The 144,179-nt window shown below is 34.8% G+C and overlaps 1 protein-coding gene across 1 annotated transcript; it reads left to right on the top strand.

Moving 5' to 3' along the window:
- Positions 1-42,605: 42,605 nt before the first annotated feature.
- LOC142229471 (galactose mutarotase) lies at positions 42,606-128,449 on the top strand. The gene is made up of 7 exons (XM_075300030.1): positions 42,606-43,071; positions 56,632-56,725; positions 85,528-85,901; positions 96,434-96,675; positions 105,076-105,178; positions 122,723-122,812; positions 128,130-128,449. The coding sequence occupies exons 1-7, from the start codon at positions 42,958-42,960 to the stop codon at positions 128,232-128,234; spliced, it is 1,122 nt and encodes a 373-aa protein (XP_075156145.1). The 5' UTR covers positions 42,606-42,957; the 3' UTR covers positions 128,235-128,449.
- The last annotated feature ends 15,730 nt before the right edge of the window (positions 128,450-144,179 follow it).

Below are 144,179 nucleotides of genomic sequence, written 5' to 3'. Positions count from 1 at the left end.
CAACAAAAGTAAAAATCAAAAAATGCAAAAAATTTTGAACTAATAAAATTCCAATGTATTGTTGTGTAAATCTTGCTTTCATCCTTTTTTGTGTTTTTTTTTTTTAAATTTTTATTTATATTTTTAAAATGTATGGAATGTTAAACATCACAATTGTCATTTTTGGTGAACACAAAAACCAACTTCATTCTTTAGTTCGCAACATTTCGAATACTTGAATGTGTGTTTTTGTTGGTACGGCCGGTTGCTTGTTTGCATTTTGTTGTCATAATAATTGTATGTGGTTTCAAAATGACCCTCACTCCGCCCTGCAATTTTTATGTCATTTGTATTGATTTATGATAATGGCATGATGATGATATTGAATGAAATGTGGCATAAAAATGATATTGAAATGCAGTACAAGATTCAAAATCTAAGCAATTTGTTTTAATGTGTTTTTGTGCTACGTCCATATTATGGCTATTGTCTTCAACAGGGGGACATTTTTATGTAGGGGTTTTCGTTGCATTTAAATAGAGTTACAGTGGTTTAAGAAATTTTATAAACCTCGTATTTGAACAATCTATATTTTTAAAACCTCCAACTTGGAATGAGGCAGATATACATTCAGAAAAAAGTGCCTCGGAACTAAATTTAGTTTAGCCATTTTATTTCCATTAAGTTCAATTTTTGTTTAAAATAATAAAACTTACTTGCTTCAGTAAAAAAATCCTCAACTGAAAGCAGTTAGGAATACTTCATTAACTAGAATAAGGCATGGAATTTTACTAATACTGTTTTCTTTGCTGGGTATAAGAATTTACTACTGAACAAGAAAATTGTATTCACTGATAACAAAGCATTCGTAAAAATAAACAAATACCGTACGAAAACCAAGTTTCCTCAAATTTAGTAAATTTTCATAAAATGATAATTCTGACTTCCTTTATTATAGAAAGCTTCATACATACGAATAACACTTGGCATAGAAAATTATTTTAGTTCATTCGTACTAGGTTAGGTTAGGTTAAAGTGGCAGCCCGATTAAGATTCAGGCTCACTTAGACTATTCCGTCCATTGTGATACCACATTAACTAAAAGTACCTATTACATATGGGAACTTCTAGTTTTAACCGCTGAACCTTCTTGATTGTTTGTCTTTGTTGAACCAACCAGATTGTTCCAAAAACTTTAGCAGACTGCTTAAGTTAACGTTTTCCAGATCCGCCAGTAATCTGAATCTATATGCTCCTAAAAGTTGCTTGCGCTTTACACAAAATGCAGGACACTCACACAAGAGGTGTTTAATCGATTCTTTTTCCTCCGCATCATGACAGCTCATACAATAGTCATTATACTTCGCGCCAATAGTTTTTGCAAAATCGCCTATTAGGCAGCGACCCGTTATAGCAGATATCAGGAGTGATATCTGACGTCTCGAGAACATTAGCATATCTAGTGTGCGGTTTAAGTTGAAATGGGGCCATATTTGCTTGGTGTCGTTACAACCCTTGCAATTCTCCCATCGAACATTTGCCATCATAACAGCCTTCTCACGCAGCATGAGCTTGCAGCTAGGGGCATACCAACAAATTCTAGTTCCCCTGGAATATGTAAGGTAGTCCCTAGCCTTGCCAACTCATCCGCTTCGCAGTTCCCCGGTATGTTCCTATGGCCAGGCACCCATATTAAGTGAATATTGTACTGCTCAGCCATCTCATTGAGAGATTTGCGGCAGTCGATGGCCGTTTTCGAGTTGAGGAACACAATCGAGCTCGGATGGACATTATTGAACGCCCCTTCGATGTCTACACGGATGAAAAAGACTGTTTTTCATATGTTTGGATATAAACATTATATGTTTGGAACACAAATTTTTAAACACAATATTTTTGAGTGCAAGCATATAATGTTCATAAACTAGCATAACATGTTTGGGACATATATGTTAATATGTTAGAACATATTATGTTTGGAACATAAAATGTTTGTAAATATAATATGCTTGGATGCAAACATATATTAATTTAGAAATAGCCTATAAACATATATGTGTTTAGTAGCTTGGAGCGCTATTTAACAGGGAGCGATATTGAATTAAGTTGGTGGTTGTTGCTTGTTATTACAAAATTAACATTTTATTTTTCCTTGGGCAATTGATCAGCTACTTCTTTGATCCTTACAAACTGTGTGGTCCGTTGTTCGAATCCCCGTCCGGCAGGTAAAATTAAAATAAAAAAATCATACAATTGAATAATTTCTTCTACAATGTTTGTATTACAAAAAAGGTGCTAAGAACTAAAAAATCTCGTGGAAGTGAGAAAGATGTGGGGGAATATACAATTGGGCAGAAACTAAATTTTGAGCATTCAGGTCAAAAACCTATGTTGTTAGAACCTATATTACCTGTTTATTTTCATAATTCGTTATGATTGTAAATATATAAATAAATAAATAAAATTTTGAGCACAATATTGTTTGGGAGAATTTTTTTTAAACATATAATATTTTTGGGTGCAAAATGCTTCCAAACATATTATATGTTCACATAATAACATATCGTTTTTTGGAAGACAACATTATTGAATTTGGATGCAAAAATACAAAATGTTTGAAACTTAGACTACCCAAACATATATTGTTTAGACTAATATGCTTTCAAACATATTATATATTGGAAGAGATCAAACATATAAATGTTTGGGCAATACCCAAAAATGTATATGCTTGAAGCAAAATATGTTTGGGAGTATATGTTACAGAAGCGATTTTTTGTGAGCGTGTAGAAACGCCACGATTGTGTATTCTTTGACAGATAGTGAGCTTTCAATAAAGCTGGCTAGTTCATGTAGTGCGGTCTCAGTAGATCTGCCCATTCCTACTTAAGACTCTCCAGAGTCTTAAGTAGGAATGAGGATAAGCTGATTGGTCGGAAATCCTTCGCCCTCGAGTGAGAGGCTTTTCCCGCTTTAGGTATGAAAACGACTTTTGTTTCCCTCCACTTTCCTGGGATATATGATAAGTTGATACATCCTTTATATATCACCGACAACCAGGGGATAATTTTGTCAGTTACAGCTTGTAACTCCGTCGGAGTAATCCCATCAGGTCCGGGGGATTTGAAGGGTCCAAAGCTATTTAGCGCCCATCTTATTCTAGTTTCCGATACAATTTCCTCGACAGGAAACGACCGCTGAGCAAGTGTGGCACCGCCAGTACATGGTTCAACCGTCTGATTTCCAGGAAAATGTGTGTCCAATAGTACCTCCAGCGTCTCCTCACTAGACGTTGTCCAATTGCCCTCCGATGTTTTAATGAAACCTGGAGCGGAGTTGCTGGATGCTAGAACCTTCCGTAGTCTGGAAGCCTCGGACGTATTCTCAATACTGCTGCAATAATCATTCCAAGAGTTATGCTGAGCCTTTCTCAGTTCTCGCTTGTATCCTCTCAGATTCTTCTTGTAAGCGTCCCAGTCCTCAGGGGCTCTGGTGGACTTTGCCTTGTTAAAGAGCTTCCTGCAGGATTTCCTCATATTACTTAATTCCGTAGATCACCATGGTGGTCGATGTTTCCCCCTTGGCTTTCCTCTAGGGCATGCAGCTTTCAGTGAGATGTTGAAGGCCTTAGTAATCCGCTCCACTGCGTGTTCGATATCTTGCACATTTCTCATATTTGTCTCTTTTATTTCCGGTATCATCATATTGAACGATTCCCTATACGTATTCCAGTTCGTACTAACCTGTAATCGATACCTGTAATCGATGTAATCGATATTATTGCGCGTGGGCTGTTTTTTAGTTTGAATCGTGTTGTTATGGTATACGGAGGGATTGTTAAAAAATAATATAGTAAAATAATATAATAAATAACCTATAAAATATATGTTATTTTAAATTAGTGAGAAAAAGTTATGTTCGTGATGGAGTATAAATAAAGAAAACGCCAACAGAATAACAACCCCTTCATTCGTCTTCATTTTGGAATCTTCAATTAACAGGTAACATTCATACAGTGACGCTAAAAAACTGGTTATTGATTTTTTATATTTGTATGTATTGAAATTGTAAAAGGAGGACAAAATCGTTACGCAACAACTTATTTAAAGTGAAAGATACAAGAAGAAGAAAAAATGCGTTTTACTCTTGATGACATTAACATACATGAAAATTGGAAATAGTGGAATAATAAACTAATAATTCAAGGCCAGTCGATGCTGTTGATTCTTAATAAATATATTTAATATATTAATAAAACGTGTATTTGATTGATTTGGTTTGCGATTGCTCTAAGAGAAGCAAATTTGATTCTATCCGGCTGAAATTTGGTACATGGTGTTAGTATATGGTCTCTAACAACCATGCATAAATTGGTTCACATCGGTTCATAATTACATATAGCCCCCATATAAACCGATCCCCCGATTTGGCTTGCTGAGCCTCTAAGAGAAGCAAATTTCATCCGATCCGGCTGAAATTTGGTACATGGTGTTAGTATATGGTCTCTAAAAGCCATGCATAAATTGGTTCACATCGGTCCATAATTATATATAGCCCCCATATAAACCGATCCCCAGATTTGACCTCCTGTGCCTTTTGGAGAAGCAAAATTCATCCGATCTGGTTGAAATTTGGTACTGGTGGTAATATATGACATTTAACAACCATGCCAAAAGTGGTTCATATCAGTCCATAATCATATATAGCCGAGATTTGGTTTTGGAGCCTCTTGGAGGAGCAATTTTCATCCGAGTTGAAATTTGGTACATTGTGCTAGTATATGGCCGTTAACAACCATGCCTAACTGGATCCATATCGCTCTATAGTTATATATAGCCCTCAGATAAATCGATCCCCAATCACACAAAAATTGGTCCATATCAACTTCATAATTCTATATAGCCCTCATATAAGCGACCCCCAAATTTAAATTTCCATGTTGATTCGTAATTATTTGTAGACTTATATATACATAACTTTTTTGTCTAATATGTACCACGTATGGACTACCTCACAATTTAGAAAACGATGTTAAGACGTTTTAAGATACCACAACCCAAGTAATTCGATTGTGGATAACAGTCTTTCGTAGAAGTTTCTACGCAATCCATGGTGGAGGTACATTCTTCCTGGCCGAACTTACTGCCGTATATACTTGTTTTTTCTTGATCGGAGTCTACACTTCATTTTGATATCAACCAATTTTTACGTTGTAATTATACAGCCAGACGTGAAATATAGGAATCGGTTTATCTCATGGCTGTATATACCTATGGAACGATATTGACCAATTTTTGCTTTTTGATACCAGATACTTACACAACGTACATAATTTCAACTGAGTCGGATGAAATTTTCTCCTCCAAGAGGCTCCGCAAGTCAAATCTGGGGATCGGTTTATATGGGGGGTATATATAATTATGGGCCGATATAGACCAATTTTTGCATGAGTGTTAGAGGTTATATATTAACATCACATACCAAATATCAACCGGATCGGATGAAACTTGCTCCTCCAAGAGGCTCCGCAAGCCAAATCGGGGGATCGGTTTATAAGGGGGCTATATATACTTATAGACCGATATAGACCAATATTTGCATGAGTGTTGGAGGTCATATACTAACACCACATACCAAATTTCAACCTGATCAGATGAATTTTGCTCCTCCAAGAGGCTCCGGATGTCAAATCTGAGGATCGGTTTATATGGGGGCTATATAATTATGGACCGATATGGACCAATTTTTGCATGGGTCTTGGAGGTCATATACTAACACCACATACCAAATTTCAACCTGATCAGATGAAATTTGCCCCTCCAAGAGGCTCCGGAGGTCAAATCTGAGGATCGCTTTATATGGGGGCTATATATAATTATGGACCGATATGGACCAATTTTTGCATGGGTCTTGGAGGTCACATGCTTACGCCACGTATCAAATTTCAACCGGATCGGATGAAATTTGCTCCTCCAAGAGGTTCCGCAAGCCAAATCAACCGGATCGGATGAAATTTGCTCCTCCAAGAGGTTCCGCAAGCCAAATCTGGGGGGTCGCTTTATATGGGGCTATACCTAAAAATGGTCCGATATGGCCCATTTGCAATACCATTCGACCTACATCAATAACATGTACTTGTGCCAAGTTTCAAGTCGATACCTTGTTTCGTTCGGAAGTTTACGTGATTTCCACAGACGGGCGGGCAGACGGAGGCACGGTCAAGGCTAGATTGACTCAGAATTTCACCACGACCCAGTATGTATATCATAGTATGGGGGGTATATTAACTTTGTCATCCCGTCTGTAACACATCGAAATATTGGTCTAAGACCCCGATCCCGCGATTTGAGCTCCAGAGCCTCTTGGAGGTATGGTTAGGTTAGGTTAAAGTTGCAGCCCGATTAAGATTCAGGCTCACTTAGACTATTGAGTCCATTGTGATACCACATTAACTAAAAGTACCTATTACATATGGGCACTTCTAGTTTTAACCGCTGAACCTTCTTGATTATTTTTCTTTGTTGAACCAACCAGATTGTTCCATAAACAGTAGCAGACTGCTTAAGTTAACGTTTTCCAGATCCGCCAGTAATCTGAAGCTATATGCTCCTAAAAGTTGCTTGCGCTTTACACAAAATGCAGGACACTCACACAAGAGGTGTTTAATTGATTCTTTTTCCTCCGCATCATGACAGCTCATACAATAGTCATTATACTTCGCGCCAATAGTTTTTGCAAAATCGCCTATCAGGCAGCGACCCGTTATAGCAGATATCAGGAGTGATATCTGACGTCTCGAGAACATTAGCATATCTAGTGTGCGGTTTAAGTTGAAATGGGGCATATTTGCTTGGTGTCGTTACAACCCTTGCAATTCTCCCATCGAACATTTGCAATCATAACAGCCTTCTCACGCAGCATGAGCTTGCAGGTAGCTAGGGGCATACCAACAAATTCTAGTTCCCCTGGAATATGTAAGGTAGTCCCTAGCCTTGCCAACTCATCCGCTTCGCAGTTCCCCGGTATGTACCTATGGCCAGGCACCCATATTAGGTGAATATTGTACTGCTCAGCCATCTCATTGAGAGATTTGCGGCAGTCGATGGCCGTTTTCGAGTTGAGGAACACAGAGTCCAAGGATTTTATTGACTGTCTGAGTATATATTAATGCCCACATTTTTTGGAACATTACTTCTCAGCCAATTCGCCACCTCTCTTATTGCTAATATTTCAGCCTGAAAAACACTACAGTGATTAGGTAATCTTTTCGCTATTCGAAGTTCCAGATCATTAGAATATACTCCGAACCCCACTTGTCCATCCAATTTGGAGCCATCAGTGTAGAAATCTATATATTCTTTATCCCCCGGGGTCTGTGTGCACCACGCCTCACTGTTGGGGATTAGAGTCTCTTGGAGGTATACATTTTATCCGATACGGTCGATCGCCTGTTTTTCCGGAAATACTGGACATATTGTCATCGTGGAACTAAAACAACGCAGAACAGTCAATTCTGAGTGGTACACAATAATTTGTTTGTCAGTTGTTTTTTCAAGAAATCTACAGCCGAGGGCAGATCACTCTTCACCATGACAACAATGCTAGCTCTCACACATCGGCTCAAACAACTGGATTTTTGAACCCTCAAAACATCGATTTAATGGTTAGTCCGCCAGACATGGTACAGAGTGACTTCATTTTATTCCCATATGTAAAAAAAATAAGAGGAATGGTTTACGTTTTTCTACACCTGAAATAACGGTTGATGCGTCCAGATTATATGTTTTGGAGATACCTCAAAGTGCTTCTATAAATGGTTGAAACGCATGCAAAAGTGTATAGATCTTATTGGGGAATATTTGGAAAAACAATAAACCGATTGTCGCTGATTAATATTTTTTTTTCTATTCCCTAAATATAAAAAGTAAGGCTCGTATTGATTTATTACAGTCACATTTTTGTAATGTTGGTCATACGAAATCACAGTTGTAGAATAAATTTATTGAATGCAAATGTATATCGACGAGCTGTATAACAAGTATGTTATTATTTTTTTGTTTTTGCCACAAATCAATGTTAAAAAATGTATTTTTACCGCACTGCAACAAAATGCAATAATATTGGAATAGTTTGCATATTTACGCTATAGAAAATGTCCGTGTTTAATAAAATAAATAAAAAAAAATGAATTTAATATCTAATGGAATTTTAAACAGTTGGTTTCAATATTGTACGAAAAGTTAAATCAACATATACACACAGAGAAGACACATGATTGTCACAATCATATTTGAAGAGCAAAATGATATGATAGGAGCTATTTTTGCGGCGGCCATGTAACATTTTCACCTGCAACCATATTGGCTCAGTGAACATGGTTCTAAGAAAAATATAATTGTCCTCATCTAAAATGTTATTATATTGATAAAAAGAATTTTGTTTGAATGAAAAGATAATGGTCACGATTTAAAATGTTATGGTATTCATTCAAAATGTTTTTCTTCTAGTTAAAAGAACATGGTCACAATCTAAAATGTTTTGATCATTATGAAAAAACTTTTTCCATTTTCGAAAAAAGGACGCCACTTGAGAAAAGAAAATACAAAATTAACTTTATTTATTTGTTTTTATTTATTTATAAACTAATTCATTGTTTATTTGTATTTATAATGCCGTTCAAGCAAACATCATATATTTTTACACACTCTATTTTATTTCAATTTCAACAATAAATAATTATTCCATATTTTCATCGTGCCCATCAAATGTACAAACGCAGACATCATGCAACTGCAAATAAAAATAAATGATACCATATAGCAAAATGCAGAGCACAAACCAGATAATTTTTATATCCTGCGCCACACTGTGGAACAGGGTATTATAAGCTAGTGCATATGTTTGTAACACCCAGAAGGAGACGAGATAGACACATGGTGTCTTTGGCAATAATGCTCAGGGTGGATCCCTGAGTCGATATAACATGTCCGTCTGTCCGTCCGTCTGTGAACACATTTTTGTGATCAAAGTCTAGGTCGCAATTTAAGTCCAATCGCCGTCAAATTTGGCACATGTTCCTAATTTGGGTCAGAATAGAACCCTATTGATTTTGGAAGAAATCGGTTCAGATATAGATATAGCTCCCATATATATCTTTCGCCCGATATGAACTAATATGGACCCAGCAGTCAGAGTTTTATACCGATTTGCTTGAAATTTTGTACAAACGTAACACTTAGTCGTATAGTCAAGTGTGCAAAATTTTACTGAAATCGGTTCAGATTTAGATATAGCTCCCATATATCTTTCGCCCGATATGGACTTATATGGCCCCAGAAGCCAGATTTTTGGCCGAATTCGGTTGAAATTTTGCACTAGGAGTACAATTAGTAGCATAGTCAAGTGTGCAAAATTTGATTGAAATCGGTTCAGATTTAGATATAGCTCCCATATATATCTTTCGCCCGATATAGACTAATATGGTCCTAAAAGCCAGAGTTTTGGCCCAATTTGGTTGAAATTTTGCACAGGGAGTAGATTTAGCATTGTAGCTATGCGTGCAAAATTTGGTTGAAATCGATTCAGATTTAGATATAGCTCCCATATATATCTTTCGCCCGATATAGACTAATATGGTCCTAAAAGCCAGAGTTTTGGCCCAATTTGGTTGAAATTTTGCACAGGGAGTAGATTTAGCATTGTAGCTGTGCGTGCCAAATTTGATTGAAATCGGTTCAGATTTATATATAGCTCCCATATATAGCTTTCGCCCGACTTACACTCATACGACCACAGAGGCCAATTTTTAACTCCGATTTAGTTGAACTTTTGCGCAGGGAGTTGAATTAGCATTGTAGCTATGCATGCTAAATTTGGTTGAAATCGGTTCAAATTTAGATATAGCTCCCATATATAGCTTTCGCCCGATTTACACTCACATGACCACAGAGGCCAATTTTTAACTCCGATTTTGTTGAAATTTTGCACAGGGAGTAGAATTAGCATTGTAGGTATGCGTGCCAAATTTGGTTGAAATCGGTTCAGATTTAGATATAGCTCCCATATATATGTGTTTGTGATTTGGACAAAAATGGTCAAAATATCAACTGTTTCGTTGTAAAATCGCCACTGCTTAGTCGAAAAGTTGCAAAAATGACTCTAATTTTCCTAAACTTCTAATACATATATATCGATCGATAAATCATAAATAAACTTTTGCGAAGTTTCATTAAAATTGATTCAGATTTAAAAGTTTTCCCATATTTTTTTACTAACATTGTGTTCCACACTAGTGCATTAGCCGACTTTAATTTTGAGTCTATAGATTTTGTAGAAGTCTATCAAATTCTATCCAGATCGAGTGATATTTAAATGTATGTATTTGGGACAAACCTTTATATATATATCCCCAACACATTTGACGGATGTGATATGGTATCGAAAATTTAGATCTACAAAGTGGTACAGGGTATAATATAGTCGGCTCCGCCCGACTTTAGACTTTCCTTACTTGTTTTTAATTGCACTTTCCTTTTTTGTGTTCACATAAAACCACGTGCCACTTCCTAATAAATAAATTAACACAAAACAGTAAATCCGTATTCTCCGTTCATTCCAAGAATCAACACACGACTAAAGCGCAAAATGAAAATCGTGTGTACCTGCTCAATGTTATTATAAAATTCTTTTCGCTGCAAAAAATTTAAAAAATTAAATGGTCACGAAAAAATGTAAATGGTCTTTATGGCCATGTAATAGTTCTAGACATGTCTATACTTAACCTATAAAAATATTTTTTTCCCTGTAAAAAAGGAAAAAAATTGAATGATTTAATGGTCTCCAATTCTATCATTTAAATGGTAGAACATGTTTGCGGTATTTGAGAACCATTCAAATGCTTATTGCCACCATACATTTTTCTCCGCTCGAAAATTATTTTTCAAAGACAAAATGCATGGTTTTCGCGGCAATTACATGCTCTAGATAAGCATTAAGTGGATGCGGCAAACCATGTCCAAACATGGTTTTTCTGTGCGTGTATGACCAACCTACGAGTACATGAGGATATTCAATCACTGACATACAAGTGCAAGATATAACCTTGAAATAGATTTCACATCATTAAGATAAAGAAGATTGTTCAATATTCAGTTTTCAACAATATTTTATTTATTTATTTTTTAAGCGAAATAAAACACAACATGACGTTTTATCAGACCAGGTATTAAAATAAAACAAACTACCACATACACCCATTGATATCATGCTGGTTTAAAAAAAAAAGTGAAATGAATGCCTACGGTTAACCACCGAAACCCGACTGGTGCATGAATACAAAAAATAGTGGCACTATTTTCTGATTTTATGTTGGGTGTTCTGTTTTGCTTTTTTTTTTCATTACCTCAATATGTCAACCACTTGAAACAAAGTACAAAAAATTTATGAAACAAAATAAAAGAATAAATATGATACTGATAATAATTAAGAGCAATAAATAGTATGGTATATGTAACACAGATACTGCGGCAAATCATGGTCCAGCCTAGAAAGGCACTATGCAAGAAAACAAGTACATACATACAGTGAAAAGCTGGACTAGGCCGAATCTTACGTACCTTCCAACAATGTTCTACTACAGACAAAGTTCATTTACAATTTGATTTACTTGGGCTATGGTTACATTTGTCGATGGCAACTTAACTTACAACTTCTTAATATTGCCTTCTAAATTATAAATTAGTTCATATGGAGTCTACTATATTGGATAAGAAACGCAGGTTAAATGCCTTTATAAAAGCCTCTTAAGTTCTTGATCCGTTTCAGAGATGGTCCGAGTAGCAATACTAACAGAAAGTTGTAAACATCAAAAACGTCATATACCTGTATGAAACGTAAAAAACGTAGTAAATATCGAAAATGCTTACAGGATATTTAGATTTGATTTCAAACTATTTTTCTATGGCATATTGAACAAATTTTGAATTTTTAATAATAATTTGAAATGTTTATTCAAAAGTAATTTGCAATTTTTCCAGAGAAACTGGCATTTGAAAAACTTCTAAATGCAACGTGTTTTCAAGGGAGTCACCGTGGTGCAATGGTTAGCATGCCCGCCTTGCATACACAAAGTCGTGGGTTCGTTTCCTGCTACGACCGAACACCAAAAAGTTTTTCAGCGGTGGATTATCCCTCCTCAGTAATGCTGGTGACATTTCTGAGGGTTTCAAAGCTTCTCTAAGTGGTTTCACTGCAATGTGGAACGACGTTCGGACTCGGCTATAATAAGGAGGTCCCTTGTCATTGAGCTTAACATGGAATCGGGCATCACTCAGTGATAAGAGAGAAGTTCACCAATTCACTATCACAATGGACTGATTAGTCTAAGTGAGTCTTATACATCGGGCTGCCATATAACCTAACGTGTTTTCAAATTGTTGAAATTTCGAATAGGCACAACTTCACAACCACTTCCAAAAATGTCCTCCCAATGATGTTCTTTATTTTAACTACACAGAAAGTACTTTTAAGTTAAATTTTTTATACCCACCACCATAGAATGGTGACGGGTGTGTAATAAGTTTGCCATTCCGTTGGTAACACATCGAAATATCAATTTCCGACTATATAAGGTACGAGGGCAGTTCGGAAACTTCTTAGCCTATCAATGAAAGAGAATAGTTAGTTTTTCAAAAATATTTTTATTTTTCAATATAATCTCCGGAAACTTCAATACACTTAGACCAACGCTTTTCTAGCAATTCTATCCCTTTATTAACAGGTTGGCTAAACGATCCAAACAATCTTGAGAAATGTTCGTTCTTATTAAATTAAATGGACTCCATCATTTGAGATGCCCATGATATTAGCAATTTCGCACACTTTTATTCGTCGATCCTTTAATACCATATCATGCACTTTGGCTACAATTTCTGTTGTTGTTGCTGTTTTTGGACGTCCACTTCGTGTTTTTTTACTGTTGCATATGAAGGAGCACTTTCACCTAACACATTCACCATATCATTATGAATTTCTTGTCCCGATAAACATTTTTTATCTAAATATTTAATGACAGCACGCAGTTCTAATTTTTCCATTGTAAAACAATTGCGGATGCGTCTTTTTTGAACACCTGCTTCTATATGAAGGAGTTGCCAGATCGAAACAAAATTTAACATGTGTTCACAACAGAGATGGAAGTTTCCAAAACACTTAACTTTTTTCTGTTTATACCGCTCTTTTTGTGCTAGGCTAAGAAGTTTCCGAATTGCCCTCGTGTATATACCCAGCAAAAAAATTTGGAAGTTCTTCCAAAGGCACAACTTTAAAAGCACTTCCAGAAGATGCATTCCCAATGATGTTCTTTATTTTAACTACCTAAGAAGTTCTTTTAATTCAATTTTTTATATCTTGTTTTTGTCATACTTTTAATGGGTAATTTTAACTTTTTATGTTTCAAATAGATTAAAAACAGAGTAAGAATTCATAAAATTGTACAAATTATTTAAAATTGGCGAAAAAATGCTAAATCCAATCTGAAAAAATTGTGATTTTTTGAAAATATTTGACTTCAAACGTTTCCGACAAGCGTTAGAATCCATTAATAGTTCATTCACATTAGGCTCGAAATCGAATAAAAATGGATTTGAAATCCCCTTTTTATAAGGCAAATGACAGTTGAAATCTAGTTAAAGTGGATTTTGGAAGTGTTATGTGAATGAGGTATAAAAATTATAAAAAATATTTATATGACAAAATATCACAGAATTTTTTATTTTACATCCTAAACATTGAATTCGGATCACATCTAAAGAAGTCATGCAAATTCAGTGCAACGGCTGTTGAAATGGAGGACTTCCGTCCTATGACAGGCCCGTGTTAAATTCATCGCTTCTGCGTCAATTTTGCACCACTTCCGGATCCAAAAAGAACATTTTCATTACTTTTTTGGGGACGCTTTTTTGCTGGGTATTCTTGATCAGGGAGACATTTTAAGACAATATTACCACGTCCGTCTGTTGTAATCACGCTACAGTCCTCAATTTGTCTGCAGGCAAATCAAGTTCGAAGATGGGCTATATCGGCTCCCGATTTGAGGTCTTCGGCTTCTAGAAACCGTAGATTTTATCCAATTTGCCTGAAATTGGAAATCTAGAGGTATTTTATAACCATAAAGAGGTGTGCTAAAAATGGTGAGTATCGGTCCATGTTTTGGCATAGCCCCCATATAGACCGATCACCCGATTTTACTTCTTGGCCTTCTAGAATCCGTAGTTTGTATCCAATTTGCCTCAAATTGAAAATCTAGAGATATTTTTGGACCATAAATATGTGTGCCGAAAATGGTGTCAATTGGTCCCTGTTTTGGTATAGTCTCCATATAGACCGATCTCCCGATTTTCCTTTTTGGGCTTGTAGAAACCGATAAAAATATACACATTTAAGATTTCAAATCAAGGCGTTATTTCATAATTTTCTTGCACGCTTATACGAGACGTTTACGATTTTTAGAGGAATCATAAACATATCGTCAAACAAATAGGGTTCTTTTAAATCCAGAATCGGATAAAGTCTTCATAAGCAAAATTTTTAAATTTATCTTCGGGAAGAGTACTGGTTGAACTGCTCTGGTTGCGAGAATATTTGTCATCAAACCCCCCTGAAATTGGAAAGGAAGATTCGGCCTGGCCGAACTTACTGCTGTCTATACTTGTTAATACTCCTTTTTTTCATATGCTGCAAATGGGTCATATCAGACCACTTTTACGTATAGCCCCAAATAAACCCACCCCCAAATTTGGCTTGTGGACCCTCTCAAATATCATCCAATCCGGTTAAAATTTGGTACTTGATGTTAGTATATGGCCTCTAACAACCTTGCAAAAATTTTTCCATATCGGTCCATAATTATATGTGTGTTATCCAGCCCACATATAAACCGATCCCCAAATTTTGCTTGCGGATCCTCTTGAAGGAGCAAATTTCATCCGATCTAGTTGAAATTTGGTACGTAGTGTTAGTATATTGCCAACTATGCAAAAATTGTTACATATCGGTCCGTAATTATATATAGGCCCCATACAAACCGATGCCCAGATTTAGCTTGCGGATCCTCTTGGAGTAGAAAATTTGATACTAATCACGCAAAAACTGGTCAATGTCGCCCCATGTAAACCGACACCCTATATTTCACTTCTGGCTCTCTAATTATCGTGCAAAAATTGTTCCATATCGGTTCGTAATTATGTATATACTCCCCTGTATATACTCGTCAATAACTAAGTCAATTAGTAACTAAGTCAAAACCATAAAAGACAAGTAAGTAAGACAAGCAAATAGCGGGAAAACCCTGGCTTTTGAGCTCATATAAGTGCAAATCAAGCGAAAATATATATGGGAGCTATATCTAAATCTGAACCGATTTGGCTGATATTTTGCAAGTTTTTCGAGACTCAGAAAATATTCGGATGTGCGGAATTTGAAGAACATCGGTTAATAAACGCGCCAATTATGGCCAGATCGGGGATAAATATATATGACAGCTATATCTAAATCTGAACCGATTTTTTCCAAAATCAATAGCGATTGTCTTTGTTCCGAAAAACGACACTTTGCCAAATATTAGAACGATCGGAGTTAAACTGCGACCTGTACTTTGCGCACAAAAATACATGAACAGACAGACAGGCGGGCATCGCTAAATCGACTCAGAATTTAATTCTAAGACGATCGGTATACTAAACGATGGGTCTTAGACTTTTCCTTCTAGGCGTTACATACAAATTCACAAACTTATTATACCCTGTACCACAGTGGTGAAGGGTATAAAAATTATAACAAGTATATACGGCCGTAAGTTCGGCCAGGCCGAATCTTATGTACCCTCCACCATGGATTGCGTACTAAAGGCTGTCATCCACAATCGAATTACTTGGGTTGCGATAACACTTGCCGATGGCAAGGTATCGTAAAACTTTTTAACACTGTCTTCTAAATTGTAAGTTAGTCCATAAGGGGTATATATTAAACAAAAAAAAAGGCCGATTAAATACGTATATAATTCAGTTTCACAAAATTTTCTATAGAAATAAAATTTTGACAAAATTTTCTATAGAAATAAAAACTTGACAAAATTTTCTATAGAAATAAAATGTTGACAAAATTTTCTATGGAAGTAAAATGTTGACAAAATTTTCTATAGCAATAAAATTTTGACAAAATTTTCTATAGAAATAAAATGTTGATAAAATTTTCTATAGAAATAAAATGTTGACAAAATTTTCTACAGAAATACATTTTTTACAAAATTTTCTATAGAAATAAAATTTTGACAAAATTTTCTATGGAAATAAAATGTTGGCAAACATTGCTATAGAAATAAACTTTTTACAAAACTTTCTATAGAAATGAAATTTTGACAAAACTTTCTATAGTAATAAAATTTGACAATTTTTACATGGCTGTTAGAGGCCATATACTAACGAAATGTACTAAATTTTAACCGCATCGGATGACTTTTGCTCCTCCAAGAGGCTCCGGAAATCTGGGGATCGGTTTATATGGGAGCTATATACAATTATGGACCGATATGGACCAATTTTTGCATGGTTGTTAGAGACCATATACTAACACCACGTACCAAATTTCAATCGGGTAGGATGAAGTTTGCTCCTCCAAGAGGCTCCGGAGGTCAAATCTGGGGATCGGTTTATATGGGAGCTATATATATTTATGGACCGATATGGACCAATTTTTGCATGGTTGTTAGAGACCGTATACTAACATCAGGTACCAAATTTCAACCGGATCGGATGAATTTTGCCCCTCCAAGAGGCTCCGGAGGTCAAATCTGGGGATCGGTTTATATGGGGGCTATATATAATTATGGACCGATATGGACCAATTTTTGCATGGATGTTAGAGACCGTATACTTAGACCACGTACCAAATTTCAACCGGATCGGATGAATTTTGCTGCTCCGGAAGGCTCCGCAAGCCAAATTTGGGGATCGGTTTATATGGGGGCTATACGTAAACGTGGGCCGATATGGCCCATTTTCAATACCATCCGACCTACATCAATAACAACTACTTGTGCCAAGTTTCAAGTCGATAGCTATTTTCGTTCGGAAGTTAGCGTGATTTCCACAGACGGACGGACAGCCGGACAGACGGACAGACGGACAGACGGACAGACGGACGGACGGACGGACGGACGGACGGACATGCTTAGATCGACTCAGAATTTCACCACGACCCAGAATATATATACTTTATGGGGTCTTAGAGCAATATTTCGATGTGTTACAAACGGAATGACAAAGTTAATATATCCCCATCCTATGGTGGAGGGTATAAAAATTATTTATTTGGCAAAAGACCACAAAATTGTTAATTCACATCCTAAACGCTGAATTCGAATCACACCTTCAGAAGTGATGCAAATTCAGTGGCACGGCCGTTGAAATAGTGGATATTCGCCCATTTTAAATTCATCGCTTCTGCGCCAATCGTGCATCTCTTCCCGATCCAAAAAGCACATTTTTACTACTTTCTTGGCGAGGATGTTGCATTCGGAAGGTAGAAAGAGGTCAGTAGACGGGCGGGCAGATGGACATCAATAGATGAACTTTATGGAGTCTGAGACCGACATTTCCATTCGTTACAAATAAAGTGACAAATTTAGTATATCCTTCCACCCTATGGTGGAGGGAATATAAATGGAAAGCTGAAAATGCATTCGGGCGTGAAACTGCATAAAAATATTTCTGCATTAATTCTGAATGCAAGTTGCAACCAATGTTGTGGTGTCACTATCAAATTGGAACACAAAAATCACAACCTTCACAAATAATGGCACAAAAAAAGACCACATATGTAAATATAAAAATTGGATTTTATTAAAAAAAAACCAAACCAATGGTAAAAGTGAGAGTGAAACCGATTTACAGTTCCAATATTAATACTGGTAGTGAAAATTTCGTTCAGAAAATAAAATAAAAATGTTGGTTCAATGTGTGTCTTCACCAAAAGAAAAAATTTTAGTCAAACAAAATTTTGTCCTTTCTTTTAAAGTATTTTTTTTTTTATTTTGTAGAGTCTAAAGAAAACAACGCTTGTCTAAAATATAGTTCTTCATAAAAGAAAACTCTTCTTTTAGATTTTACCTTGCAACTATAAATCCTAAATATTTTACCAAAGACCATCTATGTTGTTTTACAATCAAACAATTGCTTTGTTTTCTCATCCGAACATCCTTCGGTTAAATCTTACATTGTGGAAATGTAAATCGCAATTGATGGCATGTTCGGTTGTGTAGAGACCATAAAATGAATGAACATAAAATTAAATTATTCATTGAATGTGGTCGTAATGAATTTAATTGAACAAAAATATATATCAAAATACACCTGCAAAGCTGTAATGTTTTATAAAACTAATCAAAAAGTTTTGTGTACACTCAGCATACTTTCAATAAAACTGAGGGTTTATATTCTATGTTATGCTCAATACAATTTCGTCAGCTATTGGAATGTGATCTGCATGAAAAGGAATGGCCAGCCAAAAGAAAAAAATATCTTCCCCCAAATTAGAGATGTTTACATTATGAAATTCAAAATGATTATCCTAAGCTTAATGATATTTTTTATTCGGTCACATGCACCTACCGGGATTTTCAGTTTGTTAGCCATAGTAAAGAAAGCAAAGAGAAATATGTAAACAAAACCTAAATGTGGGGGGCCGACTACTCGTACACCGCAATTTTTATCAGCTTTGCCTAAAATTGAAAATCTAGATGTATTTGAGGCTTACATATAAGTGTGCCGGAGATGGTGTGAATCCATTCCATTTTTGGTATAGACCCCATATAGCACGATCTCCCGATTTGACTTATTGAGCGTCTGCATTTTTAACCAATTTCCCTGGATAGCAAAATCTGTTTATTTTAGATTCATAAATAGGTGTGCTGAATACGGTATGTATGGGTCCATCTTTTGGTATACGTAGTTGCTTGGGAGAGTATCTGTCGGCAAATCCATATGACATTCTACATATTTTCCAGTAACCCGTTACGACGAAGATTTTTTAAAGGAAACTATTATATTTGATTCATGGTGGTGGGTATTTAATATTCGGCCTGGTGGAACTTAGACCTCTATATGAATGTGTTGAATATCGCCATATGGATCTCCCGGGCTAAATCTACAGAATTCAGATTTCAAGTTATATGTGCTTGATTCCCGTAAAACTCTAAAACAAATGGTTCTTATAAATCTGGTATCCGAATTAGTCACCAAATGTAGAAATTTTAAATTTAACTTTAGGAACCCTACCATTTGAACCGATTTTCTTGAGGGAGTATGTTTTATCAAATCCGCCTGAAATTATAAATATAATCAAGTAACTTGTTACGACAAAATGTTTTGAAAAGAAACTATTAAAGCTTATCCTTGAAAAACTCTTCGTCATAACCAGTAATTCGTTATAACGCGATTGTAACAAACGTGTTTGACTTTAGAACAATTTCCAACGTTGGGACAACAGCATTTGAATACAAAAACAAGTATATACGGCCGTAAGTTCGGCCAGGCCGAATCTTATGTACCCTCCACCATGGATTGCGTAGAAACTTCTACGAAAGACTGTCATCCATAATCGAATTACTTGGGTTGCGGTAACACTTGCCGATGGCAAGCTATCTTAAAACTTCCTAACACCGTAATATATACCACATACGTGGTATATATTAAACTAAACAAGTATATACAGCAGTAAATTCGGCCGGGCCGAATCTTAAATACCCACCACCATAAACCAAATATTAGGGTTTCCTTTGAAATTTCAGGGCCGAATCTTAAATACCCACCACCATAAACCAAATATTAGGGTTTCCTTTGAAATTTCAGGAGGGCTTGAGGACACTTCCCGAAGATAAATTTAAAGATTTCACCTATGAGGACTATATCAGATTCTGGATTTATAAGAACCATTTTTGTTTGAGTTTTAGAGGAATCATTAACATCTCTTGTAAGTGTGCAAGAAAATTATAAAATAACGTCTTGATTTGAAATCTTAAGTCAGTAGATTTTCACCCGAGAAGTAAAATCTGGAAATTTTACATTGAGTTTCAAGCAATTTTCATGATCAGTGCGCCTTCTATACCCTCAAGAAGTAAAGTCGGTCTATATGGAGGCATTATCAAATTGACCGATAAAAGCTTATTCCGATACACGTTTTTGTGAGCCTAAAATACCAGAATATTTACAATTTCAGGCAAATCGGATAAAAACTACGGTTTCTAGAAACGCAAGGAGTTAAATCGGGAGATCGTTCTTATGGGGGCTATACTAAAATATGGACCGATATTCACCGTTTTCGGCACACCTATTTATGACCCGAAAATACCTCTAGATTTCCAATTTCAGGCAAATTGGATAAAAACTTCGGATTCTAGAAGCCAAAGAAGTGAAACGTGATAACGGTCTATATGGGGGCTATACCAAAACATGAGCCGATACTCACCATTTGTGGCACACCTCTTTATGGTCCTAAAATACCTATAAATTTCCAATTTCAGGCAAATTGTATATAAACTACGGATTCTATAAACCCAAGATGTAGAATCGGGAGATCGGCGTATAGGGGGGCTATACCAAAACCTGGAACGATACGAACCATTTTCGGCACAGTTTTTGATGGTCCTCAAGTATCTCTAGATTTTCAATTTCAGGCAAATTGGATAAAAACTACGGTTTCTATAAGCCCAAGACCCGAAATCGGGTGGTCGGTTTATATGGGGACCATACCAAAACATGGACCGATGCTCACCATTTTTGGCACACCTCTTTACAGTTCTAAAGTACCTCTCGATTTCCAATTTTAGGTAAATTGGTTAAAAACTCTGGTTTCTATAAGCCCAAGAATAAAATCGGGAGATCGGTCTATATGGGGGCTATACCAAAATATAGACCGATACTCACAATTTTTGGCACACGTATTTGTGGTCCTACAATACCTCTAGATTTCGAATTTTAGGTAAATTAAATAAAAACTACGGTTTCTATAAGCCCAAGAAGTAAAATCGGGAGATCGGTCTATATGGGGGCTATACCAAAACATGAACCAATACTCACCATTTTTGGCACACTTCTTTATAGTCACAAAATACCTCTAGATTTCAAATTTTTCAGATTGGATAAAAACTACGATTTCTATAAGCCCAAGACCCCAAATCGGGAGGTCGGTTTATATGGGGACTATATAAAAACCTGGACCGATATAGCCCATCTTCGAACTTGACCTGGTTGCAGACAAAAGACGAGTTTGTGCTAAATTTCAGAACGATTGCTTCATTATTGACGACTGTAGCGTGATTACAACAGACAGACAGACAGCCAGACAGACGGACAGACGGACATCGTTATATTGCCTTAGAATTTCTCGCTGACCAAGAATATATATACTTTATATAGTCGGAAATCGATATTTCGATGTGTTACAAACGGAATGACAAATTTATTATACCCCCGTCACCATTCTATGGTGGTGGGTATAAAAAGGCCGATTAAATACGTATATAATTAACTTTAAAGTTTCTATAGAAATAAAATTTTGACAAAATAAAATTTTGGCAACATTTTCTATAGAAGTAAAATTTTGAAAAAAATGTTATAGAAATAAAATTTGAAAAAATTTTCAATAGAAATAAAATTTGAAAAAAATTTTCAATAGAAATAAAATTTGGAAAAAATTTTCAATAGAAATAAAATTTTGACAAAATTTTCTATAGAAATAAAATTTTAAAAAAATGTTCTATAGAAATAAAATTTTGACAAAATTTTCTATAGAAATAAAATTTTGACAAAATTTTCTATAGAAATAAAATTTTGGCAAATTTTTCTATAGAAATAACATTTTGACAATGTTTTTTTTTTTTTTTTTTTTTTTTTTTGACTCGTGTGGCAACCATGATTATGAACCGATATGGACCAATTTTTGTGTGATTGGAGATCGGCTATATATAACTATAGACCGATATGGACCAATTATGGCAAGGTTATAAGCGGCCTTATACTAACACCACGTTGCAAATTTCAACCGGATCGGATGAATTTTGCTCTTCTAAGAGGCTCCGGAGATCAAATCTGGGGAACGGTTTATATGGAGGCTATATATAATTATGGACCGATATGAACGAATTCTTGCGTGTTTCTTAGAGACCACATCCTAACACCACGTACCAAATTTCAATCGGATCGGATGAATTTAGCTCCTCCAAGAGGCTCCGGAGGACAAATCTGGGGATCGATTTATATGGGGGCTATATATAATTATGGACCGATATGGACCAATTCTTGCATGGTTGTTAGAGATCATATACAAACACCACGTACTACATTTCAACCGGATCGGATGAATTTTGCTCCTCTCAAAATTGGGGATCGGCCTATATGGGGGCTATATATAATTATGGACCGATATGGACCACTTTTGGTTGTTAGAGACAATATACTAACACCATGTACCAAATTTCAATCGGATGGAATGAAATTTGGTTCTCTTGAGGCTCCACAGGCCAAATCGGGGGATCGGTTTATATAGGGGCTATATGTAATTATGGACCATATGGACCACTTTTGGCATGGTTGTTAGAGACCATATACTAACACCATGTACCAAATTTCAGCCGGATCGAATGAAATTTGGTTCTCTTAGAGGCTTCGCAACCCATATCGGGGGATCGGTTTATATGGGGGCTATATATAATTATGGACCGATATGGACCAATTTTTGCATGGTTGTTAGAGACCATATACTAACACCATGTACCAAATTTCAATCGGATCGGATGAAATTTGGTTCTCTTAGAGGCTCCGCAGGCCAAATCGGGGGATCGGTTTATATAGGGGCTATATGTAATTATGGACCGATATGGACCAATTTTTGCATGGTTGTTAGAGACCATATACTAACACCATGTACCAAATTTCAGCCGGATCGAATGAAATTTGGTTCTCTTAGAGGCTTCGCAACCCATATCGGGGGATCGGTTTATATAGGGGCTATATATAATTATGGACCGAGTGGACCAATTTTTTCACGGTTGTTAGAGACCATATACTAACACCACGTACCAAATTTCAGCCGGATCGGATGAAATTTGCTTCTCTTAGAGCAACCGCAAGCCAAATTTGGGAGTCCGTTTATATGGTGGCTATACGTAAAAGTGAACCGATATGGCCCATTTGCAATACCATCCGACCTACATCAATAACAACTACTTGCGCCAAGCTTCAAGTAGATAGCTTGTTTCGTTCGGAAGTTAGCGTGATTTCAACAGACGGACGGACGGACGAACATGCTCAGATCGATTCAGAATTTCACCACGACCCAGAATATATATACTTTATGGCAATATTTCGATGTGTTACAAACGAAATGACAAAGTTAATATACCCCCCCATCGTATGGTGGAGGGTATAAAAATGCGAACCAAAATAGATATGAGTATAAAGCTCTTTTAAAAATACTCCAATATTACATTCAAAGAATTTTTAATTACATTCAGTAGAAACATAAAATAGTTTATTCAAATATTTTTTGTACATTATGTTAGTGTACCTAAACAATCGTCCGCCACTATAACAATAATAGCATTTGATAATAACAATTTAGTGGCCATATGCGAAAGCATTTTACGTTAGGGCTTAACATTTGTAATTATGTCGTGATTAGGATCTGAAACAATTCACTCGCGTGGTCAAATGAAAAATTAAACATGCACTGCAATTGATGGTGACTATAATCATCAATCGGTATGGCTTAAGTTCAACTGCTGTGATAATTTGTTAGAATATTAAAATTAATCAAACATTATTGTTGCTCGTATAGTGTTGCAAATGACAGCAAAAATGCGAATAAAACACATTGTTATAGGCTTATCAATATTAATTAGATATAATCAATTCAAAGTATTATTAAATTCTATGTTGAATATCCAATTAGCTCAAAATTAGAATATATTTGTGTGTTGCAGTCTATTTTGATGTATCGAAATTGCTATTATTAGTATTGAATTATTGAATGCATAAAATGAAGTAAATTATTTTGGAATAAAGTTCACTGAACCAAAAACAATACAAAATTTGTGCAGTAGACATTTGTGGCTTAAATTATTATACAATTGAAGTTTGTCTGTAATTTTGTGGTTACACAAAAGCTCATAGTGAAATTTTCATTAATAATTGGTATTGAAGATGCTACACCAACTTTAAGCTAACCACCATGGACCACTTGTAATAATTTTCTTTGAGAAACTTTCGTTGTAAACAAGTAAGGGAAGTCTAAAGTCGGACGGGCTGACTATATTATACCCTTCACCACTGTGTATACCAACATTTTTGATACCATGTTAACAACTTCAAATTTGTTAGGAGCTATTTAGAAGTTTATTTTCCCATATAACAGGTTGGGTGATAAGTCCCCGGTCTGACACATACATGGCCTCGCTAGTATTAAATGCATTAATTTCTATATAGTACCAATGTGACAATGGATGAAACATGGCTCCACCACTACACTCCTGAGTCCAATCGAGAGTCAGCTGAGTGGACAACGACCGGTGAACCGTCTCCGAAGCGTGGAAAGACTTAAAAGTCCGCTGGCAAAGTAATAGCCTCTGTTTTTTTGGATTCGCATGGAATAATTTTTATCGATTATCTTGAGAAGGGAAAAACCATCAACAGTGACTATTATATGGCGTTATTGGAGCGTTTGAAGGTCGAAATCGCGGCAAAACCGCACCATATGAAGAAGAAAAAGTGTTGTTCCACCAAGAATTGGGCTTCGAATTGCTCCCCCACCCACCGTATTCTCCAGATCTGGCGCCCAGCGACTTTTTCTTGTTCTCAGACCTCAAAAGGATGCTCGCAGGGAAAAAATTTGGCTGCAATGAAGAGGTGATCGCCGAAACTGAGGCCTATTTTGAGGCAAAACCGAAGGAGTACTACCAAAATGGTATCGAAAAATTGGAAGGTCATTATAATAGTTGTATTGCTCTTGAAGGGAACTATGTTGAATAATAAAAACGAATTTTGACAAAAAAAATGTGTTTTTCTTTGTTAGACCGGGGACTTATCACCCAACCTGTTATAAATATTTATGAACCGATTTTTTAAACTTTCACAAAATGTCTAGATTCAAAATTTAAATTGGTTAATGACCGGAACGGACCACAATGTTAGAAAAAGAATATTGTAAATATTTAAATTGTATAAAATTTCGGAAATCTTCATTTATGATTTATAGATCGGTATATACGAATTAGAGTATAGGTAAATTTGAATAATTTTTGCGAGTTTTCGACTTAACAGTGACGATTTTACAAGGAACATGTGAGTAGTTTGGTCATATTTGCTAAAATCGGAAGAACATATATACGGGGGCTTTGTCTAATTTTGAGCCGATTTTGATAAAATTTGGCACACATTGCTAAAATTTTATTTGAACTCTCAGTGCAAAACATCAAAATTTTCGAAATTAAACTTTGGCCTCCGTAGTCATATGAATCTAAATTGGAGATATATATGGGGGTTATATCTAAATCTGAATCGATTTTAACCAAATTTGGCATGTGTTGCAGGAATGTTAGTCCTACTGTCTGTGCAAAACTTCAAGTGAATCGGAGTAAAATTTTGACCTCTGGTAGATATATCTAAATCTGAACCAATTTCAATTAAATTTGGCATGCATAGTAAAAATGTTAATTCCATTTCCTGTTCACAATTTAAGTAAATCGGAGGAAAATTTTGATCTACGGTGATCATATCTGTAAATCGAACGACAGATATATGGGTGCTATATCTAAATCTGCACCGATTTCAACCAAATTCGGTGTGCATATTTATAATGTTAATTCTACTTCCTGTGCAAAAATTTACGAAAATTGGAACAAAAGATTGGCCTGTGAGGACATAGGAGGACGAATTTCAACCAAATTCGGTGTGAATATTTATAATGTTAATTCTACTTCCAGTGCAAAATTTTACGTAACTCGGGGTAAAACTTTGGCCTCTGGGTCCATAGGAGTGTAAATCGGGCGAAAACTATATATGAGAGCTACATCTAAATCTGAACCGATTTCAACCAAATTCGGTAAGCATAGTTATAATGTTAATTAATTAACTTTGGCCTCTGGGCCCATAGGAGTGTAAATCGGGCGAAAGCTATATATGAGAGCTACATGTAAATATGAACCGATTTCAACCAAATTCGGTGTGGATATTTATAATGTTAATTCTACTTCCAGTGCAAAATTTCACGTAACTCGGAGTAAACGTTTGGCTTCTGGGGACATAGGAGTATAAATCGGTCGAAAGCTATATATGAGAGCTATATCTAAATCTTAGCCGATTTCAACCAAATTCGGTGTGGATATTTATAATGTTAATTCTACTCCCTGTGCAAAATTTCACATAACTCGGAACAAAAGATTGGCCTCTGAGGACATAGGAGTGTAAATCGGTCGAAAGCTATATATGAGAGCTATATCTAAATCTGAACCGATTTCAACCAAATTCGGTGTGCATATTTATAATGTTAATTCTACTCCCTGTGCAAAATTTCACATAACTCGGAACAAAAGATTGGCCTCTGAGGACATAGGAGTGTAAATCGGTCGAAAGCTATATATGAGAGATATATCTAAAGCTGAACCGATTTCAACCAAATTCGGTGTGCTTATTTATAATGTTAATTCTACTTCCTGTGCAAAATTTCACGTAAATCGGAACAAAAGATTGTCCTCTGGGTCCATAGGAGAGTAAATCGGGTGAAAGCTATATATGAGAGCTACATCTAAATCTGAACCGATTTCAACCAAATTCGGTGTGTATATTTATAAAGTTAATTCTACTTCCTGTGCAAAAATTTACGAAAATCGGAACAAAAGATTGGCCTCTGAGGAGGGCGAAAGCTATATTTGAGAGCTATATCTGAATCTGAACCTATTTGACTGATATTTTGCAAAATTTACGAGACTCACAAAATATTCGATTATACGAAATTGGAAGAAGATCGATTGATAAATACCAGATCGGTTATAAATATATATGACAGCTATATCTAAATCTGAACTGATTTTGAGCCGAAAAAGGACCATACGCCAAATTTGAGGACGATCGGACTTAAACTGCGAGCTGGACTTTGCACACAAAAATACATCAACAGACGGACAGACAGACGGACATCGCTAAATCAACTCAGAATTTAATTCTAAGTCGATCGGTATACTAAAAGATGGGTCTATGACCACTCCTTCTCGGCGTTACATACAAATGCACAATCTTATTATACCCTGTACCACAGTAGTGGTGAAAGGTATACAACAATAACACTCAAATATATAGAATTTTACGTGGATGTTTCATCATATACTCTCAGAAGGAGATCGGCACAACGAAGCTAAATTTGAAATTTGCCCATACTGGGGAGATCAGTCTGAAAAAAATATTGTCGTGAGATCAAAGATTTCGTGTTGTTAAAATACGAATGCAAATTTTGCTTAGCATAGAAGAGGCATTTCTCTAATATAAAGAGTCCAAAAGTCGATAAACTTTTCAATGAAGTCGTATTGTCCTTATAATTAAGTGATTTCACTTAAAAATGTGTATCATAACATGAAAGAAAAAATGTTTGGGCTAAAGTCAACTTGACTTCAATAATGCAAAAAAATTCTTTAAAATTTATGAATTTGTCGTTAAAATTGTTGTCTTTTTGCATCTTGGCTACAAAGCAAAAAATCTTTAAAAAATAGAACATATTTTTCAACACTTTTTTACTTGAAACATAGCATAATTTCTACTCGAGTCTGAATTTGGAAAATAAAGTTGTCGTTAACTCGTTTTTAAAGGACTTTGATAGCATATGAAGAAAAAAAAGCTGAAACAAGTGAGTAAAGTAGAAAGTCGGGCGGGGCCGACTATATCATACCCTAAACCACCCCTACTGACTTAGTAAACATAATCATTTGTGGGGTAACATTGATATAGGTTTGGGAGATAAACCGCAGTACCATATTTATAAACAGGTATATACGGCCGTAAGTTCGGCCATGCCGAAGTACCCTCCACCATGGATTGCGTAGAAACTTCTACTGAAGACTGTCATCCACAATCGAATTACTTGGGTTGCGGTAACACTTGCCGATGGCAAGGAATCTTAAAACTTCCTAACACCGTCTTCCAAATTACAAGGTAGTCCATACGTAGTATATATTAAACTAAAAAAGGTCGACTAACTACGTATATAATTAAGTTTAAAGTTTCTGTAGAAATCAAATTTTGACAACATTTTCTATACAAGTAAAATTTGGAAAAAATTTTCTATAGAAATAAAATTTTGACAAAATTTTCTATAGAAATAAAATTTTTACAAAATTTTGTATAGAAATAAAATTTTGACAAAATTTTCTATAGAAATAAAATTTTGACAAAATTTTCTATAGAAATAACATTTTGACAAAATTTTCTATAGAAATAACATTTTGACAATGTTATCCATAAAAATAAATTTTTGTAGATTATTTTTGGCTCGAGTGGCAACCATGAATATCAACCGATATGGACCAATTTTTTGTGATTGGGGATCGGCAATATATAACTATAGACCGATATGGACCAATTTTGGCATGGATATTGGCGGCCTTATACTAACACCACGTTGCAAAATTTCAACCGGATCGGATGAATTTTGCTCCTTCAAGAGGCTGCGGAGATCAAATCTGGAGAAAGGTTTATATGGGGGCTATATATAATTATGGACCGATATGGACCAATACTTGCGTGTTTGTTAGAGACCACATTCTAACACCATGTTCAAATTTCAAACGGATCGGATGAATTTTGCTCCTCCAAGAGGCTCCGGAGGATCGGACAAATCTGGGGAACGGTTTATATGGGGGCTATATATAATTATGGACCGATGTGGACCAATTCTTGCGTGTTTGTTAGAGACCACATTCTAACACCATGTTCCAAATTTCAACCGGATCGGATGAATTTTGCACCTCCAAGAGGCTCCGGAGGACAAATCTGGGAACCGATTTATATGGGGGCTATATATAATTATGGACCGATGTGGACCAATTTTTGCATAGTCTTTAGAGAACATATACCAACACCATGTACCAAATTTCAGCCGGATCGGAGGAAATTTTCGTTTCTTAGAGGCTCCGCAAACCAAATCGGGGGATCGGTTTATATGGGGGCTGTATATAATTATGGACCGATGTGGACAAATTTTTGCATGGTCATTAGAGAACATATACCAACACCATGTACCAAATTTCAGCCGGATCGGATGAAATTTGCTTCTCTTAGAGCGATCGCAAGCCAAATTTGGGGGTCCGTTTATATGTGGGCTATACGTAGAAGTGGACCGATATGGACCAATTTTTGCATGGTTGTTAGAGACCATATACTAACACCATGTACCAAATTTCAGCCGGATCGGATGAAAGTTGCTTCTCTTAGAGCAATCGCAAGCCAAATTTGGGTGTCCGTTTATATGGGGGCTATACGTAAAAGTGGACTGATATGGCCCAGTTGCAATACCATCTGACCTACATCAATAACAACTACTTGTGCCAAGTTTCAAGTCGATAGCTTATTTCGTTCGGAAGTTAGCGTGATTTCAACAGACGGACGGACGGACGGGCATGCTCAGATCGACTCAGAATTTCACCACGACCCACAATATATATACTTTATGTGGTCTTAGAGCAATATATCGATGTGTTACAAACGGAATGACAAAGTTAATATACCCCCATCCTATGGTGTAGGGTATAAAAACGAAAAATTTAAATTTACTTCCTAGAAGCAAGTACAAAAAACCCAAAATTATAAGAGAATTGTGTCTTAAAAAGTATTCTTACTTGAATTCTTTGCTTCTTTTGCTCGGAATAGAGGTGTGCACGTGAGTAATATTTTACTCACGCTCACGCACACTCACGACGGAAAAATCTTACTCACGCACACTCACGCACGATATTGTTTGGTAGGACTCACGCTCACGCACACTCACGAAAAGAAAATTTGTATTCACGCACATTCACGCACGAAAATGTCGTGACTCACGAAAAATACCGTGACTCACGAAAAATACCGTGACTCACGAAAAATATCGTGACTCACGAAAAATGTCGTGACTCACGAACAATTTTTTGAGTAATTTACCTTAGCGACGCGTCTGAAAACATGCGCATTATTAAAATCGAGAGCGTTATTACACTCTTAACATCCCAGGTGGCACTAAAATTGTAAATGAATTCAACTCTTAAGCGTTTTATGTTGGTGAGCAGGATTATTTTCATGAGCGTAAATCTTTACTCACTCACACTCACGAAGATAATATTTTCGTGACTCACGCTCACGCACACTCACGCCGTTGCCATGAGCGTGACTCACGACTCACGCGTGAGTCACGAAAATTTTCGTGAGTCACGACAATTTCGTGTCACGTGCACACCTCTAGCTCGGAATCAATACCAAAAATTTGTTAAAGTCAAGATAAAATCCTTGGAACCGGGTATGCTTTTTTTCACCACCACCACTATAACAAAATATGGCCCGATACACATAAGTTTGTCGACCTAGAATACATCTAGGTTTTTGCTTTCAGGCAAATCGGATAAAAATTGTGGTGTCCAGAAGCCCAAGCATTCGAATTGTGTGATCTGTTTATATGGGAGCTATATCAAAACAACTGTATTCTGTTGATTTGAAATGTCATGCCAATCCATATAACTGCTTCTTATAAACAAGGAGATGGAATTTTAGCTAAAATAGAATATTATTTATAATATATGAAAGATTTCCCAAGATCTTCATCAACTTCTTCTTTTTATCATCGAAATTAATGCCATGGAAAAAATTGTGTGCATAATTTAAAAATGAACAACTTTAGAATGCAGGATTTGATTTTCATTTTATTTCAAATTTTCGTATACACTCATATGGTGTAAAAGCAATCGTAACAAAGCTGATAAATCAGGCATTTGCAAATTAACAAGTTTTACAGGATGAAAAGTTTTTTCTGCTATCGCAACTTCTACTTTACACGAAAGCAATCGCGTTCTTATTTTCCTATGGGAAATTGCCAAATGAAAAAGTTTCCCCCCAAAAAAAAACTTCTTTCATTGCTTAATCTTCCATGAATTTGCATTTCCTCTTGCGGCAAATATCAGAAACCAAAAAAAGGACGACTGATATCAATGACATCTCAGAAAACAAAAACAAAACTGTAAAGTTGGAAAACGCAATATTTGCTTTATCATACATTGGAAATTTGCGCTTGTATCCCTACCACATTCTCAGAAAAATGAAAAACAAGTCTGTAACCCACATTGCATTCGCCTCGTATCGGGGCGATGTAAAGCCGTAGAATAAATATGCGTGCGATATATATTTTTCTTTGTCATTGAATTTTGCAATACGGATGAGGTATCGTCCTTTAACAGGGTGCCACTATAATAGTTTAACGTTATCTACTTAACACAGTAAAGAAAATCACAAATACAAATACGTTAACCCACTTCAGGTGTCTATCATTTCAAAACCGTTCGGCTTACAGATGACGGAAATATTCCACCTAGAAAAAATATCACCAAAATATTTCCAATGAAAACTTTAATTGAAGTCGAAAACGTAATCAATGAAAAAATTAAGTCATACAATTTTATTTTTAATCGAATTAAAAAATGAATGCAATTTAGAAAATTATCTTTTTAAGTTTATAATTAAAATACAATTTATCCCTATTCAGAATTTTATTAGTAAAAAAATTTAAAACTTTATTCGGAAATAATTATGGATTCATTAAACTTTGATTCAAATATAAAGAAAAATCTAAATACAATTGCAATCGTAAAATTCATAGGAAAGTATAAACCCTTGTTAAATTACATGAAAATTATTTTGTTTAAAGAACAAATAATTATAGGGATATGTTGCGATATTCGGAATAGCAAATCGCGCAATTTTCATTTGGATATATTTTCATAACCCCAAAATATATATATATATATATATATATATATATATATATATATATATATATATATATATATATATATATATATATATATATATATATATATATATATATATATATATATATATATATATATATATATATATATATATATATATATATATATATATATATATATATATATATATATATATATATATATTGGGGTTATGAAAATATATCCAAATGAAAATTGCGCGATTTGCTATTTCAATTTTCGCAAAGTAGTTAGCATTGGTAAGAAGTTCAAATACAAATTAAATTGAAGTCCGATAATATCCCAATTTTTTATACCCTCCACCATAGGATGGAGGTACATTAACATTGTCATTCCGTTTGTAACACATCGAAATATTGCTTTAAGACCCCATAAAGTATATATTTTCTGGGTCGTGGTGAAATTCTGAGTCGATCTGAGCATGCCCGACCGTCTTACCGTCTGTTGAAATCACGCTAACTTCCGAACGAAACAAGCTATCGACTTGAAACTTGGCACAAGTAGTTGTTATTGATGTCGGTCGGATGGTATTGCAAATGGGCCATATCGGTCCACTTTTACGTATAGCCCACATATAAACGGACCCCCAAATTTGGCTTGCGATTGCTGTAAGAGACCATATATGGTGTTAGTATATGGTCTCTTATAAACGTGCAAAAATTGGTCCACATCGGTCCATAATTACATATAGCCCCCATATAAACCGATACGTGGTGTTAATATATGGTATCCAACAACCATGCAGGGATTGGTTCATATCAGTCCATAATTATATATAGTCCCCATATAAACCCATTGACTTCTGCCTTTTGGAGAAGCAAAATTCATCCGATCTGGTTGAAATTTGGTACGTGGTGGTAGTATATGATATTTATCAACCATGCCAAAAGTGGTCCATATCAGTCCATATTCATATATAGCCCCCATATAAACCAATCCCGAGATTTGGTTTTGGAGCCTCTTGGAGGAGCAAATTTCATCCGAGTCAGTTGAAATTTGGTACATTGTGCTAGTGTATGGCCGTTAACAACCATGCCTAACTAGGCCCATATCGGTCTATAGTTATATATATCCCTCAGATAAATCGATCCCCAATCAAACAAAAATTGGTCCATATCAAGTTCATAATTCTATACAGCCCCCATATAAGCGACTCCATATTTCAATTCTGGCTCTCTACGTACCGTGTAAAAGTCCATATCGATTCGTAATTATTTGTAGACTTACCTATACATAACTTTTTTGTCTAATATATACGACGTATGGAGTAACTCACAATTTAGAAAACGATGTTAAGAAGTTTTAAGATACCACAACCCAAATAATTCGATTGTGGATGACAGTCGCTCGTAGAAGTTTCTACGCAATCCATGGTGTAGGATACATAAGATTTGGCTTGGCCGAACTTACGGCCGTATATACTTGTTTCTTTATAAGAAAAATACATTCTTGTGATTTGCGATTCCGCACATTGGAGCATGGGGGATAAATATATAAACAATAATAAAAAAATAATTGAGTTTTTCAATCAAAATCAATTAAATTTTTCATTGAATCAATTAACAAAATTAAATTAAATTGCAAGAAGAAATCAAGTAATAAGTTAATCAAGTATATTTTTTTATTTCTAAATAAATAATGAAGAAATTTCAATTCAAAATTTAATTGGCTCAATTAATTTCGTAATGGAATCAGAAAAAAAAAACAAGTATATACGGCCGTAAGTTTGGCCAGGCCGAATCTTATGTACCCTCCACCATGGATTCAGTAGAAACTTCTACTAAATACGGTCACCCACAATTAAATTACTTGGGTTGCAGCCGATTGCAAGGCATCTTAAAACTTCCGAAAATCATCTTCTAAATTGTAAGTTGGTCCATGCGGTAATAATAGAGCCAGAATTGAAAAATGGGAGTCGCTGTATATGGAGGCTATATACAATTATGTACACGAGTATATCAAAAATGGCAGATTTTTTTACTAATTGGTAGAATCCGTGATATTTTGTAAGATTTTGCAAAATATTCCTCTCCAACTATGAAATGCTTCATAAATTTTCTGTTGAAATAACATTTTGAAAAAATTTCCTACAGAAATAAAATATTGACAAAATTTTCTATAGGAATAAAATTTTGCCAAAATTTGTATAGAAATTATATTTTGACAAAATTTCGTAAAGACATAAAATGTTGACACAAGTTTCTATGGAAATAAAATTTTGAGAAACATTTCTATATAAATATAAAATTTTGACAACATTTTCTATGGCAATAAAATTTTGGTAGATTATTTTTGGCTCGAGTGGCAATCGTAATTTTTCTGTGTTTGGGGATCGGTTTATTTGGGGGCTATATATAATATAGATCGATTCGGACCAATTTTGGCATCGTTTTTATCGGACACACAATAGCGAAATATACCAAATTTCAACCGGATCGGATGAATTTTACTCCTTCAAGAGGCTCCGGAGGTCAAATATGGAGATCGGTTTATATGAGGGCTATATATAATTATGAACCGATATGGACCAATTGTGGCATGGTTGTTAGAGACCATATACTAACTCCATGTACCAAATTTCAACCGGATCGGATAAAATTTGCTTCTCTTAGGGGCTCCGCAAACCAAATCTGCGGATCGGTTTATATGGGGGCTATATATAATTATGAACCAATGTGGACCAATTTTTGCGGGGTTGTTAGAGGTAATATACCAACACTATGTACCAAAATTTCAGCCGGATCGGATGAAATTTGCTTCTCTTTGAGGCTTCGCAAGCCAAATCTGGGGTTCGGTTTTTATGGGGGGCTATACATAATTATGGTCCGATGTGGACTAATTTTTGCTTGATTGTTAGAGACCATATACCAACACCATGTACTAAATTTCAGCTAGAACGGATGAAATATACTTCTCTTAGAGGCTCCGCAAGCCAAATCTGGGCCCGTTTATATGGGGGCTATACGTAAAAGTGGTCCGATTTGGCCCATTTCCAATACCATCCGACCTACATCTATAACAACTACTTGTGCCAAGTTTCAAGTCGATAGCTTCTTTCGTTCGGAAGTTAGCGTGATTTCAACAGACGGACGGACGGACATTCTTAGAACGACTCAGAATTTCACCAGGACCCAGAATACTTTATGGGGTCTTAGAGCAATATTGCGATATTTTCCGAACGGAATGACAAAATTAGTATACCCCCATCCTACGGTGTAGGGTATAAAAAACTCCTATGCAGTGACAAGTTTACAGAAACATTTTCAAATTATGTTATTCGTGATGGAAGTTAAATGTGATAGTGCGATTGCGTCTTATTTGGCTGGAATACCACAAGCGGTTAACGATAGAGTCTTCCAAAAATTTGAATTAATCTTTTATTTCTAGTTCAATCACTCATTACTTTAGTGTTATATCTCCTCCACGAAATGGACGAAAAAATACGGTAACAAGACCTGTAATGATCCGATCCACGCCACAGTGGTAGAAAGCTTGTTCGTGTGCTAAATATATTGAGATTACGGATGCTACATATATTGAAAAAAAGACTTGTTTTTACTACGCCACAGAAGTCTTAAAAAGAGCTCACCGAAACGTTAGACTGAAAAGAGCCAAGGGATTACCGAATTTGGTTTGGCTCCGATGAGAAGCCATTCCATTATTGATGATGTCAAAAAGGTCAATTGAAAATGTGATGATATAAATATTATAGGGGAAATATTGTATAGAGAGTGTTAAAGCTCTCGACAGAAAAAAATTCGGCCGAAGACCATGAACATTCCAACACGACTCAAGCACGGTTACGTACCAAAAATAATCTATCAAAATTTGAAGAAAATTTTACCACGAAACTACCTAATTTAAAAAAGTATCTTATTTTGGAGTTTTTGAACAAAAATTTGTGGTTATTGTGAAGAAATTGTTTTTTTCTTCGAATGAATGAAGTCTCCTTCTCATTATTGACTATTAGTGACCACATATCCGTTTAGAATATAATGACAAATTGCATATGACAGACACACAACACTTATGTTGAAAGTTTTTAAAATTGTTTTCCTACGGTTTATTTACCATTTAATAATAAATTAATTTGACGATTATTGCGGTTTCATTTATTTTTGGTTATGGCTACATTGCGATTATGGTTTAATCACAAAGTAACCATAACCACTATATGCATACAATAAACTGCAAAGTGATATGCTCATTTGTGGGTTAATGAATTTGTACAATCAAATTGCGTGTTTGTGTGTCAAAGGCAAGTAGGCAGAGGTTTACGACTCCCACACAACAAAAAAATAAAATTTTCGCAATTTAATATAGGCTTATGTTAATCATTATACCCGTTATATGCTATAAATACCATTAGTAGAGATTGTAAACAAAATGTCGATTTTTCGAATTTTTCCAATTTTAAAAAGGTAAAGTTTTGGAAAAAAAAAACTATAACAATTTAAGCTTTTTTCAATATATTGGGGAAGATACAAAAATCACTTGGCAACACTGTCATTTATTCTCTCATATGAAAAAAACACTATTATCAAATGACCAATCATAAGAGTATTTTAAATATTCTCTTTAGTTCTCTTGCTTGTCCGAAACCAGTGATGCCAATTTAGCTATATTTTGATGTCAACTTGCTAGAAAAATTGTGTAATTGCTATCAGCTACATATATAGCTATTAAAAAATGAATGTGGTAAACGTGGAATTTCATAAAGTCTAACTTAAAAAAATCTGTTCTGGCTAATTGCATCTTCATGCGGTTATATTTATAAAGCATAGTTTTCGGTGCTCACTTTATTTGACAGAAACATACCTTTACTTGGCTGCCGTGGAGCGATGGTTAGTATGTCCGGCTTGCATACAAAGGTCATCAAAATATTTATCTCACACCTTAAGGATATGTATATATTCTCGATTGTGATGAAATCCGACTCGAAGTAGGCATGACCGTCTCAAATATAGTTCCAATTCAAACGATCCCCGGGTTTCACTTCTTAAAATTATTGTGTCCGCATTTTCTCCCTATTGAGTTAAAATTTCGCGTGTGATATCACTTTTTATACCCTTCACGACTACTGTGGTACAGGGCAGTGTTGGGCGTTATTCAATAAATTTTTATTCAAATAACAAATAATTTTTTATTCGTTATTTTTCATTTGGAATTTTTTGAAATCATATTTCAACTGTTATCTGTTTCTTTGTGTCACAAATAATTATTCGTCATTCGTTAGTTGTTATTTGTCATACAAATAATAATTTTTCTGAATCGAAAAAAATAAATTGAATTTATTGAATTCTTCTGATAAAATAATTTTTTTTTTTTTGAGGAGCGATAATTGTCTTTATAACTAGGAATGGAACCGGAAGGCACAACATCCAAAAATAGTGATTCAAGTGAATCTGCACTCAAAAAAAAGTGAACTCTCTATTTCACTAAAGCCATATTAACTTTATATTAGTTCATAGAATCATTATGTTTGGAAAAAGTTTATTTTAGTCAAATAATTTTTTGCGTATGTTAGTTAAATGAACTAAAAAACGGGAAAAAGCATAAAAAACAAATAAAGCATAAAGATTTTCTAATTTCGTATTTCTTACAAAATAGTTCATTATCTCTTTAAATTTGTAAATTTTACCAAAAATGTGTCCATCATGAACTTCGTATGTCACTAAAGACATTCTTGCAATTTTGAACTCCAAGATTTCTCTTAAAACTACAAAATTTTCTTTAACTACTGAAAAAATTTAGTTATGTCTAATAAATTTTCTTGAATTTGTCGAAAAATATTTACTTATTTTTGCCATATCGGAGTGATGCCAGCGCTTGTAATACCGTTTAGTTAAAATTTTCTAAAAAAGTTCCAAATTTTCTAAAATTAATCGAAAGTTATCTTTCCTGGTGGGTTCACTGTTTTTTCAGTGTGGTTTTTCATTTTTGATGGAAAATTCTACAGAATTTTAGAAGACGGAGTAAAGAATATCAGTGCTGTGGGCGTGAAATGTGAGCCTGATTTTGTTAAGATAAAAGGAGAGAAAAATTCAACATCAAACTTCATATCTCACCTTAAGAGGCGACATGGTAAGGATGCGTTTGAAGAGTACCAGAGCCTAAAACGTTCTCAAGCGAAGGAGGTAATGAGAATTTTTTTTTCACATACGTGTATTATTTGAAATTTTATTTGAAACTTTCGAATAATAAATAAAAAGATAACAAATAAATTGAAGTTATTTGTTTTCACAAATAAACGAATAAAAAAATTATTTGTTATTCCAAATAAAAACTAAATGGAATTTATTCGTTATCTTTGTATTCGTTATTTAGAATAAATTTTCCCCAACACTGGTACATGGTATAATAAGTTTGTGCATTTGTATGTAACGCCAAGAAGTAATAATCATAGACCCATCTTTTAGTATACCGATCTTAGAGTTAAATTCTGAGTCGATTTAGCGATGTCTGCCTGTCTGTCTGTATATGTAATTTTGTGTGCAATGGACAGGTCGCAGTTTAAGTCTGATCAACCTCAAACTTGGCACAGAGTTTTACTTTGGCTCAAAGACAATCGCTATTGATTTTGAAAAAAAATCGGTTCAGATTTATATACAACCTCACAAAAAATCGCTTCTGTAATATATACTCCCAAACATATTTTGCTTCAAGCATATACATTTTTAGGTATTGCCCAAACATTTATATGTTTGAGCTCTTCCAATATATAATATGTTTGAAAGCATATTGGTCTAAACAATATATGTTTGGGTAGTCTAAGTTCCAAACATTTTGTATTTTTACATCCAAATTCAATAATGTTGTCTTCCAAAAAACAATATGTTATTATGTGACCATATAATATGTTTGGAAGCATTTTGCACCCAAAAATATTATATGCTTAAAAAAAATTCTCCCAAACAATATTGTGCTCAAAATTTTATTTATTTATTTATATATTTACAATCATAATGAATTATGAAAATAAACAGGTAATATAGGTGCTAACAACATAGGTTTTCGACCTGAATGCTCCAAATTTTGTTTCTGCCCAATTGTATATTCCCCGACATCTTTCTCATTTCCACGAGATTTTTTAGTTCTTAGCACATTTTTCTGTAATACAAACATTGTAGAAGAAATTATTCAATTTTATGATTTTTTTATTTTAATTTTACCTTTTGCCGGACGGGGATTCGAACAGCGGACCACACAGTTTGTAAGGATCAAAGAAGTAGCTGATCAATTGCCCAAGGAAAAATAAAATGTTAATTTTGTAATAACAAGCAACAACCACCAACTTAATTCAATATCGCTCCCTGTTAAATAGCGCTCCAAGCTACTAAACACATATATGTTTATAGGCTATTTCTAAATTAATATATGTTTGCATCCAAGCATATTATATTTACAAACATTTTATGTCCCAAACATAACATGTTCTAACATATTAACATATATGTCCCAAACATGTTATGCTAGTTTATGAACATTATATGCTTGCACTCAAAAATATTGTGTTTAAAAATTTGTGTTCCAAACATATAATGTTTATAGCCAAACATATGAAAAACAGTATTTTTCATCCGTGTATATATGTAATATATGTTTATCACAGATCTGGTAATAATTGGCGTATTTAGCAACGTATTTTCTTAAAATTTCGCACAGCGGCTCTCGTAAAATAGGCAAAATATCAGCCAAATCGGTTCAGATTTAGCTCCCATATATATCTTTCGTCCGATTTGCACTTATATGGCCACAAAACCCAGAGTTTTGTCCTGATTTGCTTCAAATGTTGCACTGGGAATACAATTAGTAGTGTAATCAAGTGTGATAAATTTTGTTGAAATCGGTTCAGATTTAGATATAGCTCCCATATATATCATTCGCCCGATTTGGACTAATATGACCACACGGGTTTTAATCTGATTTACGTGAAATTTTGCAGAGGGAGTAGAATTAACATAGTAACTATACATGTGAAATTTCATTGAAATCGGTTCAGATTTCGATATAGCTTCCATATTTAGGCCAAAATAACCACATTTTCCTTATAAAATCGCCACTGCTAAGCCGAAAACTTGTAAAAATTACCCAAATTTTCATATTACTATAATACCATCTATCTACCGACAAATCATAAATACGCTTTTGCGAAGTTGCCTCAAAATTGGTTCATATTTAAATGTTTCCCATATTTTTTTAGTAACACTGTACTTCATCCCAGGGCATCGGCCGATTTAAATTTTAGTTCCAGAGATTTTGAGAAGTACAAAAAATTGTCTCCAAATCGGTTAAGATATAAATATTTGCATATGGGAATATATGTTAAACCTTCATGAAGGAGTTGAGACGGTAACACAAATTTTAGTCTACAAAGTGTTGAAGTGTATAATATAGTCGGCCCCGCCCGACTTTAGACTTTACTTACTTGTTTTCCCCTAAGTTAAGTTAAGTATAGCCGCATTTTCTCCCTACTAGGTTAAAATTTCGCGTATGATGTCACTATTTGCCCCTAGGTTAGGTTAAGTATAGTGACACACACGGTCGCCGCTAAAATAGCTCCTATCATTTTATTTTGCTCTTCGAATATGCACCCAGAGAAATAATTGGTTGGAATTCAAGTACGACAACAAATAGATAGTGGAGACCTACAATTTTTAGTTGTTTGGAATAAATGTTAGTTACTTCCCTTGTTTAATGGTTTCTATAACCAATATAATAGCTGTGTGACTAAAAGTTCGTACACCCGACCAAATATTGGTCGTTATTTATATATTGAAGTAAGCAACCATTTCAATTTATTCCATATTTGTGATAACTAATTTGTTTTGCCAATGTGTCACCAAACCCAACAGAAAGTCTGTCTGGCCAATAAGTTGGTTGTGTTAACAGATTTGATAGTTATAAAGGGAACTTGTTGCTATGGACTACATATATGACAACAAATAATCTTTTGTTTCATTAATTATATAAAATTTTAAAAATCAAGTTAAATTTTTTTTTTCAAGGTAAGTAAGATAAACATAAAATTGCAACTCACTCTTCACCATTTCTCTTAATTTCCATAACATATGTAGAGATATCTTAGCAAATGTGACCATTACCGAGGTTGGGAAAGGTAAATATAAGGTTTGTCTGCCTCATCATCGGTCTCAAAATCTCAACTTTCCCCTGCTGCCGATATATAAGAAAAATTTCATGAGTCTGATTGAATCCCAAGTCACACTGAAAATTGATCACGTGATTGTGAGTGGTCGAACTAACAAAGTTAATGTATGGGCGTGAGAATTGGCGGAAGTTGGGAAAATCCATGTTATTCATTTGCTATGGGACGCTTCCAATGATGATAATATGGTACTACAACAACAACTGGAAATATTTGATTGTGCTTTTGAAGATTTTGCAAATCTCCACCTTGGCTATTTCATGGGGTTATCTTTTACCCTTCATAAAAGGCTTTTTACAAGATCCTTTTTGATCAATACCTACAATATGCATTAATATATAATAAAATAAAAACTAAATGATTCCAACGGATTTTTTCTTTAAATTCGCAAGCATTGGTTATCGGGCAAATAGTTAGTTGTTTTAACAAACGAATGCAATTTTATTGGTTGTGATTGCCAATTAGACTATTAATGTGCCCAAAATGTTGTTCTTTAAACTATTTTATATACTGTTGTGTCAGACAACAATTGGTTGCTTCAACACATTTTGTCGGTTATATTCTGATAGTAGATGGGACCAAATAATTTGGTTGGCAAAAAAATTGGTTGGCACAACAAATTTGTTTTCTGTGTGTGATTGTGGCAATCATGTTTCTTCTCTGCGTGCAAGGCGGGAGTGCTAACTATACAAAAATTAGTCCACGCAAGTCCATAATATATGTAGGTCCGATACAAATCGATCCTCGAATTTGAGTTCTGAAGCCAATATTTCATCCGATTCCGTTGGAACTAACTGCCTGTTCATGGAAACGTCACAAATAACTCGTTAATATTTCGGGAACTAGAGCCTGTCAACTCACACTTGTTTCGGTATTCGACAGAAAATCATAAAGAATGAGTTCATGGCAACGACGTTTTGTATCAAATATATCTAAATTTATTTCATTATGTTCCATTATGGACGAACGACTCGCCTCGGGACGATTTAGAGTTTCATATCATTTTGAATATGTATTTTAATTTCTTTTTTTGCTGAATTCGCATTTATTTGTCCATTATTGAATGCCAAATGGAACATATTTATTTCGTTTTACTAGATATGGCATCCGCGACTTGAAATTCGTTATACTGTATCCTAAGTTTACAATTGCAATATTGACTACCTAATCCAAGTACCATCGTGGTAAATTTTAATCAATTTCAAGTCGAAAAATAAATAAATTTCACTTAGCTATGTGTTTTTTTACAAATATTAGCTATTTTCTGCTATAAAATTCCTTTGATCTAGCTGTATCTGCTTCCCAATAGTTGACAACACTGTCCACCATGCTGATGCGGTGCGGTTGTGCCCACTGTCAAGAAAAAAAAACACGACTGATAAGAATATAACAAACAATAGAGCGAGCTGTGTATATCGACAACATTTAATATAAAAAGAAATTCTCCATGCATTGTTTGACATTCTTTTCGGATAAGTGAACTTTATTAGTGTTGTGGTATTGTGACGGCAATTAATCGGATCGTAAAATTTTATTAATAAGACGAATGTAAGCAAACTCATTGACAGAACTCTTGTTGACAAATAGAGTTTGGTTGCCACTCTTACCAGCCTTTTCACACCCATAAAACTCCATTCAACATTAATACCAATTTAGCGTCCGCTTAAACACGAAAGTCGTGAAAAATACTTGAAGCTCATAAGAAGATTCCAAAAAACACTAAACGATGGTGGTGCGTGTAATCGAAGATACTTTTGGCAATGCCATTAATCCGTTGACAAAAGAAATGGAGGAAATAAAACGTTTCACCATTACAAATAGCATGCAAATGAAAGTTCAGGTGAGTATTGGTTTTTAAGCTCTTTCATCTCCTATAGTGAGTAGTAAAGCCAGACAATTGAGTTTGTTTCCCCTTTATGCCGGTTGTAAATGACAGCAAACGGAAAAGAACTCTTCATGCTTCTCATTGATTTCATTGAGTATCAAAATATGCTAAGTGCTTGGGGTAGAGTGATTTGTTTTTGTTTAGTTTACTTCTTTAACACATTAGCGGGTTGAATGAGAGTACCAAGTGCTTTATTTATAAAAGAAGGGTTGCCAATGTTGTTTACAAATGTGATTGGTACTTCTGAAGGTAACGCAAGTTGTAAAGTATTTGGAGAATAAATTAATAAAGTGAAATGATATCGATTATATACTACCTACACTGAAAAAAAAATATTTACATTGATATTAAAGATTATACAACCTTAATTTTAGGTTACGCAATTTACACAATACTAAGAACTTTAAAATAATGAAATTAGAATTAAGTTATAATTTTTTATTATTTTATTTTCTTTTTTAATTTTAATTATTTTATAATCTTTGCTTCAAAGATTTGTTTCATTAAATTTAGGACACAAATCTTGAAAAGTTGCGTCCCTTAGTTAAAGTTGTATGTCTTTGAATTAAGGAAAAATTTCCTTAAAGTAAAGAAAACGTTTTTTATTTTAAAAAGACGTTCTTAAATTAACTGAAATATTGAATCTTTAGATTCTTTCTAGGATTTAAGATTTTTTCTAGGATTTAGCATCATTTGGTTTAAAGTTTTTTTTTTTTTTTTGTTTGGAATAAAAAAACAGTTTTTTTATTTTGAAGTGTCCGTTATAATTCGGATTTATATACCCTAAACCACATAGCGGTCAGGGTATAATAACTTTGATCTGCCAAAAAATGTTCCTACCAGAAATATTGATTTTAGACCCCATAAAATATACCGATCGCAGGATTCCGGTCGCAAGTATTAACCGATTTTGATAAGATTTGGTATGAGTAGTTTTTTTGGTACGAGAACGAAAAAATTTGATCAACTTTAAATATAGCTCCCATATATATGTATCGCCCGATTTCGATAAATGGGGTCAGATTGCGTTTATTTACTAACCGGTGGGCGTCAAATTTGCCACAAAGTAATCCAATAGACCACCCTTTAAGTGTGCCAAATTTCATCGAAATCGGTTCAGAATTAGATATAGCTGCCATATATATGTATCGACCGATTTTCCCAAATTTGACCATAAGTCCCTTATTTATCAACCGATCTGACTCAAAGTTTGCCAGATCTAATTTTCTATAGCACTTACTATATGTGCAATAAAAATCATCGAAATCGGTTCAGATTTAGCTATAGCTCCCATATATATGTATCGCCCGATTTTCAGAAATTTGGCCATAAAACCCTTATTTATCAACCGATCCTACTCAAATTTGGCTTACTATAATGTTCTAAAGTACTGACTATATATGCAACATATCATCCAAATCGGTTCAGATTTATATATAGCTGCCATATATATGTATCGACCGATTTTCCCAAATTTGACCATAAGTCCCTTATTTATCAACCGATCTGACTCAAAGTTTGCCAAATCTAATTTTCTATAGCACTTACTATATGTGCAATAAAAATCATCGAAATCGGTTCAGATTTAGCTATAGCTCCCATATATATGTATCGCCCGATTTTCAGAAATTTGGCCATAAAACCCTTATTTATCAACCGATCCTACTCAAATTTGGCTTACTATAATGTTCTAAAGTACTGACTATATATGCAACATATCATCCAAATCGGTTCAGATTTAGATATAGCTCCCATATATATGTAGCCCCCAATTTTCAAAAATTTGCCTCTTATAACCTTATTTTTGACCGTAGTGGCCTCATTTATAAACCAATTTTACTCAAATTTAGAACAAGGTAATCTCCTGTAATATCAACAAAACCTGCAAAATATAATCCATATCGGTTCAGATTTAGATATAGCTCCCATATATATGTGTCGCCCGTTTTTGAACAATTATCCCTTACAAATTTATTTCTGACCATAATAGCCTTATTTAGTACCCGATCTTACTCTAATTTAGCACAAGATAACCTTCTGTGGTATCAACCAAATCTGGGAAATATCATCGAAATCAGTTAAGATTTAGATATAGGTCCCATATATATGTATCGATCGATTTTCCCAAATTTGGCCATAATACTCTTATTTATTAACCAATGTTGCTCAAATTTCAAATGTACAAGTATGAGCTGATCGTATTTAGACTTAAATGTAGCTCTTACATAAATCGATTATCCTATTTTCAGAAATTTGGCTTTATTACCCACACTAATTGAGCGATGTCATCTTTTTTTTTAATAATGGACTCAATATTAGTGGCATACTAACTCTGTAGGTTCAGAATCAACTATGGGTCCTAATATCAGACATTTCTGTTCAGATTGTGATAAAACTCCCATGTACCCCTTAATGTGGAAATGCTGGTTTTTTCCAAACCTATACCATTGATAATGTTTACTAATTCAGTAGAGGTGGTTTAGGGTATTATATAGTCGGCCCCACCCGACTTTCTGCTTTACTCACTTGTTAAACTGGCATTTTTTTTTACGTTTTAGTTTTAGTTTTATTAGTTTTATTAATATAGCGCGACAAGAGAATGAAAAATCCATAAATGAGATCTGTATACTATTTTTAATTTTTTATCCTAGACAGATAGGTCGACCAGATAGTTTTTATACCCTCCACAATGAGGTATACCGACATTCCGTCTGTAACACATCTAAATATTGGTCTCAGAACCCATTAAGTATATATATGCTGGGTGGTGCAATAGCGTCCGTCTGTCCGTCCATCAGTTGAAATAGCACTAACTTTCGAACGGATGATATTGCAAATGGGTCTTATCGATCCACGTTTAGGTATAAGCCTCATATAAACCCGCCCCCAAATTTGACTTCCTGAGCCTTTTGGAAGAGCAATTTTCATTCAGGTACGGTACTAAACACTCATAACTCCTCCTTGCACATATTAGCATACACAATTTATTCTCGTATAGCTTACACACCTTTACTTTGGAGCTATGGTAACCCTAATTACTTCAATATGCTTGACGAACTTATTCCCATGCTTATGAGTTAAAGATTTACAATAAACAACTCTTCTCTTATGACTTACTCTGATGAATGGAACTTTTTATCTCATACGATTGTGTACACAAAGGCACACCTTCGATGTGTGTTGACAGATGGTATTTGAAGACTTGATAAGACAGACAGTGATACCAACACCCGATTGCCAAAAAGCACCAAAAATATATTATATGTTAGTTATATAGTGATAGAAAATAACTAAAAATATAATACAATTACTTCAAAGTTGTTTTTTTTTTTTTTCTTTATCCTCAGGGAACAACAAATATATAGTATTCTGATCTTTTTTATAGCATTTTCACTTCAAATGAAAGATTTTTCAAATCAAATGAATTGTTTTTCAAATTAAATGAAACCTTTTTCAAATCAAATGACTCCTTTTTCAGATCAAATGAAACCTTTCTCAAATCATTTCATTTCAAAAGAAATTTTTTTTCAAATCAACTGAATCTCTAAAATCAAAGGAGTTTTTATACCCTCCACCATTAGAAGGGGGTATATTAACTTTGTCATTCGTTTGTAACACCTCAAAATATTGCTCTAAGGCGCCATAAAGTATATATATTCTGGGTCGTGGTGAAATTCTGAGTCGATCTGAGCATGTCCGCCCGTCCATCCGTCTGTTCAAATCACGCTAACTTCCGAACGAAACAAGCTATCGGCTTGAAACTTGGCTCAAGTAGTTGTTATTGACGTAGGTCAAATGGTATTGCAAATGGGCCATATCGGTCCACTTTTACCTATAGCCCCCATATAAAAGGACCCCCAAATTTAGTTTGCAGACCCTCTAAGAGAAGCAAATTTCATCTGATCCGGCTGAAATTTGCTACACGGTGTTAGTTTATGGTCCTTAATAACTATGCAAAAATTGGTCCCCATCGGTTCATAATTATATATAGCCCCCATATAAACCGATCCCCAGATTTGGCTTGCGAAGCCTCTAAGAGAATAAACTTTCATCCGATCTGGCTGAAATTTGGTACATTGTGTTAGTATATGGTCTCTTACAACTATGCAGAAATTGGTTTACATCGGTCAATAATTATATATAGCCCCCATATAAACCGATCCCCCGATTTGGCTTGCGGAGCGTCTAAGATAAGCAAATTTCATCCTATCCGGCTGAAATTTTGTACATGGTGTTAGTATATGGTCTCTAACAACTATGCAAAAATTGGTCCACATCGGTGCATAATTATATATAGCCCCCATATGAACCGATCACCAGATTTGACCTCCGGAGCCTCTTGGAAGGCCAAAATTCATCTGATTCAGTTGATATTTGGTACGTGGTGTTAAACACCCATACAAATATTGGTGGAAATCGGTCCATAATTACCCAGCAAAAAAATTTGGAAGTTCTTCCAAAGGCACAACTTTAAAAGCACTTTCGGAAGATGCACTCCCAATGATGTTCTTTATTTTAACTACCCAGGAAGTTCTTTTAATTCAGTTTTTTATATCTTGGTTTTTTCATACTTTTAATGGTTAATTTTAACTTTTTTTGTTTCAAATAGGTTAAAAACAGAGTAAGCATTCATTAAATGGTACAAATCCTTGAAATTTTGTCGAAAAAAATGATAAATCCAATCTGAAAAAATTGTGAATTTTTGAAAATATTTGAGGTCAAACGTTTCCGACAAGCGTTAGAATCCACTAAAAATTATAAAAAATTATAAAATTATTTATATGACAAAATATCACAGAATTTTTTAATTTACATCCAAAACATTGAATTCGGATCACACCTAAGGAAGTGATGCAAATTCAGTGCAACGGCTTTTGAAATGGAGGACTTCCGTCCTATGACAAGCCCATATTAAATTCATCTTCTGCTTCTGCGTCAATTTTGCACCACTTCCGGATCCAAAAAGAACATTGTCAGTACTTTTTTGGCGACGCTTTTTTTGCTGGGTACATATATACCCCCATATAAACCGATCCCCAGATTTGACTCCGGAGCCCCTTGGAAGATCAAAATTCATCCGATTTGGTTCAAATTTGGTACGTGATGTTAGTATATGGTATGGTAATCTACCAAAATTTTATTTTTATAGAAAACATTGTCAAAATTTTATTTCTATAGAAAATTTTGTCAAAATTTTATTTCTATAGAAACTTTTGTCAAAATTGTATGTCTATAGAAAATTTTGTCAAAATTTTATTTCTGTAGAAAATTTTATTTCTACACACAAAAAAATTTTTTTCGGATTCAATCACGAAATTAATTGATCCAATTAATTTTTTAATTGAAATGTCTTCAATCACGAAAATGATAGTATCAATCACAGTTTTAATTGGTCATAGAAAAAAATCTTGATTAAAATATTAATTGATTTCATTAGCAAATTTCAATTAATTTTTTAATTGATTCAATTAAAAATTTAATTGATGTTGATTGCAAATCTCAATTAATTTTTTAATTAAGAAATGTAACTATTTTCAATTATTTTCTCAATTGGTTTTTATTTGGATTAACAATTGATTGTTTGAAATACAGTTTTAATTAAAAATTAAAAAATATTCATCACTTTCTTTAACTGACTTGGTCTTCCGAATTTGATTAAAAAGTTAATTGTATCAATTAATGTTTTAATTAAAAATTTTTAAATTTTCAATCATCGACTTAATTGATTAATATTTCTATCTTGATTAAAAATTTAATTGTATCAATTAATTTATAAATTGAATTTTTCTTCAACTTCAATTAACTTTTTAATTGGAAATATTTTGGTGATATTTTTTTCTGTGTATAGAAAATTTTGCCAAAATTTTATATCTATAGAAAATTTTGTCAAACTCAATTATATACGTATTTAATCGGTCTTTTTATACCCTCCACCATAGGATGGGGGTGGAAGAGCAAACTTCTTCCCATTCGGTTGAAATGTGGTACGTGATGTTAGTATATGGTATCCAACAACCATGCTGTAATTGGTTCCTATCAGCCCATAATTATATATAGCTCCCATATAAACCGATCCCCAGATTTGACCTCCGGTGCCTTTTGGAGAAGCAAAATTCATCCGATCTGCTTGAAATTTGGTACGTGGTGATCGTATATGATATTTAACAACCATGCCAAAAGTGGTCCATATCAGTCCATAATCATATATAGCCCCACATAAACCGATCCCGAGATTTCGTTTTGGAGCCTCTTGGAGGAGCAACTTTTATCCAAATGAGTTGAAATTTTGTACATTGTGCTAGTATGTGGTCGTTAACATCCATGCCTAACTAGGTCCATATATATATATATATATATATATATATATATATATATATATATATATATATATATATATATATATATATATATATATATATATATATCATCACATTCAGTTCATCCTCAAATCCTAGCAACTTTCATTTTATTATCTTGTTCTAAACATTAAAATTGGAAAGAGATGAGATGAACGACGTGCTGCTGATGGGTACTTGAAATAAAACACGCGCGCGATTTCTACAACTGTTCTTTCTGACAGTTTTTGATTTGTATTCTGACATTAATATTCCCCATAAAATATTGGGCGTTTTGACCGCCTATTTTTTGGGACATATGACCACGATGGGGGAGGACATTAAGCCCAAACTAAAATTGGACGATGTGACCGCCCCAATGGAGGTCATAACGCCCAAAAACTATTTGTGGGCGATATGTCCGTTGGGGGATATGTCCGTTCGCCATATGAGACTTTTGAATATAATACGGCCATGTTAGGAGGACGTTGAATGGCGTCGTAAGAAATAATTTGGATGTCCTTAAAATAGCTTTTACGATGCTAGTTATCGTGAGTGAACTGAAATATGATTTATCGTATATTGTATCCCTAGTATGAGGTTCAAATAAAATACATTGTTAGGTTTCTCCTTTGAACATTGGGTTGGATGACTGTGATTTTATTAACGCATCTATGTTCTATAACAGTTTTTTTCTGAGCAGGATTTGAAAAATATTCCCGCTTTCCAGGGACTGCAAAATGTCCGATAAAATAACCCTTACTCCCTTCATTATTTTTCTAACCTACTTTGTCTCTACTTACATGTTTGACAAATTTCGTTGGGCCTAAACAACCAAACAAGACTTTTCAAGCAGTATTGCTCGAGAAAAAACCTGTGATAAATTGAATCACATAAATCATTCGATGATAGCCAAACTGTGGCCTCAAATTGCAGCCGAATTGTTAGTCCGTTAAATAGATTTTATGACAGGTAAACCGCAATCAGTTTTTATTGTCTTTCATGTTCAAAACCTCGTACAAAAACACATTTTTTCCACTTTCAGTTCTGCAACATAACTTTTTGCTGCGAAAAAAAAACCAAAACACAAACGAAACCAAATTTTATGACCGTTGAAAGCCAATAGGTTTTATAGGCTTCCAGAATTAAAGCAAAAATGTGTAACATCCTTGGTTGATGTCGTTCAATGTTCACTTTGAGAATGAATTAAAGCATCACTGTCATTCAGTCACCACAGCTATTTGTTTTTATCAAAATTTCACCCAAAGGGCCACTTGACTAAAGTCGAGACAATCTTTGGTTTGGTTTTTACTCTTTTCGAAACTTTGCAAAAACCAACAACCAAGAAGAACGGCCATGAAAATCTTTTGACTATAAATAAATGTTCCAAACAAGTGAGAAATAGAGAACAAATAAAACCAGTGGTGTTATAGGTTCAGCCGAAACTCCTACATATAGAAAATTTTGATAAAGTTTATTAAATTTTTCTATGGAAAAACTTTTTAAAAATTTTCTTATGAAACGGGGAATTTCTTTTAATTCTTGTGCATAAGAAATTTTGTAAAAACTTCCAGTAGATAAGATGGAGACTATGATAAAGCTCCCTATTAATAGAAAATTTCGATACATTTTCTTGTCGATTAAATTTCCTAAATATTCTTAATAAAATTTCCTAAAATAATAAAAAAAATGTCCCGTGTGTAAGAAATATTGACAAAATTTTGAAAAAATCCTCTATATAAAAAAATTTGACAAACATTTTCCTTTAGACAGGGAATTTTGATAGAATTTCCTAAATATACGAAATTTTGTTAAATATTACTTACAGATAAGAAATTTTACTAAAATTTTTTTTCGATAATGATAAGTTAGGTTAGGAGTAGGTGGCAGCCCGACGTATCAGGCTCACTTAGACTATTCAGTCCATTGTGATACCCCATTGGTGAACTTCTCTCTTATCACTGAGTGCTGCCCGATTCCATGTTGAGCTCAATGACAAGGGACCACCTTTTTATAGCCGAGTTCGAAAGGCGTTCCACATTACAGTGAAACCACTTAGAGAAGCTTTGACACCCTCAGAAATATCACCGGCATTACTGAGGTGGGATAATCCACCGCTGAAAAACTTTTTGGTATTCGGTCGAAGCAGGAATCGAACCCACGACCTTGTGTATGCAAGGCGGGCATGCTAACCATTGCACCACGTTGGCTCCCTTCGATAATGATGAAATTTTGAAAAAAAATTAAATATATCAATAATTTTCATAAAATTCTTATTGAAATTAAATTGTAATACAATTTCCATGGATAAGAAGTTTTGAAAAAATTATCTGGAGATATGAGATTTTGATAAAATTCCCCATATATAAAAAAAATTTTGATAAAATTTTGTAGTTACACAAATTTTAATAAAATATTCATAAATAAATATTCATAAATTTTCGTATATAATATGAATGCCAAAACACCAAATGTCTATCTCGTTTATTTCTGGGTGTTGCAAACATATGCACTAACTTATAATAGCCTGTTCCACAGTGTGGCGCAGGATATAAAAATTGGAAAATTCTAGACAACAATTTCTCCGATAGATCAAAACTACCTAAAAATAAAAAAAATAGTTTTAGTTAAGAACTTTTCCCAACAATTCTGTTAACAAACTATTTTAAACAAATACTTTGACAAAATTTCTATAGGTAGGAAATTTGGATAAAATTTTCTGTATGTAGGAAATTTTGATAAAATATATGAGTACTTAAATTTAAATACAGTTTTAATACAAAAAGTTAAAAAATATAAAATTTTCTGCAGATAAAATTATTGTACATAAGAACAATATTTCTGTAGAAGAACATTTTGAAGAAAAAAATCCTTTACATAAGAAATTTTGACAAAATTTCGTTTAAATAAAAAATTTTGACCAATGCTCTTTAGATATGCAATTTTGACAAAATTGCCTACGGATAAGAAAGTGTGGCAGAAATTCCTTATATATTAAGAATCTCTACCACATTTCCGATAGATAATCATATAAGAACTTTAGAAAATTTTCCATTTGTTAAAAATTTTAACAAAATTTCTTGTACACAAGAAATTTACTGTATGTGAACATTTTTACCAAGATTTTCTATGGATAAGATTTCCTATAGATGAAGAATCTTGAAAAAAATTCAATATAGAGGAAAATTTTGACAAATCTTTTTTATACCCTCCACCATAAGATGGGGGTATATTAGCTTTGTCATTCCGTTTGTAACACATCGAAATATTGCTCTAGGACCCCATAAAGTACCAAGCAAAAAAAGCGTCGCCAAAAAAGTAATGAAAATGTTCTTTTTGGATCCGGAAGTGGTGCAAAATTGACGCAGAAGCGATGAATTTAACATGGGCTTGTCATAGGACGGAAGTACTCCATTTCAACAGCCGTTGCACTGAATTTGCATAATTTCTTTAGGTGTGATCCGAATTCAATGTTTTGGATGTGAATTAAGAATTTTTGTGATATTTCACAAATAAATAATTTTTAATTTTTTTTTAAGAGTTTTAATGCATTCTTACGCTTGTGTGGAACGTTTGGCATCAAATATTTTCAAAAATTTGCAATTTTTTCAGAATGGATTTAGCATTTTTTGCGACAAAAGTTAAATGATTTGTACCATTTTATGAATTCTTACTCTGTTTTTAACCTATTTGAAACAAAAAAAGTTAAAATTACCCATTAAAAGTATGAAAAAACCAAGTAATAAAAAATTGAATTAAAAGAACTTCCTGGGTAGTTAAAATAAAGAACATCATAGGAAGTACATCTTCTGGAAGTGCTTTTAAAGTTGTGCCTTTGGAAGAACTTCCAAATTTTTTTGCAGGGTATAAATTTTATTCTGAATCGATCTGAGCATGTCCGTCCGCCCGTCCTTTAAAATCACGATAACTTCCGAACGAAACAAGCTATCGACTTGAAACTTGTCACAAGTTGTTGATATTGATGTAGGTCGTATGGTATTGCAAATGGGCCATATCGGTCCACTTTTACGTATAGCCCCCATATAAACGGATCCCCAAATTTGGCTTGCGGATCCTCTAAGAGAAGCAAATTTCATCCGATCCGGCTGAAATTTGGTACATGGTGTCAGCATATGATCTCTAACACACATTCAAAAATTGGTCTACATCGATTCATAATTATATATAGCCCCCATATAAACCGATCCCCAGATTTGGCTTGCGGAGCCTCTAAGAGAAGCAAATATCATCCGATCCGGCTGAAATTTGGTACATGGTGTTAGTATATGGTCTCTAACAACCATGCAAAAATTGGTCCACATCGCTTCATAATTTTATATAGCCCCCATATAAACCGATCCCCAGATTTGGTTTGCGGAGCCTTTAAGAGAAGCAAATTTCATCCGATCCCGCTGAAATTTTGTACATGGTGTAAGTATCTGATTTCTAATGAGCACGCAAAAAATGGTCCACATCGGTCCATAATTATATATAGCCCCCATATAAACCGATCCCCATATTTGGCTTGCGGAGCCTCTAAGAGAAGCAAATTTCATCCGATCCGGCTGAAATTTGGTACATGGTGTTAGTATATGGTCTCTAACAACCATGCAAAAATTGGTCCACATCGCTTTATAATTTTATATAGCCCCCATATAAACCGATCCCCAGATTTGGTTTGCGGAGCCTTTAAGAGAAGCAAATTTCGTCCGATCCCGCTGAAATTTGGAAATGGTGTCAGCATATGATCTATAACAACCATGCAAAAATCGGTCCACATCGGTCCATAATTATATATAGCCCCCATAAAAAACCGATCCACCGATTTGGCTTGCGGAGCCTCTAAGAGAAACAAATTTTATCCGATCTGGCTGAAATTTTGTACATGGTGTAAGTATCGGATTTCTAATGAGCGTGCAAAAAATGGTCCACATCGGTCCATAATTATATATAGCCCCCACATAAACCGATCCCCAGATTTGGCTTGCGGAGCCTCTAAGAGAAGCAAATTTCATCCGATCCGGCTGAAATTTGGTACATGGTGTTAGTATATGGTCTCTAACAACCATGCAAAAATTGGTCCACATCGCTTCATTATTTCATATAGCAACCATATAAACCGATCCCCAGATTTGGTTTGCGGAGCCTTTAAGAGAAGCAAATTTCATCCGATCCCGCTGAAATTTGGTATATGGTGTCAGCATCGGATTTCTAATAAGCATGCAAAAAATGGTCCACATCGGTCCATAATTATATATAGCCCCCACATAAACCGATCCCCAGATTTGGCTTGCGGAGCCTCTAAGAGAAGCAAATTTCATCCGATCCGGCTGAAATTTTGTACTTGGTGTAAGCATATGATCTCTAACAACCATGCAAAAATTGGTCCACATCGGTCCATAATTATATATAGCCCCCATATAAACCGATCACCAGATTTGACCTTCGGAGCCTCTTGGAAGACCAAAATTCATCTGATTCAGTTGAAATTTGGAACGTGGTGTTAATATATGGCCTCAAACACCCATGCAAAAATTGGTCCAAATCGGTCCATAATTATATATAGCCCCTATATAAAACAATCCCCAGATTTGACTTTCGGAGCCCCTTGGAAGAGCAAAATTCATCCGATTCGGTTGAAATTTGGTACGTCGTGTTAGTATATGGTATCCAACAACCATGCAGGAACTGGTTCATGTCAGTCCATAATTATATATAGCCCCCATATAAACCAATCCCAAGATTTGACCTCCGGTGCCTTTTTGAGAAGCAAAATTCATCCGATATGGTTGAAATTTGGTGCGTGGTGGTAGTATATGATATTTAACAACCATGCCAACCCTATATAAACGATCCCGAGATTTGGTTTTGGAGCCTCTTTCGTAGAAGTTTCTACGCAATCCTTGGTGGAGGGTACATAAGATTCGCCCTGGCCGAACTTACGGCCGTATATACTTGAAAATTTTCTTGTAGTAAGGAATCTTGACAAAAATGTTGACAAATTATTTAAAAAATTAATCTTGAAAAAATCTGCAGGTAAGTTGAAAGAAATTTTATTTGGATAAGAAATTTTTACATAAGAAATTTGCATTGAATCTCCATAGATGAAGAAGTTAACCAAAATGCCTACACATAATTTTGACACAATTTCCTGTCGATAATAAATTTTGAAAAAACATTTCTATAGCCAGAAAATCTTTAAAAAATTTGCAATAATTTTTGACAAAATTTCCTGTTGATATTAGGTTAGGTATAGTGGCAGCCCGATATTTTATGCTTAGACTATTCAGTCTATTATGATACCACAGTGGTGAAATTCTCTAATTCCTGTTGTTAAAATTTAAAAAAAAAAAGTCCTATAGCCAGAAAATTTTTAAAAAGTTGTTTAATAAGATATTTTTGACAATGTGTTACGAACGAAATACCGAATTTAGAATACCTGATAACTCTTGGTCAAGGCGCAAAAAAAAACTTCAAATGCTTTATGTCATATTAGTTTCTCTAGCAGTCTTTTGTTTGTTATCCTATAGGACAATGTTCACGTGTAGTTTTGTTTTTTTTTTTGCGATGGTAGCATGTATGGTTCACAAGGAAGTGTATCTAGGTTTCTTCCTGTTCCTTGATCATAAAGAAACTTATATTTGATGCAGCTACAACTTTCTTAATTCCCACTTTGTTTTCTGTTGTTTCTTGTTTTTTTTTTGGTCTTCATGCGTTATTTCCGGTATTCTGTTCTGTTTGGCTTGGTATGAACATTGTCTATGGCAATATTGACAATGGCATGTGGCTCAAAACGGAAAACAACTAAAACTCCGATTCCATGAACTCTTCACGATAACGGAAAAAAACTCCATTTAACATTTCTTGGAATGTCCACAAATTCCTGAACTATGAACATCAATGATGATGATGCTGATGCTGGTGCTGATGCTTCTCATGATGCCTATGATGATGATGAGGATGATTATGATGGTCTTGCTTCCATGCTTATGACATATCCAATGATGTTGGTTAATGACTATACACATCTCGTTCCACCATTGTGAACAATTCAATTTAAAAAACAACCAACTTTTTTGTTTGTTTCGTTTTCGACTAAAACAAACATCTATGCCATGCGAACTACTTGAAATTCCTGAAATGGACAACCCTGGTGATGATGGCGTTACCCTCAAAACAGGTTATCACTTTGGGTGCTACCATAACTAGCATTGAAATACCGGATGCTAGTGGCCATATTGACGATGTGGTCCTAGGATATGATGATGTTGCAGGTAAGTGTGGCAAATGTATGAGTGTGTGAGTAATTGATGTATGTGTATGTGTATGATAAGTATCACTTAAGTGCTTCTAATTTCTACATGGAAAGAGGGTGATATTTAAAAACAAAAGATCCCTCATATCATGATGATTGTTGAAAAAAGGGCTTACTAAATGGTACTTTAAGTCCTTCAAAAAACTACAGTAATATCACTCAACTGAATAATTATAGTGATATACATATACAAGGGGATATTCACTAAATGCATTGCATTTTTGTTTTTAGAAAATTATGGATAATGTTCACACTTGTAATATGGGGAAACGCAATTAGGAGTTAATTGTGTGCAAAATGCTAGAACTGATTTTTTTTTATTATTTAAAAGCTATTAATTGGAGCAATTGTTGAAACTATTGGAAATTGAAGAAGTAAACCGAGGGTAAATTTTTCTTTGTTCATCATGTTCGCTTCACATATTCATATTTATAAACCGTGGGGTAACGGGGATCATAGCTCCCTTGCATATAAACCCCCTGGGCACAATCCAAGTTTCAAGGTCAAACACCATAAAATTTTGTGAGTGATGGTTTATCTCGATGTGGTCTTATAGATTATGTGAAAATTTTGCCAAAATTGCCTTTAAACAATCCATGTTCCGATATTGGGAATCCCAAAATATTCATTTGATATTTTCATAATCCTCAAACATACAAACCCAGCAAAAAGCGTCGCCAAAAAAGTAATGAAAATGTTCTTTTTGGATCCGGAAGTGGTGCAAAATTGACGTAGAAGCGATGAATTTAACATGGGCTTGTCTTAGGACGGAAGTCCTCCATTTCAACAGCTGTTGCACTGAATTTGCATCACTTCTTTAGGTGTGATCCGAATTCAATATTTTGGATGTAAATTAAAAAATTCTGTGATATGTTGTCAAATAAATAATTTTTATAATATTTTATAATTTTTAATGGATAAGCGATAAGCGTTAGATTATCTTAAACGTTTGACCTCAAATATTTTTTAAAAAATTCACAATTTTTTCAGATTGGATTTAGCATTTTTTCGACACAATTTAAGAGAGTTGTACCATTTTATGAATTCTTACTCTGTTTTATTTGAAAAAAAAGTAAAAATTACCCATTAAAATTATGAAAAAAACCAAGTTATAAAAAATTGAATTAAAAGAACTTTCTTGGTAGTTAAAATAAAGAACATCATTGGGAGTGCATCTTCTGGAAATGCTTTTAAAGTTGTGCCTTTGGAAGAACTTCCAAATGTTTCTGCTGGGAACTTAATATTTTGCATGATATGTCTCTTTAATAAACTAGCAAAAAAAATGGAAGTTTTTCCAACTTTAAAAGCACTTCCAAAAATGCTCTCCCAAAGATGTTTTTTTAAACCTTTTTTATACTACATAGGAAGTTCTTTTAATTCAATAATAATTAGAAATAAATAAAATGGTACAAATTATTGAAATTTTGTAGAATGAAATTCAAAATCTAATCTAGAAACACTGCGAATTTTTGAAAATTTTGAGGACAAACGTTTTTAGACAAGTGTATGCATTAGAAGTCATAAAAATTTATAAAAAATATTTATTTAACAAAATATTACAATTTTTATACCCTCCACCATAGGATGGGGGTATATTAACTTTGTCATTCCGTTTGTAACACATCGAAATATTGCTCTAAGACCCCATAAAGTATATATATTCTGGGTCGTGGTGAAATTCTGAGTCGATCTGAGCACGTCCGTCCGCCCGTCCTTTAAAATCACGATAACTTCCGAACGAAACAAGCTATCGACTTGAAACTTGTCACAAGTAGTTGCTATTGATGTAGGTCGGATGGTATTGCAAATGGGCCATATCGGTCCACTGGTACATGGTGTTAGTATATGGTCTCTAACAACCATGCAAAAATTGGTCCACATCGGTCCATAATTACATATAGCCCCCATATAAACTGACCCCCCGATTTGGCTTGCGGAGCCTCTAAGAGAAGCAAATTTCATCCGATCCGGTTGAAATTTGATACATAGTGTCAGCATATGATCTCTAACAACCATGCAAAAATTGGTCCACTTCGGTTCATAATTACATACAGCCCCCATATAAACCGATCACCCGATTTGGCTTGCGGAGTCTCTAAGAGAAGCAAATTTCATCCGATCCGGCTGAAATTTGGTACATGGTGTAAGTATATGGTCTCAAAGAACTATGCAAAAATGGTCCACATCGGTCAATATTAAATGTATAGCCCCATATAAACCGATCCCCCGATTTGGCTTGCGGAGCCTCCAAGAGAAGCAAATTTCATCCGATCCGGCTGAAATTTTGTACATAGTGTAAGTATATGGTCTTTAATGACCATGCAAAAATTGGTCCACATCGGTCCATAATTATATATAGCCCCCATATAAACCGATCACCAGATTTGACCTTCGGAGCCTCTTGGAAGACCAAAATTCATCTAATTCCGTTGAAATTTGGAACGTGGTGTTAATATATGGCCTCAAACACACATGCAAAAATTGGTCCAAATCGGTCCATAATTATATATAGCCCCTATATAAACCAATCCCCAGATTTGACTTTCGGAGCCCCTTGGAAGAGCAAAATCCATCCGATTCGGTTGAAATTTGGTACGTGATGTTAGTATATGGTATCCAACAACCATGCAGGAATTGGTTCATATCAGTTCATAATTATATATAGCTCCCATATAAACCGATCCCCAGATTTGACCTCCGGTGCTTTTTGGAGAAGCAAAATTCATCCGATCTGGTTGAAATTTGGTACGTGGTGGTAGAATATGATATTTAACAACCATGCCAAAAGTGGCACCCATATAAACCGATCCCTATATTTATTTTTTGAGCCTCTTGGAGGAGCAAATTTCGTCCGAGTCATTGTGCTAGTATATGGCCGTTAACAACCATGTCTAACTAAGTCCATATCGGTCTATAGTTATATATAGCCCTCAGATAAATCGATCCCCAATCACACAAAAATTGGTCCTGTCTGCAGGCAGGTCAAGTTCGAAGATGGGCTATATAGGTCCAGGTTTTGATATAGTCGCCATATAAACCGACCTCCCGATTTGGGATCTTGGGCTTATAGAAATCGTACTTTTTATCCAATTTGCCTGAAATTTGGAATCTAGAGGTGTTTTATGACCATAAAGAGGTATGCCAAAAATGGTGAGTATCGGTCCATGTTTTGGTAATACCCCCATATAGACCGATCTCCCGATTTTACTTCTTGGGCTTATAGAAACCGCAGTTTTTATCCAATTTCCAGAGGTACTTTAGAACCGTAAAGAGGTGTGCCAAATATGGTGAGCATAGGTCCATGTTTTGGTATGGTCCCCATATAAACCGACCTCACGATTTGGGGTCTTGGGCTTATAGAAACCGTAGTTTTTATCCAATTTGAAGCACTTGAGGACCATCAAAAGGTGTGCCGAAAATGGTCCGTATGGTTCCATGTTTTGGTATTTTACATCTTGGGTTTATAGAATCCTTAGTTTATATACAATTTGCCTGAAATTGGAAATTTATAGGTATTTTAGTGACCCTCTAAGTGACCCTTATTAATTCCTTATACAACAATGGCGGTGGAATTACCTCCCACGGTTTCAATTTCAAGTATACTGACACTGACAACATCCATTGCCTTCTCCGCTCATTCAATGCCGGCTACAGACTGCAGAAGATGCAGAGCACTCTAAGCTGTACTCTGTCTTGCAATATCCCCAAAAGAAATCATCAAGTCATCGTCAGCGGCGGAAATTTTGAAAATTTCAACTACTTCTATGATGTACACTTTCGTTTTGCCATAATTTTTCCTTTTGATACCAAACCCGGAAAAGGGACTTTGGTTATCCCTTTTTCAAACCACTTGTTTTTCTTGTTCCATGCAGCAACAATTTGTTATAGGATACTTAAAATTGGGACACTGAAGGATCATAAGAGAAAAAGCAACACCAAAACTTATTCAAGAAAAAAATGCAAGTTTTACTACTTTGATGTTTTTGGACGCTTAGTCACGAAATATGCTGTAAAGAATGATGATGATAGTTCCATTTTCCTCAACTTTATGTGCCTTGATGTTTTTCTCCGTTTTGTTTATTTACGCCATTGTTTTTCCTAAGCTGAAATTTCCCTTTGCTATATCACTTCTTAGGCAAGGGCCTTAGAAGAGGCGAGGACAAAGAATACTTTCCCCCTACTAAGTTTTGTTTTTTTGATGAACAGTCATATTTTTTTTGCGTATACATACATATGTGAGTGTATGTGTGCGTGTGCATGTGTGTTTGTGTTTCATGGACCGTTGATTGTAACTGTTACAGTTTTTGGCCAACTACTACGGTGATACCATTTTATTTTACGATCTCAACTTTTGTTTCGTTTTTGTGGTATTACTGCTGCTTGTAGCTGCTGCCACAGCTGCTTCTGTTGTGCTCGATGAAGAAGTTTTATGGCAGTGTTGACTAGCCAGCAAACGGCGTCGCCGCCGCCGCCGCCACCACCACCGTTGACGATGGTTATTCTCATTTTGCCATGTGACAGAATGGTAAGCCATTTCATGTGTGTTACTATTGCCGGGACGGGACATTTGACATGTTTTTATGGAAAAAATCATTAGGACTAAATGATGACATGTAACATTTCTCTTTGACATTGATTTACATAAAAGTGTTATGTTAGTCGACCGCCTTTCCTCCCCTGTACTGCACATGTTGCAGCCTATTCGGGATAAATATCAGAATAGATGAGTTTGAATGGCCGGTTACTGAATGATGAAATCCCAAAGAATTTCACTTTGCTGATAAGGAATTTTATCATTTCATCATCATGCATTGACATTTTGTTGTATTGGAAAAACCATAAGAGCAAAAAAAAGCAAAAATGGGATTTATGCGAAAGAATGTAAGAAATATTATAAATCTATTTGATAAGAATTTTGTTTGAATCCAAAGAATTTGTACACGCAAATGTAGACCAAAACGTGTGAAATATTTATTTTTGTTTTTTATTTTTATTGTAAAAAAAAAATTATAGGAATTTCAATTATGCTAAGGAGTGTGATTCAAAGAGGACCCTACAAATAACAAAAAATACGAAAATCCCTAAGTCCAAAAACTCAATTTTACAGGAGAGCGAAAATACACCTTTAAGGGGACACAAAAACTTCTATGTTTAATATTTATTTGAAAGGACTTTTCAATAGCTTATTATTTCATTTTCCAAATACACCTAGATGAGATCAGGGTTGGCCCGTCGCAAACTGTGACTTTTGCGACATACGTTTACGACGGTATAATACGTAGGAATTAGTCGTAAACCTAATGTAAAAAACCTAATTTTGAATTAAAGAAATTGTGGATTTTTATACCACATAAAACTTCATTTTACGGTCATTCAAAATCATTTTGTGAATTTTTTTGATGTTTTCGTCGGTAACCACCTCTTTCGGGCGTCCACTGCGTTCACCGTCCTCCGTGCTCATTTCACCACGCTTGAATTTTGCATACCAATTAATTATTGTTGATTTCCCTGGGAGAGAGTCCGGAAACTTATTATCAAGCCAAGTTTTTGGTTCCACCGTATTTTTCCCTTCAGAAAACAGTATTTTATCAAAACACGAAATTCCTTTTTTTCAATTTTTTTTCACAATAATAAAAGTTGCTTCACAAAAGACGCTCTATCTCACAAACTAATAGACTTACAGACGTCAAATTTTGACACGAATCATTTGAAGGTTGGTACTATATAAAAATACTATATATTTAATACTAGCGACGATATCTATGTGTCAGACAGGGGACTTATCAGCCAACTGCGACCTAGACTATGATTACCAAAATTTGTTCACAGACAGACGGACATAGCTAACTCGACTCAGACCCACGGTTGCCACAATTGATAGAATTCTACCAAAAAATGGTAGATTTTTTACTATATGGTAGATTGGTCGAATTGTTGATGTTTTGGAAGATTTTGCAAAATGTTCCTCTATAATTAAGAGTTAAAATTTTCTATAGAAATAAAATTTTAAAAACATTTTACTAGAAATAAAATTTTGCAAAAATTTTCTATAGAAATAAAATTTTGCAAAAATTTTCGTAGAAATACAATTTTGCAAAAAAATAATTTAAAAATAAAATCTGGGCAAATTTTCCATAGAAATAAAAATTTGCAAAAATTTGGTATAGAAATTAAATTTTGTAAAAATTTTCTATAGAAAAAAAATTGTAAAAATTGTCAATAGAAATAAAATTTGGACAACATTTTCAATATAAACCAGTAAGGAAAGTCTAAAGTCGGGCGGGGCCGACTATATTATACCCTGCACCACTTTGTAGATCTAAATTTTCGATACCATATCACATCCGTCAAATGTGTTGGGGGCTATATATAAAGGTTTGTCCCAAATACATACATTTACATATAACTCGATCTGGACAGAATTTGATAGACTTCTACAATATCTATATACTTAAAATTTAAGTGGGCTAATGCACTAGGGTGGAACACAATGTTAGTAAAAAAGCAGTAAGGAAAGTCTAAAGTCGGGCGGGGCCGACTATATTATACCCTGCACCACTTTGTAGATCTAAATTTTCGATACCATATCACATCCGTCAAATGTGTGGGGGGCTATATATAAAGGTTTGTCCCAAATACATACATTTATATATCACTCGATCTGGAAGAATTTGATAGACTTCTACAAAATCTATAGACTCAAAATTTAAGTCGGCTAATGCACTAGGGTGGAACACAATGTTAGTAAAAAAATATGGGAATTTAAATCTGAAGCCGTTTTAAGGAAACTTTGCAAAAGTTTATTTATGATTTATCGCTCGATATATATGTATTAGAAGTTTTGGAAAATTAGAGTCATTTTTACAACTTTTCGACTAAGCAGTGGCGATTTTACAAGGAAATTGTTGGTATTTTGACCATTTTTGTCGAAATCAGAAAAACATATATATGGGAGCTATATCTAAATCTGAACCGATTTCAACCAAATTTGGCACGCATAGCAAAAATGCTAATTCTACTCTCTGTGCAAAATTTCAACTAAATCGGAGTTAAAAATTGGCCTCTGTGGTCATATGAGTGTAAATCGGGCGAAAGCTATATATGGGAGATATCTCTAAATCTAATCCGATTTCAACCAAATTTGGCACGCGTAGTTATAATGCTAATTCTACTCCCTGTGCAAAATTTCAACTAAATCGGAGTTAAAAATTGGCCTCTGTGGTCATATGAGTGTAAATCGGGCGGAAGCTATATATGGGAGATATATCCAAATCTGAACCGATTTCAACCAAATTTGGCACGCATAGTAACAATGCTAAGTCTACTGCCTGTGCAAAATGTCAACTAAATCGGAGTTAAAAATTGGCCTCTGTGGTCATATGAGTGTCAATCGGGCGAAAGCTATATATGGGAGCTATATCTAAATCTGAACCGATTTGGCTGATATTATGCAAGTTTTTCGAGACCCATAAAATATTCGGATGTACGGAATTTGGGGAAGATCGGTTGATAAACACGCCAATTATGACCAGATCGGTGAAAAATATATATGACAGCTATATCTAAATCTGAACCGATTTTTTCCAAAATCTTTGAGCCGAAACAGGACCCTATACCAAATTTTAGAACAATCGGACTAAAACTGCGAGCTGTACTTTGCACACAAAAATACATCAACAGACAGACAGACAGACAGACAGACAGACAGACAGACCGACGGACAGACAGACGGACAGACAGACGGACATCGCTAAATCGTCTCAGAATTTAATTCTAAGCCGATCCGTATACTAAAAGATTGGTCTATGAGTACTCCTTCTTGGCGTTACATACAAATGCACAAACTTATTGTACCACAGTAGTGGTGAAGGGTATAAAAACATTTTGCAAAAATCTCCTTTAGAAATGAAATTTTGCAAAAATTGTCTATAGAAATAAAATTTGGACAACATTTTCTACAGAAATAAAATTAGGACAAAATGTTCTATAGAAATAAAATTTTGATAAAATTTTCTATAGAAATACAATTTTGACAAAATTGTCTATAGAAATAAAATTGTACAACAATTTTCTTTAGAAATAAAATGTTGCAACAATTTTCTATAGAAATAAAATTTTGCAAAAAATTTTCTATAGAAATAAAAATTTGCAAAAATTTTCTATAGAAATAGAAATTTGAAAAATTTTCTATAGAAATAAAATTTTACAAAAATTTTCTATAGAAATAAAATGTTGCAAAAATTTTCTATAGAAATAAAATTTTGCAACTTTCCTATAGAAATAAAATTTTGCAAAAATTTTGTGTAGAAATAAAATTTTGCGAAAATAGACTATAGAAACAAAATTTTGCAAAAATTTCCTATAGAAATAAAATTTTGCAGAAATTTCCTGAAGAAATAATTTTTTTAAAAAATTGTCTATAGAAATAAAATTTTACCAAAATTTGCTATAGAAATAAAATTTTGCAAAAATTGTCTATAGAAATAAAATTTTGCAAAAATTGTCTATAGAAATAAAATTTTGCAAAAATTGACTATAGAAACAAAATTTTGACAGAATTTTCAATAGAAATAAAATTTTGATAAAATTTTCTATAGAAATAAAATTTTGACAAAATTTTCTATAGAAATTGGACAATGTTTTCTATAAAAATAAAATTTTGTTTGTTATTGTTGACTTGTAGTTTAGTCAATGCATGGTTTTAAGCTGAGATCAAAAACAACAATAAAATAAAATTTTGACTAAATTTTCTATGGAAATAAAAGTTTGACAAAATTGTCTATAAAATTAATAAAAAATATTTCTTTCGAATAAAACAACATGTTTTTATATGAAACACAAAAATTTGTTAAATTTTTTTTTAAATGGTAGATTTTTGGTAAAATTTTCTTAAAACTTTGGTAGATTCTTTTTGGAACGAGTCGCAAGCGTGCTCAGGGCTCTGGGATTTATTACCCGTGTTCACTATGTTTTCAATAAAATTGCATTTATTGCATGTTTTATGAGAGAAGGAAATTGTGTTTGTTTCAAATTTCGTTTAGGAGAAAAGCTTTTATCTCCATTCCATTTATAGTTAATAGTAGAGCTTGAAAATTCGAATAATATAGAACAAACAATAATTGTACACCCTAATTGGATATAATATTAGATTTTCTTTCATCCCTCATGTCTCTCATTTCACAAAGCATCGTTTTTTAAAACAGAAACTGATTTTAATTCTATTTGTTTTGCCACATTGATTGTTCAAATAAAAAAACAATTCCAATTTGCTTAGAAGTTGTCAAACAAATAGTCACTATTATCAAATAATCTAGATTTGCATTCAACTGCAACAGAAACTTTTCTACTTATGGTAAAAATAATGAGATGTCATCCTTGTACAAATGGCATTCTACTCCAGCCAGTATAATCGAATGACACATTTAATGAACTAGAACCATCTGAGGCAACAAAAAAAAAAAAAAACATTTTGCAGTTTCACGGACATTTTCCTACAACAAAGTGACCATAATGACATCATAGCATTTTATTGCAAAAACTATCGCAATGGGGGAGGGAGCATACAAAACAAACTATTCATGGTCAAATGCCCTGGACCATTAATCAGATATTACAAACTTTGCATAAAACATTGTTGCAAGTTCATCTAACAAAGTTTTCCATTCAAATTCGAGATCATCAGGGCCAATTTTTTCCCTCATTTTCCATGATTTTTGATGGTAATCTCGCTAGTTGTGAGAAAAAAGAAAAAACAGACACAAATTCAATAGAGAGAAAGAAAACTTTTCGTCAAATCACAAAATCATAAAAAACCCGTTTTTTAAGTCTAATGACCCCATTCTTTTCGGCACACTTTTACTATAGTAGCACTGCAACCCAAGCAGTATTGAGAGCAAAGAAAAAGAGTCTTCCTTACCTTTTTCCGTTTTATTACTTCCAAATGTCCTTTTGGCAATTTTTAGTTTGTTTGACTGTTGATGCTACCACTGCAGTTTGAGCTAATTTTGGACGATTGGCGGTCATAAGTTTTTCTGTTTCTTATTGCTTCAATTTGAATTCTGTTCCTCAATTTCAATAAAGTGCAGAAAAACTGCTACTGTTGTCAATGACGAAGGATGATGAGATTACTTCGCAAGCTGGGAGAAAACTGATCCTATCTATTATAAAAATTCAACGTGGCAGATATGTAATGCAGCAAAATAAAGAGCTACGTATATCGTTTTTATTATTATATGGACCAGGTATAAAACACATAGTGGTTAGGGTATAATAACTGGAAAAAAGTGAGCCTAAAGGGTGATACGGTCAAAATTTGGTCAATATAAACTTGACGTATTTCTTTCAATTTTGCATTTAAAAAACCTGAACACCCCTCATTTTGAAGGTGTGTGTGTGTGTAGAATGTTGTTCCTATTTTGATTTTGGAATTCACTCTTCAGTTGTCAAAATGCCGTCCAAGCAAGAAGAGCAGCGTATCAAAATTTTGCTCGCGCATCGCGAAAATCCGAGCTACTCGCACGCAAAGCTAGCAAAATCGCTAAAAGTTGCCAAATCAACCGTTACAAAATGTAATTAAGTCTGGATCGGGGGGAAATCGAAAACCGGAAGCCGCTGAGACGACAAAGAGAGTTGCCGGTTTCAAGCGAAACCCTAACCTCTCTCTCCGAGATGCCGCAAAAAAGCTGGGTGTATCGTCTAAAACCGTGCATCGAGCCAAGAAACGAGCCGGACTATCGACTTACAAGAAGGTGGTGACTCCAAATCGCGATGATACACAAAATACGACGGCCAAAGCGCGATCCCGGAGGCTGTACACGACGATGCTGACGATGATTGACTGTGTGGTAATGGACGACGAAACCTACGTCAAAGCCGACTACAAACAGCTTCCTGGACAGGAGTTTTATACGGCAAAAGGAAGGGGAAAGGTAGCAGATATTTTCAAGCACATAAAACTGTCAAAGTTCGCAAAGAAATATCTGGTTTGGCAAGCCATCTGTACCTGTGGATTGAAAAGCATCATTTTCATAGCTTCCAGGACTGTCAACCAAGAAATTTACGTGAAAGAGTGTTTGAATAAACGTCTGCTGCCTTTCCTGAAGAAACACGGTTGTTCCGTACTGTTTTGGCCCGATTTGGCATCTTGCCATTACGGTAAAACGGCCATGGAGTGGTACGCCGCCAACAACGTGCAGGTGGTTCCCAAGGACAAGAACCCTCCCAACACGCCAGAGCTCCGCCCAGTTGAGAAATACTGGGCTATTGTCAAGCGGAACCTAAAGAAGACCAAAAAAACTGCTAAGGACGAGCAGCAGTTCAAGGCAAACTGGCTTTCTGCGGCGAAGAAGGTGGACAAGGTGGCTGTACAAAATCTCATGGCAGGTGTCAAGCGTGAGGCCCGGCAATTCAGATTTGGAAAAGCGAAAGCCTAACTGAATATTTTTCCTAAATTTTATACTAATTGAACTTGAAAAAGAAATTTAATTTGATTTTTTAAATAAACGATTTCACCGATTTACACGCGTTTTCCCTTGACCAAATTTTGACCGTATCACCCTTTACCAGATATATTGATTATAGACCCCATAAACTATATACTGATCGACACAGAATTACCTGCTAAGTCAATCTCTTAGGTTAGATTAGGTATCAGGGTTGCCATTTGGTCCAAAAATATTAATTTTTGTAAATCAAATCAAATTTTGACAAAGTTTTCTGTAGAAATAAAATTTTGAATAAAAAATTTCTATAGTAATAAACATTTGCCAAAAATTTGTACAAAAATAACCTTAAAGAAATAGAATATTGACAAAATTTTCTACAGAAATAATATGTTTGCTAAATTTTCTATAGAAAAAACAATTTGACAAAATTCTCTATAGAAATGAAATTTTGACAGAATTTAGTAGCGAATTAAAATTTTGACAAAATTCTCTACAGAAATGATATTTTGAAAAAATTGTCTATAGAAATTAGATTTAGACCAACAAAAATTTCCACAAAGTTTTCTACAGAAATAAAATTTTGACAAAATTTTCTACAGAAATAAAATGTTGACAAAATTTTCCACAGAAATAAAATTGTGACAAAATTTTCTATAGAAATAAAATTTTGTCAAAATTTTGTATGGAAATAAAATTTTGATAAAAATTTCTATAGAAATAAAATTTTGACAACATTTTCTATAGAAATAACATTTTGTGAAAATTTTTTACAGAAATAAAATGTTGACAAAATTTTCCACAGAAATAAAATTGTGACAAAATTTTCTATAGAAATAAAATTTTGTCAAAATTTTGTATGGAAATAAAATGGTGACAAAATTTTCTATAGAAATAAAATTTTGACAAAATTTTCTATAGAAATAAAATTTTGGCAAAATTGTCTATAGAAATAAAATGGTGACAAAATTTTCTATAGAAATAAAATGGTGACAAAATTTTCTATAGAAATAAAATTTTTGCTCAATTTTCTTTAGAAATAAAATTTTGACAAAATTCTCTATAGAAATGAAATTTTGATAGAATTTCCTAGCGAATTAAAATTTTGACAAAATTCTCAACAGAAATGATATTTTGACAAAATTGTCTATAGAAATGAAATTTGGACAACCATTTCTAATGAACTAAAATTTTCACAAAGTTTTCTACCGAAATAAAATTTTGACAAAATTTTCTGCAGATATGAAATGTTGACAAAATTTTCCACAGAAATAAAATTTTGACAATATTTTCTATAGAAATAAAATTTTGTAAAATTTTTCTACAGAAATAAAATTTTGTCAAAATTTCTACAGAAATAAAATTTTATGAAAATTTTGTATAGAAATAAAATTTTGTCAAAAATTTCTATAGAAAAAAAATTGTATGGAAATAAAATTTTGGCAAAATTTTCTATAGAAATAAAGTTTTGACAACATTTTCTATAATAAAATTTTTGCTAAATTTTCTTTAGAAATAAAATTTTGACAAAATTCTCTATAGAAATGAAATTTTGACAGAATTTCCTAACGAATTAAAATGTTGACAAAATTCTCTACAGAAATGATATTTTGACAAAATTGTCTATGGAAATTAAATTTGGACAAACATTTCTAATGAACTTAAACTTTCACAAAGTTTTCTACCAAAATAAAATTTTGACAAAATTTTCTACAGAAATGAAATGTTGTCAAAATTTTCCACACACACAAAATTTTGACAAAATTTTCTATAAAAATTTAATTTTGTAAAATTTTTCTATAGAAATAAAATTTTGTCAAAACTTCTACAGAAATAAAATTTTTTGAAAATTTTCTATAGAAATAAAGTTTTGTCAAAATTTTCTATAGAAGTAAAATGTTGACAAAATTTTCTATAGAAATAAAATTCTTGTTTTGTTTTTCATTGTGGGTTTGTACTTCAATCATATTTGTTGTTTTGATCTCAGCTTTAAAACCATTGTGTTGACTAAACTACAAGTGTAGCTTAAGCAACAGAGGAAAAGAATGCTTGTCAAATTTATTTGGGCAAAGCCCTATAGACTGCAAGATGGTTGGATGGACGCACGTTTCGGAATTACCACATTCCTCATCAGCATCCTCTACTTGCAGCAAAGAGGAAAAGAGATATGTTTGAACGGATTTATTTCGGCATAAGCCGGTTATCATGCAAAACCTTTTTTCGGAAGGTTCAAGCGTGGTTCATTGTTGGGTTTAATGAACTGCCTGAATTTATTATGATAATTGGTTGATAGTTTTGCTGCAAGTATAGGATGCTGATGAGGAATGTGGTAATTCCGAAACGCGCATCCATCCAACCATCTTGCAGTCTATAGGGCTTTGCCCAAATAAATTTTACAAACATTCTTTTCCTCTGTTGGTTTAGCTACACTTGTAGTTTAGTCAATGCATGGTTTTAAGCTGAAATCAAAATAAAATTTTGTAAAATTTTTCTATAGATATAAAATTTTGTCAAAATTTCTGCAGAAATAAAATTTTGTGAAAATTTTCTATAGAAATAAAGTTTTGTCAAAAATTTCTATAGAAATAAAATTTTGTCAATATTTTGTATGCAAATAAAATTATGACACAAATTTGTATAGAAATAAAGTTTTGACATTTTCTATAGAAATGAAATGGTGACAAAATTTTCTATGGAAATAAAATACTGACACAATTTTCTATAGAAATAAAATTTTTGCTAAATTTTCTTTAGAAATAAAATTTTGACAAAATTCTCTATATAAATGAAATTTTTACAGAATTTCCTAGCGAATTAAAATTTTGACAAAATTCTCGACAGAATTGATATTTTGACAAAATTGTCTACAGAAATTAAATTTGGACAAACATTTTTAATGAACTAAAATTTTCAGAAAGTTTTCTACCGAAAAAAAAAATTGACAAAATTTTCTACAGAAATTAAATGTTGACAAAATTTTCCACAGAAATAAAATGTTGACAAAATTTTCTAAAGAAATAAAATTTTGTGAAAATTATCTATAGAAATAAAGTTTTGTCAAAATTTTAAGTTTTAAATTATATTTATTTAATTTAAAAAATGGTCCGCTGGTACGAATTTTGGAAAAATGTTGGTCCAAAATGAAAATTCATTGTGGCAACGCTGTTAAGTATAGTGGCAGGCTAATATTTCAGGACCACTTAGACTATTCAGTGCATTATGACACACGGTGGTGAACTTCTCTCTTATCACTGAGTGATGCCCGATTCTATGTTTAGCTCAATGACAAAGGAGCTACATTTTGTAGCGGGTCCGAACGGCGTTCCACATTTCGGTGCAACCACTTAAAGAATCTTTGAAACACTCTGAAATGTCACCAGCATTATTGACAGATTATCCCCTCTCAATAATGCTGGTGACATTTCTGAGTGTTTCAAAGATTCTTTAAGTGGTTTGACCGAAATATGGAACGCCGTTCGGATCCGCTTAAAAACTTTTTGGTGTTCGATCGAAACTGGGGTTGAACCTGCGAGCCTAGGTATTCAATGCGGGCATGCCAACCATTGCACCACGGTGGTTCCCGAGTCAATCCCTTAGTGTGCGTCCATCCGTCTGTCCGTTTGTCCATGTGTTTGTTGTTTGCAAGATTCCATTCTCTATGACCCTCATACCAATATTTCGATAAGCTGCAAAGCAAAAACTAAATTTAGTAGACTCTCCATCACTATGATGGATGATTTAAACAAAAATTAAATTCCACTCTTATCGTTTTATGAACAAAATCTCTTTAACAACTTCTTCAGACCAACAATTTGTTATTTTTGAACACTTCTCAAGTGGCTTTCATTTGCCTCCCTGGTTTACCATCGCACTTCAATAGAGCTTCATGCTCTGGAATCCATTGGCATTGTGAACAAAATGGCAACGCTAATTTACATCATTCACAAGGAGGGACTGGTGGCCTCCACATAGCCGGATGCCTCGAATATTTTACTGTTTCCCATTTTGCTTTTCTCGATGACTTTGTCGCTACATCGCTTGAGGATGATAAAATTGAGAGGTCACTAAAAAAGCATCCAAAATAAAAAGGAAAAACTGTCACTCAAAAATCATAGGTCATAGGGTCTAACTATGAGCATGAGATTAAATTTCAATAGAGTGGGTTTTTTTTTTGGTAGATATCAATGTAATAACGGAAAGGGAACATTTAGCATATTTTGGGAATTAAAGAAAAGGTTGGCATAAACTGAGTTTTTGATGAGCTTATTTTGTAGGGAATGAAATTTATTAACGCATGTTTTTCTGAAGCTCCGTAAGGTTTTAACTGTCACTTACTTAAAAAACCATTTTGAATTTGTTCTACAAACATTTCCAATGTAAAATTTATTCCAGATCACAAATTGAGGTATCCAAACTAATTTTTTGGAAGTTCTTTGTTTACTGGGTTATTTTTGATTTTGGTCATTGGAGTACTTTACAATCACGATGAGAACCGCCGTCATGAGATAATAGAACCCCTTTGATAACCGACACGTTTTAGTGCCAACCTTACTCTCCAAAATGTCCAACGGATAGAGATGGCTGACCTCTTTGGCAAGTACCCGTTCATTTTGTTTGTTTATAAACTGATCAATTTGGAATGGTTTCTTATTTGAGACAACGAATTTCAGTAACTTGTCACTTTCGTGGAAGCTAAGCTCCTCCTTGGCTTTTTCTCGTCTAACTTTTTTTGTGATTCAGTGAGCTAACGTGATTTACGCATATCACAAAACTTTTGTGTCACGCGCACATCTCTAATCTGAAGCTTATTATTTGCATCCACTTTACTTTTCACCATTTGTGGAAGGTTTTACTCCCGTTATACAGATAAGATGGTAAGGAATTTCCCTTTGCAGAATATTCTGTCAAATGGCAAAAAAATTAGAGTTTTATTAAACGAAATTGAAGTAAACCATATTTTCACGGAAATGAAGGGAACTGCAGAGGCTAACGAGGTTGAGTAAAAGAAATTCCATACCCTTAACTCTTTGTACTATGTATTACAAGCAGTGTTGCTAGTATTTTTCTGGCTCTTGTCCCCAGATTATGATGTTTTCGTCCCCAAAAATCCCCAATTTAAATCTAAATTCCTCACAAAAATCGACAATACAGTTTTGACAATTTTTTTGAAAACTAAAATAAATCAAAAGGCTCTGCTGTAGAAAATTAGTAATAATATGTTAATCCAGCAAGCTACAATAAGATCAAGATTTCGAACTACAACACCAAGAGACTGGTGATCATCTTCAAAATTCTGGAGACATGAAAATGCGAGTTCGGAGTTCCTTGTATTTATGAATGAATATAGAAATAAATTTGAGAAAATTTGCTATATAGAAAATTATTTTTTTTTTACAAAATTTTCTATAAAGAAATAAAATTTTGAAAAAATTTTCTATAGAAAACAAGTAAGGAAAGTCTAAAGTCTGGCTGGGCCGACTGTACTATACCCTGCACCACTTTGTAGATCTAAATTATCGATACCATATCACATCCGTCAAATGTGTTGGGGGCTATATATAAAGGTTTTTCCCAAATACATAAATTTAAAATCACTCGATCTGGACAAAATTTGATAGACTTCCACAAAATCTATAGACTCAAACTATATAATACCCTACACCACTTTGTAGATCTAAATTTTCGATACAATATCACATCCGTCAAATGTGTTGAGGGCTATATATAAAGGTTTGTCCCAAATACATACATTTAAAATCACTCGATCTGGACAAAATTTGATAGACTTCTACAAAATATATAGACTTAAAATTTAAGTCGGCTAATGCACTAGGGTGGAACACAATGTTAGTAAAAAAATATGGGAAACATTTAAATCTGAAGCAATTTTAAGGAAACTTCGCAAAAGTTTATTTATGATTTATCGCTCGATATATATGTATTAGAAGTTTAGGAAAATTAGAGTCATTTTTACAACTTTTCGACTAAGCAGTGGCGATATGATTATCGCTCGATATATACAGCAGCGCTCAAAATAATAGTAGTAGCAAATAAATTAAAGCACCATCGTGATTTACAGTTTTTGTCGTAAAATTGGTACTGTACTCAGTGTTTTTAGGTTGCCGAACATATAGACGGGATCCTCTTCAATCATAAAGCACCATTTTTAACTCATCCATCAAATGTTCCTCCATTTCTGTACTGGGGAATGTTCCTCCATTTCTGTACTGACCAATGGAAATCCTCTTGGGCATACTTTATTCTTTTCGATACATGTTTTCTTTGAAAGGAGAGTGACTTTTCTTGGACTATGGACAGCTAAATTATTTTCGTCTTTTAATTGTTTGTAAGCTAGCTTATAACCTTTTTTTTTGTTTTGGAGCTTGCAAAGGGATTCTTCTTATGTCGATTTTTTTACAACAACAATAGCATCAGAAATTAAACCAACGGTATTTTTTTATTATGCACACTCCAAACAATGATATAGTAAAAAACAAAGATAAAATAAACCTTTAGTGGAAGGAATAGAAGAAGCAGAAAAAAAATTCAGCACAGCACTACTATTATTTTGAGCACAACTGTACGTATTAGAAGTTTAGGAAAATTAGAGTAATTTTTACAACTTTTCGACTAAGCAGTGGCGATTTGATAACGAAAATGTTGGTATTTTGACCATTTTTGTCGAAATCAGAAAAACATATATATGGGATATATCTAAATCTGAACCGATTTCAAACAAATTTGGCACGCATAGCTATAATGCTAATTCTACTCCCTGTGCAAAATTTCAACTTAATCAGAGCAAAAAATTGGCCTCTGTGGTCATATGAGTGTAAATCGGGCGAAAGCTATATATGGGAGCTATATCTAAATCTGAACCGATTTCAACCAAATTTGGCACACATAGCTATAATGCTAATTCTACTCCCTGTGCAAAATTTCAACCAAATTTAGGTAAAACTCTGGGACCGTATTCGTCCAAATCGGGCGAAAGATATATATGGGAGCTACATCTAAATCTGAACCGATTTCAATAAAATTTGGGACACTTGACTATGGTACTAATAGTTCTTCTTGTGCAAAATTTTAAGCAAATTACGTTAAAAGTCTGGCTTCTGGGACCATATAAGTCCATATCGGGCGAAATATATATATGGGAGCTATATCTAAATCTGAACCGATTTCTTCCAAAATCAATAGAGTTCTATTCTGAGCCAAAACACATACTTGTGCCAAATTTGAAGTTGATTGGACTAAAACTGCGACCTAGACTTTGGTTACAAAAATGTGTTCACGGACAGACGGACATGGCTATATCGACTCAGGAGCCCACCCTGAGCATTTTTGCCAAAGACACCATATGTCTATGGTGCCAAAGACACCATATGAAATTTTGACAAAATTTTCTGTATAAATAAAATTTTGACAAAATTTTCTATAGAAATAAAATATTGACAAAATTGTCTAAAGAAATAAAATTTTGACAAAACTTTCTACACAAAAAAAAAAAAAATTACAAAATTTTCTATAGAACTAAAATTTTCTATAGAACTAAAATTGTGACAAAATTTTCGGTAGAAATAAAATTTTGACAAAATTTTCTATAGAAATAAAATTCCGACAAAACTTTCTTTAGAAATAAAATTATTGCAAAATTGTCTATAGAAGTAGAATTTTGACAAATTTTCCTTAGAAAAATCTCGAAAAAATCCCCAAAATACATAAATTTATGGAAATTCCCCCACCAAATCCCCAAGTCCTCAACTCCAAAAATTTCGTCCCCATTCACGAAAAAATATCCCCAATTTGGGGAAAATCCCCAATACTGCCAACACTGGTTACAAGGAACAAATTAAGGAATTCCATAACTACCCAGCAAAAAAGCTTCGCCAAAAATGTAATGAAAATGTTCTTTTTGGATCCGGAAGTGGTGCAAAATTGACGAAGAAGCGGTGAATTTAACATGTGTTTGCCATAGGATGGAAGTCCTCCATTTCAACAGCCGTTGCACTGAATTTTCATCACTTCTTTAGGTGTGATCCGAATTCAATGTTTTGGATGTAAATTAAACAAGTATATACGGCCGTAAGTTCGGCCAGGCCGAATCTTATGTACCCTCCACCATGGATTGCGTAGGAACTTCTACTAAAGGCTGTCATCCACAATCGAATTACTTGGGTTGCGATAACACTTGCCGATGGCAAGGTATCGTAAAACTTTTTAACACTGTCTTCTAAATTGTAAGTTAGCCCATACGGGGTATATATTAAACAAAAAAAGGCCGATTAAATACGTATATAATCTAGTTTGACAAAATTTTCTATAGAAATAAAATTTTGACAAAATTTTCTATAGAAATGAAACCTTGACAAAATTTTCTATAGAAATAAAATTTTGACAAAATTTTCTATAGAAATAAAAATTTGACAAAATTTTCTATAGAAATAAAAACTTGACAAAATTTTCTATAGAAATAAAATGTTGACAAAATTTTCTATGGAAGTAAAATGTTGACAAAATTTTCTATAGTAATACAATTTTGACAAAAATTTCTATAGAAATAAAATGTTGACAAAATTTTGTATAGAAATGAAATTTTGACAAAATTTTGTATAGAAATAAAATGTTGACAAAATTTTCTACAGAAATAAATTTTTTACAAAATTTTCTATAGAAATAAAATTTGACAAACATTTCTATAGAAATAAACTTTTGATAAAACTTTCTATAGAAATGAAATTTTAACAAAACTTTCTATAGTAATAAAATTTGACAAAATTTTCTATGGAAATAAAGTTTTGGTAGATTACAAAATTTTCTATAGAAATAAAATTTTGACAAAATTTTCTATGGACATAAAATTTTGACAAACATTTGTATAGAAATAAACTTTTGACAAAACTTTCTATAGAAATGAAATTTTGACAAAACTTTCTATAGTAATAAAATTTGACAAAATTTTCTATGGAAATAAAGTTTTGGTAGATTGTTTTTGGCGATATGGACCAATTTTTGTGTAATAAGTCATCGGCTATATATAACTAAAGACCGATATGGACCAATTTTTACATGGCTGTTAGAGGCCATATATTGACAAAATGTACCAAATTTCAACCGTATCGGATGACTTTTGCTCCTCCAAGAGGTTCCGGACGTCAAATCTGGGGACGTTTTATTTGGGAACTATATATAATTATGGACCGATATGGACCAATTTTTGCATGGTTGTTAGAGACCATATACTAACACCATGTACCAAATTTCAACCGGATCGGATGAATTTTGCCCCTCCAAGAGGCTCCGGAGGTCAAATCTGGGGATCGGTTTATATGGAGGCTATATATAATTATGGACCGATATGGACCAATTTTTGCAGGGTTGTTAAAAACCGTATACTAAGACCACGTACTAAATTTCAATCGGATCGGATGAATTTTGCTCCTCCAAGAGGCTCCGGTGGTCAAATCGGGGATCGGTTTATATGGGAGCTATATATAATTATGGACCGATATGGACCAATTTTTGCATGGTTGTTAGAGGCCGTATACTAACATCAGGTACCAAATTTCAACCGGATCGGATGAATTTTGCCCCTCCAAAAGTCTCCGGAGGTCAAATCTGGGGATCGGTTTATATGGGGGCTATATATATTTATGGACCGATATGGACCAATTTTTGCATGGTTGTTAGAGACCGTATACTAAGACCACGTACCAAATTTCAACCGGATCGGATGAATTTTGCTGCTCCGGGAGGCTCCCCAAGCCAAATTTGGGGATCGGTTTATATGGGGGCTATACGTAAACGTGGTCCGATATGGCCCATTTTCAATACCATCCGACCTACATCAATAACAACTACTTGTGCCAAGTTTCAAGTCGATAGCTTGTTTCGTTCGGAAGTTAGCGTGATTTCCACAGACGGACGGACAGCCGGACAGACGGACAGACGGACGGACGGACAGACGGACAGACGGACAGACGGACGGACGGACGGACATGCTTAGATCGACTCAGAATTTCACCACGACCCAGAATATATATACTTTATGGGGTCTTAGAGCAATATTTCGATGTGTTACAAACGGAATGACAAAGTTAATATACCCCCATCCTATGGTGGAGGGTATAAAAATTCTATGATAATTAGTCACATAAATAATTTTTATAATTTTTAATGGATTCTAACGCTTGTCGGAAACGTTTGACCTCAAATATTTTCAAAAATTCAGAATTTTTTCAGATTGGATTTAGCATTTTTTTCGACAGAATTTAAATGATTTGTACCATTTTATAAATTCTTACTCTGTTTTTAACCTATTTGAAACAAAAAATGATTAAAGTACCCATTAAACGTATGAAAAAAAAACCAAGTAATAAAAAATTGACTTAAAATAACTTCCGGGGTAGTTAAAATAAAGAACATCATTGGGAGTGCATCTTCTGGATGTGCTTTTAAAGTTGTGCCTTTGGAAGAACTTTCAAATTTTTTTGCTGGGTACATACAGAAAGATGGTGCGAAGTCCAAAATCTAAGTCAGTCATATTTCCGATTCTCCCATGGGTTGCAAATGATCAACAGTATGAACAACCGCCTGATACTAGGAAAATGTTGCCAAAAGCACCTCCAACCAGTGTTGCAATGAGGATTTTTCGAAATCCGTTCATTATTACTTATTTTTGTGCAAGCCGCCGGTAATTTGGTATGTTAGTGTGTAACATACCAAAATAGTTTCTATTTCACTGATTTTTGGAAAATTCAAAAACATCTTCATATTAAATGCTTATTTTCCCACAATTAAGTTTTGATCCTCGTATCGTGAGTGCTATGAACTGATTTTTGTAAGGGAATTGCATTAAAAGTAAAATAAGTTTCTTTATGAGGCACGATCCATTTTATTCCCTCTGATTGTATGTCATGGTCGTTGTGGCGGTGGATGATGTTGCTGCCGTGATTTGCCCTTGTCCCACACTTCAGTACACCCAAAACAAGCCGTTTGGCTTGTAGTCCTTTTCAGGACCCATTCCAGTAAACCAATAACACAAAAAACAGAGGACGATGGCATCAGCAACAACATCGTCACCGCCATCATCAACTTTTACAATGACCACTTCCGTTGTAATAAAGCTGACAAAACGCATACCTCTTCCCTCTCAATGTCTGCCCACTTTCAACCGCAAGCTGCATCCCGGCTTTCAATGTTCAGAGCGTGGATAGAATGGAATATTTTAAAAACCACTTGTTTTGTTGCCTTCTGAAGTTTTATAACATTGGCCCAACCCAATGGCAATGGCACAAGAAGGTACAGTACACCAAACAACCAAAACTATTTGTAAAACACAAGCAGAAATGTTCATGCTGCGATTTTGTTCTTTTTTTCTTGCAGAGTCGAAACACAAAAATGGTGAACATTGTAGACAACAGGGTGTCAAATGTCTACAGTTTGCATATAAAACTTGAACTGGTCAACTGGGTAGTTCTCCGTTCTTCGTTTACCATTTAAACAGGAAACATCATAAATTGGCTAAATTCTCCAATGGAATTCTAACATTTCTAAAATTGGCATGATTTTGGCATGAAAACTAAACATTCAAGAATTTCTGAAAAAAATCGGTCGTTACTTGGATTTTTCATGTTTTTTACTGCACTTACATTGCCCAAGATGTCAAAGTTTAGCACAAGAAGTACAAATATTTACTAGTGTGGCAAATTTGATTGAAATCGGTTCAGATTTAGATATAGTTCCCATATATATGTTCTTCCGAATTGGCCTAATATATCCAAAACTGTGTTGCCAGTATTTTTCTGTTTGTTGTCCCCAAATTATGATGTTTTCGTCCCCAAAAATCCCCAATTTAAACTTAAGAATCCACAATACATTTTTGACAGGTGGTTTTTTGAACAAGTATATAGAGCAGTAAGTTCGGCCGGGCCGAATCTTAAATACCCACCACCATGAATCAAATATACTAGTTTCCTTTGAAAATTTCAGGGGGCTTTGATGCCATATATTTTCCAAAGCAGATCAGTTCAACCAGTACGCTTCCCAAAAGAACATTTTGAAGAGCTTACCTATGAAGACTAGATCAGATTCTGGATTTATAAGAACCCTTTTTTGTTTGAGTTTTAGAGGAATCATAAACATCTCTTGTAAGTGTGCAAGAAAACGACGAAATAAAGCTTTGATTTGAAATGTAAAACCTGTAGATTTTTACCCCAATTATTTAAATTTCAGGCAAATTGGACAAAATCTACGGATTCTAGAAGCCCAAGAAGTAAAATCGGGAGATCGGTCTATATGGGGGCTATATCAAAATAAGGTCCGAAAATTCAATTTTCGGCACACCTCCTTATAGTTCTAGAATACCGCTAGATTTCCAATTTCAGGCAAATTGGATAAAAACTACGGATTCTAGAAGCCCAAGAAGTAAAATCGGGAGATCGGTCTATATGGGGGCTATATCAAAACATGGACCGATACTAACCATTTTCGGCACACCTCTTTGTGGTCCTAGAATACTTCTAGATTTCCAATTTCAGGCAAATTGGATAAAAACTACGGTTTCTATAAACTCAAGACCCCAAATCGGGAGATCGGTTTCTATGGAAGCTATATCAAAACCTGGACCCATCTTCGAACTTGGCCTGCGTGCAGACAAAAGACGATTTCAGGACAAATTTCAGGACGATAGCTCCATTAGTGAAGACTGTAGTGTGATTACAACAGGCAGACAGTCGGACATGCTTATATCGTCTTAGAATTTCTCCCTGATCAAGAATATACAAATTATATAGTCGGAAATAGATATTTCGAAGTGTTACGAACGGAACGACAAACTTATTACACCCTCGTCACCATTCTATGGTGCTGGGTATAAAAAGAAAATAAAGCAAACGGCTTTGCTCTAGAAAATCAGCAATAATTAAAAAATTGAAATTTTGTCAAATCCAGCAAGCTGAGAGTTCGGCCAACTTGTAATTATGAACGTAAATTTACTTCTAAATATTCAAATAGTAAAATTGGGTGGTAGACACGTTGCCAAAATTGGTAGAATTCCACAAGAAATGATCGATTTTCTATTGTTTGGTAGAATTTTTGATGTTTTGGTAGAATTTGCAAAGAGATACTTCATACACTTTCTATAGAAATAAACTTCTGACAAATTTTTCTATATAGAAATAACATTTTGAGAAAATATTCTATAAAGAAATACAATTTTGTTCTATAAAGAAAAAAATTTTTGATAAAATTTTCTACATAGAAATAAAATTTTTACAAAATTTTCTATATAGAAATAAAATTTTGACAAAATTTTCTATAAAAATAAAATTTTTACAAATTTTTCAATAGAAATAAAATTTTTGATAACATTTTCTATAGAAATAAAATTTTGACAAAATTTTCTATTGAAATAAAATTTTGACAAAATATTCTATAGAAATAAAATTTTGACAAAATTCTCTATATAAATAGAATTTTGACAAAATTTTCTATTGAAATAAAATTTTAACAAAATGTTTTATAGAAATAAAATTTTGACAAAATATTCTATAGAAATAATATTTTGACAAAATTTTCTATAAAAATAAAAAAATTTTGGCAAAATTATCTATAGAAGTAGAATTTTTACTAAATTTCCTATACAAATAAAATTTTGAAAAATAGAAATAAAATTTTGACAAAATGTTCTATAGAAATAGAATTTTGAGAAAAAAATTCTATAATGAAATACATTTTTTTTTCTATATAGAAAAATAATTTTGAGAAAATGTTCTACATAGAAATAAAATTTTGACAAAATTTTTTATAAAAATAAAACTTTTTCAATTTTTTCTATAGAAATACAAATTTCACAAAATTTTCTATAGAAGTAGAAATTTTACAGAATTTTCTATATAGAAATAAAATTTTGACAAAATTTTCTATATAGAAATAATATTTTGACAAAATTTTCTATAAAAATAAAACAAAAATGGCAAAATTGTCTATAGAAGTAGAATTTTGACTAAATTTCCTATACAAATAAAATTTTGAAAAAATTTTCTATAGAAATTAAAAAATTTTGGCAAAATTGTCTATAGAAGTAGAATTCTGACTAAATTTCCTATACAAATAAAATTTTGAAAAAATATTCTATACGAATAAAATTTTGACTAAATTTCCTATAGAAATAACATTTTGATAAAACATTCTATAGAAATAAAATTTTGACCAAATTTTCTATAGAAATAAAATTTTGACAAAATTTTCTATAGAAATAAAATTTTGACAAAATTTTCTATAGAAAAAACATTCTGACAAATTTTCTATAGAAATAAAATTTCTACAAAATTTTCTATAGGAATAAAACTTTGACAAAATTTTCTATAGAAATAAAATTTTGACAAAATTTTCTATAGAAATAAAATTTTGGCAAAATTTTCTATAGAAATAAAATTTTGACAAAATTTTCTATAGAAATAAAATTTTGACAAAATTTTCTATAAGAATAAAATTTTGACAAAATTTTCTATAGAAATAAAATTTTGATTAAATTTTGGCAAAATTGTCTATAGAAATAAAAATTTTGTTAAAAAAGATGAAACCGATTTCTCGAAAAAATCCCCACAAAAGTCCCCAAATTTATGGAAATTCCCCACCAAATCCCCAATTCTCTAAAAATGTCGTCCTCATTCACAGAAAAAAACAAGTAAGTAAAGTCTAAAGTCGGACGGGGCCGACTATATTATACCCTTCACCACTATGTAGACAAACTTTTGTGTTACTATCTCAACTACTTCAAATTTGCTGGCCTCCGTGGTCATATGAGTCGGGCGAAATATTTATATTGTGCAAAATTTGAAGCAAATTACTGCAAAACTATGGCTTCTGAGGCCATATAGGTCCAAATCGGACGAAAAATATATATGGGAGCTATATCTTAATCTGAACCGATTTGGCTGATATTTTGCAAGTTTTGCGAGACTAATAAAATATTCGGATGTACTGAATTTGAAGAACATCGGTTGATAAACACGCCAATTATGACCAGATCGAGGATAAATATATATATGGCAGCTATATCTAAATCTGAACCGATTTTTTCCAAAATCAATAGCGATTGTCTTCCCAAAAAACGACCTTATGCCCAATTTGAGGACGATCGGACTTAAACTGCGAGCTGTACTTTGCTCACAAAATTACATATACAGACGGACAGACAGACAGACACCGCTAAATCGACTCAGAATTTAATTCTAAGACGATCGATATATTAAACGATGGGTCTCAGACTTTTCCTTCTTGGCGTTACATACAAATGCACAAACTTGTTATACCCTGTACCACAGTAGTGGTGAAGGGTATAAATATCCCCTATACTGAAAACACTGATTCAACAGAACTCAGCACGCGTCAAACAAAAATGGCTTATAAAGTAGGATCCTCGCTACATTTCTTCCGCACAGTGGCCACAAAAATCTCTGGATTTCAATACGTTATACTTTTGCGACTGGGGCGCAAAGAAAAAATACCAATGTTTCTATCATTTCAAGACGTGCAGCGTGTGATGGATTTGTTGGACGCTGGAAGCCATAATTCCAGCCAAATGTAGCCAATTCAAACACATTTAAACAATGTTTGTTAAAAAAAAAATAAAAAATAATTAAAACAAGTAAAGAAAGTCGAAAGTCGAGCGGAGCTGACTATATTATACCCTTCACTACTTTGTAGAATAAAATTTTTAAATCGAAAAAGCCAATTTTTCGACGATTTTAAAATTTTACAAAAGTCAACTTTCTATGTCGATTTTCCACCTTTGAAAAAGTTTACTTTCGACTTTAGCGATTATTTAAAAGTCGACTTTTAATGTCGCGATTTTCGAAACGATTTCTCTCTCGTTTCTATATTAATTCGAATCCAAATTCAACTTGCTGATTTATTTCATAAAAGTAAGTTTTAGACTTACTAAAAGTCGATTAAAACTGATTAGTCGATTTGACACGACTTTTAAACATATCAAAGTTAGGTTAAGTATAGCGGCAACCCTCAATTCCAGGTTCACTCAGTCCTTTGTGATATCGCAGTGGTGAACGTTTCTCTTATCACTGGGAGCTGTTTAGCTCAAAGACAATGGATCTCCTTTTTATAGCGATGAAACCACTTGGAGAAGCTTTGAGACACTTAGAAATGTCAACAGCATTACTCAGAGTGGACCGCTGAAAAAGTATTTGGTGTTTTGTGTAAACTTGGATTGAACCCATAACCCTTTGTATACAAGGCGAGCATGTTTACCATTGCACCACTCTGGCTCAAAAATATGAAAAGTCGATTGTGAACATTACAAAAAGTCAAAGTCGACATCTCAATATTTTTGGCAGTAATGCCCATTTTCATGAAGCTCCGTTAGTGCTACGTTAGCTAACGACCTTTTAAACCGTGATATCTACATATCTGTCATCTTGCGTATATATTCCATATGCCAGTTAGAAACTTAACTGCTGAACATTTTTCAGTTAAAGTTAACCGGAGAAGAGATATTTCCATTTTTCTTTCTGTTAACTGGCAGTTAAAGCCTAACGGAGCTACATGAAAATGGCCGTAAATCGATTAGTCGATTTGGATTTTTTTATGCCTAATCTGAACGTCTACCGTTTTCGCATTATCCTTCTGGGAAGTACATGCCTAACTTCAGGATCTATATTCATTATCAGAGCATTTAAATCACAAAATATACCATGAATGCCTGAACGCGATCCATGAGGTATTGGAGGATGGATCAGTATGTAAATTATTCAAGTTGTCATAGAGCCCGTCCACAGCACAGAAGAAATATGATCTCCAACGGCAGATCCGGAAAGTTCTGGTCCAACTAAGATCTATCAATTGCAGTGTGGAATTGAAAGCAACATGGCTATGTATACAATGTTTTCCAAGACCGATGTCATATGTTCACATGTCTTGCCAAACTAACTAGCCTCACCACCAGATATCTGTGGATACCTCCCATCCCAAGCGCATTCAACGGTTGAACAAAAAAACTCAGCATTCTAATACCAAAACAACTACTTTTCTATTTGTTGTTGTTGTTTTTAGTTAGACGAAACCGACAATTCAAAACAAAGAAAAAATTGGTATCACACTTTGCCTTTTTGCTCCCTTCGTCCTTTCTTCAAAATACAATTTCCATAAAAATTTCGCGAGAGTTTCCTTTTGGTCCCTGAAAAAAAGGTCATTCACAGCTTTTATGGCCTTCAGCATAATACGCTTATCGAAGTGGCATTCTTGTGTTCTCTACCCTCTATTAATTTTCTCTTCGTTTCACTTGTTTGTTTGCTTTCAGGTTATCAAACATCAACAAATCCCTATTTTGGTGCAACAGTGGGTCGTGTTTGTAATCGCATAGGTAATGGACGCTTCAAGCTGAATGGCCAGGAGATACAGGTTGCTCGTAATTTCAACAATAAACACCAGCTACATGGTGGATTTATTGGATTCGATAAAGTCCATTGGCAAGTGGTGGGTCAACATCAAGACGGTATTACGCTGCAGCATTGTTCACCGGATGGTCATGAAGGATATCCGGGTGAAGTAACCGCAACAGTCAAAATCGCCTTGACCGAGGACAATTGTCTACACCTGCAGATGGGGGCAGAGACGACCAAACCAACGGCTGTCAATCTGACAAATCATAGCTATTTCAATTTAGCCGGACATGTAAGTACAAATCGAACAAATCGATATGTGGATATGCACATTTCGATTTCATTGGCAATGTTAGAGCTCTTTTTTTTCGTTATTCCATGTGACTGGAATTTCTTATTGTTATAGGTGGTGTGCGTGTGTGTGTGAGGGAGAAAGAGAGAGAGAGGGAGAGTTAGAATATCGGCAACATATGCTCACTGCAATAGATTTGCCTTGATTGAGTTGAGGATTAATACCCACACACACACACATACACTATGATTCTCATACTCATTCTAACAAAATGTTGCACAAAAGGAAATCGAATGGAATTCAAATGAAATTGAAATTGTCGGAAGGGAAATGTTGACGATGTTATCTTCCATCGATATTGTGTGTGTGTATGTAGCCAGGAAACTTTATTCTTGTTATACCTGTGCCCTATGTCTATAGACGTTGAGCTGAGATGCCAAAGGCATTCATAACCCCCAAAGGGAGTTTTGCAAGTGCAAGATTTATGACCATCCTGTCACCAATCCAATTCTTTTGGACTTTTGTGACGCAAGGTGGCATGAAGGGCTATCAACCATTGTTGATATGCAAGCAATTCTAGAGATCATTGAAAATTGAAAATGTCAATTTCATAGAATAGCAATTTATTCAAATTGTGAATGAAAGTCCATCGTAGTTTCATCTTCTATTAAACATTGCAGATTCTCCTACAGAGAGATAAAATGTCAATCTTGAGAATATCATTTATTCTGGGCATTTGTAAAACAAAACTTTAAATTGGAAATTAAATTGCAATCGTATATTAAAACCAAAACGCAAATATGTACAGCCGCAAATTCGATTGGGTCGAATCTTAAATACCCATCATCATGGAAGGAATAGTAGAATTTACTTTGAAACCCCTGCTCGTAACGGATTTTTCTACAAATCTAGTTTTTGTAATCTTAAAGTTCGACGTCGCGACTCTTGTTATCTATGAAAATCGACTTAAATCAACTTTCACCAAAAAAGCCGACATTTTATTAAAAGAGGAAAGTGATACAAATATTTCTATGGTTGCCCTTTTTATTTCGAGATTAGAGAACAAAAACAGATATAAATTATGAAACATACACAATTGGCTAAGCAATTGTCAACAGCGTCTTCAGGCGTCGAAAAACGCTGACCCCTAATTTTATTTTTTACAGACACTGACGAATAAAACTTTTTTCCATATGTTTTGATGTAAAAATTATATGTTTGAAACTCAAATTTAAAGCACATTATTTTTAAGTTCAATCATATAATGTTTGTAAACTAGTATAACATGTTTGGGACGTCGCATTTTCTTAAATGCGACGTCTGCATGCAAAAATATATTAATTTAAAAATTTGGTATAAAGGGTGATACGGTCAAAATTTGGTCAAGGGAAAACGCGTGTAAATCGGTGAAATCGTTTATTTAAAAAATCAATAAATCACGCTTGACACCTGCCATCAGATTTTGTACAGCCACCTTGTCCACCTTCTTCGCCGCAGAAAGCCAGTTTGCCTTGAACTGCTGCTCGTCCTTAGCAGTTTTTTTTGGTCTTCTTTAGGTTCCGCTTGACAATAGCCCAGTATTTCTCAATTGGGCGGAGCTCTGGCGTGTTGGGAGGGTTCTTGTCCTTGGGAACCACCTGCACGTTGTTGGCGGCGTACCACTCCATGGCCTTTTTACCGTAATGGCAAGATGCCAAATCCGGCCAAAACAGTACGGAACAACCGTGTTTCTTCAGGAAAGGCAGCAGACGTTTATTCAAACACTCTTTCACGTAAATTTCTTGGTTGACAGTCCCGGAAGCTTTGAAAATGTTGCTTTTCAAGCCACAGGTACAGATGGCTTGCCAAACCAGATATTTCTTTGCGAACTTTGACAGTTTTATGTGCTTGAAAATATCTGCTACCTTTCCCCTTCCTTTTGCCGTATAAAACTCTGGTCCCGGAAGTTGCTCGTAGTCGGCTTTGACGTAGGTTTCGTCGTCCATTGCCACGCAGTCAAACTTCGTCAGCATCGTCGTGTACAGCCTCCGGGATCGCGCTTTGGCCGTCGTATTTTGTTTATCGTCGCGATTTGGAGTCACTACCTTCTTGTAAGTCGATAGTCCGGCTCGTTTTTTGGCTCGATGCACGGTTGTAGACGATACACCCAGCTTATTTGCGGCATCTCGGAGAGAGAGGTTAGGGTTTCGCTTGAAACTACTGGCAACTCTCTTTGTTGTCTCAGCGGCTTCCTGTTTTCGATTTCCCCCCGATCCAGACTTCCTGGCTGTCGACAAACGTTCTCCAAACACTTTAATTACATTTGTAATGGTTGATTTGGCAACTTTTATCGATTTTGCCAGCTTTGCGTGCGAGTAGCTCGGATTTTCGCGATGCGCGAGCAAAATTTTGATACGCTGCTCTTCCTGCTTGAACGGCATTTTGACAACTGAAGAGTGAATTCCAAAATCAAAATAGGAGCAACATTCTACACACACACACCTTCAAATTGAGGGGTGTTCAGGTTTTTTAAATGCAAAATTGAAAGAAATACGTCAAGTTTTTATTGACCAAATTTTGACCGTATCACCCTTTAAACATATATATGTTTAGAAATGTCAGATAGAGCAAGAAAGAATTGAGAATAAGTTCGGCCGTGTCGAATATTATGTACCCTCCACCATAAAACTTCTTAACATCGTCTTCTAAATCGTCTAAGTTAGTCCATACGTGGCAGATTATATACGTATATAATTCAGTTCTTGACCGGTATATACAGGGAAGTCTACAAATAATTACGAACCGATATAAACATTTGCGTGGTAATTAAAGAGCCAGAATTAAAATATGGGGGTGGCTTTATATAGCGACTATATATAATTATGAACCGCTATGGACCCATTTTTGTGAGATTTGGGATCGGTTTATGTAGGGGCTATATGGACCTAGTTTGGCACGGTTGTTAGCGGCCATATACTAGCAGAATGTACCAAATTTCAACCGAATCGGATGAATTTTGCTCCTCCAAGGGGATCTGGATGTCAAATCTGGGGATCGGTTTATATGGGGGCTACATATAATTATGAACCGATATGAACTAATTTTTGCATGGTTGTTAGTGTTCATATATTAACACCAAATACAAAATTTTAACTGAATCGGATGAAATTTACTCCTAGAGGCTCCAAAATCAAATCTGGGCATCGGTTTGTATGGGGGCAATATATGATTATGGACCAATACGAACCAATATTTGCTTGGTTGTTAGAGATCATATTCTAACACCACGTACCAAATTTCAACCGGATCGGATAAAATTTACTCCTCCTAGAGGCTCCAAAATCAAATCAGGGGATACGGTTTATATGGGGGCAATATATGATTATGGACCGATATGAACCAATATTTCCTTGGTTGTAAGAGATCATATTCTAACACCAAGTACCAAATATCAACCGAATCGGATGAAATTTGCACCTCCAAGAGGATCCGAAGGTCAACTCTGGGGATCGGTTTATATATAATTATGGACCATTTTTTGCATGGTTGTTTGAGACCATATATTTACACTAGGTACTACATTTCGATATGGACCAATATTTGCTTTGTTGTTAGAGACCATATACGTACACTAGGTACTAAATTTCAACCGGATCGGATGAAATTTGCTTCTCTAAGAGGCTCCGCAAGCCCAATCCTGGGGGTCGGTTTATATGGGGCTATATGTAAAAGTTGTCCGATATAGCCCATTTGCAATACCATCCGACCTACATCAATAACAACTACTTGTGCCAAGATTCAAGTCGATAGCTTGTTTCGTTCGGAAGTTAGCGTGATTTCAACAGACGGGCAGACGTGGCTAGATCGACCAAGAATTTCACCACGACCCAGAATATATATACTTTATGGGATCTTATAGCAATATTTCGATGTGTTACAAACGGAATGGCAGAGTTAATATACCTCCATCCCATGGTGGAGGATATAAAAAGCTCTCTACCGTGACTCGAGCCTGGATTGTCTGCTTCATACGCGTTAAAAATCGCTTTAGCCTATTGCACTACCGACAAAGTAGCCATAGACACAAAAAAATTCTGATTCACGAAATTAATTGATCCAATTAATATTTTAGTTGCAATGTCTTCAATCACGAAAATGATAGTATCAATCACAGTTTTAATTGGGCCTAAAAAAATGTTTGATTAACAAATTAATTGATTTGATTTTTTTTTTAATTGATTCAATTAAAACATTAATTGATGTTGATTGTAAAACTCAATTAATTTTTCGACTATTTTCAATTACATTCTTATCTTACTTTGTGTTGTTAGTTTGATTAAAAATTGATTGTTTGAAATAAAAACAAGTACATAAAGCAGTAAGTTCGGCCGGGTCGAATCTTAAATACCCACCACCATGAATCAAATATTATGGTTTCATTTGAAATTTCAGGGGGGGGATATTCTCCCAAGCAGAGCAGTTCAACTAGTACACTTCCCGAAGATAAATTTAAAAATTTTACCTATGAAGACTATACAAGATTTTGGATTTATAAGAACCATATTTGTTTGAGTTTTAGAGAAATCATTAATATCTCTTTTAAATGGGCAAGATAATGGTGAAATTACGCCTTGATTTGAACTCTAAAATCCGTAGATTTTCATCCCCATTATTTAAATGATTACGAGAAGTAAAATCTGGAAATTTTACTTTCAGTTTCAAGCAATTTTCATGATCAGTGCGCCTTCTATACCCTCAAGAAGAGAAATCGGCCTATATGGAGGCCTTACCAAATGGACGGATAAAAACTAAATACGATACACGTTTTTTTAATTATAAAATTCCAGTATATTTACAATTTAAGGCAAATCGGATAAAAACAAAAAGTAAAATCGGAAGATAGGGCTATACTAAAACATTTCAGGCAAATTGGATAAAAACTACGATTTTTATAAGCCCAAGAAGTAAAATCTAGAGATCGGTCTATATGGGGGCTATACCAAAACATGGACCGATACTCACCATTTTTGGCACACCTTTTTATGGTCCTAAAATACCTCTAGATTTTCAATTTGAGGCAAAGTGGATAGCAAAAACAGTTTCTATAAGACCAAGAAGTAAAATAGGGAGACCGATCTATATGGGGGCTATACCAAAACATGGACCGATACTCATCATTTTTGGCACACCTCTTTGTAGTTCTAAGATACCTCCAGATTTTCAATTTCAGGCAAATTGGATAGTAAATACAGTTTCTATAAGACCAAGAAGTAAAATAGGGAGATCGATCCATATGGGGCCTATACCAAAACATGGACCGATACTCAAATCGGATAGTAAATACAGTTTCTATAAGACCAAGAAGTAAAATCGGGAGATCGGTCTATATGGGGGCTATACCAAAACATGGACCGATACTCATCATTTTTGGCACGTCTCTTTGTAGTCCTAAGATACCTCTAGATTTCCAATTTCAGGCAAATTGGATAAAAACTACGACTTTCATAAGCCCAAGAAGTAAAATCGGGATATCGATCTATATAGGGGCTATACCAAAACATGGACCGATACTCACCATTTTTGGCACACCATGGTCCTAAAATACCTGTAGATATCCAATATCAGCCAAATCGGTGCTGCGCGAGCTCACATTTGACCATGCAATGGAGCCACCGTGGTGCAATGGAGCCACTGTGGTGCAATGGAGCCACCGTGGTGCAATGGTTAGCATGCCCGCATTGCATACACAAGGTCGTGGGTTCAATTCCTGCTTCGACCGAACACCAAAACGTTTTTCAGCGGTGGATTATCCCACCTCAGTAATTCTGGTGACATTTCTTTGACATTTCACTTTTCATATTCAATTTTAATATTAATTTCTTGGTCCAAATGTCTTTGTAAACACCTCAATGCCATTCACATTCAAGTCAATTACGGAATTTAATCGATAGTGACAGACAGCTACCTAAGAACACATAATCTATTAATTAAATCACAGGCGAAGAATAATCCTTCACGATGCGAAACCATTGGTCATTTTATTATTCAAAAGACGATAAAGAAGAAGATGAAAGAGTTAACTAAAGATTTCAAAAGCTTTGCAGCATAACCACAAGGTAGCCATAAAATAATTAATGATTTATTAGCCAAAGAATTGGCGTGCACTAAATATTTGTCGACCCTACTAAGCTATGTTCACCACATACACACACACACACACATTCTTGAGTTTCCATACAAATGTGAACTTAAAAATACAAAACAAAAGAAAGCAGTTAATTCACAAAGGCCTTTCTTCCAAAAGGGCCTTATGGGAAATTCTACTTTGGAACAATCAGGTATAAAAAATGCGAACTTTGACTAACGAATTCTTCGTTCAAATAAATCGTGCTTTTATATTTTCCGCTGGCAAGTGCATCATCAGATCAATGAATACAAATGATTTACTCACCCAAATATTGGTGGTTTATATTTGGCTGGAAAACCACATGTGGCTATCGTTACATCTAGAGTTATCAAAAAACCGAGTCGGCATTTCTCAGTTTAAAAAACGGATATTTTTCCAAACCCAATGGACGGTGTTTTTTGATAACCAGGATAATCGGTTCAACCGGTTTTCATAAAAGCACTTAATTTTGGAAGGAAAATCAAATTTTGTTGTCACAAAAAATCAATGAAAGAAATAATTCAATAATTTATTACAAATTGGATACATGTTTTTAAATTGAAATGTACACCCATAGAAAAAATCATGAACGGCGTGGTCATTTCGAAACGATACGTTAATGAAAGTGAATCAACACACATGTGTTGTCAACCTGAGAACAGATGGGGTCAATCTGACAACGTAAAAATGACACCATACGTTGTCAAAACAACAGCCAACGTTCATGATCTGATAAGATAATGGCTACGAATTTATGAACAAAATTAAAAAAATATTTCCGCTACCGTGATTCGAACCTGTGTTGCCTGCACGATACGCGTTAACAGTCGCCTTAGCACATTGCACCAACGGCGGAGTTGCCATAATAACGTCTAACGATTATTTTAAGACTTTTAATGGCCAAAAAAAAAAAAAACAAATGCCGTTCATGAAATCGTGAACATTCCGTTTTGATATTTTGTGAACCGTTTCCGTTTCATTTTGACAACGTCCGTTGTGAAATACAATTTTTTTTTTAGTGTATATAAGTTAAATCATTTAAAATATCCAGATACATTTCCCTAAATACGGCGTTACATTGGCAATTTTACAATGAAAATATAAAAACCGAAAGCCGGTTGTTGAGGCCTTGAAAAAACCGGTCAACCGGTCACGAAAACCGACTCTCGGTGTAAAAAGATAAATCGGCCCGTTGGTTTTGATTACGGATGCAACAAATTATGAAAAATTGGCTCTAAAGCCATTGAAGTTTCAAAAAGGGCAAGAGCTCACCTCCACACAAAGAAAATTTCATTAAAATTCAGACAACGAAAAATTTTCATTGGTATAATGAAACATTTTCATTACTACAATTTTGATGTTCTCCGATAAAAAGGCATTCCAAATTAATCACTTTGTGAACAAACAAAATGATCGGGTTTACTTGCCAAAAAGGTCATCTGAAAATGTACACCTTCAATTGGACAGCTGAAATTAAACGCCACCAATGGTAATAGTGTGGATCGTCGTGATGACCGGTGGGGTCTGCCCGCTCGTATTCATCGACCATGGGGTCAAAATCAATATCGAATATTATCCAGAAAATATCCAAATACTAGCTTTATTGAGGAATTGGGCAGGCCAAAATTTTGGCCTCAGACCATGGACATTTCAATTCAGCACCATGGACAGCATCGTGGACATTCGTTCATTTCCACCGCACAATAGCCATAAAAATCTCTGAAACTCAATCCATTGGTGTTTTTTTACCTGAGACATTTTGGAGAATAAAGTCGGGACTAAAAACAAGCGAATGATATATATGGGATCAGTGCGACGCAGGTTCTCAAGAGAGTACTTCCCCGGAATGGGCCAAAATTCTGCAGAGCCATTTAAGCCAAAATTCGTGGCAAAGACATCCAAGTGAAATAAATCTAAACTGCCCAAAAAAAACAGAGCTTCCAAGAAAGTAGTAATACACTGAAAAAAATATTGTCGTGAGGTCAAAGATTTCATGTCTTTAAAATACGAATGCAAATTTTGCTTAGCATAGAAGACGCATTTCTCTAATATAAAGTTGTTTTCCTAGTCCAAAAGTCGATAAACTTTTCAATGAAGTCATATTGCCCTTATAATTAAGCGATTTCACTTAAAAATGGGTATCATAACATGAAAGAAAAAATGTTTGGGCTGAGGTCAACTTGACTTTAATAATTCAGAAAATCTTTAAATTTAATGAAATTGTCTTTAAATTTGTTGTCTTTTTGCATCTTGACTACAAAGCAAAAAATCGTTCAAATATAGGACATGTTTTTCAACACTTTATTTTAAAGACGTTTTTACTTGAAACATAGCATAATTTCTACAGGAAGTCGAGTCTTAATTTGGAAAATAACGTTGTCGTTAACTCGTTTTTAAAGGACTTTGATAGCATATGAAAAAAAAAACTGAAAAAACGAAAAATTAAAATTTGCTTCCTAGAAGCAAGTACACAAAACCCAAATTTAAAAGAAAATTGTGTCTTAAAAGTATCCTTAGTTGTATTCTCCGCTTCTTTGGCTCGGAATCATTACCAAAATTTTTAAAATAAAGACACAATCTTTGGAACGCTCATGCTTTTTTTCAGTGTAGTAGTAACTTCGTCTCCACTCAATTTTACATGGGCTTGTCAGTACTCCACTCAAGAAGTGACATCAGTCTATATGGAGGCCTGCCCAAATGGACCGCTAAAAACTAAATCCGTTAAAATTTCAGGCAAAGTTGGTAACAACTACGGTTTATATAAGCCCAAGGAGTTAAATCTAGAGATCAGTCTATATGGGTGCTATGCCAAAAACAGGCACCGATACACACCAAATTCAACACACCTAATTGTGATTCTGAAAAACCTACAGAATCTGAACCCCAAATCGGAGGGTGGGTTTATAAGGGGGATATATCAATATATCTACCGATACACAGTATATTCGGAACACCAATTTATGGCCCAACAAAAGATTTCAAAATTTAGGCAAATTGGATAAACGCTATGGTTTCTAGAAGCCCAATAAGTAAAATTGGGAAATCGGTCTATACCAAAAATGGATCGATAGACCCTATTTGTGGTCATAAAATACCTCTAGATTTAAAATTTCAGGCATATGAGATTGAAAAAGTGGTTTCTAACAGCCCAAGAAGTAAAATCAGAAGATCGGTCTATATGGAGCTATACAAAAACATGTTCCGATAAGCAACATTTTCGGCACACCTATTTGTGGTCCCCAAAATATCTATAGATATCCAATTTCAGGCAAATCGGATAGAAACTACAGTTTCTAGACGACAAAAAAGTAAAATCGGGAGATTGGTCTATATGTGGACTATACCGAAACATGGACCGATAAGCACCATTTTCGGCTCAACCTTTTGTTTTACTAAACTATCTCCAGATTTCCAATTTCACTCAAATCGGATAGATAATAGAAACCCAAGACTCCAAATCGATTTATATGGGCCCTATATCAAAACCTAGACCGATATAGCCCATCTTCGAACTTGACCTGCCGATAGCTTCGTTATTGAAAACTGTAGCGAGATTACAACAGACAGACGGTCATGGTTATATCGTCTTAGAATTTCTCCCTGATCAAGAATATATACTTTATATAGTCGGAAATCGGTATTTCGATGTGTTGCAAACGGAATGACAAACTTATTATACTCCCATCACCATTCTATGGTGGTGGGTATAAAAATTATAGTAATTCGTAAAACCTTCTCAAAAGAACTTCCATGGAAGTAAAAGTCAAACGGCAAAGGTTCAAATCTCAGCGGGCATGAAATTTTATTTTTTTTTAGTGTTAGTTTTTTACTTTTGTATTGGTTTTCTATTTTTTTTGTGAAATTTAATTGTCCAAAACTAAGATGTTCACTTAAAATAGCCTAATTTCGTACTTTCTAATACTTGTCCAAAAGGACTGCCTCGGAAGTGAAAAACAATCTATAGGGGATCCCGGGATACGTTTTAAAAGAAATTTTTATGGACTTGTCCAAAAGGACTGGATCGGAAGTGGAAAAAAATATGAGGGATTCCGGGATGCGGTTTAAAAGAAATGTTTGTGGAACAACTTCTATTTTTTTTTTGCTGGCTGATTCTAAAATTTCCGAAATTTTTTGATTTTGAAGAATAAAATTTAAAAGCAATATAGCGTTTTACTTTGTTGCATTACATATCATCCGTCCTGTATTTCTCTCTATCACAAACAAAAAGGCCCCTTTAAACACGCCACTCTAACCATTTTTCCTTGCAATTTTAGATTTATTAATACCACAACAATTGGAAGCGAATGAAACCATATACATTTATGTCCATATATGGACAATGGCGCGTAATTATCTCTAATTGTGTTCGTCATTTCTCTCATTACAGGTGGGTGGAAAGTCAACCATTTACGATCACCACATAATGATTAATGCGGATAAAATAACTGAAACTGATGCTGATTCAATTCCCACGGGCAATTTTACTTCGGTTGATGGTACCCTTTATGATTTGCGGAAAATGGTCAATTTGGGTGAAAGACTGAAAAGTCTATTGCCTATTAATGGCTATGATGATAATTATTGTACGGATAATAATTACGATGGTCAACGGATAAATGTTATAGCCAAGTAAGTCAAACTAATTGCACATACATAGATGATATTTTACCACGATGAGATGGTGTTGGAAATGCAATATAAAATGCAGTGTATTTTAAGCTATTATAGCGGTAAGCATTTCCGTATTGGATTAATGGGTCAATTTCAATCTCAGAGTAAGCAAAATATCCATAATTGTTTGAAACAAGTAATCGGAAAAAACAGGGATTTTCAATGGGAAAATCCAACAAAAAAAAATCCGATTGACTTGATATTATCTGTAGAATCGATTAATCGGCATAGGTATGAATATTTTGAAAATAGTGTAAATAGACTTTTGATGGTTGTCAAAATCGCTAACCAAATTGGATCGAATCGAAATTTAACAAAAAAGAAAACGAATTTAGATTACAATTAAATTTTATGTAGGTCCTTTTATGTAAAAATTCATAGAAAAGTCGCGGCAGCAAAATTCGACTTCCACCAATCTTTGTAATTGAAAGACAATTTTTAAAAAATTTAAACCATAGATTCTTGCAATGTTCGAATAGTTAACATTTGTAAATTAAAACAAGTATAGTAGTACGTTCGTCCAGGCCAAATCTTAAACACCCACCACCATGAATCAAATATAATAGTTTCCTTTGAAAATGTCAGGGGGGTTTGATGAGAGATATTTTCCCAAGCAGATCAGTTCAACCAGTACGCTTCCCACAGATAAATGTAAAGATTTTACCTATGAAGACTAGATCAGATTCTGAATTTATAATAACCATTTTTGTTTGAGTTTTAGAGGAATCATAAACATCTCTTGTAAGTGTGCAAGAAAATGATGAAATAACGCCTTGATTTGAAATCTACAATCTATAGATTTTCATCCCAATTATTTAAATGACTACGAGAAGTAAAATCTGGAAATTTTGCATTCAGTTTCAAGCAATTTTCATGATCAGTGCGCCTTCTATACCCTCAATAAGTGAAATCGGTCTATATGGAGGCCTTACCAAATGGACATAAAACTAAATCATATACACTTTGTTATGGGACTAAAATGCCAGTATGATTTCAATTTGTGGCAAATCGGATTAAATCTACAATTTCTAGATATCGTAGGAGTTAAATCGGGAGTTCGGTGTAATAGGGGCTATACCAAAACATGGAAAGATACACACAGTATTCAGCACATCTAATTGTAGTCTTAGAATCTAGACCCCAAATCGGAGGGCCGGTTTATAAGGGGGTTATATCAAAAACTGTACCGATACGCAACATATTCGGCACACTCTTTATGGTCCTAGAATACCTTTACATTTCCAATTTCAGGCAAATTGGATAAAAACTACGGATTGTAGAAGCCCATGAAATAAAATCAGGAAATCGGTTTGTATGGGGGCTATATCAAAACATGGTCCGATAATCAACATTTTCGGCACATCTCTTTACTTTCCTAAAATACCTCCAGATTTCCAATTTCAGGCAAATTGGGTAAAAACTACGAATTCTAGAAACCCAAGAAGTAAAATCGGGAGATTGATCTATATGGGGGCTACATCAAAACATAGACCGATGATCACCATTTTCGGCACATCTATTTATTTTCCTAGAATACCTCTAGATTTCAAATTTCAGGTAAATTGGATAAAAACTACGGATTGTAAAAGCCCAGGAATTAAAATCGGGAGATCGGTCTATATGGGGGCTATATGAAAACATGGACCGGTACTCACCATTATGGTCTTAGAAAACCTCTAGATTTCAAATTTCAGGCAAATTGGATAAAAACTACGGATTGTAGAAGACCAAGAATTAAAATCGGGAGATGGGTCTATATGGGGACTATATCAAAACATGGATAGAAAATACGCTTTCTAGACGCCCAAGAAGCAAAATGGGAAAATCGGTCCATATGTGGGCTATACCAAAACATGGACCGATACACACTATATTCGGCACATCTCTTTACTTTCCTAGAATACCTCTAGATTTCCAATTTCATAGTAAATACAGTTTCTTACCAGTAATGTTCTATTGGATCAGATTAAAAACGTATTATTTTTGTTTCATCTGACCATTTTACGTATTTCCATTCATTAACGACCCAATCTTGGTGGGCCTTACATTAGACATTTTCTATTTAATAAATTAATTAAAAACAAGTAAGGAAAGTCTAAAGTCGGGCGGGGCCGTCTATATTATACCCTGCACCACTTTGTAGATCTAAATTTTCGGTACCATATCGCATCCGTCAAATGTGTTGGGTGCTATATATGTATAAAGGTTTGTCCCAAATACATACATTTAAATATCACTCGATGTGGACAGAATTTGATAGACTTTTACAAAATCTATAGACTCAAAATTTAAGTTGGCTAATGCACTAGGGTGGAACACAATTTTTGTAAAAATTGCGACCTAGACTTTGATCACAAAAATGTGTTCACAGACAGACGGACGGACGGAGGGACGGACGGACGGACAGACGGACATGGTTATATCGACTCAGGGACCCACCCTGAGCATTATTGCCAAAGACACCATGTGTCTATCTCGTCTCCTTCTGGGTGTTACAAACATATGCACTAACTTATAATACCCTGTTCCACAGTGTGGCGCTGGGTATAAATATGGGAAACATTTAAATCTGAAACAATTTTAAGGAAACTTCGCAAAAGTTTATTTATGATTTATCGCTCGATATATATGTCTTAGAAGTTTAGGAAAATTAGATTCATTTTTACAACTTTTCTACTAAGCAGTGGCGATTTAACAAGGAAAGTGTTGGTATTTTGACCATCTTTGTCGAAATCAGAAAAACATATATATGGGAGCTATATCTAAATATGAACCGATTTCAATCAAATTTGGCACACATGACTATATTACTAATTGTTCTCCTAGTGCAAAATTTCAACCAAATTGGGCCAAAACTCTGGCTTCTGGGGCCATATAAGTCCATATCGGGCGAAAAATATATATGGAAGCTATATTTAAATCTGAACCGATTTCAATCAAATTTGGCACACATGACTATATTACCAATTGTACTCCATGTGAAAAATTTCAAGCTAATCGGGATAAAACTTTGGTTTCTGGGTCAATATAAGTGCATATCGGGCGAAAGATATATATGGGAGCTATATCTAAATCTGAATCGATTTCAACCACATTTGGCACGCATAGCTACAATGCTAAATCTACTCCCTGTGCAAAATTTCAACCAAATTGGGCCAAAACTTTGGCTTGTAGGACCATATTAGTCCATATCGGGCGAAAGATATATATGGGAGCTATATCTAAATCTAAACCGATTTCAATAAAATTTTGCACACTTGACTATACTACAAATTGTACTCCTAGTGCAAAATTTCAACCAAATTTGGCAAAACTCTGGCTTCTGGGGCCATATAAGTCCATATCGGGCGAAAGATATATATGGGAGCTATATCTAAATCTGAACCGATTTCAATCAAATTTTGCACACTTGACTATACGACTAAGTGTTATGTTTGTACAAAATTTCAAGCAAATCGGTATAAAATTCTGGCTGCTGGGTCCATATTAGTCCATATCGGGCGAAAGATATATATGGGAGCTATATCTAAATCTGAATCGATTTCTTCCAAAATCAATAGGGTTCTATTCTGACCCAAATCAGGAACATGTGCCAAATTTGAAGGCGATTGGACTTAAATTGCGACCTAGACTTTGATCACAAAAATGTGTTCACAGACAGACGGATGGAAGGACGGACAGACGGACATGGTTATATCGACTCAGGGACCCACCCTGAGCATTATTGCCAAATACACCATGTGTCTATCTCGTCTCCTTCTGGGTGTTACAAACATATGCACTAACTTATTATACCCTGTTCCACAGTGTGGCGCAGGGTATAAATATGAAAACATGCACTCGGTTTTGCTCCCCACTGTATATGGGAGCTATTGCTGCATCTGAACCGATTTCGACGATTTTGTGCACATATAACTAGTGCTATGTAATAATAGATTTGGTCAAGATGAGTAAGATCGGTTGATCAATAAGGGGTTTATGGCCAAATTTGGAAAATCTGGCGATACATACGAGGACGGTTCGGAAACTTCTTAGCTTATCAACACGCAAAGAAAAAAAAAACGTGTACCGAAAATGTTTTTCTTTTGTTAGAGTTTTTTTAATTGCTTCGAAAATTTTAAACTTTTATCACCAAAAAAATTCGTTTGTTACAAAATTTTTATTTTTTCCATAAAAAAGGTTATTTTTGAAACAACAACACAGTCCATTTCGTTTATATCAAACAGTGTTCTTTTCTGACTTTAGGTCTTTAATAAGACACATTTTACAGTTCGAAATTTAATATAGTACAATGTAATGTTGAACATTTTTTCGGAATCTTCCGAACATATGTATCTGGAATATATGTAAAAAAAAAACAAACAAAAACTTTGGTCGAAGCAGGGATCGAACCCACGACCCTTGGCATGCAAGTCGGACGTAGCAACCACTGCTCCACTGTGCCAAACTAAATGTTTGTTTCTGTTAAATAAACTTTGTTTATTCGGTTCGTGGGCGCCGCAAGCTATGCTATATAAATATAACTTATATGGGTAATTGTCTATTGATGACAATAACGGCTACATAGCTTAGTGGTTAGTGTGTTGGCTTACAAAGTGCATGGTCCGCGGTTTGATTCTCCGTCCAGGCGAAAGGTAAAAAAAAATTTTAAATTTATAAAATCGTATAATTTCTTCTACATTGTTGATATTACAGGAAAAGGTGTTAAGAACTAAAAAACCTCGTGGATGTGAGAAAGATGTGAGAGAAAATGCAATTAGACAGAAAACAATGTTTTTTTTTTGAGTTAGTCTTTATGAAATTGTTTTTACATCCTGGAAAAGAATAAACGTTTATCACAAAAAGTATATACTTTTCTTCCAATACACTTCCTTACAGCGAAAAGCAAATGAGAAACGAACATTGTTTGTCTAAAATTTCGTTTGGGAGGAAAGAATTATTTTTTTGCGTGAATGAAAGAAAATAGTTAGGTTTTCAAAAATATTTTTATTTTTCAATATAATCTCCAGAAACTTCAATACACTTAGTCCAACGCTTTTCTAGCAATTCCATCCCTTGATTGAAATAGTTTTCCTCAAGGTCTTCAAAATAGTGGTTTATAACTGTAATTGCATCTTCATTTGAGGTAAAACGCTTGCCAGCAAGGAATTTTTTTAAATTTGGGAACAAGTAAAATTCACTGGGAGCTAAATCAGAAGAATATGTTAAGGTGGGTTGTCAAGCAACTCGTACTTTAATTCGTTGATTTTAGCCATTTTTAAAAAAATCTTGTGCGCTGGTGCGTTGTCTTGATGAAAAATTATTTTTGTTTGTGTTGTAAGCCAGGACGTTTTTCTCGAATTTGTACATTTAATTGATCCAAAAGGTTGCAATAGTACTCTAAATTTAATGTTTTACCCTTTTGCAGATAGTCAATCAATAAAATACCTTTGAAGTCCCAAAAAACCGTTGCCATAACCTTACCAGCCGATTGATTTTTTTTTTTTTTTGCCTTCTTTGGAGCACTTCCTCCAGCTTCAGTCCATTGTTTGGATTGTTCTTTCGTCTCTGGAGTATTTCCCTTAAAATGACCCAAACAAGCTTGAGAAATGTTCATTCTTATGCGTTTTTGATCGACTGTTAACAAATGCGGCACCCATCTTGCAGAAAGCTTTTTCATCTGTAGTTCTTCATGCTAAATTAAATGGACTCGATCATTTGAGATACCCATGATATTAACAATTTCACGCACTTTTATTCGTCGATCATTTAATACCATATCATGCACTTTGGCTACAATTTCTATTGTTGTTACTGTTTTTGGACGTCCACAACGTGGTTCATTTTCAATGCTTGTACGAAAACGTTTAAATTCAGCAACCCAATTTTTGACTGTTGCATATGAAGGAACACTTTCGCCTAACACATTCACCATATCATTATTATACCCTCCATCATAGGATGGGGGTATATTAACTTTGTCATTCCGTTTGTAACACATCGAAATATTGCTCTAAAACCCCATAAAGTATATATATTCTGGGTCGTAGTGAAATTCTGAGTCGATCTAAGCATGTCCGTCCGTCCGTCCGTCTGTTGAAATCACGCTAACTTCCGAAAGAAACAAGCTATCGACTTGAAACTTGGCACAAGTAGTTGTTATCGATGTAGGTCGGATGGTATTGAAAATGGGCCATATCGGTCCACTTTTACGTATAGCCCCCATATAAAGGGACCCTCAGATTTGGCTTGTGGAGCCTCTAAAACAAGCATATTTCATCCGATCCGGCTGAAAATTGGTATATGGTGTTGGTATATGGTCTCTAATAATCGTGCAAAAATTGGTCCACATCGGTCCATAATTATATATAGCCCCCATATAAACCGATCCCCAGATTTGGCTTGTGGAGCCTCTAACAGAAGCATATTTCATCCGATCCGGCTGAAATTTGGTATATGGTGTTGGTATATGGTCTCTAACAACCGTGCAAAAATTGGTTCACATCGGTCCATAATTATATATAGCCCCCATATAAACCGATCCCCAGATTTGGCTTGCGGAGCCTAAAAGAGAAGCATATTTCATCCGATCCGGCTGAAATTTGGTATATGGTGTTGGTATATGGTCTCTAACAACCATGCAAAAATTGGTTTACATCGGTCCATAATTATATATAGCCCTCATATAAACCGATCCCCAGATTTGGCTTGTGGAGCCTCAAACAGAAGCACATTTCATCCGATCCGGTTGAAATTTGGTATATGGTGTTGGTATATGGTATCTAACAACCATGCAAAAATTGGTTCACATCGGTCCATAATTATATATAGCCCCCATATAAACCGATCCCCAGATTTGGCTTGCGGAGCCTAAAAGAGAGGCAAATTTGATCCGATCCGGCTGAAATTTGGTACATGGTGTTGGTATATGGTCTCTAACAACCATGCAAAAATTGGTTCCCATCGGTCCATAATTATATATAGCCCCCATATAAACCGATCCCCAGATTTGGCTTGCGGAGCCTCAAAGAGAAGAAAATTTCATCCGATCCGGCTGAAATTTGGTACATGATATTGGTATATGGTCTCTAACAACCGTCGCTAACAACCATACCAAAATTGGTCCAATCACACAAAAATTGGTCCATATCGGTTCATAATCATGGTTGCCACTAGAGCCAAAAATAATCTACCAAAATTTTATTTCTACAGAAAATGTTGTCAACATTTTATTTCTAGAGAAAATTTGTTAACATTTTATTCGGTTCATAATAAAATTTTCATCATTGTCAAAATTTTATTTCTATAGAAAATTTTGTCAACATTTTATTTCTATAGAAAATTTTGTTCAAATTTTATTCGGATCATAATCATAGTTGCCACTCGAGCCAAAAATAATCGACCAAGATTTTATGTCTATAGAAAATTTCGTCAAAAGTTTATTTCTATAGAAAATTTTGTTAAAATTTTATGTCTGTAGAAATTTTTGTCAAAATTTTCTTTCTATAGAAAATTTTGTCAAAATTTTTATTTCTATAGAAAATTTTGTGAAAATTTTATTTCCATAGAAAATTTTTTAATATTTACTTTCTGTAGAAAATTTTGTCAAAATGTTATGTCTACTTTGTCAAACAGAATTATATACATATTGGATCGATCTTTTTTGATTTAATATATACCACGTATGGACATACAATTTAGAAGATGGTGTTAGGAGGTTTTAAGATACCTTGCCATCGGCAAGCGTTACCGCAACTTAAGTAATTCGATTGTGGATGGCAGTGTTTAGAAGAAGATTCTACGCAATCCATGATGGAGGGTACATAAGCTTCGGCCTGGCCGAACTTACGGCCGTATATACTTGTTATGAATTTCTTGTCCCGATAAACCTTTTTTATGTAAATATTTAATGACAGCACGCATTTCTAATTTTTTCATTGTAAAAAAATGGGAGTGCGTCTTTTTTGAACATATGAAAGAGTTGCCAGATCGAAACAAAATTTAACATGAGTTCATAACAGAGATGGAAGTTTCCAAAACACAACTTTTTTCTGTTTATACCGCGCTTTTTGTGTTAGGCTAAGAAGTTTCCGAACTGTCCTCGTATAGCTAGACAGACGGACATCGCATGGTAATCTTATGATGTTTCCCTGATCAAAAATATATTTATGTACGTACTTTATCTAGTCGGAAATTGATATTTCGATAAGGGAATGACAAACTCCATGGTGGGTATAATAAGAATAACCAATTCAAATATTCCAAATGGTAAATTTAAATTCCCCGAATTATTTAAATACATTAACAAATCTTTTTTTTGTATACAAATTCATCCTTAATAAATTTACTTTACATTCATAAAATTGTTGACTTTTCCAGAGTATCACATCCACCTTCGGGACGTTGGCTTGAAATTGCTTCCAATCAACCGGGTGTTCAGTTTTACACATCCAATAGCATGCCGGATATGGAAAAAGGCGAGGTAAGTTTAAATCATATGCAATATTCAAATAAAAACTGGAAAACCATCTATGGATTCATATCATCAAATGCCAGTTTAAAAACAATAAAAGAAGAAGAAGCCAATATACAGACATCCAGTCGGAATTGCAGTACAATAGTTGATTCCTTTTTTATTTAATTGAGAAACTCAACAAAATCCTTGGCAAATTAAAAGGCAAAACTTTTGCAGTCATATAGCAGTTCACACAAACGATGACTATGATGATGATGCGGTCCATAATCCCACCCATTGCATTGCATCAAAACAAAAACCAAATCCTTATTTGTCCATAGGCGGGGAAAACTCCAATCAAATGAAATTGATTTAAAAAAATCCATAATCTGCAATAGTATGAATTTCTATGAAATCCCATACAAGAAGCTTCTTTGAGAGATGGACGGAACCATCTAAAGAATATCCACAACTCCCCATAGAATGTTAAGCAAATAAACAATGGTTTGTTTGGGTGTATATTTTAAGCGGTTATAGGATTTGCATATGGTTGCATCAAAGTTTGCCTACAATCCTTAGTGAATGGAAAATATGTTTTTTTTTTAGTTCTTGGTTGTAGATCGCTACAGCAGTTATCAATTCCATTCTAGAATTTTTATTTTAATTATTCATGATATGGCCATCAAAACCCTAGATGGTTTTATTTTTCCTAAAACAATCCTCTTTATTTTATACTCACAATACGATGTTCGGAAAAATAAGTTCGATGACGGTGAATACTCGATAACTATAACACTTAGTGTCACCAAGAATATCCAAGAAAGCTACAGTTTCCCGCCTTTTCTTCAATATTGAGCTTAAAGTCCAGCTTCCTGCCCAATATACCTCTTCCTGTCCAATAAACTCAATTCCACCTAGCAATTGGACATCTTACGTCATTTGTACGCAAGGTTTACCACCCGAGCATAGGTTAGGTTAGGTTAGGTGGCAGCCCGATGTATCAGGCTCACTTAGACTATTCAATCCACTGTGATACCACATTGGAGAACTTCTCTCTTATCACTGAGTGCTACCCGATTCCATGTTAAGCTCTATGACAAGGGACCTCCTTTTTATAGCCGAGTCCGAACGGCGTTCCACATTGCAGTGAAACCAATTAGAGAATCTTTGAAACCCTCAGAAATATTACCAGCATTACTGAGGTGGGATAATCCACCGCTGAAAATCTTTTCGGTGTTCAGTCGAAGCAGGAATCGAACCGACGACCTTGTGCATGCAAAGGGGCCATGCTAACAATTGCACCACGGTGGCTCCCACCACTCGACCATACACTCTCGACCCTTTCACAGTCATCCGGAGAGCTAATATGTTGGCTGATAAGTCCCCGGTCTAACAAAGAAAAACACATTGTTTTGTCAAAATTCGTTTTTATTATTCAACATAGTTCCCTTCAAGAGCGATACAACGATTATAACGACCTTCCAATTTTTTGATACCATTTTGGTAGTACTCTTTCGATTTTGCCTCAAAATAGGCCTCAGTTTCGGCGATCACCTCTTCATTGCAGACAATGGATGAAACATGATGGAGCCATGTTTCATCCTTTGTCACATATCGACGGAAAAACTCGGGTGTATTACGAGTTAACAGCTGCAAATGTGAGCTCGCGCGGCACCCATTTCGTGATTTTATTTTATTTTTTATTTTATATATTAATTTATTTGAATGAAATGTCAGGCTGGTACAACATGAATTTATTCTTATAAATGACAGTACCAACTTTATAATGATATTAAGTTTAAGACATTTTTTAACAAGTTTATAAACATTTTTTAACAAGACGGATTAACTTATGCATAAAACTTATAAATTTCTCTCTTGAAGTGACTGGCATTGCTTAATATTTGTAGTTCAGGGGGTAAAGAGTTCCAAAGACGAATGGTAAAAATGAAGAATTGTCACTCCGATACTAGAGATTTGAAGCGTGGTAAGATTAATTTCTTTCCTCGATTTGACCTAGAAAAACGTAAGCGGGTGAAGAGGTATTGCGGCACTTTCGTGTAAATAATCTTATGAAGCATTGTCAGGCATTTGGCTTTAAGTAAGTTATCGAAGGATATATTGAATATTTGGTAAGAAAACGCTGATATGCTATCGCGACGGTTTTTATTGTAAACATATCTGGCGATATTGTTATATGCAACATTAAGTTTTGAGCGGTCATTGAAATTGCAGTTTGCAAATACTTCACATCCGTACATTATAGCCGGGGCCAAGTATGCTTTTGCAAGTAACATTCTGATGTGAAATGGTGTAGATTTTCTTACTGACCATAGGTTCCTTAACATAGCATGCATTTTACCAATTGAACCATAGATATGATTAGACCATGTCAGTTTTGAGTTACAAGTTATTCCCAAGTTGCTTGATGACAGCACCCGTTCAATCGCTGAGTTGTCGATTCGGATGTGATCGCACAGAGCTTCCGCATATCCAAATATTGATGAATGATATGACCAACACGTGTGTAGGAATTTTTCACTGGCTATTACTTCAAAATCAAAAGCATAGTGGATTTCTTCTTTTAAGGGGATAAAGGAAAACTCAATCAATGTGCTGTTGAGAAACTCCTCCTTGGGGAGAGCCTCTTACGTCTTTCGGATTTCGTCTACTAATATTTAAAGTTGACATTGCATTGATTAGTAAAAGGCACGCTTGGGGATTCATCGATAGAATATGGTCCTTCAATGAAGTCCGTAAGAAGGATAAAGTGACATAAACCAACACACTCTAGCGGAATCTCTACACCAGATTGTCTCGATGGGTTCAATTCATGGGTCGGCGGCTGCCAGATCAGGGTACTTGTTGTTTCGTCCGTCTGTTTTGTTGGAGGAGGTGCATCCCGAGTAGCCTTCTCAGTTTGCTTTTGATCCGAGCCGGGATGGAGGAAAAACCCCGGTGAATACTGCTCAGTGCCCCCAAACTAAATTCACCCCCGTTCGGGAGTATAGTCATACTGACTACGTGACAGGAGGTCAACGACAGCAGCAGTGGGTCATCGGACTACACCATCGACTTCTCCCGTTCAAAAAAAAAATCCCCGTTTCTTACACGGAATATTGTTGTACCAGTTCCGAAAAGTGTATCATTTTTGCAATTTAGTAGCACCGGGCACCGAGGTAAGATTAGTAAGATTGTAGATTTCATGAATCGAAAGAGAATCAGGCGGTGATTCAAGAGACAAAGCTAAATGTCTCCTGCAGCTTGCTGCATTGTGATGAATGTAATGTGCTACGTAAAGATCACACAGGGAGGTGGAGGCTTGGCTTTCATATTGCATCTTTCAAGTCAAGTCTAGGGCTGCCGTAATGGATATATATATATATATATATATATATATATATATATATATATATATATATATATATATATATATATATATATATATATATATAACGAATAATACCTTTAGTTTGTAGCTGTGCTCCAGGTTATTGCCACAAACAATTGAGTGGCTGTTGCGTCGGCATAACCGATTGGTGTTAGGGGACTTTAATGCCCACCATGAACTTTGGCATTCTCCCTGGGCAATGTCCTGAGAGGCTTAGTTTTGGCAGAGCAGATAGATGACTCCACATTATGCATGATGAACAAAGAGGCACACATGATAATTATGGCTGTTAGTAGCTCGCCAGATACATCTTTAGTGTCACCAATGACATGCCAAGCAAACATTTCACTGGGATAAGACCAACTCCCGACAACTCTCACCATTGACTGACTCCCCAATTGCATAACACCTGAATGCCGGACGTTCATCAACCAAAAGATAGCCAATGGACGGTTTCAGAGAATACATAGATCGCCTCTTCAGTTAGCTTCCGCGCCCTCCCATGTTCATGTTGTTCAGAAGAAGTTCCGTGGCATCAACACAACAACGTGGCCTCAATGCAACAGCCACTCGCTTCATACCCGCTAGTCGAATTGGCAACCTTCCCAGCAGAAGCGGCGGGACTCGCAGACGAGTGTGATGAACGCCGTCGTGCGAACCCAGCTGATCCTAGAACCAGGGAATTCGATGAGAGCCGGTAGAATTTTGAACGGACAGTTTGTTGAGCATCCCGAAAGTGACAAAACAAAAATAAGAGCCAATCGTCGCATTCGTGGTCTCATAACCAAAGTTACCAATGTCATCAACAGCACGAAATCATCCAAAAAGCTGGGCCGGAATTTATATACTATGGCATCTGGGAATGGAGCCACCGTGGTGCAATGATTAGCATGCCCGCCTTGCATACACAAGGGCGTGGGTTCGATTCCTGATTCGACCGAACACTAAAAAGATTATTATTATAAATGGATTATCCCACCTCAGTAATTCTGGTGGCATTTCTGAGGGTTTCGAAGCTTCTCTAAGTGCTTTCACTGCAATGTGGAACGCCGTTCGGACTTGGCTATAAAAAGGAGGTCCTTTGTCATTGAGCCTAACATGGAATTGGGCAGCACTCAGTAATAAGATGTGGTATCACAATTGACTGAAAGTCTAAGTGAGCCCGATACATCGGGCTGCCACCTAACCTAACCTATAGCATCTGGAAATACCCGGAGTTGAATACTGACAAGACTTCTCCAGGTGTCTTTGAAATCACTAATTACACCCGATGTCTGGAAAATGGGTATGTTAGGGTGAAGACTGGCAAAACTCGGTTAAAAGTGAATCGTACAGACCGATTTCCCTTCTCTCGCCAGTAGCCAAGACAGTTGAGGCACTACCCCTCGCCAGCTGCCAACCACCAATATGGACTCCATAAAGTACATAGTACTACGACTGATTTGCATAACATCTAAGTTTATATTAATAGCTGATTAATAGCGCAATCAGCTTAAGCCATGTCATACGGCCAGAAAAAAACGTCTTTACTGGCTGGAACCAGGCGTTGGGTTCTAAATTATCTGTGCGGGCGCCAGTCGTATGTGGAATTTAGTGAAAAGAAATCAGGACCCTGTAGAGTGGATCAAGGAGTTCCCCAAGGTGGATATCTCCGGAACTGTTCAACTTCTACGTATTCTCTATTCCATCCACACGGAGTCGATATTGTATCATATGAGGATGATTTTTTATGATTTATTTCGGCAAAAGCCGACTATCATAAACCTTTTTTTTTTTGGAAGGTTCAAGTGTGGTTCACTTTTGGGTTTAGTGAACTACCCGAATTTATTCTGATAATTGGTTGATAGTTTTGCTGCAAGTTGAAGATGCTGATGAGGAATGTGGTAATTCCGAAACATGCGTCCATCCAACCATCTTGCAGTCTATAGGACATTGCCTAAATAAATTTGACAAACATTATTTTCCTCTGTTGGTTAAGCTAGTCTTGTAGTCCAGTCAATGCAATGGTTTTAAGCTGAGATCAAAACAGCAAATACGATTGAAGAATTTTAACATTGTTGATTGCGAATGCGATCGATTAACGTCTACATTGCGTCTACATCTTACCAGTTACGTCACCGACAAGTACAGACGCCTCAATTCCTAGTTAGCTGAGACAGTATTCATTTTAAAATATCGTATGGGAATTATCCTGCATGAAGCCTTTAATATGAGAAATATGTTTACGCAATCGACTATATCACTCCGAATAATAAGAATCACCGTTAGACCATTTTAGAGAAGTATTGGAATAGCATACTCCAGGGAAGTTATTTCGTCTTCGACAGCCGATGATATCTATTAATTTTCCTAGGAAGTGTCATTTGGAATGAATCCATGCCGTGGTCGTGAAAACCCATATTAAAATTGCCGGTCCCTTGCATACGTTAATCGGGACAGGCATTCCATACACACCATCAGCTAGACCTGTACTTGTCCCAGGGTTGATCTATTTCCCGTTGGGTCTGTATTGATATCACTCATTGGAATTTTCTTTCTCTTGATGTCTTTCCATTCGTTTGGCATTCAACTAAACACAAAAATCGTTTCATATCTCTAATAGAGTCCAATATGCCAATTCAATTCATAGCTATCAAAATATGAGAAGTTTGCAAAAATAAAATCCCTTGATGTTAAAAGTTCTCATAAGTGCAATTTATTGACCAATGATGCCTGAATTAGTGTTAACTTGTTCCCTCATCTCATATTCCCCTTTGGCTTATTTCAATTGTGATGCCCTTTTTCCATATGTTCCATGTGGATGGGTATCCACTCCCTTCCGACCATGTCAAACCACACCGATAACACGATACCAGGGCTTAATTAAAAACTTTGGCGTTGCTAAGCGTTTTACCATTCAATCCACTCCCCCTTAGACCACAAAATCCAGGGAGGGGTACTTTTTATGCACAATTACTTTGAGAAACAACCATAAATGTTTTTATGCATGCTTTTAATAAGTTTTCCAAAATCAAACAACAGCAACAACAACAAAAAGTGTTTTGTTGTTCATATTTTTCTGCTATCGCTGTTGCTGTTGTTATTGACTTGGTTTTTACAACCAAACCAGATTCAGAACTTCAGTTTCAATTGCCAATACTTAAAACAAAGCAAAAAAACAAAAAACCAAACGAAACGCAAAACCAAAGAACGGCGTAAAATTGCGGTGCATACACACAAAAAAATAATACACTTATTTTATGAATAGTGTTCTTAAAAATTTTCCAAACACTGAATTCCTAAATTGTATGAATTCATTCATAATTTATAATTTAATTCATTGATTCATAATTAAAAAAAAAATACTGGTTTTGAATGAGTACGGAGGAATACATAATTTTAATGATTTTTTTATATTATAAATGAAGTATACATACTTTTCGATACTGAAAAAATATGTACTTTTCCATAATAGTCATTAAAACGTCAAACATTAAATGTAAATTTTCCTTTTTATACCCTCCGCCATAGGATGGGGGGTATATTAACTTTGTCATTCCGTTTGTAACACATCGAAATATTGATCTAAGACCCCATAAAGTATATATATTCTGGGTCGTGGAGAAATTCTGAGTCGATCTGAGCATGTCCGTCCGTCCGTCCGTCCGTCCGTCTGTTGAAATCACGCTAACTTCCGAACGAAACAAGCTATCGACTTGAAACTTGGCACAAGTAGTTGTTATTGATGTAGGTCGGATGGTATTGCAAATGGGCCATATCGCTCCACTTTTACGTATAGCCCCCATATAAACGGACCCCCAAATTTGGCTTGTGAGGCCTCTAAGAGAAGCAAATTTCATCCGATCCGGCTGAAATTTGGTACATGGTGTTAGTATATGGTCTCTAACAACCGTGCAAAAATTGGTCCACATCGGTTTATAATTATATATAGCCCCCATATAAACTGATCCCCCGATTTGGCTTGCAGAGCCTCTAAGAGCAACAATTTTCATCCGATCCGGCTGAAATTTGGTACATGGCGTTAGTATATGGTCTCTAACAACCATGCAAAAATTGGTCCATATCGGTCAATAATTATATATAGCCCCCATATAAACCGATCCCCCGATTTGGCTTGCGGAGCCTCTAAGAGAAGCAAATTTCATCCGATCCGGCTGAAATTTGGTACATGGTGTTAGTATATGGTCTCTAACAACCATGAAAAAATTTGTCCAGATCGGTCCATAATTATATATAGCCCCCATATAAACCGATTCCCTGATTTGGCTTGCGGAGCCTGTAAGAGAAGCAAATTTCATCCGATCCGGCTGAAATTTGGTACGTGGTGTTAATATATGGCCCCAAACACCCACGCAAAAATTGGCCGAAATCGGTCCATAATTATATATAGGCCCCATATAAACCGATCCCCAGATTTGACCTCCGGAGCACCTTGGATAAGCAAAATTCTTCCCATTCGGTTGATATTTGGTACGTGATGTTAGTATAGGGTATCCAACAACCATGCAGGAATTCGTTCCTATCAGTCCATAATAACCCAGCAAAAAAGCGACGCCAAAAAAGTAATGAAAATGTTCTGGATCCCGAAGTGGTGTAAAATTGTCGCATAAGCGGTGAATTTAACATGGGCTTGTCATAGGACGGAAGTCCTCCATTTCAACAGCCGTTGCACTGAATTTGCATCACTTCTTTAGGTGTGATCCGAATTCAATGTTTTGGATGTAAATTTAAAAATTCTGTGATATTTTGTCAAATAAATAATTTTTTAAAATTTTGTATAATTTTTAATGGATTCTAACGCTTGTCGGAAACGTTTGACCTAAAATATTTTCAAAAATGCACAATTTTTTCAGATTGGATTTTGCATTTTTTTCGACAAAATTTAAATGATTTGTACCATTCTTACTCCGTTTAACGTATTTGAAACAAAAACAGTTAAAATTACCCATTAAAAGTATGAAAAACCCAAGTTATAAAAAATTGAATTAAAAGAACTTCCTGGGTAGTTAAAATAAAGAACATCATTGGGAGTGCATCTTCTGCAAGTGCTTTTAAAGTAGTGCGTTTGGAAGAACTTCCAAAATTTTTGCTGGGAAAATATAGCTCTCATATAAACCGATCCCCAGATTTGACCTCCGGTGCCTTTTGGAGAAGCAAACTTCATCCGATCTGGTTGAAATTTGGTACGTGGTGGTAGTATATGATATTTAACAACCATGTGAATTGAAATTTGTGGATGACAGTCTTTCGTAGAAGTTTCTACGCAATCCATGGTGGAGGGTACATAAGATTCGGCCTGACCGAACTTACGGCCGTATATATTTGTTTCTTTTGCATTTCATTTGGCCTAATTGCATACATAATAGGCCCATTTATTACAAAAATCCGTTAAAGCCCAGCAAGCAAGAAAACATAATTTTATATTATTTTAATTTAGTTATAAACATGAGCAATTGAAGCGTGGTTAAAGTTGCTTTATTTCATCAACCTTTCCAGTAATAAATAATCTTCCGATCACGACGGCGAATCAAACTGGACTGAACAAACTAAACACAGTAAAGACACGTGTTAACTTAAAAAACGCTATGTTTGTCTTTTTTGCTTGTATTGTATACCTATGAGTGTAACACTATATTGTGGCTCTCTCACGCTAAGAGAAAACCAGTATTTTGGATATATTATGTAAAGTTTCATGAATTGTGTGAAAGAGTCCATGCACATTATTAAAACGATAATAATTTATAATAACAAATATTTACGCAAAAATATATTACGTAAACGTACATATATTTTATGATTATGATACATTATTAAAAATGTATCAATTTATGTACAAATTCATATTTTATTTCTTTGTGTGTATAAAGGTGGCTGGCTATTAGCCTCTTTCCTCTGGCAACCAATGGCACCAACCATAATGGCTTGCCATCACGGTATTAGTGCTTAAAATTAAAATAAAAACAAAATCCCAAAGAGGCGTTTAAATACTTTATGGTTAATTAATATTTGTTTATTTAAGTAATTACGGCAAAAGTGAGTATTCTGTATCGGAAATGGAAAACCAATGAAGAGAATATAATCCGATTAAAATTAAATTTCCCACATAAATCTATTGAAGTGGTTTGATGGTTATGGAGGGGGCCGCAGCGATTTTCATCGAACGTTAATTGTGAAGGCAATATTATATTTCTACTGAGATTTTCTTGGAAGGTAACGACATGCGTGAAATATCGATAGCATTGATTGCAACATTGATGAAGGACGAAGAAAATATCAAACGCTTTAATATTTTTTTACATTTTATTGTTTTTATACCCTAAACCACATAGTGGTCAGGGTATAACAGTGTTGCCAGGTTTGGGGTTTTCCCCCAAATTTAGGGAGTTTTTAACCGTTTGGGGGGATTTTTGGGGGTAACTTTTATTTGGAGGTTTTTTAGGGGCAACAAATATTTAACATCCAATAAAGTAAAACAATTCTCAACCAAATTCGGAAAACATACGAGGGAGATCAGCACAAATCCCTCGATATAAGCAAGTATGCATTAGGATAGCTTTCGCTACCCTTTTCAAGTGCTTCCTTTGAAAGGGCATTTGTAATATTCGACACGCTTAAAAACAAATTAAGAAACCGTATCTTAACTTTAACAACTGAAAGCATTTTAAGAGTTAAATATTCCTTACATTATTCCTTAAATTCCTTACACTTACAAGTGAAACGATTAAATTATTTACTTCCAACAAATCATACAATGCAAAGGGAGCACATTTAAACATTTTTAATGCATATACTGAATTTAACTTTTGTTGATTTGATTTTGAATTAATGTCCCAGCAAAAAAAGCGTCGCCAAAAAAGTAGTGAAAATGTTCTTTTTGGAGCCGGAAGTGGAGCAAAATTGGCGCAGAAGCGATGAATTTAACATGGGCTTGTCATAGGACAGATGTCCACCATTTCAACAGCCCTTGCACTGAATTTGAATCATTTTTAGGGTGTGATCTGAATTCAGTGTTTTGGATGTGCATTAAAAAATTTTGTGGTATTTTGCCAAATAAATAATTTTTATTATTTTTTATGATTTCTAATACATTCTAAAGCTTGTCTGAAACGTTTGGATTCAACATTTTTACCGAAAAAATTTGAATAATTTGTTCCATTTTATTAATTTTTACCCTGTTTTTAATCTATTTGAAACAAAACAAGTTAAAATAACCCATTAAAAATATAAAAAACCGCACCAAACAGTCATTTTTGGAAGTGCTTTTAATGTTATGCCTTTAGAAGAACTTCCAAATTTGTTTGCTGGGTGTGAATTGAAACATTTATTCATTGAATTATTTTCTCCTATCTGATTTTTTAATTGATATACATATTATATTTTTAGATATTTTTTTTATACCCTGCGCCACACTGTGGAACAGGGTATTATAAGTTAGTGCATATGTTTGTAACACCCAGATGGAGACGAGATAGACACATGGTGTCTTTGGCAATAATGCTCAGGGTGGGTCCCTGAGTCGATATAACCATATCCGTCTGTCCGTCCGTCCGTCCGTCTGTCTGTGAACACATTTTTGTGATCAAAGTCTAGGTCGCAATTTAAGTCCAATCGCCTTCAAATTTGGCACATGTTCCTAATTTGGGTCAGAATAGAACCCTATTGATTTTGGAAGAAATCGGTTCAGATTTAGATATAGCTCCCATATACATCTTTCGCCCGATATGCACTAATATGGACCCAGCAGCCAGAGTTTTACTCCGATTTGCTTGAAATTTTGTACAAACATAACACAGAGTCGTATAGTCAATTGTGCAAAATTTGGTTGAAATCGGTTCAGATTTAGATATAGCTCCCATATATATCTTTCGCCCGGTATGGACTTATATGGTCCCAGAAGCCAGATTTTTGGCCGAATTTGGTTGAAATTTTGCACCAGGAGTACAATTAGTAGTATAGTCAAGTGTGCAAAATTTGATTGAAATCGGTTCAGATTTAGATATAGCTCCCATATATATCTTTCGCCCGATATGGACTAATATGGTCCTAGAAGCGAGAGTTTTACTCCAATTTGATTGAAATTTTGCACTAGGAGTACAATTAGTAGTGCAGTTAAGTGTGCAAAATTTGATTTAAATCGGTTCAGATTTATATATAGCTCCCATATATAGCTTTCGCCCGATTTACACTCATATGACCACAGAGGCCAATTTTAAACTCCGATTTAGATGAAATTTTGCACAGGGAGTAGAATTAGCATTGTAGCTATGCGTGCCAAATTTGGTTGAAATCGGTTCAGATTTAGTTATAGCTCATATATATATTTTTCTGATTTCGACAAAAATGGTCAAAATACCAACATTTTCCTGGTAAAATCGCCACTGCTTAGTCGAAACGTTGTAAAAATGACTCTAATTTTCCTAAACTTCTAATACATATATATCGAGCGATAAATCATAAATAAACTTTTGGGAAGTTTCCTTAAAATTGCTTCAGATTTTAATGTTTCCCATATTTTTTACTAACATTGTGTTCCACCCTAGTGCATTAGACGACTTAAATTTTGAGTCTATAGATTTTGTAGAAGTCTATCAAATTCTGTCCAGATCGAGTGATATTTAAATGTATGTATTTGGGACAAACCTTTATATATAGCCCCCAACACATTTGACGGATGTTATATTGTATCGAAACTTTAGATCTGCAAAGTGGTGCAGGGTATAATATAGTCGGCCCCGTCCGACTTTAGACTTTCCTTACTTGTTTTTTTTTTTTGTAAAATTGAATTTTTGATACGCATTACTATAGTATTAATTTTTAGAAATTTGGGAAGCCCATTTTTACCTATTTGCATTACTGAAAAATTTTTAGGAGTTTTTGAAAAAAATTTGGTACAATTTGGGGGTTTTTTACTTAAGATTTGGGGGGAAGATTCCAAAATCACCTGGCAACACTGGGTATAATAACTTTGATCGGCCAAAAAATGTGCCTACCAGAAATATTGATTTTGGACCCCATAAAATATATACCGATCGACTCAGAATCACCTCCTGAGTCGATCTAGCGCTTGGTGTCCGTCCGTCTGTCCATGTATTTGTTGTTCACACGATTCCGGTAGCAATTATTAACCGATCTGAAATTTGATACAGGGAGTTTTTTAGGCACAAGGACGAACGCTATTGAATTTGGAAGAAATCAGATCAAATTTAGATATATCTCCCATATATATGAATCGCCCAATTTCGACAAATGGAGTCACGTTGCGCTTTTTTACAAACCAATCGTCATCAAATTTTGTACATAGTAAACTTTTTCATCACCCTTTAAGCCTGCAAAATTTCATCGAAATCGGTTCAGATTTAGATATAGCTCCCATATATATCGCCCGATTTTCCAAAATTTGGCCATAAAAACCTTATTTATTAAGCCATCGTACTCAAACTTGGCTTACTCTAATCTTTTATGGTACTGATAATATGTGTCAAAAATAATCGAAATCGGTTCAGATTTAGATATAGCTCCCATATATATGTATCGCCCGATTTTGCCAAATTTTGCCCTAAAACCCTTATTTATCAACCGATAGTACTTAAAGTTGGCTAAATATAGTCTTCTGTACCTCTAACTGTATGTGCAAAATTTCATCGAAATCGGTTCAGATTTAGATATAGCTCCCATATATATGTATCGCCCGATTTTGAAAATTTTGCCCCTAATAACCTTATTTTTGACCAAGGTAACCTTCTGTGGTATCAATCATACCTGCAAAATTTTATACAAATTGGTTCAGATTTAGATATAGGTCCCATATATATGCATTGCTCGATTTTGGCATATTTGGCCATAATACTCTTATTTATTAAACAATCTTATTCAAATTTGAAATTTTGATGTACCAGCCGATCGTATTGTACGTACTTGTAGATCTTACATAATTTGGATTTATTACCCGCACTAATTGAGCGATTTTCTCATTTTTAATAATGGGCCCAATATTACCCAGCAAAAAAAAGCGTCGCCAAAAAAATAATGAAAATGTTCTTTTTGGAGCCGGAAGTGTTGCAAAATTGACGCAGAAGCGATGAATTTAACATGGTCTTGTCATAAGACGGAAGACCTCCATTTTAACAGCCGTTGCACTGAAATTGCATCACTTCTTTAGGTGTGATCCGAATTCAATGTTTTGGATGTAAATTAAAAAAATCTGTGTCAAATAAATAAATAATTTTTATAATTTTTTATAATTTTTAATGGATTCTAACGCTTGTCGGAAACGTTTGACCTCAAATGTTTTCAAAAATTCACAATTTTTTCAGATTGGATTTAGCATTTTTTCGACAAAATTTAAATGATTTGTACCATTTTATGAATTCTTACTCTGTTTTTAACCTATTTGAAATAAAAAAGTTACAATTACTTAAAAATTGAATTAAAATAACTTCCTGGGTAGTTAAAATAAAGAACATCATTGGGAGAGCATCTTCTGGAAGTGCTTTTAAAGTTGTGCCGTTGGAAGAACTTCCAATTTTTTTGCTGGGTAGTGGCATACTAACTCCGTAGGTGCAATATCAACTACAACCAGTTTTGCAATATGTAGGTTTTTATACCCTTCACCACTACTGTGGTACAGGGTATAATAAGTTTGTGCATTTGTATGTAACGCCAAGAAGGAGTAATCATAGACCAACCGTTTAGTATATGGATCGGCTTAGAATTAAATTCTGAGTCGATTTAACGATGTCCGTCTGTCTGTCCGTCTGTCTGTCCGTTGGTGTATTTTTGTGTGCAAAGTACAGCTCGCAGTTTTAGTCCGATTGTCCTAAAATTTGGTATAGGGTCTTGTTTCGGCTCAAAGACGATCCCTATTGATTTTGGAAAAAATCGGTTCAGATTTAGATATAGCTGCCATATATATTTTTTACCGTTCTGGTCATAATTGGCGTGTATGAGTCTCGAAAAACTTGCAAAATATCAACAAAATCGGTTCAGATTTGGATATATCTCCCATATATAGCTTTCGCCCGATTTACATTCATATGACCACAGAGGCCAATTTTTAACTCCGATTTAGTTGAAATTTTGCACAGGGAGTAGAATTTGCATTGTAGCCATGCGTGCCAAATTTGGTTGAAATCGGTTCAGATTTAGATATAGCTCCCATATATATGTTTTTCTGATTTCGACAAAAATGGTCAAAATACCAACATTTTCCTTGTTAAATCGCCACTGCTCAGTCGAAAAGTTGTAAAAATGACTCTAATTTTCCTAAACTTCTAATACATATATATCGAGCGATAAGTCATAAATAAACGTTTGCGAAGTTTCCTTAAAATTCCTTCAGATTTAAATGTTTCCCATATTTTTTTACTAAAATTGTGTTCCACCCTAGTGCATTAGCCAACTTAAATTTTGAGTCAATAGATTTTGTAGAAGTCTATCAAATTCTTCCAGATCGAGTGATATTAAAATTTATGTATTTGGGACAAACCTTTATATACAGCCCCCAACACATTTGACGGATGTGATATGGTATCGAAAATTTAGATCTACAAAGTGGTGCAGGGTATAATATAGTCGGCCCCGCCCGACTTTAGACTTTCCTTACTGGTTTTTTACTAAAATTGTGTTCCACCCTAGTGCATTAGCCAACTTAAATTTGGAGTCAATAGATTTTGTAAAAGTCTATCAATTTCTGCCCAAATCGAGTGATATTTTTAAATGTATGTATTTGGGACAAATCTTTATTAATAGCCCCCAACACATTTGACGGATGTGGTATGGTATCGAAAATTTAGATCTACAAAGTGGTGCAGGGTATAATATAGTCGGCCCCGCCCGACTTTAGACTTTCCTTACTTGTTTTCTAATATTTAGCGTCTTGTAGGGACGTAGGGCCACAATGTAGGGACATTTCGTAATAATTTTTACATTTTGGTGGCTCTAGAGGAGGAAATTAGAAGCCGGCAAGGCTTGATATTTAACAATGTGTGGTAACAACAGTTACCACTCGTGCCAAAAAAAAACCTAAAAAAATTTGTAGATTACCACAAATCTATCAAACAAATATTTCTATAGAAATTTTTGTCAAAACTTTATCCCTGTAGAAAATTTTGTGAACATTTTATTTCTATAGAAAATTTTGTCAAAATTGCATTTCTATAAAAATTTTTTCAAAATGTTATTTATTTTTTTTCTCAAAATTTTATTTCTATAGAATTTATTATCAAAATTTTATTTCTATAGAATTTATTGTCAAAATTTTATTTCTATAGAAAAATTTCTCACAAAAATTTGTTTATAGAAACTTTTTCCAAATTTTATTTTTATAGAGATTTAACAAATAAAATTACAATTTTTTTTAGAATTCTACCAACTGTGGCAACCGTGGTGGTAATACAAATTTATTTTCTAGATTATATACGTTGCATTTTCATGTTTTAAGATAATAAAGTACTTAGAATCATTTTTGTTTTGTAAAATTTGTTTAAATTTAACGAAAAATATTGTAGGGAAAATTCCCTGGCAACACTGACTATGAACTCTAGTCAGATTGAGACAAATCACCCATAAACATGGACCCCTTAATTTTCTTAAATATACCTATATCAATGTTACCCCACAAATGCTTATGATTACTAATTCATTAAGGGTGGTTTAGGGTATGATATAGTCGGCCCCGCCCGACTTTCTACTTTACTTACTTGTTTTTTTTAATAGTGTTCCTAGATCTAAAATATTTAAACATACCAACGCATATTTTTAGTTAAATATTGTATATCTAATAAAATATATTTTGCCTATAAGCTTCTAAATTTACTTTTCTTTGGAACATTTACAAGTTCTACCCGTGTTCTATATTCTTGTATGTTATCCTTGTTGTATCTTTCCCTGACAATTCGTTTAGAGAATAAATTGTTTTATATTCTTGTTGTTGTTGTTCTTGCTGTGACTTGTTTTTACAAATTTTTCTTTTTGCAAAACGACACCTTAAAGGAGAGGCGAGGAAGTGAGCAACACAAAAGTAGTTTCTTGGAAGTTGAAGCGATTAAGATATGCCCAAGGATAACTGATATCGACGTTACCATTTGTTTACATGAAAGGGTTTTAAATTCAATAAGACAAGCAAGCAAATACACAATCTCATGTTCTATGCAACAAGTAGAGATTTTCTAGGGAAAAAAGAAAATCTAGGGATAAAAGGAAATTTAGCAACACTATATTTTTGCACTTGGAAATAATGTTTTAAAAAATTTAGCCCGAAGCAAAATTTTTAAACCGGAGCATATGGAAACATACTTTTTATATGTGCATGAATTTATTATATATGGCCAATTTTGTCCTTTCTTATTGCTTTACTTAAAAATTTTATAAGATTTAGATTTTCAGTTTTTGAATGAACGTTATGGACCACAAAAACCCGGAATAGGTACAAGTTGCGAATGAGAGATGTTGAATTTTCCTTAAATACACGCTCAAGAGGCTAAACTAGACCTTGGACCGAACATACCATATTCGTCATACCTCTAGATTTTAAATTTCTATATCAAAACCTGGACCGAACTTGGCCTGTGTGTAGACAAAAAATTAATCTGTGCTAAATTTCAGGACGATAGCGCCATTATTGAAGACTGTAGCGTGATTACAAAAGACAGACAGATGGACAGACGGAATGACAAACTTAATATGCCCCCATATTATGGTGGATATTCAACTATCAGTTTCAGTCCCTTTTCACACTATAATAAATTTTTTACAAAACAAAAATTACTAAAATGCTCTTATTAAATATGAAAAGTCCATGTTTGCAAATAATGAATATTCCGACCATTTTAATGGTTTTCCCATTAAAAAAGACCAAACAACATGGGAATCTATAAAATTGCAAAATTTTAATGACCTTTTACAATTGCCAACTTTATGAGTCATGAAACCCTTGGGAATGTCATTAACCGCAACATTTTGACATTTTGGCACTTTTATAGTTAATATGATTTGATATTGATTGTGTGGGTTCCAATAATCTACGCCACATAGTTACCTACATTCATACATATCATCATCATCATCATCACCAGCATCATCATTTGCCCTTGTATATAACCTCGAATTGAATCACAATTATGAACTTATAACCTCTAACTCATTGTTGTTCATTTCTCTCACTCTCTTTCGTTTCATTACAGGCTCCTTTGATTGGTAAGAATGGTGCCAGGTATTCAAAACTAGGAGCCTTTTGTCTAGAGACACAAAAGTATCCCGATGCTGTCAATCATGTAAGTTTCCAATAACACCTAGTGTTATATACGAATCTGCTTTTGGATGAAGACCAACAATTGCCCACCATCAGCGCAAAAGAATATCGGCCAGCCAGCCAGCCAGCCATTCAACCGGTTGGCAAACCACAACCTCAACAGCATCGTTTGAGTCATGTCATTCTCATCATAGGCCCGGATGTTGGTGCAAATAGACAATACCACCATGGACAGGTTCGAATGGGGTAACAAAGAATCGGGTAAACAGAGTTAGAACAATGTCTTCCATATTTTCCCCATATTGTGCATAGACAGAGAGAGCGAAGACCATTTAGTCAAATGAGTTTCTTAACTCACTTATCAAACGGTAAAAAGTCCAAGAAATTTTCACCTAAAATGTTTAAACGAGGATGGTAAAATGTGCAAAGTAAACGATTGTGATGTATGACATTTTTGGTTCTTTTAAATGGAATGAAAAATAGATTTGAAAAATCTAGAGAATCGAAAACTTGGCCACTGAAAATGCTTAACCCTTTCAGAAAGTGAAAAACGTTGAAGGAAAATGACCGAACTAAAAAGCATTTTGAACACAAAATCGGGTGTCATATAAATCAGATACTTTGGGCAATTTCCGAAATAGTTGGTTTAAAATTGAACTCTCTTACATGTCAAATGGCATGTTTTTTAATTCAAATGGCTTCTATTTCCAGCTTTTTCATTTCAATCTAAAGTTTTTCAAGTCAAATGAAACCTTGTAACCCATACTTGCCTTTGGCATCGAATTTTAAAATTACGTCTGCTAAAATTACGCTAACCACCGAACGAATAAAACTATCGTCTTGAAAATTAGAACCAGATTTAGGTTAGGTTAGGCATGGCAATATACTTGAATAACCTAACCCTTATTATTTCTAGGCTCACTTAGACTTTTCAGTCCATTGTGATACCATAAGTAGTGAACTTCTCTCTTATCAATGAGTGCTGCCCTATTCCATATTTAGCTCAACGACAAGCGACTTTCTTCTTATAGCAGAGTCTGAACGGCGTTTCACATTACAGTGAAACTACTTAGAGAAGCATTGACACCCTCGGAAAGTCACCAGCATTACTGGGAAGGGATAATCCACCGCTGAAAAATGTTTTGGTGTTTGGTTGAAACCGCAATTGAACCCATGATCCTTTGTATGTAAGGCGGACTGCTAACCATTGCACTACAGTGGCTCCCACTGTACTACAGTGTCGGATTACCATCCGAATCGGAGGACTTTATGATATAGCCCCAGGGAGCCACAGTGGTGCAATGTTTAGGATGCCCGCCTTGCATACACAGGTTCGTGGGTTCAAATCTAGTTTCGACCAAACACCAAAAAGTTTTTCAGGGGTGGATTATCCCACTTCTTCTCTAAGTGGTTTCACTGCAATGTGGAACGCCGTTCGGACTCGGCTATAAAATGGAGGTCCCTTGACATTGAGCTTAACATAGAATCGGACAGAGAGAAGTTCAACACTGTGGTGGTGTGGACTGTATAGTCTAAGTGAGCCTAAAATATTGGACTACCACTATACCTAACCTAAACCTAAGATATAACCCCATATAAACCGATCTCCGGGATTAGACAACCCTAGTGTTGCAATCTGTCAACTTACAGCTCTATCATAAAGCTTGACATTTTCGAGGATCGTCTTGATGATCATTGATGAAAGATCGTCGTGTGACCGACCTATCGTGAGATTGAGACAACCTTAGGCTTTTCGTGGGACTAGAGTACATACAATATTCCATAAACATTTAACCTTCAAAAAAATTGTTCGCGTTGGATCTCAAGCCAATTGTCAATTGTTCAAAAAATTGGTCGAAACAAATTAGGTTAGGTTAGGTGGCAGCCCGATGTATCAGGCTCAATTAGACTATTCAGTCCATTGTGATACCACGTTGGTGAACTTCTCTCTTATCACTGAGTGCTGCCCGATTCCATGTTAAGATCAATGACAAGCCGATTCCGAACGGCGTTCCACATTGCAGTGAAACCACTTAGAGAAGCTTTGAAACCCTCAGAAATGTCACCAGCATTACTGAGGTGGGATAATCCACCGCTGAAAAACTTTTTTGGTGTTCGGTCGAAGCAGGAATCGAACCCACGACCTTGTGTATGCAAGGCGGGCATGCTAATTAATTGTCGCCTCTTTTTTCGGAAATCGCAATCGCAATCGTATAACTAAACAACGCAGACCAGTCAATTTTGAGTGATATACATTCGGTTATTTGCCAGTTGTCTTCCAAGAAATCAGGAAAACTAACCGCCGAAGACGTATCACTCTTCACCACGACAATACGAGCTCTCACACATCGGCTCAAACAACAGAATTTTAGAGGACTCAAATCATCAGTTTGATGGTTCGTATATTCGGCGTATAATCCTGATTCGTATATTCGGCGTATAGTCCTGATTCGGCGTATAGTCCTGACTTGACACCGAGTGACTTCATTTTATTCCCGTATATAAAAAATAAAATGAGAGATTAGAGTTTGATGAAGAAGAGTTTGATGAATTCGGAATGCATGTTTTGGAGATAACAGGTTAGCTGATAAGTCCCCGTCTAACAAAGAAAAACACATTTTTTGTCAAAATTCGTTTTTATTATTCAACATAGTTCCCTTCAAGAGCGATACAACGATTATAACGGCCTTCCAATTTTTTTGATACCATTTTGGTAGTACTCCTTCGGTTTTGCCTCAAAATAGGCCTCAGTTTCGGCGATCACCTCTTCATTGCAGCCAAATTTTTTCCCTGCGAGCATCCTTTTGAGGTCTGAGAACAAGAAAAAGTCGCTGGGGGCCAGATCTGGAGAATACGGTGGGTGGGGAAGCAATTCGAAGCCCAATTCATGAATTTTTGCCATCGTTCTCAATGGCTTCTGGCACGGTGCGTTGTCTTGGTGGAACAACACATTTTTCTTCTTCATATGGGGCCGTTTTGCCGCGATTTCGACCTTCAAACGCTCCAATAACGCCATATAATAGTCACTGTTGATGGTTTTTCCCTTCTCAAGATAATCGATAAAAATTATTCCATGCGCATCCCAAAAAACAGAGGCCATTACTTTGCCAGTGTACTTTTGAATCTCTCCACGCTTCGGAGACGGTTCACCGGTCGCTGTTCACTCAGCCGACTGTCGATTGGACTCAGGAGTGTAGTGATGGAGCCATGTTTCATTCATTGTCACATATCGACGGAAAAACTCGGGTGTATTACGAGTTAACAGCTGCAAACACCGCTCAGAATCATCAACACGTTGTTGTTTTTGGTCAAATGTGAGCTCGCACGACACCCATTTTGCACAGAGCTTCCGCATATCCAAATATTGATGAATGATATGACCAACACGTTCCTTTGATATCATTAAGGCCTCTGCTATCTCGATCAACTTCATTTTACGGTCATTCAAAATCATTTTGTGGATTTTTTTGATGTTTTCGTCGGTAACCACCTCTTTCGGGCGTTCACCGTCATCCGTGCTCATTTCACCACTCTTGAATTTTACATACAATTATTGTTGATTTCCCTGGGGCAGAGTCCGGAAACTCATTATCAAGCCAAGTGTTTGCTTCCACCGTATTTTTTTCCCTTCAGAAAACAGTATTTTATCAAAACACGAAATTTCTTTTTTTCCATGTTTTCACAATAACAAAAGTTGCTTCACAAAAGACGCTCTATCTCACAAACTAATTGACTTACAGACGTCAAATTTTGACGCGAATCATTTGAAGGTTGGTACTATATAAAAATAATATGTACTTAATACAAGCGACGCCATCTATGTTTCAGATCGGGGACTTATCAGCCAACCTGTTACCACAAAAGTTCTTCGACATATGGTTCAAACGCATGCAAAGTGTAAAGATCTTAATTGGGAATATTTTGAAAAACAATGAAGCAATTTTCGATGATTAAAGTTTGATTTTGTTCTCTTATTCCGAAAGACTCACTTCAACTATTCAGTCCATTGTGATAAATGAACTTTTCTTTTATCACTTAGTGCTGTCCGATTGAACCCATCGAGTAAACACCAAAAAAATTTCAGTGGCCTAAAATAACGCGCTGCCACTGTACCATCGTAGCCTACTACTTTGTGCTCATAGCAATAGCCAAACTCCGAAATCCCGGTAAACCCGAAAAATACGCGTCATCCATAAGGTTTTTAGACTTGTTGTTCTCATCAAATAAAGAATTCTTTCAACCTTATGTGAGAATTGTGTATTTTGGCGAATTTTTTGTTTGTTTATTTTTTTTTTTTTTTTCCTTTTAGTTAATTTCAAGCATTACATTAGGGTTTCCCCCAAAAAAATTGAGTCAATTTTATAGATAAGCCAAAGGAACATGAAACTCTCTTTCCCAATATCCGCCCCCCCATTATTATTATTATCCCTGCTAATATAAGCCCACCTTATCACACTACGCACTTCACTTAGCACAGTGGCATGCAACATCCCAGAAATTGTTTGCGTTAGTGTCTAAATTGTTTGTGTTTGCATACCAACATTGATGTCTGGTGTTCTTAGTTTCTTTTTAAACGAAATTTCTCTTCACTATGGATATGTCCACCCTCTCCCTCTTTCTCTATTTTCTACAGCTGACTGCTCTGACTGAGTGACGGGCTGACAAGGGCTGTGATGATTCAGACATAGAATAGGCCCTCTCTCTGTATTGGTAAGAATGCCAAATAATACCATCATAGGCACACATTTCCATTCATTCCATTTGCATGCTTAAAAGACGATATCTCTCACTCTCCCACATCGACACACAAACAAACGTATGAGAATAGAGTTGTATGCATTCCATACTCCCACATACGAAATAAACAAGCAACCTACATACAAATGTATGTATATCCATCCGTATATAAACATTGAGCTATAAGGTGTTAAAGTCTATTTTAGCTGTCAAACAGTGACTTATTGTCTGACAGGGCGTAAATCCTGTAATTGTTTGTTGATAAACTTAAGCTTAACGTTTGCAAAACAGCAACCCAAAGAAGATGAGAGGAGGAAAGAACGTACCGGAGGTGAGTTACATGAAGAAAGCCAAAAGGTCTACTGGGCCAAAAACACCGTAATTCAGTATGCTTTAGTCAGAGGCCATAGAGACAAGGCAGATCTATTTATTGGTGTTCCAATGGAATGGCATGAAGCCGGTAATGGTTGGTTGGCGGGCTGGCTGGCTGGCTTGATAGCTGCTGGGATAGCTGATTTTGGGGAAACAAATAATTTAATCAATTGACTTTAACCATTTGTCCTTCCTTTTATTTTGCATTGGGCTTTACCATCTCATTTCAGGCCAATTTCCCATCGATCATTTTAAATCCGGGTGAAAAGTACAACCACGAAGTGATTTACAAATTTGGCATATGTCGCAGTGGTGGCTGTGCTAAACAGCACTAACAGGCTAAAAGGATAATTTCAAGGCATGAACACGGCTACATACATAAGCTACAAAAGAACCAACCACAATGAATGTCAATGTCAGTCAATAAGGAATTTACCCTAATAACATAAAAATATACGCATGTTTATAGATTTACTCTTAATCAATGTTGTAGATACCCCCCAAAAAAATAAATACAATAAACAACAATAAAGTTTTATATGCACTCAAAGATTTGGATATTTTTCTTTAAGGGATTTGCTATTGGTTTAAAGTTAGAGGAAAACGATTACTTACCTAAAAAATAGCCGTTATTTTAATTTTTTCACAAAGTATTTATTTTGTCATCAATAAATAGTGTATCCCTTTCAAAGTAACTCCTTTCAAATGAAATAATCTTATGGCAGTGTTTTTTCATTCACTGAAACTCCAGTTTGTCAATCGTAGCAAAACACTTTCTCCGCATCGGTGTCTACAGGAAAATGATACAACAGAAGGGGTTGAGTCCGATGAATACGGTACTTGAACAATCAAAGAGGTTTTGTTTTTTGGCCTAAATTCACACAAAGGCACCGATGTGTGAACAGGTGCATTGTCATGGTGCAAAATCCGTGTTTGTTTTTTACTCCATACTGTAGCTTCAAAATAGTATTCCTTAATGACAGTATATCCTTGTGCCAGGAATTACATTGTAATCGGAGAATATAGTGAGCAAAAAGGTCACATTTGACCCAACTTGACGTGATTTTTCGGTTTTAGCTCTTTGGAACGTTTCCATTGAAATGAATGGCTTTTAATTTCAACGACTATGACATGATTCCTACTCAACCATTAAAAACTTGTAGCCTAAAAAGCAATGCAAATTTTTTTTTTTTTTTATTCAGAAATAGTGCAGTATTGGCTCAGAAGCAATGGATTTTCCATTGTCTTGTCTTAGGACGGAAGTGATCTTCTTAAGCATTCGTGGAATTCAGTTCACATTAGTTCTTAAGATGTGATGATGACTTATGACACTTCGTAAAGGCAGTTTGAATATTCGAAAATATTTTATTGGAAATTCCACGTCTGCCGAGAAATGGATCGGTAGACTTTTTTTTTTTTTTTGAATTTTCCATTTTTATACCCCCACCATAGGGAATATTAGAGACAGACCCCATAAAGTATGTATCGTGGTGAAATTCTGAGTCGATCTAGCAATGTCCGCCCGTCCGTTTGTTGAAATCACAATAACTTCCGAACGAAAAAGGCTATCCACTTGAAACTTGGAAAAAAGAGGTCTTATTGATATACGTTGGATGGAATTGCCACTGGGCCATATCGGACGACTTTTATGTATAGCTCTCATATAAACCGACTGGCAGATTTGGCCTGCAGATCCCCTTGGAAGAGCAAATTTCATCCGTTTCGGTTGAAATTTTGTACATGATGTTAGAATATTTTTAACAACCATTGGTTCATATGGGTCCATCATTATATATAGCGCCCACGTAAACCGATCTCGAGATTTGATTTCCGGAGCTCCTTGGAGGTGGACATTTCATATCGATCCAGTTGAAATTTTGGGTCAGTAGGTGGCCTCTATCCAACATCCTAACATTGGTTATTATCTGTCCTGAAAGAGCAAATTTTATACGATCGGGTTGAAATTTGGTACGCGATGATAATATATGATATTTTATAACCATGCAAAAATTGGTCCATAATTAAATAAACCCCCATATAAACCGATCCCCAGATTTGGAGGCGCCAATTTCATCCGATCCGGTATGTCAATTTACGGCCTTTAAATGATGGATACCAATTTTCTTTCCGAACAATCCATTGTGGAAGGTACGTAAGATTCGTCCTGACCTTTTTTTAAATTTAAATGTGCATAGCCCCATATAGCCCGATCTCCCAATTTTACTTCTTGTGCTTCCACACTCAAAAAACAGTTTACTTGGATCCAAAGATTTTGACCTTCCCCTAAAGATTTTGGTATTGATTCCGAGCTCCTGATCGATATTCGCGTGAAGATGGTTAAGTTAGGTAGTGGCGGCCCGCTATTTAGACTTCAGTACATTGAGGATGATTTGAGAAAACTAAAAAACTTTTTGGTATTTGCTCGAAACTGGGATTGAACCTATGGCTTTTGGTACACAAAGCGAGCATACCACGGTGGTAACTCGTTAATTGCACAATCTGTAATCGCTTTTGTATGTCTTCAGTGGACATTATAAACACCATGAAACATACGGCATGCACTGAAAAAAATATTGTCGTGAGACCGAAGATTTCATGTCCTTAAAATATGAATCCGAATTTTTCTTAGCATAGAATATGCATTTCTCTGACGTTAAGTTTTTTTCCTTATCCAAAAGTCGATAAACTATTTAGTGAAGTCGCTTTGTCCTAAAATCGCGTATCCTTAAATTAAAGAAAATTTTGTGTGACTAAGGTTAACTTGGCTTTAATAATTAATGAAAAAATCTTCAAAATTAATGAAGTCTTTAGATTTGTTGGCTTTTTACATCTTGACTACAAAGCAAAAAAGCCTTTAAAAATAGGAGATAGTACATGAAGAAAAAAGCTGAAAAAACGAACAACTTAATCTTTGTTTCCTAGAACTAAGTACGCAAACCTTAATGTAAAAGATAATTGTGTCTTAAATTTGTCCTTAGTTCAATTCTCCTCTTCTTCGGACTGGAATCAATACCAAAATCATTAGTGTAAAGACAAAATCTTTGGAACCGGGCTGGATTTTTCAGAGTAGGACTTGACTGCATTGAAAAGGAATAAGTGCTCATTCAGAACACCTCATATAATCTTGGTCCATCTACCAATAATCCAGTCAGTTGTTGAAATTTCTGGGTGGCTTTATGTGAGTGTACTTACTATAGACACCATGCCAGAATCCAGCAATCCAGAAGTGATCATCAATCGATTCTAGAATTCATTGCTCCTATTTTAAGGAGTTGCTCTATTTGGCCACAACGTGCTTGGATTGATTGTTCCTAATAAACGAGGAATTTTGGCGATTTTTTAACTGCTTTACATTACATCTACTTTCTCCTTTAGATGTAACATAGGAAATAACCCCTAATCACAGACATGTCAGAATTTGCCGACCCGTCGGCAGGTTTGCTCTATCCACTGGGTCCTGCGATCGTCGGATCAGATGGCCCAATATTTTACGTCGTACATACTAATTATATTAATTAATTTCTAATGTAAAATAAATGTTTTTATACCCTCCACCATAGGATGGGGGGTATATTAACTTTGTCATCGAAATATTGCTCTAAGACCCCATAAAGTATATATATTCTGGGTCATGGTGAAATTCTGAGTCGATCTAAGCGTGTCCGTCTGTTGACGCTAACTTCCGAACGAAATAAGCTATCGACTTCAAACTTGGCACAAGTAGTTGTTATTGATGTAGGTCGGATGGTATTGCAAATGGGCCATATCGGTCCACTTTTACGTATAGCCCCATATAAACGGGACCCCAGATTTGGTTTGCGAAGCCTATAAGAGTAGCATATTTCATCCGATCTGGCTGAAAGAAGTTCACCAATGTGGTATCAATATGGACTGAATATTCTAATTGAGCCTGATACATCGGGCTGCCACCTAACCTAACCTTACCTAACCTGGCTGAAATTTGGTACATGGTGTAAGTATATTATATATAGCCCCCGAACCTCCGGAGCCTCTTAGAGGAGCAAAATTCATCCGATCCGGTTGAAATTTGGTACGTGGTGTTAGCATATGGTATCTAACAACCATGCAAAAATTAGTCCATATCGGTCAATAATTATATATAGCCCCCATATAAACCGATCACCAGATTTGGTTTGCGGAACCTCAAAAAAATTGCAAAATTCATCCGAACCGGCCGAAATTTGGTACGTGGTGTTAGCATATGGCCTCTAACAACCATGCACAAATTGTTCCATATCGGTCCATAGTTATATATAGCCCCCATATAAACCGATCCCCAGATTTGACCTCCGGAGCCTCTTAGAGGACCAAAATTCATCCGATCCGGTTGTAATTTGGTACGTGGTGTAAGTATATGGTCTCTAGCAACCATGCAAAAATTGGTCCATATCGGTCTATTATTATATATATAGGCCCCATATAAACCGATCCCCAGATTTGACCTCCGGAGCCTCTTAGAGGAGCAAATTTCATCCGATCCGGCTGAAATTTGGTACATGGTGTTGTCCACATTTTACTTCTATAGAAAATGTTGTCAAAATTTTATTTTGTCAAAATTTTATTTCTATAGAAAATTTTGTCAAACTTAATTATATACGTATGTAATCGGTCGTTTTTAATTTAATATATACCACGTATGGACTACCTTGCAATTTAGAAAACGGTGTTAGGAAGTTTTAAGATACCTTGCAATCGGCAAGTGATACCGCAACCCAAGTAATTCGATTGTGGATGACAGTCTTCAGTTCAAGTTTCTACGCAATCCATGGTGGAGGGTACATAAGCTTCGGCCTGGCCGAACTTACGGCGGTATATACTTGTTCTTCTCTCATATCAAATCATACATTTGGTGGAGCTAAAACCCCACGAATGTATTCAATTACACTTCCCATATAATGTCACACATTTATGCTTTTGACAAACCCTATTCCCAATGGTTTAATAAATAACACAAAATTTACCACACTAAGATTATTTAATTATTCACCACATATTGCGGTCACACCTGCAGTTATTTAGAAATTTTATATAGAAGCATTTGACAAATTTGAAGAATTTTAATTATACCAAATAAGTGATTTAAATATTTAAATTGAAACTTTAAACGTTCGAGTGATGGAAATAATAAAATGCAATTAATTATTAATTAATGCAATCTTCTTTTCATTCATCAGCCTTTGGCATTTTTGCTTTAGTTGTCAAATTTAATTTTTTCCCCAACGAAATCAATCACCACCATCATAGCAAATAACAAGTATATACGGCCGTAAGTTCGGCCAGGCCGAATCTTATGTACCCTCCACCATGGATTGCGTAGGAACTTCTACTAAAGGCTGTCATCCACAATCGAATTACTTGGGTTGCGATAACACTTGCCGATGGCAAGGTATCGTAAAACTTTTTAACACTGTCTTCTAAATTGTAAGTTAGCCCATACGGGGTATATATTAAACAAAAAAAGCCGATTAAATACGTATAAAATCTAGTTTGACAAAATTTTCTATAGAAATAAAATTTTGACAACATTTTCTATAGAAATGAAACCTTGACAAAATTTTCCATAGAAATAAAATTTTGACAAAATTTTCTATAGAAATAAAAATTTGACAAAATTTTCTATAGAAATATAAACTTGACAAAATTTTCTATAGAAATAAAATGTTGACAAAATTTTCTTTTGAAGTAAAATGTTGACAAAATTTTCTATAGCAATACAATTTTGACAAAAATTTCTATAGAAATAAAATGTTGACAAAATTTTGTATAGAAATAAAATTTTGACAAAATTTTGTATAGAAATAAAATGTTGACAAAATTTTCTACAGAAATAAATTATTTACAAAATTTTCTATAGAAATAAAATTTTGACAAACATTTCTATAGAAAAAAACTTTTGACAAAACTTTCTATAGAAATGAAATTTAAACAAAACTTTCTATAGTAATAAAATTTGACAAAATTTTCTATGGAAATAAAGTTTTGGTAGATTACAAAATTTTCTATAGAAATAAAATTTTGACAAAATTTTCTATGGAAATAAAATTTTGACAAACATTTGTATATAAATAAACTTTTAACAAAACTTTCTATAGAAATGAAATTTTGACAAAACTTTCTATAGTAATAAAATTTGACAAAATTTTCTATGGAAATAAAGTTTTGGTAGATTATTTTTGGCGATATGGACCAATTTTTGTGTAATAAGTCATCGGCTATATATAACTAAAGACCGATATGGACCAATTTTTACATGGCTGTTAGAGGCCATATATTGACAAAATGTACCAAATTTCAACCGTATCGGATGACTTTTGCTCCTCCAAGAGGTTCCGGACGTCAAATCTGGGGACGGTTTATATGGGAACTATATATAATTATGGACCGATATGGACCAATTTTTGCATGGTTGTTAGAGACCATATACTAACACCATGTACCAAATTTCAACTGGATCGGATGAATTTTGCTCTTCCAAGAGGCTCCGGAGTCAAATCTGGGGATCGGTATATGGGGGCTATATATAATTATGGACCGATATGGACCAATTTTTGCATGGTTATTAGAGGCCGTAAACTAACATCAGGTACCAAATTTCAACCGGATCGGATGAATTTTGCCCCTCCAAGAGGCTCCGGAGGTCAAATCTGGGGATCGGTTTATATGGGGGCTATATATAATTATGGACCGATATGGACCAATTTTTGCATGGTTGTTAAAAACCGTATACTAAGACCACGTACTAAATTTCAACCGCATCGGATGAATTTTGCTCCTCCAAGAGGCTCCGGTGGTCAAATCTGGGGATCGGTTTATATGGGAGCTATATATAATTATGGACCGATATGGACCAATTTTTGCATGGTTGTTAGAGGCCGTATACTAACATCAGGTACCAAATTTCAATCGGATCGGATGAATTTTGCCCCTCCTAAAGTCTCCGGAGGTCAAATCTGGGGATCGGTTTATATGGGGGCTATATATAATTATGGACCGATATGGACCAATTTTTGCATGGTTGTTAGAGACCATATACTAACATCAGGTACCAAATTTCAATCGGATCGGATGAATTTTGCCCCTCCAAGAGGCTCCGGAGGTCAAATCTGGGGATCGGTTTATATGAGGGCTATATATAATTATGGACCGATATGGACCAATTTTTGCATGGTTGTTAGAGACCGTATGCTAAGACCACTTACCAAATTTCAACCGGATCGGATGAATTTTGCTGCTCCGGGAGGCTCCCCAAGCCAAATTTGGGGATCGGTTTATATGGGGGCTATACGTAAACGTGGTCCGATATGGCCCATTTTCAATACCATCCGACCTACATCAATAACAACTACTTGTGCCAAGTTTCAAGTCGATAGCTTGTTTCGTTCGGAAGTTAGCGTGATTTCCACAGACGGACGGACAGCCGGACAGACGGACAGACGGACGGACGGACAGACGGACAGACGGACGGACGGACGGACATGCTTATATCGACTCAGAATTTCACCACGACCCAGAATATATATACTTTATGGGGTCTTAGAGCAATATTTCGATGTGTTACAAACGGAATGACAAAGTTAATATACCCCCATCCTATGGTGGAGGGTATAAAAAGCCGATTAAATACGTATAAAATCTAGTTTGACAAAATTTTCTATAGAAATAAAATTTTGACAAAATTTTCTATAGAAATGAAACCTTGACAAAATTTTCCATAGAAATAAAATTTTGACAAAATTTTCTATAGAAATAAAAATTTGACAAAATTTTCTATAGAAATATAAACTTGACAAAATTTTCTATAGAAATAAAATGTTGACAAAATTTTCTTTTGAAGTAAAATGTTGACAAAATTTTCTATAGCAATACAATTTTGACAAAAATTTCTATAGAAATAAAATGTTGACAAAATTTTGTATAGAAATAAAATTTTGACAAAATTTTGTATAGAAATAAAATGTTGACAAAATTTTCTACAGAAATAAATTATTTACAAAATTTTCTATAGAAATAAAATTTTGACAAACATTTCTATAGAAAAAAACTTTTGACAAAACTTTCTATAGAAATGAAATTTAAACAAAACTTTCTATAGTAATAAAATTTGACAAAATTTTCTATGGAAATAAAGTTTTGGTAGATTACAAAATTTTCTATAGAAATAAAATTTTGACAAAATTTTCTATGGAAATAAAATTTTGACAAACATTTGTATATAAATAAACTTTTAACAAAACTTTCTATAGAAATGAAATTTTGACAAAACTTTCTATAGTAATAAAATTTGACAAAATTTTCTATGGAAATAAAGTTTTGGTACATTATTTTTGGCGATATGGACCAATTTTTGTGTAATAAGTCATCGGCTATATATAACTAAAGACCGATATGGACCAATTTTTACATGGCTGTTAGAGGCCATATATTGACAAAATGTACCAAATTTCAACCGTATCGGATGACTTTTGCTCCTCCAAGAGGTTCCGGACGTCAAATCTGGGGACGGTTTATATGGGAACTATATATAATTATGGACCGATATGGACCAATTTTTGCATGGTTGTTAGAGACCATATACTAACACCATGTACCAAATTTCAACTGGATCGGATGAATTTTGCTCTTCCAAGAGGCTCCGGAGTCAAATCTGGGGATCGGTATATGGGGGCTATATATAATTATGGACCGATATGGACCAATTTTTGCATGGTTATTAGAGGCCGTAAACTAACATCAGGTACCAAATTTCAACCGGATCGGATGAATTTTGCCCCTCCAAGAGGCTCCGGAGGTCAAATCTGGGGATCGGTTTATATGGGGGCTATATATAATTATGGACCGATATGGACCAATTTTTGCATGGATGTTAAAAACCGTATACTAAGACCACGTACTAAATTTCAACCGCATCGGATGAATTTTGCTCCTCCAAGAGGCTCCGGTGGTCAAATCTGGGGATCGGTTTATATGGGAGCTATATATAATTATGGACCGATATGGACCAATTTTTGCATGGTTGTTAGAGGCCGTATACTAACATCAGGTACCAAATTTCAACCGGATCGGATGAATTTTGCCCCTCCTAAAGTCTCCGGAGGTCAAATCTGGGGATCGGTTTAATTTGGGGCTATATATAATTATGGACCGATATGGACCAATTTTTGCATGGTTGTTAGAGACCATATACTAACATCAGGTACCAAATTTCAATCGGATCGGATGAATTTTGGCCCTCCAAGAGGCTCCGGAGGTCATATCTGGGGATCGGTTTATATGAGGGCTATATATAATTATGGACCGATATGGACCATTTTTTGCATGGTTGTTAGAGACCGTATGCTAAGACCACTTACCAAATTTCAACCGGATCGGATGAATTTTGCTGCTCCGGGAGGCTCCCCAAGCCAAATTTGGGGATCGGTTTATATGGGGGCTATACGTAAACGTGGTCCGATATGGCCCATTTTCAATACCATCCGACCTACATCAATAACAACTACTTGTGCCAAGTTTCAAGTCGATAGCTTGTTTCGTTCGGAAGTTAGCGTGATTTCCACAGACGGACGGACAGCCGGACAGACGGACAGACGGACAGACGGACGGACAGACGGACAGACGGACGGACGGACGGACATGCTTAGATCGACTCAGAATTTCACCACGACCCAGAATATATATACTTTATGGGGTCTTAGAGCAATATTTCGATGTGTTACAAACGGAATGACAAAGTTAATATACCCCCATCCTATGGTGGAGGGTATAAAAAAGATACAAAAAACCAAACCCGCCAGCATCTTTTGTAAATATCCTTTTGTCCGTTGAAGTTACTAAACAGGATGATAGAGAGGAAGTTGAAGAGAATTTGGTCTCCGCTTTGTTTTTGTCCTTTTGTTTCACAGATGGCCTAATTTTTTTCCATCAAAGTTCTAAATAAGGGCAACGAAAAATACAAATTTTCGTGCATAGCAGTTCATTTCCTGTTTTGCGGAGTTAATTAAATTAAACCTCCATGTTCTTTTTTTTCTGGATTCGAAAGCCTTTTTATGTTGGTCGCCTTTGTAGACTACTTCTTTTTTGCATTATTTTATCATTCTGCGAATATTTCATTCTAATATAGCGAGTATAACATAGAGCAAAGAGTTCAGAAATATTTTTTATTAATTTGTTATTTACACAGAAAATTGTGAAAATTTTATATATAAAAAAATATTTATCATTTGATAGTTTTGTTCTAATACATTGAATTTCTTTGTCGAATTTGTATTCAGTAAAAAATTTTAAACAAGTATACAGAGAAAAAAATATGCCTTGTTAAATTTTGATAAAAAATATTTATTAAGAAAGTTACTCACAAGTTTGGCTTTGACAGTTTGAATTTCCTTATTGATTTTGTATTTTATAAAAAAAGTTGGGATATCACCGGCAAACTATAGGAGTATTTTATCAATATTATTTAGTAGAAAATACTTTTTGATATAAAAATTATGATTTCAACGAACAAATTAAGGGATTGTAAGTTATACAAAAAGATAATGCACAGTGGTGGTGAAAAAATGGTTAAATTTGGAAGGAATAATTCTCGTATATAAATTTCATAAGGAATTAACATAAAAGACCAAATTAAATAATTTCACCCCGCCAGATCTCGCTAAAGACTATGGAAATGTGTAGTGGCCAATACTGAAACATATATATGTATATATATATATACGAGGGCAGTTCGGAAACTTCTTAGCCTAGCACAAAAAGCGCGGTATTAGCAGAAAAAAGTTAGGTGTTTTGGAAACTTCCATGTCTGTTATGAACACACGTTAAATTTTGTTTCGATCTGGCAACTCCTTCATATAGAAACAGATGTTCAAAAAAGACGCATCCGCAATTTTTTTACAATGGAAAAATTAGAACTGCGTGCTGTCATTAAATATTTACATAAAAAAGGTTTATCGGGACAAGAAATTCATAATGATATGGTGAATCTGTTAGGTGAAAGTGCTCCTTCATATGCAACAGTAAAAAATTGGTTTGCAAAGTTAGTATCATGATACGATAAATGAAAGATTAATGCTGAAGGGTTCTGAAGTTAGCCACTTGTAGTTTTCCAGCCAAATATAAAGCAATCACACTAGGACGATTGAAATACATCACGAATAAGCTTGCAAACAGTACAATGCACTGTTAGTGGATTCGGCTACAAAAATGACGTCCCTTGACACTCAATGATAAGGGAGAAGTTCACCACTTGTGGTATCACAATGGACTGAATAAGTGATCCTAAATAATGGACTACCACTATATTTCATCTATCCTAATGTCCTGATTCGCCTTAACAACCATTTATGAAATTACTCCTTCTCATAAAAGGAAAAACAAGTATGTACGGCCAGGCCGAATCTTGTGTACCCTCCACCATGGATTGCGTAGAAACTTCTACGAAAGACTGTCATCCATAATCGAAATACTTGGGTTGTGGTATCTTAAAACTTCTTAACATCGTTTTCTAAATTGCATGTTAGTCCATACGTGGTATATATTAGACAAAAAAGTTATGTAAAGTTAAGTCTACAAATAATTACGAATCGATATGGACTGTTTGCACGGTACGTAGAGAGCCAGAATTGAAATATGGGAGTCGCTTATATGGGGGCTATATACAATTATGAACTTGATATGGACCAATTTTTGTGTGATTGGAAATCGATTTATCTGAGGGATATATATAACTATAGACCGATATGGACCTAGTTAGGCATGGTTGTTAATGACCGTATTCTAGCACAATGCACGAAATTTCAACTCACTCGGATGAAATTTGCTCCTCCAAGAGGCTCCAAAACCAAATCTCGGGATCGGTTTATATGGGGCTATATATGATTATGGACTGATTTGGACCACTTTTGGCATGGCTGTTAAATATCATATACTACCACCATGTACCAAATTTTAAGCAGATCGGATGAATTTTGCTTCTCCAAAAGGCACCGGAGGTCAAATCTGGGGATCGGTTTATATGGGAGCTATATATAATTATGGGCTGATAGGAACCAATTCCTGCATGGTTGTTGGATACCATATACTAACATCACGTACCAAATTTCAACCGAATGGGAAGAATTTTGCTCTTGCAAGGGTTCTGGAGGTCAAATATGGGGATCGGTTTATATGGGGCCTATATATAATTATGGACCGATTTCGACCAATTTTTGCATGGGAGTTTGAGGCCATATATTAACACCACGTACCAAATTTCAACTGAATCAGATGAATTTTGGTCTTCCAAGAGGCTCCGGAGGTCAAATCTTGTGATCGGTTTATATGGGGGCTATATATAATTATGGACCCATGTGGACCAATTTTTGCATGGTCATTAGAGACCATATACTAACACCATGTACTAAATTTCAGCCGGATCGGATGAAATGTGTTTCTCTTAGAGGCCTCGCAAGCCAAATCGGGGGATCGGTTTATATGGGGGCTATATATAATTATGGACCGATGTGGACCAATTTTTGCATGGTTATTAGAGACCATATACTAACACCATGTACCAAATTTCAGCCGGATCGGATGAAATTTGCTTCTCTTAGAGGCCTCGCAAGCCAAATCGGGGTATCGGCTTATATGGGGGCTATATATAATTATGGACCGATGTGGACCAATTTTTGCATGGTTGTTGGAGACCATATTCTAATACCATGTACCAAATTTCAACTGAATCAGATGAATTTTGGTCTTCCAAGAGGCTCCGGAGGTCAAATCTTGTGATCGGTTTATATGGGGGCTATATATAATTATGGACCGATGTGGACCAATTTTTGCATGGTCATTAGAGACCATATACTAACACCATGTACCAAATTTCAGCCGGCTCGGATGAAATTTGCTTCTCTTAGAGGCCTCGCAAGCCAAATCGGGGTATCGGTTTATATGGGGGCTATTTATAATTATGGACCGATGTGGACCAATTTTTGCATGGTTGTTGAAGACCATATACTAATACCATGTACCAAATTTCAGCCGGATCGGATGAAATTTGCTTCTCTTAGAGGCCTCGCAAGCCAAATCGGGGGATCGGTTTATATGGGGCTATATATAATTATGGACCGATGTGGACCAATTTTTGCATGGTTGTTGGAGACCATATTCTAATACCATGTGCCAAATTTCAGCCGGATCGGATGAAATTTGCTTCTCTTAGAGGCCTCGCAAGCCAAATTTGGGGGTACGTTTATATGGGGGCTATACGTAAAAGTGGACCGATATGGCCTATTTGCAATACCATCTGACCTACATCAATAACAACTACTTGTGCCAAGTTTCAACTCGATAGCTTGTTTCGTTCGGAAGTTAGCGTGATTTCAACAGACGGACGGACGGATATGCTCAGATCGACTCAGAATCAGAGATGGTCTGTATCAAACTTTTTTAGGTTTGCGACTGTCGCAAAGTTGTAAACGTCGTAAACGTCACATACGCGTCGTAAATGTAAAAAAAGTAACAAAAGTCGCAAACTGAAAATACTTTAGTCGCGTCGGCTAGGCAGCGAATTCGATGATATCCAAGACGATGGTAGGTGCGAAGAAGTTTCAATTCTTAGGAATGTTCACAATTTTCGGTTTTAGTCCCCACATTTTCCCTATTGCTTTTTGCACGAGTACAGGGTAACCGTGGATTTCCTCGTCCTTTCTTAGCTTTAAGTTCAGTCTCCTGTCCAATATAACTCCAAGGTATTTTACACACTCACTAACGGGAATTTCGATACCACCTAAGAAAATAGGCTTGACCATGGGAAAACTTTCACAAATTTCTGCAGAAACTCACAGCAAATGTTGTCAAACTAAATTAAAAAATGTTCAGGATTTCTTCTATTCAAAATTTGGTTTTCTACAGTAGGTTTACGACTTTTGCGACATACGTATTATACCGTCGCAAACGTATGTCGCAAACGTATGTCGCAAAAGTCACAGTTTGTGACAGGCCAACCCTGCTCAGAATTTCACCACGACCCAGAATATATATACTTTATGGGGTCTTAGAGCAATATTTCAAAGTGTTACAAACGGAATGACAAAGTTAATATACCCTCATCCTATGGTGGAGGGTATAATAATATACCCCCCATCCTATGGTGGAGGGTATAAAAATGAACTAAAATATCAAATCACATCCATACTAAACGTTCAATAATTCATTCTTGCTAGATTTTGGGAATCGTAAAAAATTTCTGCTTTAGTTTATATACAAGTTATTTTTACGTTGATTGCATTTTATACCTATATTTATTTAATAAAATGCTCGAGACATAGTAAAGGGTGATACGGTCAAAATTTGGTCAATATAAACTTGACGTATTTCTTTCAATTTTGCATTTAAAAAACCTGCACATCCCTCAATTTGAAGGTGTGTGTGTAGAATGTTGCTCTTATTTTGATTTTGCAATTCACTCTTCAGTTGTCAAAATTAGAGGTGTGCGCGTGAGGGATTTTTCACGCACGCTCACGCACGCTCACAAATTCAAAATGTCATTCACGCACGATCACGCACGCCTTTTTTAGAATTGCTCACGCTCACGCACGCTCTCGAATGAATTCGTAACATTCACGCACGATCACGCACGCTCGTTTTTGAATTGCTCACACTCACGCATGCTCACGAATGAATTCGTAACATTCACGCACGAAGGTTTTTATTGATTCACGCTCACGCACGTTCACGAACCAAAATCCTGCAAAGATAAACACTCACGATTGCAGAATAGTGACCGCACGCTCACGACGGGAAATACCAACTCACGAAAAACAAACTTATTCACGCACACTCACGATTCGAAAAAAACTACTCACGCACGTTCACGAACAATGAAACGTACTTCCACACACCCACGATTCATAAAAAACTATTCACTCACGCTCACGATGTAAAATGCAACTCACGCACGTTCACGACATACGAAACTTACTCACGCACTCTCACGATTCATAAAAACTATTCACGCACGCTCACGATGTAAAATGCAACTCACGCACATTCACGATTCATAAAAACTTCACGCACGCTCACGATGTAAAATCAACTCACGCTCGTTCACGACTATTATACTTACAAAACAAACGAAAAAATGTAATTCACGAATGAGTACGAACTTAAAAACTTACTCACTCTCGCTTGTGATACAAATGAGCTACCCACACAAATTCGCCAAAATATTTCTAATTAAAAATCTGAAGTTGAAAACGTACTCAATTAAAAAATTAACAGATAAAATTATCATTTTAATCAAATCAAAATATAAACTCAATTAAAATTTGAATTGATTTTGTCCGAAAAACTTAATTAATTCTTAATTGAGGCAATCAATGATTTATAGTGTTATTGTTTACTTATTTTATTTTTTATTATATTATAATTACATATATTATAATTATACTATATAGAATTATTTTTTCAGATCTAAGCCAAAATTTAATGGACCAATGAAACCAATTATTTCCGAAAATTGTTAATTTTATATTTGGAAGTATGTTTTCACTTTAAAAATATAAAAATGTTCAATCATTATCTTAGTTGGCTTTATTATTTATTTTGATTAACAAGTTAATTTTATAAGTTAATTAATTAATTGATTACGTTTTCAATTCCAATCAACTTTTCAATTGGAAATATTTTACTGATATTTTTTCGTGTAAAGAAAAAATCCAACTATAATATAATCAGAAAGCACATAAGAAAGTGTAAACTCTTGTAAAGTTACCATAAATTATTTCATCGAAGAAACCAATAATTATAAATAAATAAACAATACAATAAATAATTATTACCTCAATTAAAAAATTAAGTTTCGACCACAACCAATTAAGTAATTCATTGAAAGTGCCGGAAGAAATCTGTTATTGTTTAATCAAATAAGGCTTCTTGTTTCTTATTAATTCTGTGATTGATATCTAATCTGTGGCATTATCTAAAAATAAAATGCTGCTTATGTTTAAAAATGTAGTCAAAGATCATATGATACATGAAATTATAATACTACATGAAACAATTGACTTCGTTATAAAGAACAGCGATAGATACGGTTTTTTTTTTTGCTGCAGAAAATGTCTTGAATGCATAGAAAACTATCTTTCGTCCGAATGGTTGTCCTCGATATATCTAGCAAGTAAACCAGGCCCAAAATTACGTTAAATTGTGTGTGTTGTTGCATTCTCCCTAAATTATACCATTCAAAACAGATCATATTACTAGTGCGGTTTAAATGGGAGCTA

The sequence above is a fragment of the Haematobia irritans genome, chromosome 3 (genome assembly GCF_050003625.1).
Source record: "Haematobia irritans isolate KBUSLIRL chromosome 3, ASM5000362v1, whole genome shotgun sequence".
In the NCBI taxonomy this organism is placed as follows: Eukaryota; Metazoa; Arthropoda; class Insecta; order Diptera; family Muscidae; genus Haematobia; species Haematobia irritans.
This window is presented reverse-complemented; position numbering and strand designations above follow the sequence as displayed.

Coding starts and splice junctions, on each gene's coding strand:
- LOC142229471 (XM_075300030.1), top strand. CDS start 42,958: ATGGTGGTGCGTGTAATCGAAGATACTTTTGGCAATGCCATTAATCCG. Junction 56,726..85,527: donor AGGATATGATGATGTTGCAG/GTAAGTGTGGCA, acceptor GTTTGCTTTCAG/GTTATCAAACATCAACAAAT. Junction 105,179..122,722: donor CGGATATGGAAAAAGGCGAG/GTAAGTTTAAAT, acceptor GTTTCATTACAG/GCTCCTTTGATTGGTAAGAA.